The sequence below is a fragment of the Pieris rapae genome, chromosome 7 (assembly GCF_905147795.1).
Source record: "Pieris rapae chromosome 7, ilPieRapa1.1, whole genome shotgun sequence".
NCBI lineage: Eukaryota > Metazoa > Arthropoda > Insecta > Lepidoptera > Pieridae > Pieris > Pieris rapae.
This window is the reverse complement of record NC_059515.1, coordinates 7,213,919-7,358,097: the sequence shown is the minus strand read 5'-3', so window position 1 is coordinate 7,358,097 and position 144,179 is coordinate 7,213,919. Positions and strand designations below refer to the sequence as shown.

Sequence of the window (144,179 nt, the reverse complement as noted above, 5' to 3'; positions counted from 1 at the left end):
CTATACTGGCGACTTAATTATTAAAGTTTGAACTGTGGACAGGGTATAACATTATAATCTAAAGTTTGACTATGATTTTATATGAAATTTCAATATTGGTAAGCGTTTTATATTAATACTATTTGCAAGATAATTATAAAATATCAAATCAAGGGTACTTTACGTCGCGTTCGAAATCCAAAAGTAATTAAATCCTGGAACGATTTTATTTAGCGAAAAACTCAATTTAATCTACAAACATAGTGCGGGTAGTGTGTGCTATCCATACAATAATTTAATGGATTTAATCCGTGATTGATTATTAAATATGTATATATGTTACAAATGTGTTTCATTATATTAAGTTAATCCTAAATATTCAGTCAAATTAAGTGAATGATAGCGCTTCATAATTTATATGGCTCATACTCGGATGTTCAAATTTATCAAATCATTTACATAAGATATTTGTATGTACATCGCTTTCAGGTTTATTTTATACATATTAAGTTGTCGTACAAGATTAATCCAATTAATAAAACCAGTTTATATTGAGCCAAGTTTGAAAGACGATGTGTGGTAGCTGTTCAAACACAACAAAGAGTTATTTTCAGAGAAAGAAATCGACTTTATCCTAATTTTACTGAATTTTTCTAAGATCTGTTATGAATATATTTCGGCTTGATTTTAAACTAGAGGCCTCATTACTCTTATCTATCTCACTTTTACCATTAATATACTTATAGTTATGTAAACAAAGGACATGTCTATCTTTTGCACAAACTAATACAACTTCAAGAACAAAAACCAAGAATTCCAGACAATATCGATTCTCATCAGCCAAACGCTGCAAACTATTCAAAGATTAAACACAAACTTTAATTGGATTTTAAATTGACTAGTGGTTCTCCCAATTGAGTCATGCTATAGATTAGCGTGATAACTTACTTTTTCTTGTAATAGAACTCTATTGGGATTAAATTTTACTTAAATCTTAAGAGAGAGAGAGCTTATTAATTTAAGTAATAGAAGTTCCCTATAGGTTAAGAGCTAAAGGAAAACACACTGGTGAATAAATAAACATACGGGATTTTAAATAAACAACCAACACTCATAACTATATAAAACTACATAACAACGTGAAAGCTGAGGCAATCCAACTTGATACAACAGGAACAAGACGCCCTAATGGGAGCTTAACTTTTTGAGTTAATAAAACTAGTGTAGTTCTTGAAATGAAGTGTTTCAACACTAAGACTATTAATGAATATTACCTTCCTTTAACCTAAAGTAATGTAGAAAAGAAAGTCAACATAATATTACGTATAAGCCATAATTATTGTATAGGCTAGAACGTAATTCATGTGAAGCACTCTCTTTTGTGAACTGCATTGTAGGAAAAATAATAATAATTAATTGCGACCTTTGGCCATTGCTTGAATGTATAAGACTCAAGGACCCCAACTACTGATCCTTATCAGTAATTAACCAGTACATTCCAACAAATTAAGAAGCACTTCATTATAAGTGTAAGTTTCAAAAAAATTGAGTATTGCAATTACTTCGAATAAAAGTAGCATCTGCTACGTAAATATATTACGACTACAATTAGGCTTCTTGAAGTATGTCATCCTTACTTTTTAATCCTTTTTTTTTAGAAGCACCTACTTATTTATTTATTTATTTAGTACTTAACCCATATCCTACAATTGAGAAGATTTAATTATTTAAATAATTATAATTCTCTTTGCTTGCAATGTTTTACTTCAACATTCCTCAGATTTAAGATTAAATGATACACAAACCTATTGGTAGTTGGTGTGTTTAAAACCTTCAAAATAGCTTTCTTGTTAATACCGAAAAGTTTTCATTTTATGTGCAATGTTATCTACCGAGTATGACTAACTATGGCTCTGGTATAAAAAAATTATTTGTATTGTAGTTAATATATAGAAGTCATACACCTGGACAAATTTGTTTTTTTTTACAGTCTTTCACTTACTCTTGTTTATTTATTGCTTTAGTGTTGTTAGCTTAGTTTGTTGTAAGACTAAATCTATGATTATTGAAAGGGATAACATAAACAATAATATGTTTTTATCAATATTTTATTCATGAAACTTCGTCCATCGCTTAAAGAGTGTCTAGGAATATATCGTTTATATACAAGCAATATACAAGGTAGATTAATCCTATAATCTCTATACTTCTGATCACAATATTAATAACATATAATTGATTGATCAGGGATAGTGCAAGTCATCAACATTGTATTTGTAACACAATCCCCTAATATCTCGTAAGACATTTTTATTGACATCGTGAAATATCATATGATCTTTATCTTAATCTATATGGTATTGAATGTGCTCTGGTTTATTATTATACTGAGCAGTGTTGGCCTAGTGGCTCAGCGTGCGACTCTCATACCAGAGGTCGTAGGTTCGATCCCCGGCTATGCACCAATGGACTTTCTTTCTATGTGCGCATTTAACATTTGCTCGAACGGTGAAGGAAAACATCGTGAAGAAACCGACATGTCTTAGACCCAAAAAGTCGACGGCGTGTGTCAGGCACTGGAGGCTGACCTTCTTGCCCATTAGATTTAAAAATGATCATGAAACAGATTCACAAATCTGAGGTCTAGACCTAAAAAGGTTTTAGCGCCACTGATTTATTTTATTTATTATTATACTACAAAGAAAAACATTAAGCACATTGCACTGTTGCTTTGCTTGGCTTTAAATCCTGAGTTCGTACATTCCAGTCTCGTAAATATTGTAAGCTGACATATCTTAGATATTAGCCTAGAACATGTCAAAAATAAAAGAGAAAAAATCGATCAGACACAGAAACGAAAGATGCATTTATGAAATGGCTGTCGAAATATACGTTTCCAATAATTTTCTTTAATCACAAACCTAATATGTAATATCTTTACAAACAAGTTTGGCTGAATTTCAGATTCTCTGACGGCAAAATGAAAAACAAGACACCTTTTGTGCTCCGAATCGCGCTGAGGTCACAATTTGCTCGTTTTGCTAAGAACTTACAGGTCTTTTTAGGATTCGAAAATTTTGGCAACTCGCATAACGGGAAATTACAACACGGCGACGATATTTCATAAAATCGAAAAAATACAGTCGAAATTCAAACAGTTTATTTATGTGCTGTATACGTTACTAAATCCAACTATTTTTGTTTTATACTAGGACATAGTGACGTAGTCTCATAAAAAGTACTTAAAGGTGCCATAAAAAGAAATAAATGAAATGAAGTTAAATCCTACACCCTCATCCGTTCCTTACTCTTTTCCTGGTTACAATTTCATTAGAAATTATCGACTCGACATGCGTGGATCCGGTGTGCCAAGTAGTGTGTCAGATAATTGCATTCTCAAATCCCCTTCTCCATCAGTAACTTGTCGTCACAGCTTGCTAATGCAGCCAAGCATCTTCTTATCGAAGTTGTTCTTTCCAATCCTAAGCTACTGGAACTCTTCTATGCTTCGCGCTCCAGACAGCATTTCTCTTTAACTTACTCCTACAACCTAGAAAAAAGTGCGTGCGTACAAAGTACACATGTAGAAGTGAAATTTCTTTGTAAATTCATTATTACTAACTAAACACACACAAAAACGTTATGTAACAGAATTGCCATCTAAAGTCCTAATATGTAACTACTAAACGAATATATTAACCAATAGCGTGTATTTTTCCTCGATCTCCCTGTCACACTCTCTTAATCGGTCTCAATCGCTCTCTCCCTTTCTTTGAACGGAAACCTTGTCGGATAGAGTTAAGTCTAATTAGCCACTCCAGACAATTTTGAACGCATCGCTGAGATGGCGATGACGGGCTTTGCTAGTCTATTCCACCAAAGCTGCGAGGCATAACTACAGTGGGCTTCTGTTTGGGTAGCTTCATTATAAAGGATAAATAGAGGTGTGAGAAGGCGATATTAGAAAGGTGCCCATGCTTAGTGACATAGTCAGGAGAGGAAAAAAACTTGGCTATTAAAAAGAATTTAATGGCAAATATTATGAAATGGCAATATTTGCCCTTGATTTGTGAACCTGTATGAAAAATGAGAGTTACCTATATGAAAAAACGATTTTGACTTTGACTCTTATTCTGTTATATAACGTACACTCGACATTATGAAATCTCAAAACATAAAACATTTTCTATTAAAAATATAAGACAAATTACACTTTTATAGCTGCCTAATAAAATCCATCATAAAAACTTCAACTTATGTCAATGTGCCATAAAAGAACTATAAATTTCAACTGCGATTCTTTCAGTCATTCGCTACATTGGAAACAATGAATGGAAATGGGTTAACATTTAAAAGAAATAGTTTATATCACTTTTAGCTTAGTCCTTAAAAGTGCCTACATAGTCTACCTTCCCAATTTTTACTGATATGTCTGGTATTTCAATTTCGCATAAATCATTAAACGTTCCTTTAAAAAAAGGTTTCTTGAAAAAAAGCAGGTTTAGTGTCACAACTACTCAAACAAGTCTTACATCAAGAATGTATGAATGTGTGAGTGTGCGAATGGATGTGTGTGCGCATGTTTCTGAAAGTGTAGCTAAAAGTTACACACATTTAAGTATAACTTCACTTATTCTTTTGATCCTTCTATAAACTATTTTTGGATGTTTTATGTAATTATTTGAGTATTAACACTTAATAAGAATGATAAATTAAGTATCTCAAAGGTTATTCTCACATCAATTTAACTAACGTAAGATCAATACAAAGCTTACAAATACGAAAATTATAATTGATGTCGCATCACAAACTTCGATTCTGTGAAACTTGCCTAATAGTGGAAATCTATCAAAATAACGGATACATCTGACATAATACATCATATTGGATTGTCGTAAAGAATAAATAGTCAATTGCCGACGAAAAGGGTATTCTCTAGTCCGTGGACGAAATATTAAGTATTACTGTAATGTTTTCTATTCCTCGGTTTTTACAGCAGAGATTACCGCTTAACCTAAAGGTCGAGTGGTCTAACAGCAGCACATTAATAAATTTTAGCATATTTTAATTTGACTCACCAACCAATAAAGATTCCATTTGTAAGAAAGTTCGATAGGCAAAACCTCTATTGAGACCTCAATTAAAAACTTTAAAACCATACTTGCATTTTTTGCGCTTTTGCCAAAACTTTTATTGAGACCACAAAAAACCTTTTAAACGTTTTTTAATTAAATGAGAAATCATTTACTGTCAGTGTTGCTGTGGTAATCATTGATGACTCAGGTCCTCACCATGGATGTCGAGATTGACGCGAGAACTGTGGCGTCTATACTAACTCGTCTATACTAAGATTATATGATATTCAGAGAGTTGGCAAGACCTTTTGAACAAAAAAGCAAATGTAAGGAAACTCTGAGAGATAAATTAAAGGAAATTAATATCTTTCCCTCGCAATATATTTATGAAAATATTATGTATGTATACAAAAATAGTGATAAGTTTACTAGAATAGTACATACGCACAATGTTAATACTCGGAACAAACGCAGGCTACAATTTCCCCGTACTAGACCATCTAAAGTAATTCTTTTTTGAGAAAAGGGATACTCTTCTTTAATAAAATCCCAGAGGTTCTTATATCTCCTTTTAATAAATTTAAGAAATTTATTATAGAATAGCTGGGTAAATAGGTTTACTATAAAGTTAGCGATTATCTAGTTAATAAAAGGGCCTGGGACTAGTGCTGGGCAAACTCCTTTTAATTAATTTGCTATATTTGTTTTAAAATAAGTATTGTTTGGTGATTTCCTTTTTTAAAAGAGTACCGAGAGTTTTTTACGCCGGCTTTTTCTCTCGGCCTACACCCTCTGTCTTCTTTGCCGATGAGTAGGGATCAAATTTAATGACGTGGAATAAGTGATACCTGTCTATCTTATATTCCATAATAAACGTATTTTTTTAAGCTAAAAATACCTAACCCTCCACATTATAGATTCTGGGTTCTGCAAGGTATTCATCCCAAGTAACCACATACGACCTAGATACTTCACTATTCATTAGAACTTAATTATTCTAACTGCATTGGATAAGAATTGCAAACGCTAGTAAATGTTTTAAAATAGTCACTGGGATATAATTATTTATTTATTTATTTAATTATAAGTAATCTAACAGCTACTTAATACATATTATTATACAAAATAGAAATACAATACACAAAGCCAAAACAGATTACACAGATTAAATAAAAAACAGCAAACAAGCATTAAAAGACAAAGTTACATTTAAAAGAAAAACAAAAGAATACAATTAAAAACTGCAAAATTAAAAAAAGCAACAATTTATAATACTAAGAATTTATTAATATCTTAAAAGTTATGTAGCGAGTTATTTAGCCCTACATTAAAGCCAAGAAATAAGTATTTTTATAGCAAATAAACGCAAGTGCATTAGTAAGAGAAAACAAAGCTTAATGGCAACTTATTTATGAACACGGAATTTAGCTGAGTGATGTGCGATCACCTGAGAGCTAGCACTGAGCAATTTATTACTCGCACTTAGCCACACGAACACTGCAATAGTAAAGTGGCCACTTGCTTAATACAAACTCGACTCAAACTAAATACACTTCCTCGTTGCACTCTCTAAAATCTCTCCGGAATGTGTTTAATAACAACTTTCAGTGAAGTTTAAATTTCGTTTAAAGGAACACGCTAAGTACATATATAGTTTTTTTTATTTATTTATTTTCAAAAGGGTTTTAATTTTAATTTTTTGGATTAAAAAAAGATAATAATTAAGATATATTTCAAATAAAAAAATTTGAAAACCAGACAGCGGGGAGGTTACAACGATCTTGTAACATAGTTTTCATGTCGCCGTCAGCAAGATTTTACCATCATTAGTATTAAAATTAAAATTCAATACATTCTATAGAACATGACGAGACTTGATTTTTTAAAACTGTATTACATAATTATCTCCTAAGATAATAGAGTGTGAATGTGTGTGTTTATGCATTCGAAAGTGTATACCTATAATTAAGCTACTATGATAATCTACTACAACGTCTCTGAGTACATATATTACCATTAAATTAATATCAATATTTGATCTATTTTAATTATCCATTGTATATATTATAATGAACAATGTATATCATTATAATTGTTAAATCAGTAATATTTTATTGAAAAATAACAAAACAAGAAAAGTTAAATGAAATGTTCTGTAACTCTCGTTTTGAATAAACGTTACAAAACAAATGAAGTCGTCTTCAAGCCCCAGTCACAAAGACAGAGCGGTCTTTGTGTTTTATATAATGAGTGGTAAAACTATTGTAAAGAGAATCGATATAACGAAATGTTCTAACAATGTAATAATAATAATATCTTAAAATTTTATATGTAAACTAGACAGTTATAATTATGTTAATTAATTTGTAAGTACTAATTGTAATCCAATCGCCTATGATTATTATCTAATGCACATGGATCAAAATTATGGAACACTATTATTGCTTACAATTCATGCTGGAAATATTCAAGGAGTATTATTGAAAGAGATTTCTGTAGAACATTTTATAAGATACGTTATCCACCTTTGTGGAACGGCGGGTGGGATGCACGTTTCACACAAGATCCCTTGCAATATCGAGATAATCCCCGTTTCTCCAACTGTATGTATCTTTTGCCACGTCTTTGGCTGTCTTATATTTAAAGAACAACTTAATTTAGCTGAAGGCTTACTAATAAGTACTTTTGTATATATGACATGTATGTATATGTCGGCGCGAAGCGCCTGTAAATAACGAATCCAGATTAATTAAAGCTGTCATTAAATTATTGAAGATAATGACGTCAGTAATACTGGTGTCATAGATTAGTTTGTTGGCATCTGCCATTTAATTTCGACATTAGAGTCTACACTTTAAAGGCTTCTGCTTGGTTCGACCGCTCAATCGAACTGAGGCTCGTACCAATCAGTTCCTGTATTTATAACAACCAGAATTTGTAATAAACAAGCTTCGTAACATTCCGGGTACTCGTTCCACGACCGAACCCGAATAGACAACAGAGTCAAACAGAGTCATAAGAACGAGTGTCAAAGATTACTTTAATATTTATTGTTATCTAGTCTCCAATATTTAAAATTATGATAAATAACTTTCCATAATAATAATTATGACTATGGAGTCAGAATTATTATCGATCATTGAATAGTGATTAACTATAAGATCTAGCAACATTGACAAGTTAAATGAACTAGTCATATTAACGGTTTTAAAGAGATTTGACTTCGATGTCATTAAATGATAATGACAGTGGCAGCTGACACTAACACGCCATTGCTGTAACATAAATAATAAAGAATATAAAATTACTACAGACTATCATAAAATATGAATCCCAAACATTATTAATATTTTTCGTAACAATATATAAATTTGCGCCGATACGGCCATACTGACTCCAGCGCGTCCCTTGCGCTGTTTTAGATTGCAACAACTTTAAACAAGGCATCACTCATGACGAGATCTAGCCAACACGTAACGCATCACCCATCCTGGGTTCAGCCAACAAGACCAGGATCAAGGATACGCATGGTGGCCAGCCAGCGTTTTAGGAAGGATATTGGATAGGAAAACACAAGGCATCACTCATTACGAGATCTAGCCCACACACAAGGCATCACTCATTACGAGATCTAGCCCACACACAAGGCATCACTCATTACGAGATCTAGCCCACACACAAGGCATCACTCATTACGAGATCTAGCCCACACACTAGGCATCACTCATTACAAGATCTAGCCCACACAAGGCATCACCCATCCTGGGTTCAGCCAACAAGACCAGGATCAAGGATACGCATGGTGGCCAGCCAGCGTTTTAGGAAGGATATTGGATAGGTAAAACACATTTTTATTTTTTCATAAACATGTCAATGCATATACATAAAATAATTATTACCTTTAATTAGATTAGTTATTCAGTAATTCAATGCAATTACCTAGATCCAAAAACGTCAGTAGAAGAGGTCGAGGCCTCCTCACATAAAACTCTCCGACAAATCTTCCGCCGATACGGTCAATTCGACTGAAGTATAAACTCATGGCGTTCAAAGAATTGCTCCAATTGGTTACTCAACCAACCACAACATGTAAACCGCCTCGGCCTGCTGACATCTAGACTAAGAATTATAAAGCAGTTCTTCTCAAAAGCAGTCTAATGACAGAATATACCGATACCCGTTCTCTTTAAAAAAAAATATATTAAAAATTAAAACCCACAGTAAAATGGTATCAAAATACTTGATATATTTTTTTTTGTCATCACACTATTATCACATTAGTTATTCACATCAAATTACATTCATGCACCTGATGTTCGTCAAAAATATTAGAAGGTTTAATTTTACAATTACTTTTACAGTTACATTTACAACTTAAATTCAAATCTTAATTACTCATATCTGTAACGTATGGAATGTTTCGCTTATGATGGTTGATATAAAATGCACACTTAAGTTTTTAGTAATGGGCCAAACCCAGCAAAATAGAATAAGAACGAAAAGTGGGTAGAACGAATACGCAACGTACGGTAGACAAAAATCACTGCATTTTGATGTGTAGAATGTAACTGAGCTGAAGAGAAAGCGTTTTGGATTGAGTATTCATACAAAGTTGATATTTGTCATGACAACTATGAATAAAATTAAAATAAAACACGCCCATCTTGGAACACAAGATCGTCAAGGTATCACCTCCTCCACGTCACCAAATTCGATCCCGTAGGCATCCCTACTCATTGGCAAAGAAGACAGGGTGTAGGCCGAGAGAAAAAGCCGACGTAAAAAACTCTCGGTAATTTTCAAAATAAAATAAGTCATCAAACAATACTACAACGCTCATAGCAAATTAATCAGAAGTAGCCTGCCCAGCACTAGTCCTAGGCCCTTTCATCAACTAGACAATCGCCGACTTTATAGTAAGCCTTTTTACACAGCTCCTCTTTTTAATACATTTCCCAAATTCATTAAAAGACAGAGATACAAGAGCATCTGGGATTTTATATTAAAGAAGAGAATCCCTTTTCCCAAAAAGAATTAGTAACTAAACCACTCAAATCAAATTTAATTTTTTTTTTGTGAGCAGTTAACGTCTCCAAATATTTGAATGTTCAAATTTATATTTACAACTTTGATTTGGATTTTACTTTGCCATATGTGCAAAATATTAGAGAATGTTTATAATGACCGATATAAAGTTCTCTTTTCACTTTCAGCGATGACGAAAAGTAAAAATACATAAATTTACCGAAAGACATACGTAAATATTAAACACAAAAGCTGTTTTTTTTTAATAGTGTCATCTGATTAGGGAATTCCGTGAAAGCCAGATGCTATATCTAAGCATCTGTAATATCGGGCTCTGCCTAATCTCTAAATTTGGTCTGCTAATATCTCTAACCGCACTTGAATTCAACACGCAAAGATCAACGCAAAGTTGGTCCGTCCCGTTCTTTTTCTCGATTCATAAAATTCATATCTTATTATGACTTTCTCGAATTAATTGACAATTTTAATAGTTTTAAAAAGTCTTATACCTTTCTTTGAACAATTAATCACATATTTTGTTGTAGTAAGTTTAATAAATGAACAATACTTAATAGTTTAATTTAGCGAGTTACATTCGTCATTTTGACGGTAGTAGCAATTTTACTCTAGATGACCCACACAACGCGCAGAAATCTCATTTAATAAACTGTGCCATGAAAACCGGTATTATTGTTACTGAATTATGACGAAATAACGTTATGCTTAGACGGATTTCTCACTTTGCAGTCCCGGTAACGCGACAACGACAAACGACCCGGTTTAAGAAAGTGAAACGAACGAATTGATCTTTTGAAGATACTATAACACGGGATCTTTGTAATATCATTATATTTACTCTACTTTCGATTTTACGCCTACGAAATATTATAAGAACTGATAAGAATTTATTTAGTGAATCGGAGGTAATTCTCAGTTACTCAGATCGAAAAAACTCAGGGTAAATACCTGTGATCACCGCAACCATTACCTCGGCGTCGGTAGCATATGGTCGAATCCTCTTAAAAAGCGTCCGTGCCATTACTAGCATGGTCTGCGTAACGGCTCGCTTGGTCCAAAGTGTAGTTGCGCCATTTCGGCACGTCAATCGCGTACCGAAACTCTACACGTCACTAACGTATGGATCAGCTCTCCCGAAGTCTCTTGGAGATGTGTGATCCCGCCGCTGCTGTCGGAGCGAAGGGCCTGTAAATAACGAATCCAGATTAATTAAAGCTGTCATTAAATTATTGAAGATAATGACGTCAGTAATACTGGTGTCATAGATTAGTTTGTTGGCATCTGCCATTTAATTTCGACATTAGAGTCTACACTTTAAAGGCTTCTGCTTGGTTCGACCGCTCAATCGAACTGAGGCTCGTACCAATCAGTTCCTGTATTTATAACAACCAGAATTTGTAATAAACAAGCTTCGTAACATTTCGGGTACTCGTTCCACGACCGAACCCGAATAGACAACAGAGTCAAACAGAGTCATAAGAACGAGTGTCAAAGATTACTTTAATATTTATTGTTATCTAGTCTCCAATATTTAAAATTATGATAAATAACTTTCCATAATAATAATTATGACTATGGAGTCAGAATTATTATCGATCATTGAATAGTGATTAATTATAAGATCTAGCAACATTGACAAGTTAAATGAACTAGTCATATTAACGGTTTTAAAGAGATTTGACTTCGATGTCATTAAATGATAATGACAGTGGCAGCTGACACTAACACGCCATTGCTGTAACATAAATAATAAAGAATATAAAATTACTACAGACTATCATAAAATATGAATCCCAAACATTATTAATATTTTTCGTAACAATATATAAATTTGCACCGATATATACTAGTTATAATTTAATTAATACTTATAAAGCTATTTACAGATATTGTAGTAGGAAAGGAAAGAAAATAATTTTCTGTAGAATCAAATAATTTTGATCACATTTAATAACCAACAATTCAGTTTTTATATAGTTGTTTGGTTTAATAATACACTCGAAGCTGTAATTTAGTATTGAGTTTAATAATCTAATTTCACTTTTTTAATTAAATTACTGAAATTGTGAAACCTTGTGAAACATTAAATATTCAATTTATGTCTGTTTATTTATTTTGTAATCCTACCGCTAACAAAAAATATATAATAACCAACAATTACTTTAAAAATACAGCTAGAGATGAAATACAAAATATTTACCAACAAAAGGTTAAATTTTTCAACCTTAAAAACAAACAATGGAATTTATTCAATACATTTAACTAAGAGATACCTAATTTGACTGTGTTATGCGATTGTATAAAAGTGAGGCTATGTACGTTTAGGTGTGTGTAGTGATACACTTTTTGATACATACTCACACATTTAAAATATCACTATATTACACATAATATTACATGCAGTTTATTGTGAAATGTACGTTATAATACTGTGAACATTGTAAGTCTTCATAATTTCAAGAAGTTCAACGGAAGTTCAAGAAAGTTCGTTTGCAGTTTTTATCAAGTTTTCTTATACATGGATTTCTTTGGCTTCTCCAGTGACAAAGACGTGATGCTCACTGGGGCACTTTCCTTTGAGCCCGCAAAAACTTCGAGAGGTCAGCCAGTTATAAATTGTTAAGTTCTGTGATATGTGGTTTCAAGTTTACCTTACGGATCTTGGAAGTTCTGAGTTCGCAAAGGAGTTGTGTTCGCCTTCCCGATTCTCTTACGTTTGAGTCGTAGTATATTTTTAAATGCAAAAGTTATTTAATACCTCTAAATAAATTTATTTGTAAAAAATACGATACTAACAAGTCTTCCTCTGCTATTTTAAAACTCTGTATAAACGAACAATGACAGTATTTAGAACCTTTAGTTTACGAATGCCAGATAATAATGATAGTCCAGAAAACTTCTCCATCCAATTCTATAACAAAGTAATGGTTTCCAAACTGATTTCAGTTAATAGGTACCCAATATGTAACTCGCGAAGTTTACGGAAACTCATCGCTCGGTACTATGTAAGGTTGGATGTATAAGTTTAATTAGAATTCCTACACGGTGGAGCGACCACGGTCTTATCTGACAGATGTGTCTGACAACTCCACAAGTACTACCCTAATGAGAAAATAATGTTTAACGTCAACACCTCAACTATTTGAGGTGTGCAAAAAACTTAAATTCTTTCTGTTTGAACTGAAACTTTATTAGCCGTATGAGGGTAATTTTTTACGGATGAAACGTCACGAAAATGTGCAGCGTTTTTGTAGAAGAAAATGGAGGGAGCGATTGAGACCGCCGATTGGGAGAGAGTGAGAACGGGAGATCGAGAACAAATACACGTTATTGGTTGATGTATTCGTTTAGTAGTTACATATTAGATCTTTAGATGCCAATTCTGTCGCATAGTGTGTTGTGCGTAAACGCAGATTTTTTATTTATTTATATTATCATTAGCATGTATACAGTGTGAATATACATATACATGGAGTGATCGTAAACTAGTACATGAACATCTATTGGGGTTGTAACCTTAGTAATAACTGTATCTGTTATATGATAATGATAACTTAATTTTACGTACTTACCTTGTAACGGGGATTTTCCAGGAATCCTCAGATTGTATTTGTAGTATTGCGTTTGATAAAACTTTTCAATATTTGTTCGTGTAGATTTAAACACATTTGAGTTCTTAGCTTACAATCTGAAATCTTGCAGTATTGACACAAACGTATAAGCGATCGTATTCACATCACTTCACAATGAGGTCTCTGCCTTCTATGCCTACATTCCCCCATTTAATATTTCTAACTTATAGTAATTCTACATATACGAACACTGCATATATATGTATCGACTGAAATGGATTTTTTTAAGTATGTATTTCAAAATAAATATAGCGCAATACTGCAATTGCAATTTTAATGGTATTTTTTTTAATAGGTCAAATATATTTTTTTTAATTTACATAGATACATACTTGCATATTAAATAGATCTGCAGCATTCAACAATTCTAATGTAGAATTTTTCAGCTGCGATCTTTTCTTGAACTTCAAATCAAATCAAAATATCTTTATTCATATAGGTAAACATGTACACTTATGAACGTCAAGAAAAACAAATTAAATTAATTGTCAATTTACATTTACAACTTCACTTCATGTCAGGTAGCCCATAACCGAATACTCTCATGATACTCTCGAACTTCAGATCGCTACCAGGTCAACAAGTAAATAAACCACCGTTTGATGGTACTTTCATCACAGTCGCACGCGGAGCTAGTATTTGGTTTATCTCAGATCTTTACACAGAGAATTTTTGGACTTTTTGGGCTTTTGATTTCATATATGTCATATATGCACCATGTGTGTGTGTGACGTTTGCAGTGCTTTTTCTTGACTTGATTTTATGCCGCTTTAAAAAAATATTATAGTGGGTGAAGCTGTTGCACCCCCTACATAATATTGAACAATGAAATATTGTTTATCTGTTTAGATATAATTATATATTATTCTGTCTGGATTTGATGCAATGATGATGGATTGTTTTTCCGTACAGTAACCAGTTCCGGCAAAGAGAGCTGGTAGGACTTGGAGCGAGGTGAAATACGAGGCCCAAGACAGAACGCGATGGAGACTCACTGTGGACGCCCTCTGCCCCACCTAGGGGTTATATAACATTAACACGATTCGTCAGTTTTAATGAGGTAACATCTACTTTAATTATATGAAGTTACTTTGCTATAATTTACAAATACTCGCGTCGTATTCTATATCAATTATTATTAAAATATAGGCCACAGTATAAACATTTTCTTTTTACAGTTAAATTCGTTGGATGGAACTGCGCCTCTCGAGGGACAGTCATCGCATTCAATACCTAAATTGGATCGGCATTTTCTCAGTTGCGATACGTCAAAGTCTGTTCCAATGGGGACGTTTGTGATCGACAAAACACGATGCCTGTTACATCAACTAGCAATCCTGCACGTTCGTCAAAATCGAGGATCGTTATAACGCTTTGACAATATATCATACTATTAAATATAGATAGATTCTATTCCTCTGAAAATACATATTATTAGAGAATATTATCATTCAATTGCATAAATAAACAGTAGGATATTCGCTAAGATTTTAAAAACTATTAAAGATTATATAGTGTAAAATAAACAATTGTACTCTAATGTATTGGCTGTAAAATTCCAAACTAAACATTCAACGTTTAGAAAGAATCCGACATTTCTTTCTGTAGGCAAGAGGGCGTCGCACGTATCCCTATAACTCTGCCCTGTAAACTCGTTATTACTATGACACTAAGAAAAATATTTTGAATAGAACATAATAAATATATTATAGTACAATTTTAAACGTCGACCCTTGTCGACCTCTATACACACACTTGTAACGCCCTAGCGGACTTGAAAACCGCACTTTTCACAATAATATTGTAATTTTTCAAAGAGCTTTTTGCTTTGTGAATCCATGTCCAGTCACGCTTGTCCAGTCGTAAATACGCGACGAAACAAATTTCGTTGCGGAATTCTGGTATGCCATTTCGTAAGTCATGCATTTATATGCATGGCGCTTTATATCCTCGTGATATACTTTGTAGCTTTTGTGGATTAATGCATGAAGAAAATATTATTTAAAACACCAAACTGCTAATTAAATAACCAAACCCAGAGGTACTTTAAACCTGACCTCAGTATTATTTATTTATTAACATATTTAGTTTATGTGTCACAATTAATGGATAATAAAGTATCTGCGAGTAGAGCACTTTGTGCCTATTCAGGAATATGTTTTGATTATTTTTGCAAATTCAAAAAAATAACATATTTGTCGCTCATTTTGGCGCGATTACCCCATATGGAGGTATTTTTATCTATTGTGCATAGTATTCCTGGAAAATATAACAGTTCCCGATACGACGGGAATTATTTCTATGTAAATAATAAGATTGTGTAAACATTATAACTTATTGTACATATATTTTATTACTTCTTAAAAAAATAATTAATTTAATCATTGACGCTACAACCTATATAGATCTTGGGCCTCAGATTTATTTATTTGTGTTTTATGATCATTTGTCAATCTTATAGGCAAGTAACTAATCAGCTAACACCTAGCCTCAGACATACCTTCAACTTTTAGGGTCTAAAGGCAAGCCGGTTGCAAATCAACAAATTTGAAACCGGCTTGCCTTTAGAGCAAATTTAAAATGCGCACATAGAAAGAAAGTCTATCAGTGCACAGTCAGGGATCGAACCTACGACCTCAGGGCTAAGAGTTGCACGCTGAAGCCACTCGGCCAGTACTGTTCTGTTATTCCGGCCCCATTAAAATTTTGTGTTTTTGTGTTAATGTTAATGTTAATTAGGTAGCGTAATTTTTGCGTAAAACAGGGCTGAAGTTTTAATTACACACTAAATGAGGGTACAAAATTACAAAGCACAAGTACGAAAAAACAAAACTATGTAATGCATTTAACAATCCTAGTAAAGCTCGCAAAAACCACGTGATATCTCTTTACACACACTAACTCACCGGAAGAGGACTTAAAGCTCATTCCTACATCCGCCTTGAAATGAAATTTTCGTTTTAAATCCTCTGCAAGTTTGAAGATTTTATTCGCTAATATTATTTAAATGGTCAAAACACATAAACCTTAACCTATTGAATATCTGTCAACTTTAATACGGATCTGGTCTCGTTAAAAACTGTCAAAACATATTCGACATTAATTTTGACCTGATATATTAAACACACTGTGAAATGAAATGAAATCGTATAATAGCTATGATAGTTGTACAATGAGATACATTAATTATAAAAATCCGCACAATCCGTAATATATAAATACGGATTCAAATGTTCTATTAATTTTATAATGTCATATATATATTAACATAATGTCATATATATATATTAACAAATAGGTAAGTTAAATTACTTAGAATTGGTATCAAACTTCTAATCTAGATACTCGCCAACGTTATAAAAGCATCTTGTGTTTAAAACATATAACCAGCTTCCCATTGAAAGAATCACGTCAGTGATCTATAACTTCTAGGAAGGTGATTAAATAGTTTATAGTCATGGCGTAACATTTTTTTGCATACATGTAGTGCAGCGTGTATGTACACACAGCCGTGTTGGATTCCTCAGTATATACAGGCTCATTGAATGTTATATACCGACGTGATAGTAAAACTTTTTTAATTTAACTTAAAAGAATATCTGTTAAAAACGTTCCCAAATATAAACAACAACTTTATTCAAAACTGTATTCGCAATCACATAAAAACGCCAGTAATAGTTCTCTGATGCCGGAACAGATGTATTTTATGGCATAGCAACAGACAGATTTTGTAATAATAGAATACAACCGCCATTGGGCATTTTCAACCCGTAACTAAAACCGCTGCCAGTTTTTAGATTTAGATTAAGATACAATCAAACGAAGGTTTGAAAAACAGTCATCTAAATAACCGTATATAATAATAACTTATCCTGGGCAAATTTTGACGTTTTACTATCTTAACTATAGGGAAATCTCCCCAAGGATGAAGGGTTCGCTAATAGGGTATCCCAATAATAACAATAAAAGATCTCGTAGCTTATCTGGATGGCATATTTGGAGGATATCCAAACGATTTACCACAACGCGGCACAAATGCTACTTCAAACCCTGAGCAAATGATGTGAAAATATATTTATGCGAACAAATGACGAATCTCCTAAAACCCCGAGCTTTAATGTCATTTTCAAATCCTTTTATACCCAGTATAAAGCATCAACGTAAGCTTAGATATATGAACCAGTTTGGTTCGCAATATGAGCTTTGAATGGGAACTTATGAATTACTAAATGTAAAAACGTATAGAATGTTTTCATATTTGATTTCAACATTTAAACGCATAACTATTTTAGAAATGTATTTTGAAATTGAAATTGACATATAGTCAATTGAGTTTTTCATAAATGCTTAACAGCACTACAAAGACGACTTGGGACAGATACTTTTGAAGATAACTGTAATGAGTTCGATAAGTATAAAACGCTCTTAATAAATCAACTTCTGAAGTGATTTAGGTAGTTTTTATATTATTTTTATAAGATTCGTTCAGTTTCAGGTAGTCGGACTGGATAAGTGACACAGCGATCCTATTAGGTGGTCTCAGGTGATACGAAGGTAATACTATAAAAGCGTTTGACGTAGGTCCATCATTCATCTCGGGATCCCATCTGTGAGCAAATTCCCTATTCACCTAGTACTGGCCGATCACAACTTAATAAAAAATAGAATGCTTTAAATTTCGCAACTGAGCCTGGGTCGACTCTCCCGGGATTGAGACCTTCAGACAACATTAGCATATTAAAATTGAAATAGGTATCTATCAAGCAACGATTTACCTTTTTACGTTTAAGGAGGAATTCTCATGGCACGAATTTTAGATAAAATTCAATCTTCAACTAAATTCCCGGGAAACGTATTTTGTGTTTTATACCTTAATTTTATTTGCAATTCAAATATTTCTTTATGTATATATATTTTATATACATAGATAGTACGAGTTCGATATATATATTTTTTTTGGAATGCAACTATTATAATATTAGTATTCATTAAAATGTTCAAGTAGTCTATAAAATACTCAACCGTATTTAAAGGTATTTTAAAGCCGGTAACACACTTGCGGCCCTTCTATCAGTGGGAATCTATATGGGAGGCAATACTACCTAACATCACCCTTGTTTGTGAAATTAATTCTAAATTGCTACTCAAAGTCAAAGTCAAAAATCATTTATTCATGTAGGCAACACAATGTACACCTATGAACGTCAAAAAAGAAATATACATTGAATGATTCTAATTTTACATTAACTGCCAGTTCTCAATTAAAGGGCGTAGAACGGAAGAGAAGAACTGGCAATAAACTCTCCGCCACTCTTTTTAATAGCCAAGTTTTTTCTTTTACACAATGTTTGTAAGGAGCTGCAACCATTACACCATGTTCCACATGACATATTAAGTAATAAATAATAATAAAATACATTAAAAACAAAGATTTGTCCTCTATCAGCAGGAGGCATGGTGAAATATGAGCACGCACTTACATTATTGTGGGACCGAGAGTAGTAGAAATTAATAGTAAATGTAAATTTACAATTTTTTTTGACGTTCATAAGTGTACTTGTTTACATATATGAATAAAGATATTTTAACTTTGACCAACACGCAAATACATAGTCGAAACAACTAACATCACCGCATACACGAATTCAAGACACTATGATAGTTTCAGTCCAAATAGTTAATGGTCAAGAAATTTAAACATTCAAATAATGAAATTCAATAGAACTCATTAAAATGTACATAGGAAGTTTTCCCTTTATAGATAATAAATTATATGAAATTCGAAAGGGTAGACTAATAAAGACGACCCCGAAAATAGAGTTTTGATTTATATTCGACGCGTGATTCCCAAATCTTATTTAAACTCACAATAGATCATCGTCCGATATTATCAGCAAGCGATTTGCGGCCCGAGTTTTACGTTATTTCCTGCCAGAATGAAAAAAGAATTTATAAAAAATATTTTATTTTGAAAAGATACAATCACCGGCAATTTTTCCAGAGGACGTGAGCAAATCTCAACGCTGAATTTTCATAGAAGCTTCATTGAAACCTGATAAAATACATAAAAGGAATAATAAATTCGCTCGTGATAATGATTATAAAGCCTATTTCTGTTAACAAGAAGATTGTCTATGGTTCGTCTTATATTAATTTTTCACACAGTGCCTAAGTTGATTAAGCATCATATTACGTATTCTCTTCGGGTTTGAATACCAGGTATATATTTTTGCTGGAGAGTACTTTCTTCCGGTATGCGCTTGTATAATTAAAAATCTGAGTCTTACTTCTACTTTGAAAAAGTAATTATTTTAACTTGGTAGTAACGGAAGGATTAATCCATAAAAACGGGAATCTTAAAGTACAAGTGATAATACTGTACAGTATTAACATAAATAATATTATTTACTTACACTTCTTCATAAAAGATCAACAATATGGTATTATAGCTAAAAAGTGCAACAGTAACATTACATACGTCACAATTTGAATTTTCAGTAAAAAATTTGAAGTGAGATTGAGCTATATTACTATATCAATAAATTAAATTTCATAGTCACTATTAATTTAATAAGCAAGATAGTGCTGAGTAAAACACCGTTTATCGGTTAAAAGCACATGCTTTTAAACACCTATGAGGCTAGGTTTAGACTTAAACAAACAATATCATTAATCTTCCCCGAAACCGAAGCTTCCAGCTCCGCCCGACTGCAAATTTATCGAACCATTATCAAACTTTAGCTTGGGGATTAATAACAATTTTACCTAATTATAACTCGTGAATTTCTGCAAGCGAAATAAGATTTAGAATTTCATTTAAAGCCAGTATCAGTAATGTTATTGACGCATCTACACTATAATATTATATATATATATATAAGCTACTAGATTTATTTGTTCTGTTGAACGGCCTAATCTCAGAAACTCCCGTTTTCATAACTGTAACTTCATACTTCAATGAAATTAACACGTTTTTAGAATCTTCTAAAAATAATTCTAATAATCTTATTATTTCACTTCGTTCCAGACATTTACGAAAGATGTGCTGCATATCGTATGTGTGGTTTTAATTATCATTCGTATATTTTAACAATTTACAAGTATTTTTTGCTTTGCTACGTAATTGTAACATCGAAAACGATCACATTATGTCAGCATTAACTTTACGTGACGTTAACGAAACGAAATTATAATCTCATTGTTATTCTATGTATTAGTCTGCCCATTGAATTGTCTACAATTTAAAATTAATTTTGACGTCAAAATCTTTTAACATACCTAATCTTTTTTAAACCAAAGTACTGAATACTCAATGCTCCAAATAAAAGGGTGCGTTCATAATCGTTAACCTTTTTGCGACCATGAAACGTTGTAAAAATAAATTACTTACCTCAACTATCAAAGGACAGCTATCAAAGCAGGTGTAATTAAAAATTTCTTGACGCTTCGGTGCTTATAAGAAAGTTTTAAAGTGAAACAAGTTGTCGCACTTGTTATAACTTCAGCCCGTATTAAATAGTTATTTCTTAAAACTCATTAATGAAGCTCAAAGCAATTTTATACATGTACCAATGCGAGGCAACAATCTATCATATAATCTGAGTTTTAATATTGTTAGTGGCCGCCATTTATTGCAAACCTTATAAATCTTATGAAAAATTTGTCTCCCGGTATAACTAAAAATTCTACACCACGCCCAAACAGTGGCAGATAGAGACGGAGGGTCCTCGAACAAGCTTAGGGACTTTTTTAACCATTTTCAACTTTTTTACAATTCAACCTCTAATTTGACAGCCCGAAGAACGGTGATAGTTGGTAAAGTAAAAGCAAACTTGGGACGGAGTTGTATGAAATGGTGCAGAATCGATAAAAGAGATGTAGATGAAATTATTTTCATCTATTTGCGTCTTTTAATAATGATTTTCCAGGAAAAAATAAAATTTCAAAGAAAATCCTCCATACATCTTTTATGGCCCAAGTACTGTTCTTCAAATTAAAACTGTTTCTTTACGATTTTAGCTTCGAGTCGCCAATCTCGAAAATTCTGTGCAGCGCACCTTTATCCTAATTATAAGAAACTTTCTGAGACCAGAAGGTATTCAACTGAGAAATCGAAAATCTAACGCTTCACATGTATTACAATTGTAGAATACGTTTCTTCGTAAGAAATATGGATTATATTCCAAATTCCCAGATAATATGAAAGCAAACCCTTAATCCACTGGGGCCCAACGCACCGCGCAACGTTGATATAGAGAATTAGCTGAGTACGACGTGTTACACTAAGAATTCGAAACCAATTTAACTACTCACAGTATAACTTAGTTCCGTCTTTGGTATGGAGATAAAATTTAATTTTCATAATTTCTGTAAATATTGCTCTAAACGACCCATTGCCACTTTAACGGTTTTTATTGTGTTACCACACTGTGTTGTCTTTAATTTTTAACCGGAGAATAGAACGCTCAAGATTTAGCAACCGATTGAAAATCACCTTTATAGACTGCCATTTCAAAATATGACTGAAGACATACATAACAATGGCGACTTCTAAGTTCAAACAGAATCGATCTCAAAATAATTACAGTGACAATTACGGGCCACTGTCTCCTTAATAAACATGTCTTTGTCCTAGGCGCGACAGACAGCCCCATGTGCAGAGGCTGTTTCAGGCAGAGAAATCAGTCACCCACGTAGCCCTGGAATGCGAGGCTGTGGCTAAACAACGTACAGAAATCCTCGGAACAGTGAGGTCGCTCTGTGAAGCCTGTGAAGTGCCCAGGAGACTTCTGTGCTTCTGGAAGGAGCTGGGCTGGCTAAATTAGGGCTTTACGCAAAACGGACCAAATTTGAGTCTACTTTCGGAAAATTAGTCCACCTACCTAACCTTACCTAACATACATAACAATGTATTATAATCTTATATTATGTATTTTGTATTATAATCTTCACTCGACGTAGAAATCGTAGGAAAGTTGTCTCTAAGTTAATCTTCCTCAAATATATGAGATATTACAAAATTGACCATACACTTTGGTGATTCATTAAAAAGTATATTGTGATTATAAGTCAGTGTAGTTTTATGTTCAACAATTGATGTACCTGTACAATCGTCATCCATTTTTTTTAAATATTACCATCCTGACTGATCGATTTATGGAAATGTTCTTTAATTTCAGAAAATACCTTATCATAATCCTCCATATCGTCCTTATTTTCTAATTCAGAGACTACTGATCTTCCCTCTTTTCTCTCTATTTCTTTATTTGTAAGGACTGTGCTCTTGTCTTTAACAATTTCATCTAAAAAGTTCCATCCAATTCAACTTTTATATAATTGGTTAACTAGTTTTCATTTCATTTAGAAATGTGACGCAAATAATAAACCCAGCTTATCCAAAAACATAAACAATTTTTTGCACCATAATAGGGGTTTTCATGCAATCAGAAGGTATTTTTAATGAGAACTGCGACTGTGACTGTTCAACAAACATCATCTTATAAAAAAGTATCTTAATGCGGAGGCAACACGACGACAAGCAAGTTCAAACTACCCTACATCTTTTAATAATTATTGTGGATTCATATATAAAAAAATCAAATGTTATTATTATGCTTAAACAACAACTTATAGCCTTAATTGATGAAGACACTAAATCATTAATTTCCGTTGGTCATGGTTAATACATAAATAATACAGAAGGCGAATGATATAATACACATTTGTAAATGTAATAAAAATTTATTGACTAATAGTAATATAAAAAGTAAAAAACACAGAGATACATAATAAAATGATTGTTCTTAACATTCATTGATATATGAAACAAATAGTCTACAACAATTTGATAACTTTAATAAACTAACTAAATCTTAAAATTAACTAAAATTAATAAAGGCCGGCTGGAGATTTATTGTGCTATCATAACCTAACCATAATAATGTAAAATTACCACAGAAATAAATTGTTTTTCTATTATCTATTCTCTATCTATCTATTTTCTATTATCCTATAGTTGGAAGACATTTACAAAAACTCATATTTACAATTCTCAAATTTATAAATATTTAAATTATTTAATTATATAGAAATAAATAACAAAAATATACTTTGAATTTATACATTTCCAAAGTACTCCTTATCCTAGCCTTATTTTAAAATAATAAATAAGAGTCTTTAAACTATAAATTGTGAAAACCCTATTCAATTCAATTCAAATCATTCATTCATGTAGCTTACATAATGTACACTTATGAACGTAAAAAAATAAATGAAGGATACCAAATTCTTAAACGAAATTAACGTGCCAAGTTCTCTCTTAAATCATTCAGCAATATTCTGTTTCGGAAGCTTTGAAACCTAAGTTTCAAATATCTACTATGTTTCAAATATCTACTATCATACTAACATAATAGTACTATCAGTGCAATAGTACATTTTAGATTAGAGCTTCCAAACTTCACTGTCGGTTTTGCCGCTACTAAAAAAAGAAAATTAACTTATTTAAAAAAAATATTTAAGTTGAACAGTGATTCAGATATCGCTCCTGTATCTTTTATACAACCTTACAAATTGACAAAACATCGAATTTCTATTCCTCCCAATTTTATATCAATGTAGATAATTATATATCAATTACCTTTAGTGCGTACTGCTTGCTACACGGCGGACAATACCAACTGCCCGCCGGTACCGAAATTATGCCAACACACTCAAAGTGGTACCACTGCAATTTACAATTCGGCGCATCACAACCAATCATGGGCGATTCAGTTTCTTTACCACAGAAACAATATGTCTCTGTGGTTTCAATTTGACTCTCGTCAAACGGCAAAACGTGACATATATGGGCGCCATACGCCCACCGTTTCAAGGAACATTTATTGCAGCAAATACTCTCTGTGCCGTGTCGCCAGTACAAATGTTCCAGTAACTGTTTATAATCGTAATAGATCATGGAACATCTACCACACGGGTACACGACGTTGTTCAAGTTATTGGACAGTTCCATTGCTAGGGCAGTTAACACAATGAACACGTAACGATCGTTGAAATGCAAATGAAATAATTTTTTAAGGGATGGTGGATTTATACCTGGGTATAATTACGTGAAAAAGGAACAATTTAGTGATCCTTTCAATAAAGCGATAAGTGACCGCTACTTAAGTAATCACTTCATAGAAACAAACAATACTATTAATAAATGTTATCGCAGGATTATAGATTCAAATATTTTTAGAAAAACAATAACATAATTTTAGTACAGTTTACTAAAAACGTTTAAATATTATGAAATTGATTATTATAATAGAAAAGCGTTACCGCCTGCTAAACAAATATTATCAATAGAACGTTGCTTACTAATTTATACGTATATATATACGTGTATAAAAAACGCCGTCAATTTTAGTTGGATATGCCGATATCCACACACATGGTACTAGCAGGTGGGTTCGAAATGTGTTTTAAAAATTAAATAAGTAAATATATATGTACTTAGAGCAGTGTTGGCCTAGTGGATTCAGCGAGCGATTCTCATACCTGAGGTCGTAGGTTCGATCCCCCGGCTGTGCACCAATGGACTTACTCTCTATGTGCGCATTTAACATTTGCTCGAACGGGTTCCTTCACCGTTCGAGCTCGTGAGGAAACCGACATATCTTAGACCCAAAACGTCGACGACGTGTGTCAGGCACTGGAGGCTGATCACCTACTTGCCTATTAGATTTAAACAGATCATGAAACAGATTCAGATATCTGAGGCTTAGACCTAAATAGGTTGTAGCTCCGCTCCACTGATTTATTTATTATTTATAATGTATAAATCACATCAGTTACAAAACGTTCACAGACCAATTTCTATTATTAAACTTATTTAAATTAAATTGGCTTAGTCTTTAATACTACGCGTATTGTAAAAGTTAAACCATTTTATAGAGGATAAGACAATACCGCGTTAAGTACCTGAATGCACAATTCCAGACGAATTGAGTTTTACAGTACCCATAAATTTGAGATAAGCCGATTTACATTTTGAAAGAATTTATTATTAAACAAATACAATAAAACGTATAATCCGAATCTAAAATGACGTATGTACGTAATAGAATCCAGAAGGCTCCACTGACAACGTTTTTCGTCTACGAACACCAGGAACCTAATTTTTGAAGCTTCATATTGATTTCTCTCATGTGATAATATGTTACTAGGCAAGCACTATCCATCTCGTGTATTGCGAGTAGATTTATTAAATCATTTACTTCTAATAATGGAGCTTCCGGACAAACTACCCATGTACCTTGTGGGTGTTTCCGTGTACTATGACTTTTGGGTCAAACGATATATGATATTCTAAGATGATATTAATTACGGATTGTTTTGTATATTGACATTGACATATTTGTTGAAAAAGTTTTAGATTGGTTGAAATAAAACATAAACGTATGCAATATATTCGATAGGTTAATTAGAATCGAGTATGACTGTTAAATGATTATCTTTTTATGAAATTTTAATGTCTATACGTAATAGTTCATTAAATAGATTATTTGTTTTCAAAAGTATGAAACTTAAATAATGTTTCCATATTGCTTCTGGCTTATTAGCATGTAGGTATACCACGCAACAGCGGATTGGATTTCATTATTGAGTTTTTGTACTACGCGACCCCAGTATCGTTAATTGTTCGATCTTTAATTGCCATCATGAAAGAAATAATAAGAAATTTATATTCGATGCGTGGTTCCCAAATCTAGTAAAGTTTCGTTTAGATAACATCGTACTACGACTAAATTATATATAAGATACGTTTTTAGATTGATTATATTACAAATAAACAAAAATAATTTGATCTTCAATTTAGTCATTGCAGTAAAAAAATCTATTGTCTGTGATATCATTTAAATTTGTACATTATTTACTAAATTGTTGAAATGTTTTTGCTGTAAAATAGTCTTTTTTACTTATGTTTTTGCTATTTATTTGTTTAAAAGGTGACAACAACATTAAAGAAAATATACTGAACACTTTTGTGACCCTTTTGTGAACCATGGTAACAAATAAATACTCTTTTAATAATTAATTTTCTGTATTTTTGAACGAAGTTTTATGTCAAATCAATTTTTTTATGACATAAATATTTTAACACTACCGATCATAGCCATTGTCATCAACGATATTTCGTTCTAACAAAAACGTCACAATGTACTGAGTACTCAAAAATCTTCAATACATATTTCTCCCTTACGAGAATCTGAGGAATTTAGCCGCAAGTGATATACTAAAAGTTTGAGGTTTGCAGAACATATATTTCAAATCAATAAAGAAAATTCACTTGACTTCGAGAAAACATTTTCGGACAGCTTAACATGGATCTGTCCGGTAACACCTAAAATTTATGACGATACTACATTTAGACTTCAATATTTACATGGTAAAAAGTACCGCGAAGAGTTGTTTTATGTAACAAGAGGCAGATGGGCAGGACCTCATGTTAAGTGATGCCGCCGCCCAAGGATACTCACTGCCAGAAGGCTCGCGATGCTGGCCTTTTAAAAATGTCTTTCTTGAAGGACTTAAGTGTGCAGTTATTTGTAATTTTTCTACTAGTTATATATAAAAAATATATGAATATATCTAATACAGACATGAGTTCTGTCACAAATGAAAATGTTTTTTTTTAAATACAATAACGTAATATTTTTATCAACATATTTGTTAAAGTCTCAGCAAAAAATAAAATATACACTCACTCACTCCTTTACAAGAATGTAGTTTTGTAACTCCTTGATATAACACACCCCACCAAACCATCACTGACGCAAGATGACCAAGTCACGTGATTCTACCCACTTAAACAGCTTCTTTAGAACTGTGAGCGTATCCTTTATCACTTTGCTTATTGTACTGTTCTTCAATCGTGAAAAAAAATTTCATCGGTAAAAAGGATATTTCTATGCTTTTCGCCGTTGCGTACCGCGACAAAAGGCGCTTTGATCGGTGCACTCTCTTTAATTATTGTAAGGATTGATTTAGGGCACGTCTTGTATATCGACGATACGCAACATTGGGGAAACTTGATTTCCAGCGATAAGATTTTTTAGTCTCATTAGAATTTATAATTCGTTTAACCCTAAAGGGTATGGACCCATTAGGGTTAACGAATTATGGATTTACCTAAAATCAGACAGCCCCGATCTTTTCTGATCGTCGACAGACGATTTGTTGTTGTATCTGTTGATAGTACGGTATAGGAACATACGGCTGATACCGAGCTAATGAAGTGTCTGGAATATGAGCGACGGCTCCATACCCACTTTGTGCGATCACTGCAATCCTATCTTTTTAACACCCCCCTCCGTATTGTAATTTGATAATGAACACGAAAAAATATGTGAAATGGCGCAAAATCGAAAGAAGTTTTTGTAATAATAAACGTGTTCCAAATTTAAAAATTTTAAAGTTGGAAAAAAAAGAAAAGTTTTTTGAAACAGTATTTAATGCCAGACTAATTATAAATTTGTTATTTTTTTTTATTGATTCGCTAGATCTGCTTCCGAGCTGTCACAATTTGATCAGGTTTTAGGGGCAGCATTTTTGTATTTACAATTTTATAAAATTCTTAAGCAAATCCCACACATCTAAGCCGGTAAAAACGTAAATATTTCAGTAAAATTCTATTGATTTTCATTAACCTAAGAATACATTGAATATTACTCACCGACCTATTTAAATTTGCCGACTAGACAATCAAGGTTGTAAGCATATTTTAACACTCCTATAAGGTGCTATACGTAAGCTATTTATAATATACTATACAATTTTTTTTTTTTCTTACAAAAAAATTGAAAAGAGAGTGTGATTACATGATTTACAATCTAGCCTGTACAATAACCCTAATAATTTTTTTTCATTCATTATGTTGATTTAATTTTCTAGCCGTGCGAACATGACGTCACCCGAAGCGGATATATGCCCCGAGTGAGCTTGTGCGGATAGTCAAATCCTTTGGTGTAAACCTGAGGTAGACGTTTCACGACCTTTTGTCGATTTGAAGTGGTGAAGCATGATGACCTGTAACACAAATGTTCTTAACTTTAGCAGCAATCACATAAACAAGCATTTCCCTCAATATAAAAAAAAACATTTATTTATTTATAACAAATAAATGACTGTTTATGTATTAAAATAAATATTTTTATGATTATCTATTAGGATTACGAACAGTTACTAGAACATTTGTACTGGCGGCACGGCATAGAGATATATGACATATTTTGCCGATTGACAAGTTGAGTCCAATTGAAACCAACACAGACATATTGTTTCTGTGGTATTATTTAAGAAACTGATTTGCCCATGATTGCTTGTGATGCGCCGAATTGTGAGTTGTGTACCATTTTAAGTGTGTGGGCTTAGTATCGATACCGGCGGATAGTTGGTTTAGCTCGCCGTGTAGGAAGCAATGAACACAGCAGGTCATTGATCCATCATACATTTACATTGCTATACGGTTGGTATTAATATAGATTCGATGTTTAATCAAATTTGAACATAATATAAAAAACTAACAAACAAATATTAATTATAAAGCAGCAACCTTTATAAATCCTTTAAATGTAATCTTGCTTTTAATATTATTAGCCTATCAATATAAAAATATTAACTTTTGGGCATATTAACTTAATTTTCTATTAATAGGACCAGCAAAACCCACCTTAATGTCTGGAAGCTTAAATCTACATTATAATATTGCGCTGAATGTGGACTTTCGTATCAAAGCCTTCGAGCGAGCAAATTGCTCTATGATTTATGAGAGAACTTGGCAAATTAATTTTGTATTAAAATTTTGGTATTTCTGATAGTGGGCACTTGACAATTTATAGTATAAGGACTCTCATTTGAGATTTAAAAACTCGGTTAGAGTTACAAGCAAGATTGAAATTGTAAATGTAATTTTGTCATTTTTGATAGTTTTATTTAATTTTAGTTAATATTTGTAAATTTTATACTTGTTATTAACTATAAATTTAAGACTTAAATCCTTTATCAGCCATTTAAGTTAATTAATATCATATTGTTCTTAGCATTATTAAGAAATTAAATTAATTTTGCTACTAATATATATATATTAAAAGACTGTATTTTAAAGATTGTTTATCTTACATATATTGTATATACTTATCTTACCATCACTTGTTTCTTGAGTGCGATGAATAACAGGCCCGCGCAGGTACTTACGCGAGTGTTGGTGATTGCTTGCCATCCACTCTTTTCTTCTCGGTGCTACCCTATTTATTTTTAGTTATACATATTGAGTTATTAAATTCTAGACATGTCAAAAATGCAAATCTCGTTTAAAGATTGCATAGTTACCAGGTAGTTTACCTCATTGTTAAATTTAGTTTGTTTACTTTTCGAAAAATTATAACTTTAGTTTTTATAAGTTTAAAAAAAAAGCAATACGGCTTTAAAAATGTGTATAGTTATATACATATCCCATAAGATTTATTATAAGTTTGTTACATTCCATTCAATTAATGTACACTGGACATGTAGCACTATTAATTGTTGTGCAACATAATAAAGAATCTTTGAAATTGAAATTGAATATATTATGTATAAAATCATTATTATATTTATTGTATTTTCTATAAGGAGGTCATTCTTTATTCTAAAACATTGGACAAAGTTGCGGTTCTTATCCTGGTGTTTTTTGGCGTCCTGGAGTACAACGGACGATGTTGAAATAATTTTAAAAGAGATGGTTTATTTATACTTGGTTCCCGAGTACTAATTACGTGAAAACAGAACAATTTAGTAACCGCTACTTAAGTAATTACTTCACAGAAACTTATAAATAGTACTGTTAACAAATGTATATCGTAGATTTAAAGATAGTGAATATATTTTAAGATAAAGAATAAAATTACTTAACTGTTTTTATGAGATTTAATAAATATTAGAAGCCATTTTAACAAAGAAAAGTTTTCTAACAAAATATATATAAATATAGGAACATATGTAGGTTTCTTTGATATTTTATCTAATAAGAGTATTGGCGGCGCGGGTTGTTAAATGTATAACCGTCGATAATCCGATTAACATTATTAAACAAATACATTAAGACGTATAATCTTCAGTTTAGTAGATAAGTTAAAGTCTAAAAAGACGTATTTGCGTTGCTTTCATTTGATTTCTTGTGAAACAGGTTTGAAATGCAAAGGTACTAAGATGCCATTACGTTTGTAAAGGTTTTCCAGAGTGTTGATAAGATACCTTGAATAGAAGCTCTAGTTACCGTAGTACTGTAGAAAAGAATCGCGAAGGATGCTTTTCGGTCGACTGACAACGCTTTCGTCTTTACCTGAGAAACCTACTTTCTTAAGCTTTATACTATTTTTCTGTTTATGTACATATACATATATAACAGAGCCGTGTGCAAGTAAGGTAAGTAATCTTTTACAATATTCTTTTTATAATACTGTAGTTTACGGATATGTAGGGTATCCTAATGTACATTGTTCAGATTGACTTTTCAGTGAAACGTTATATGATTTGACATATATAATAATAATATACTAATTAGGGTATAGTTTTGTGTAATTATATAGTTAGCTACTGTAAATACTATCGCTTCTTGTGTGAATAATTAATGTAATTTTTATCGGCAATACTTTAAAAAAATGTATTTATACATAAAAAAATGTTTCTAAACGGTACCGCGATATGTTGTATATAATATAAGATATTTCTAGTGCTTTTCAGCAAGTACAGTAAGCGAAAGGCTTAAGATCAGTATTTATTATTTATGTACCTGATCATTGAATATTAGATAGGTTTATTATAATCCGATTTAATTTATTCAGTATATATATATATACTAATAACTTAATTAATCGACTAATCACCTTATAATAATTAATTTATAAACAATTAGTAATGAGTATTTGTTAATTATCTTTCTAAGACTGGCTATTAAGAGTTTTGTTTAATCTGCCTCTCAACGTGATATTATTTTGCGAAGTATGTACAACATTTACATTTCATTATCATTTCCGCGTTTGTTGCATGTTTACCGCGAATTATTTAGATTTCGTACCAGAACATAAACCCAAAGAATAAAATGACAGAATTGAAATTATGCTTTGTTTTTAATTGACATCATCAATGAAATATTGTAAAGTCTTTATAACGATGGTCATGTACATTTTATGGCGTTATAGGAAGTTGTGGTTAAATGGAAGAAAATAAAAAATATCATAATAAGAAAAAGTTTATTTCAAACTAGTGTTAGTAGTTATATATATAAAAAAAGCTTATATAAATGCTCTTTCATAGAGTCTGTAAATTGCAGTGCAGCCAGCACCAGTAATTTTGTTGTATTTTTTAATTATTTTATTAATATCTTGCTTCATACTGATAAAGGATGTAATTTTCCAATAATTTAGCTGCTACCAGAGCTTCTTTAACGCTTCGCGAGACTCAGGCTCATCCGTCCCATCTTCTTTATCTCCTTGTTCTTAATCCTCAGTGTTTCTCACTGACTCTAAAATTTATTTGTCATACTAATAAGTAGGAGTCATGGGATATCTTTATGATAACTTATAGGTAATCCAAAACGCCTACTTATTAGACATGGTCAACAATTGCTTGCAATCCCAATTCGTAAACGAAAGTATGAATTTCTGGGAGAGTTCGTATGCATGATGCCGACAGTCGAGTTTATTGCGGACATATAGATATATAGGATAGTAAAGCAACAAAAGAACGTACACGGCTGAGCAGTTTTTACTAATTTTAGCAACTTAAGCAGTTTATTACTTAATTGTTGTCGTTATATAAAGTGAATGCTATGTAATGTAAGCTCATTGATTTCGACGCTTTACGGTGTTCGTTGTTAAATCGACGGACTTTACATGGGGTTCACACAATTCAAATACGTATTCGGAACTACAGGTCAATACATATAAAAACATTCCAATGAATATATCAATTTTTTCATTGTAACTTTTCATTTTATATAAAGCCCGCCTGTAGGTACACTTTCCTTTTTATAGATGAATTCACAATATCCACGCTGGCAATATCCGGAAAGCTAATGCGTGACGCGGAAGTGATAGGGAAACGTTTTTGAAATATTTCCAACGAAAAAAACAAAGTTGAAAATTTAATACTGTTCTGTTATCAAAAACCAACCAAGTTATAAGCATACCTAGTTTTGCTCAGAAAGTTAATCTTATAACGTTATTTCGATTTCAATTTCTTTCTGATTTGTCAAACTAAAACTCTGTCTTTTGGGCATGTATGTGTAAGCAATTTTAAACGAAGGAGACAAATGTGCATTAAAATTAATAGCATGTTTTTATCTTTACTGTATATATTTGGTCATATTTCTCTCTTCCTAGAGGCGACAATTCTCGTCTACTTTAAGATGACTTTGATAAAAATCTATGCCGCTTAATTTGTTCATAGATTTTATATAGCCTAGATATAGAAATACTAAATTCGTTTTAGTAGCTTTTTAGAAGTTTTTTATCAATTGTTGCAATAAATACTTGCTTTTAATGAAAAGAAAGGAAATCAATGATTCGAAAATGGATGACGTGTCAAACAGAGACATCACCTACCTATGTTTTGAATAAATATAACTAAACGGACGTTTTACAAGACAAAAATAAATTTATAAAATAGTCTTCGCAAAAAAACAGTATCAGTCGCTTAGTAGGTACTTTAGAAAAAGTATATAAATCTATAGTTTATTATTATTTTTATATTTATGAAAAACTCTCCTAAATATCGAACGAACCAATCCTTAGTTGGTAAGCTGCCTGCAAGTAATCAGCCCAGCGCAACTTCAGTTGAGTAAAATCGAGCACATTAGCAAAAGTGTCAAATTCAGTGGCGGTTGTCCCCACAACGCCTAAGCATTTCTCCTGAATACGAATATATCTGCGTCCGACCTCATTCAATATCCTTTTTCCAAGCGAATAGTTTTATCGTCTTTGTTATTTCCACCCAGTGAACACTAACCCCTTGAGCAGAATGATTCTGACGTGAGCAACAAAATCTTTCCTCGTCTAATATCTAACAAGCAAGAAACACAAAATAGAGAATCACAAACTGTAAAAATGGACAAATTTATGGCATATTTGACGATATATTGGAAGATGAATATTTCAATTGTAATAAGATTTAACTCTAAGTAATGTTTGATATGAAACCGATATTATATATATCGGAAATAGCCATAACTCATAAAATATACAGGTTCAATTAAAAGGCGGAAGATCAAAGTACCATTCATATTTCTCTAAAACACTATTTATTATTCGTGGAATTTAATACTAAGAAGGCGGTCGATAATACTGCAGAATTATCTCACAAAAAAATTATAAAAGGCATCACAGGAGATGTATATTTAAGGACAGTCAGATAAAGGAAGTCCTACCTAGAAATACCTAAACTTGCGTTTTTTTACTCTTTTTATTTAGGTAATAAAAATATTTGTCACATATTAAGCGTATTGTCCTATACCCTAACCCAATAATTAATCCACAATGTCAGATTAAAAACAATTTAAGATCAGACCGTGATAATCGAACGATCCTCCTGCAACTCCTATCTGCATCACAATAACCAAACCGTACGAAGACAATCCATTTTTGGTGACGGATAGAATAAGTTGCTCTTTACACTCATACTTGATCATGAATATGAACCAATAAAGTAAATAAAACCGTACAAATAATATTAAAATACATATACATGTCTATGTTTAAATCATATCAAATAGCTTTTTAATTATGTATTTTAAAAACAGGGGTAAGTTAAGCTTAAGGATAAGTAAAAGGATATTGGCACAGTTGAACTGTCATTTTCATACAAAGGTCTATCCACATACACCGATCCAACCTACCATAGATAGCTTGTATCGACAGATGGCTCTTACAATCCGTCGATTGGTTATTTGCACACTTTTGTCAATATTTGGATTAAAATGTCTACCTCAGATGGTCAATAATGGATTGAGTTAGGTTATTGGGTTTGAGTGTTCGAAAGCTATGATAATACATCAGAAACCACGTAGTCATTTTTCATACCTCATTTTGCAGATGGCTCATGAAACTTGTGCGTTATTTAACTAAAGTCTGTTCGACAATTTATAAAGGAATTAAACTTTAGGCGAACTCGGAGAGTAGCTTTATCATCGTAAGTTATTAGCCTAAAGCGTATACTTCCGAGAGGTTAACGATGTCATAACATTTATTGAATACAGGCAAGCTTTGTCATTACGATCAAAGTTTTATCAATTAAGTATGAAATTGCTAACTATGAAGTAAGCAAAGTTAAACTAAATGAATTCCAACTTACAAATTTAACAGAACTATAGGCTCTTTTATAAATTTCTATTATCTATTAAAAATTTAAGAAATGTGTTCAAGAAAAGCTGTGTAAAAAGGCTTACTGTAATATAAGCGATTATCTAGCTGATAAAAGGGCCTCCCAGGGCCCTAGGCTGGGCTGGCAACTTCTAATTAATTTGCTATATTTGTTTTAAGATAAGTATTGTTTGATGATTTGCTTTTTAAGAGAGTACCGAAAGTTTTTACGCCGGCATTTTCTCTCGGCCTACACCCTCTGTCTTCTCTGCCTTTGACGCACAGGTTCGCATGTCGTGGAATAAGTGATACCTTGATGATCTTCCATAATAACTTCTGACCTTGATGTTCCATAATAAATAAATCAATAAAAATATGTTTTTTTTTAAACACATTTATAACAAAGCATATATGCAGATAATAATTCATAATTTAATAGAAGTGAAGGTATAAAAACAAATAGATTCGTAACATGAAACGCAGTAACATATAACCTATTTAATATATTTATTGATATTAAGCATAAAACTGTGGAAGAATTTATCTGATACTTGTTTGTGAAAAGTAATACTGAAATTATAAAACTATTAGCGTAAACTATTTCAAACTTCAGTTTAAAATTGATGAAAATACGCTCAAAAAAACACCATTAAACTCCTGCAAAATATGTAAGCATTTCAGAAGCTCGATCCATAAGTATTCAAGCCAGTCGCTACAAGTTTAACATTTATTACCCGTCGAGGAGCTAGTTAGGAGAAGTTAAAACAACAATTTGTTTCCGTTATCTGAATAGAAAAGAAGTTAGGATGTCCCTCAAGACAGGGGAGAGTACATTTGTTGAACCTTCTATTCAGACTTCCATTTTAAACCAATTATTTATTTATCTCCATTTTGATTCGGATTGAATGTTTAATGCGTATACATTTTGTAATTACCGGATAATTTGCTACTCGCAATCCTTTAAACAAAGATTATTCATACAAATTCAGTACTGCAATTGATAACGTTTAGTTTAAGTTAAGTTTTTTTCTAGTTACCTATCAAATCGTAGCCAATACGTTAAATATGGACAATATATCTCACAACCTTATCCAACAAGTTCTGGTATCAGCCAGGGTTCGAACCTGGGACCGCTGCTATTTTTGATAATGATTAACGACCTTCCGAGCTGTATTAAATATTCCAAAGTGCTATTATTTGCCGACGACGTTAAGATTTTTAAAAAGATTAAGACTGACAATGACTGTCTATGTATGCAACGTGATTTGGATGAACTGCTACATTGGAGTGAATTAAATAACCTCCATCTCAACTATGACAAATGTGAAGTGATAACCTTTAGTGCCTCTCTGAATAAAATACTCTGCGACTATAGCATAGGATCTGAAGTTATTAGGCGCGTAGACAGAGTCCGCGATTTGGGTGTTTTGTTTGTTCCTGACCTTTCATTTGCGGAGCATATTCGGATGATAACGGATGCTGCATTTAGAAGGTTGGGGTTTGTCCTGAGAAATTCAGTTGGTCTATCGGACACTGCCACTAGGGTACTATATTCATCTTTGGTAAGGCCAATTCTTGAAACCAGTTGCGTCATATGGTCCCCTTATGAAAAGTATTATGGGGATATGGTTGAAAGGGTGCAAAAGAAGTTCCTTAGAATCCTGTACAAACGAAGGTACAATTTTTTTCCTTACCTCTACCCTACTAAGTTCCTGATGGGGGTATTGGGGTACAATTCGTTAGAGCTTCGTAGGGATTTGGCTGTGGTAAGGTTTGGTCTAAACGTTATTAAAAACGAAACGGAAAGCGCATACTTGATGGGGGAAATCATCAGATTGTACGTTCCGGACAATTATTACCGCTGCCGGAGGCATAACCTCTTTGCTGTGCGTTCGGCTCGCACTGTCCAGCGTCAACAAGCTCCCATTCCTCGACTACTCTCGATGCTAAATGGGTTTCTCGACTCTTCACCGGAGAGTGACCTATTTGGTGAGCGTATGGCGGCAGTGTACTCTGATTTGAGGGTATACTTGGAGAGTATTAGGGGTTAGAATAAACTGTGTTTTATGTTATTTTAATTAATTTTGTATTGTATATATTATAGTCTATTTTATTGTGAGTTAGCCATGTCTGTAATTAATAAATAAATAACATTTCAGTATGGATGCTTTTAAGAGGTTTTATGGTAATGTGTGAACTAGAAAATAAAGGTACTTTAAGATCTTCTATGCACATGTTTATTATAACTTGTTTTTCCAAAATATAAAAAGAAAGTTAATTTAAAAAAATTTAATTGAATTATATATTTTTACAGAATTTTACTATCAAGTTTGTTATGTACATGACATAGGTATTTTTTTACTTAAGGTTCCCAAATCTTACACATTCTAATGCATTGTTGTCAAATCTATAGACACATTTTTTTATATCATCTATGTAGTGTACCCATTCTTTTTAAGACTCTTTTCAAGTATCAACTGAGACGTCTTTGTGAATCATGTGCTTCCATTGCACCGTGAATTCAGCTCGAGCACGACGATTATTTTTGATAATTATCTTCAGGATTCTGTTTTCTACTGCACTTGGGACATGTTCAACCAGTTTTAACCAGAAGTCAGTCTATTTTTTTTAAATGCTGAATGACAGATTGGACTGAGGACATGGCAAGAATCAAGTCTTTGGATATTTGGTAACTTGATTTTCCAGCATCGACCCGACAAAGTATTCGATTTCTAAAAAAACTCACAGAGAAAATTTCACACTAGACGAACATCTTTTTGTATTCGGGGCTCGTAGTATTATTATCAAGTAACTCAGACATTTAAATTTATTTAGTATTGTCTTTTATTAACATAACTTTTAAAACACTTTTTTTAACGGATTGAAGTTATGTATTATTGTAAACTTATAATTAAATTTATTTAAATTTTCTTTAAATTTATTTACAAAGCTGTAAATGAATAGCAAAAATGAAACACTATACATATTCCTGACTTGTTAGCAAGTTACGAAGTTCAACTCAATTCATTGAAAATCCCTCGTTTTCTAGGGGATCAACTTTACGAAATTTCGTGCTTCGTCGATTTAAGATTTATTGTGAAACTGCGCTGTATGTTGAGTTTTATTCACGTACGCTGAAGCATTTAAACAAAAATTTCTACCGAGAGTAATGCTTTTAACATCCAGAACTAAAGAAAACCACAATCTTTTGTTCTAAAACGATTTAAAAGTGCCTTTCTCTAAATCCTTTGACGCTGAAAGCTTAATAATCCGTCAGACTTAGAAAATTTAATTAAAAGACGCTGAAATAATCCACCTCAACATTAAGACATTTTTTAATCTAATAAATGGAGCTTATCAATAAATATAAAAAAAATTATTGATATTCTACTGCCCCTTAATCCTCCAAATTCCTTAACACGTCTACTTACCTAAATAATTCTTACCATATAATATAGATATATTATGTAACCATAGAACAAGAATAATGAAAATATTGCTACGATAAGATATCGTAGTGCTTTTACAATAATAACTATAAAACCCCCTTGATTTTTAAAAAGAATTCATGAATTTCTAAATAGAACCACAGCTGCTTATAAATAATAGGATTAAATGTTGCTTCATTCACTATCACTATAAGTAACGATAACATTTTATAGAACAAAGAAACACTTGCGTCGGTCTTGTCTCTGTCTTCCTGGAAATTGCAAATACCGTTACAGGGTATTAGAAACCAAACAAATCATATAAAAAATGAAGTCGTTTCTATTCATGTAACTAAATAACAATCAAATATACAGTACATATTTACAATTTACTTAACCTACATAGTAATAATAAAAATCAATGAAATAAAATTAAAATAAATTTAATAAGTTTGGTCCCGCCAATTTTGAGCCGCTTAGTATTTTCCGCCTACTCTGCGACCGCCCCTTTTTAGTTAATCCAGGAAGGTGAGACGGGGCAAACTTGTCCACATAAGTAGCATCCCATCTTCCAAGGAATCAACGACATCCCACCCGGACGCTTGCCATCGTCTCTAGCGGTGCCTGTTGTCCAAACTGGCTGGAATATTTACGAAGGCAAATGAGCAGGGTCTCGAGAAAAACTACTTACACGCATTTGGCAGTGAAGGCCAAAGGAAGTGATATAGGGTCCAAAAGGGTGCCAGTGTTTGACGCTGAATATGCATTAACGGCTTCCTAGGGAAGTCATTGAACAGCCTCCACTGAGCATTGCCTTTACCCCACAGCCACCAAAATTTTGGAATTCAATACATGTTTAGTTACATAAATAAAATATTATTTATTTTGTTAAAAAAAAGTTTATTTTTAGATCGAAATGAATTTAGCAAAGTATTAGTGTTTCCAAAAATATCTTATTAGCAGTTTTGCTACAATATTCCAAAAGAGTATACAAAATATATTGATATTGTTAGGTGAAGCAATTCTTTGGGAATATAGCCTATAAAATCGCAAACTGAATAACCCTTTTCGAATAAATATTTATTTTTATATCGCAAAACTCTCAACTAAAGCGACGCTGTAAAAAGAATTCATTTTCAGTTTTATATTCTCGTGTACGTAGTTACGATGAAAACAAATATTGCACAATAGACATGGCTTTTAGAGGAATGTAATTGAATCCTATTTCTTATTATGCCTAACATTTTTGAATGTTTTCTAAAGAAATTGATTATAAAGGCGTATTCATTTTAATTAATACTCCTTATACTCAATTAAATGTCATTTATAAACAAACTTCATCCGAAAGTTTTAACTTGATAAAGTTTTCTCTGTCACTTGTGTGATCTTGCAAATAAATAAACGTTGGAAAACATTAGACTATTTAAAGTTTATAGTACGTTCTTAATGAAAACGTTAGCGTTTTTGATATAATCTATATAAGATTGATGAATTTGATATAATGCACGGTAAATAAATTTTATCTACGCTATACAAAAAAATACTTTAAACCCGGTATAAAATAAAATCTAACTTTGACAGTGACTCTTGTGTAAATATGATAAAGTGATACTGAAAATAATGTATTGTTTTTAAGAAAAAACGCGGATGTAATCCAGTGATATATATAAAAATAAGATTAATATGTTAAGGCGAAATCACGACATTCATATCTAGTCTCGAGGGCCCGAAATCTCCGGCTGCCGTCGACGGTAAATGGCATATAAATAACGTTTTATGACATATTAAATTCCGCTAAACGTTAAATATGCCGTTTTCATGTTTGAAGAGCTCGCGCCATTCACAAAGAATATTAATTTTCAAAAATATTATCTAGGCGTACAACAATTATTGTCAATAATTCAATATTTAATTATAGAACGTACTATTTACGATCTTTATTTGTTTTTATTTTCGAACAAAGTTTTGTTCAAACAGGTATTTCCCAATAATTAGAGAACAGCTTAAGTTATACCAATATTGAAACCACAGAAAACCTCCTTTTCTCCGACTAGTTATAGAATAATATAAACTCGTGATCTTAATTTTGAGCAAGTTGGGTCTGTTATTACAATTATTCCGAGATTTTTCACTTAAATAATTACTTTTCACATATTCCGTGACATTCTTTACAGTTTCATTCAATGAAGATTTGTGGTGAAGGGTAGTATTTTCCGGACACAATCACTGAGATATCATCGACGTAAAGGACGTAACTATTACTAAAGAAACTCAGTAAACTATTAATATGCCCAGCATTCTTCCTTGAGGAACGCCTCTATCGCAATACATAGCCACATAACTTGTTATTTCAATACATCTAGGAAAGAGAGGAAGTATGTGTGATTTCAACATATTGTTTACTGGACGTAAACAATACAAGTAACTTTCCAGCAAATTCAAAGCAATCCTCCGATTTCGTAAAGTTTACATTTTTGAAAAGAATGCTAAAGTTTACGCAATGGAATGCTTAGCTCTCGTTAAAATACATACTACAGAGACCCGCTTACGCCGCTTAAACAAAGATAAAGGTGCTATAGTGATAGTATCTTAAAAACCGTACTCTCTCTTATTTATAACACAGTTTTACAAGCACTTTAGCTGAGGTTGGTATTTAAATTATAGGTCTGTTGTTTCTACTAACCTTTTTATAACCTAGGTTTTAATAATTTAAAACAGCTAGAAATGATACCCTGTGTAAAATATAAATTACACTAAATCGACAATTACAATTCTAAAAATAAAACAAACAATTCACAATCTACATAAAAATATTAAAGCAATATTGTCTTTATTCCTTTTTATATTTCATTGGTAAAGAAAGCTTGTCATTTTAGAACCTCATTATCTTCATGCTAGACTGGCTTAAATGATCGTTTATGCAAAAAATGATTATATCATATGAAATAGACGTCAAATTACCTCAATGTTCGTGGCACGTGTAAGATCGCCACTTAAACTCTCATTAACCTGTCATCAAAGTAAAACATGTCTTGCACCTGTCCCATATGGAGGGAATAGCTACTTTAATTCAACGAGTATAACCAAAATCCTATTTTCTTTACCCGTAAAAGGATCCAACATTGACTAAACCGAAACTCTTCCGTACACTTTCCCAATCGAAAATCCTTTAAGATCCTTTTGCAGTAACCGTTTTATGATGCTGCACTTCTATTATTGTACTTTAGCGAAAATTGCTTTTACTTCAATTACTCTCACTTTATTTTTAGTAATGACATAAAAATGAGAACAACGAATGAACGCACATTACGGTTAGTACGCATATAAAATTGTAAATGTTTAAGAAAATTAGTTACCGACTATTTTTTTTATAGAACAGTGGGGCAAACGGGCTCACCTGATCGTAAGTGATTCCACCGCCCTTGGATACTCTCAATGCCAGAGGGTTCGCGAGTTGGTTCTGATATACTTCAGCGGGCAGCTGGTTTTACAAAGCGGTGATGCGCGGCATAATTTGTCATGAAAAAAACGCTCAGTTGTGAAGCGGCGGACATCGAGGTGTTACGGGTGGAATATCGATCTCTGCCTCGGCGTCCGATGGTGAAACTCAGCTGCAAGTATTAATCCGAACAACTCCTCTGAACACTCTCCATGTTAAAGGCGGTAGAAGATGCAGAGTGACTTCGCATCTCTACGCAAGGCCAAAGGATCAAATCGCTCGGAGAGGGATTGGTCGTCGACGATTCAATGATCAATTCTTCGATGAATTATATTTTTAATTTTATACTAAACTAGCGACCCGCCCCGGCTTCGCACGGGTGCAATGCTGATACTAATTACACTACAGAAAATCTGTGAACGTTGTATATAAAAACGTGGGTTATCCATAAGAGATAGACATATACTATCACGGACTTTTCTGTAGACCTTTTCAATGTGTACAATACTTAGTACATTATTTTGATAAAACTCGTAGGGTTTAGCCTGCGTTTGCAATGTAAGCGGAAAAAATGTAATTATCTACGACATCACATTAGAAACCTCAAAAATAACAGTACTTCTCCACTATTTAATGGATGTTATTATACATATAAACCTTCCTCTTGAATCACTCTATCTATTAAAATAACCGCATCAAAATCCGTTGCGTAGTTTCAAAGATTTAAGCATACAAAGGGACATAGTTAATGAGAAAGCGACTTTGTTTTATAATATGTAGTGATTTACTACGATGAGTGAGTGTTATTTTTTACATTAAACGTACCATCACTTAACATCAGGTGAGCCTCCTGCCCGTTTGCCCCCTGTTCTAAAAAAAATTTAAAAAATTTCACGTTGGTTTTTTTTTTACACAATTTTATTGAAAAAGTAATTTGGTTGATTTCGGTATCTGAGTTTGGTCCTCACATAAATTAAATAATATCACGCTATAACTATATAACTTTCTAAATATACATTGTCATCTTTCTGTATGGAACTCTATAATAAAAGTTGTCCCTTTACCATATCATGTTCGTCACTATAAATATTAAAATGGCTTGTCATATATTTAATAGTGTGTATATTGGGCGCAGGTAGAGCCATATTTCAAGATATCTGCAAATTTTATTTTCGCCTGCGTCAACGGTGCCGGTGTAGGGAAGATGAAAATCTGAGAAAATCCTTGAGGGACGCGAACATTAGCATATTTATTAGTATCATCTCAGACCACGCGACGGATATGCTATCAATAATGACTTACGAGAATTGTAAATCGTAAATAACAACATTTTTCATACAAAACGACTGGATGAAAATCGTTAACCATAATAGATACTTAGCGGTTCCAAATCATATAGCTGTAATATTAGGTATATTATAAGGTGTAAGAAAGAAATTTTATTAGATGTTTCATTATAGATTAGAGATAGTTGAATAAGTAACATAAGACTAAGAAAGTCAATACCGCTATTGAGTCAAACTTTCAGTAGTTAATTCGCGCCTAAAGCGAAAATTTATTGAGAATGTAATAAATTGAAGTGGTGTAACATTGCGTGATAGGATACGTAATAGTTAGTCCATTGAAAAGTTACATTTGGGGTTGCGTTTTTTAGATGACGCAATTTAATTTTTTTGATGTGGGGTCGCCACAAACTTGGTTTTAGCTTTACTCTGACTTTGCGCGTGGGACGTGCCTTGTCCCACGGCTGTTGTTTACTCGTAATTATAACAATCAAATTAACAGAATATAAAATTTTCGTAACATACATAGTAATAATTTAAATTAATAAAACAAATGAATAAAAAGTATGGTCCCTGTGGTCTTCAACAATATGACAATACTGATTACACTATAGATACGACATATAAAAAAGACAGATTAGAATAAATCTGAGATAATTTTTTTTCACAGATTATATGTGAAATCAAAACTCCGTCCGTCACATTACTGCGTTTTTTATGGCAATAATTTTAACTGCCTTACTCTGTTCTTTGATTGCGTCACGGTATTTCCATTTGAATTTAGAAATAGGTCAACGATATTTCTCCATTACTCCACGTATTATAAAACTATCATTTGACTCTTTATTTTGCAGCAGACCAATATAATAAATAACTCATGTAATAAAGTAAACTACTTGAATGCAAACATACATCAGCCAACTGATATTTTAGAATAAAAGTTACTGAAAATTATTACGTAGTTTTGAGCAAATATCATGTCTACAAAGCTATTTCGCAATCAAATCACGTTTGTCCTAGAACCAGATGTAGGTTTTTACATGCCGACCGCTACTTGTTTACGTGATTTTACCTATTTTTCTTTTTACACATATAAGATTAGACAATCAGAAAATACTGATGTTATTTAGAGTCTTTCTTTGCCGTTTGTTTAATTGCTATTAATTTGGAGAGACTTAGTTATTAACAGAATCAAGGGAGCATAGGGCTGTAACAAACGTTTCTAATGTAAAACATAGTACCTTAATAATATTTTGTCACGTTTATTTACTTTCAAAGTGACACAAGACTGATAAAGACAAAACATCTAATAACTGATGCTTGTATAAGAGAGTTGAAATCATGAACAAAGGAGTCCTTGTTTTAATTATAACACGAAGTCGCGAGAAATGTCTGGAATAATTATCAGATAAGGGCCAACTGTAAAATAAAGTTCCTTTTTCGGCTCCCACACTCTTAACAGATGACTAACTTGGTGAACAGCTGATATCATATCGTGACGAAGCCTTAAACTTTTGAAAATATTATATAAACATCTTTAGCAATACTGTTGGTTTAAGTAAATAAATACAGATTTTATTTACTGATCTTACAGTACAAAAAATATACAACCTCTTTTGTCTGGGGCTCAAATTTATGTATCTTATTCTGGATCATCTTTTTCTAATAGACAAGTGTATACCCGCTACACTTTTTTGGGTCTTAGGCATGCCGGTTTCTTCAAGTTATTTTCTTCATACTAAAAGATGTTAAATACGCCCGTAGACAGAAAATACATTGGGGCATAGGATACAAACTGAGTGGTGAGAGCCGCACGCTGACGACACCAATATTACTGTAACTTTACAACAACAACAATTTTATATTTTTAAAATGTGTACCACCAACGAAGTTCACGAACACCTAAAAATGAGAACTATCAAAGAGGAAATCCGGAGACTGGCAGCTAAATACAAAGAGCGGTTAAGATGTCATCCGAAGGAACTTGCTCACCATTAGACAGTATGTGAGTCGACTAAAACGTCACCATATTCTAGAGCTAGAAGATCGGCAGTAGCTATAGACAGAAGACGAGTAGATGCTTTCTATGGGAAGTCACTCCACATGACAGCACCACAGAATAAATTCGCTCATAGGGCTGATTGCAAAATACCGCAGAGAAAAAAAAAACTAACTTTTATCAAAGTTAACATTGTAAGTATTTCAAGTGAATACAATTTTAACCTATACTATCTATTCGGCTGTATTAAGTCGCCAACTTTAAGTTCGACTTTTTTACAAAAAAAAATCAGTTGCTTATGCGTAATCAGCTACGACTACTAAAAGATTAATCTACTGAATATGTGACATATGCCCAACACATTTGGAACATTGTCTGTAGAACGGCAATTTCATACATACATTATACACAATCCTTGAGGATTCTTAAGTATTAAAGCACTTTTAGTTTAATAATAAATTCCTACTTCAATTCCACTAAGATTCTTCCAGCCGTTTATGAAATAAAATGAAGTGCAAGCTCTTGATATTATCCTCTTTTAATATGCGTCATCATCTCATATAAAATGCGCAACGGATTCTTGTACTAATGGCTTTTCATATTGCGAAACTTAATTAAAACTTTAGACGCAGTGTATCTCAAATGTTGATAGCAATTGGAAAAACCTGTGAAACGAAAATTTGGCAAACGCGATAATATCCTTTGGCCAATACAATTTGCTTGCATAAAAGGTGGTCGTATGCAAATATAATTGCAGGGCAGTGCAGCGGACAGAGCATTAGTAGCGCTTTGTGAATGACTCGCTCCATTTCACACCGCTCTGTAAATTAGCCGGAGCCTGGCTCGGGTATAGCCCGGATTTCGTTCTAGTAGACCGCTCCACCGCTCGGCGATTCATCAGCCTAATGATCAGCTTGCTTTAAGACCATACTAATTTCAGAGGATGTGTTAAATTATACCTGTAAAGCTTGTAAATGTTTATTAATTCATCGTGATGCAAACCATAGAGATATTCTAATGTCAGAGGAGGTTTTATTTACATGATTGTCATTTGTTTTTTAAAATTTAAACAGTTAATGAAATAAAATAAATTAAAAGAAAACTACGTTTAATTTACTAACATAGTAATGAGATACTGTTTCAGTCAGTGTTATCTGAATGAATATGCTTAAATAAGTGCAGGCGTCTGGTATACTACTGATGTACTACTACAGTTGTTAAGTACAACTGCAGTAGTACAATAGTAGCTTTTCCTTTTATGTGGTGGCTACTTATAAAATGAAGAGAATATATAGACTAAACACTTAGTAAAAAAGAGAGTACTTTGTTATGTACTCTCTTTTTTAGAACAAAGAAATATAAATATTTTAAAATGTGTTATATTAATTATATACGTTTCCAGAGGCTTACTTCTAATAACATCCTAATTCTGTGATAATCATTACAACGATATTTCTGAATTAGCACGTAATAATCAAATAACACGAATTCGACATGAATGCGACTGCTTAACTACGAGTCAAATGCGGATCATTTTCCATGCCAACGCTACTACTACGCCACGCTTTGCATACAAACAGAATGCCTGAGTGCGATCCAATTAGATTTTTTAAGGTTTGCATGCAGTATAATTATAACGTCACCTTCCTGTTAACACAAACACTAATAAGGTGTATTTTTTATATATTTTGTTTTTCCTTATGATCGTCATTCCACATGATTTGAATGCGATCTCACTCAATTGTTTTATTTAATTTAACGTATAGACGCCGATGACAACTAAATCAGTCCAATTACACTGTTCTTTGAAAATAAATGATGTCTTTTCATCGTAGCGTAAATAGAATTTGGTAGAATGAGATAAAAGTGTAGATAAAACAGTACAATAACACTGATTGAGTCAGGTGATTAGCGAATTTGGACAGATACGTTTATAATTTCAATTCAACTGAAAAAAAACAAGGCTTTAGTTATGTAGTAAAATATCTCGCAAGTAATCATTATAATCAAAAGATCGATTAAAAATATTAATTTTGATACGTCATTCACGTGTCGGTCACAGATAAGGCGAATCGATGACCTCAGTATATAGTATGTATTCGCCTGTCTAATCAATAATATCTTGAAGCTTAATTAAAACACCTTCAACTTTCTTTACTTGTTTACGGGCATAGTACGTTGTAGGGACTGATGCGACGCCATCTTGTCTGGCATTTTGGCGAGTTCTTGAAATTAACAACTGACTAAATTAATTTTAAAGTCAATTAAAAAAATAATAAATAAAGTTGTCACTAACGAATAATATAAAATGGTTTTTATGGTATTTATATTTATAGTTGCTATTCTACAAAAGATTTTTTAACAAATCCAAGTTATCATCACTAACGCTCGCTTTTACCAAGTGATAAATGGCGAAATGTTTCTTTCTAAGGATTTAGTTGGGTTCTTATCTTGCATTAACGGGCAGAGCAAGTGGTACGTAAATATTTAGCAAAACGTTGTAATCCTAAGGGTTTTTGCTCGACCAAAGCCACATCCTGGCATCCCTTTGTCCTTCGCTTAGCTTCTTATCATCTCACTGCATTAATCATCACACTCCCCTTTTCTGGCGTTCATTAAGTTTTCACTACGATATTTTAGATATATTATTGTTCTTAAATAAAAAAAATTAACGATGTAAATAAGTAAGTTAATAACGTTATATTTTAAACTCAACTTAATAATTAATAGCAATTAACATTGTGACTGCGTCCAATGTTTATATTCTATATTAGCCACAGTTTTAAAAAATCAAGACAGTGTTTTCAACTGTACTTCCAAATAAATGACAAAACCCCGAAACGACAAAGTGCCGTGTCGAGAAATAACCACAATAAAATAACAGCCTTTTGTGTCACTGATTTTCCGTACTTTCAGTACTTGTTCGTACAACTGTTGAATTAACTGTACTCTCTTTAATAAGTGTTAATTTATACGATACGGAGCACAATGTACAATATTATCGTAATATCTACGCTCGCCGAATAACCCGCGTCCTCAGAATATCAAGAAGATATATTTTCACGGAACAATGCCTTCCCGGTATCTCAATTTTCATTTTCCCTTCGTGGGACATCCGTTGTGATTTGTAGCAACAGATAATACACAAGCGGATTCTTGGTGGGACGCCCAACATTACATCAGCGTAAAATCTAGACTTAAGTCTACAGACTGAGTTTATAATCCTATCCTTATATACCTATTATATAATAGAGAAAATGTGCTATTTCGCAGTATATTAATGTATAGGCGTTTGAATTTTGTATTGACATTTCCTTGAAATAGCTTGTCAAATTGAAGTGTATCCGTGGCGAATGTGCGCAAAGATAGTTAAAGAGCGTCGTAAACACAACAATAAAGTTTAGTGGCCTCTTATGTGTGGGGAGCAATATATTGTCTGCTTCCTCCTCGTTCCAGTGCCGCGTCTCTGTCTAATTTATTTGTTTTAATGATATAATGTATAAGGAAGCAGTTATATGATCATGAACTGATTTGTATCTTAGATTTGAAGAAAGGAAAAAAAACATTATTCCTATAAATGGCGAACATTTGCCTTATAATATCGAAATGTTTAACTTTTCACTGAATATCAGGCAGAATATCTATACTAACTGATCACTATTTAAGACTACATAAGCGCCTTGTTTCCCACTATGTGATTTTGGAAATGATATTGGTTTTGTAAATACTTACGGATTACGATACTTATCATCTCCAATATCAGTAAATATTTAGTTAAATTTAAAAAAAAAAAAAATCTCTTATATCACATTACGTAATAGCTATTGTCTGAACCGCAGAGTAGGAGACTGGTTAGAACGTACTTAAGTACGTGATACTAATGTTCTGATCCTACCCTTGTCTAACGCAGTACTTAACTATTAAACCAAATCTGTCGTGAATTACTTAGTCTCAGCTTCCGACTCGGTTATCAAACAACTGTTTTATCTATTTTATACATGTATAGTATTTTTTATACTGTCTAGTATTAATATTTATAAACTGTAAGCAAAAGATATTTCCACGAAATAGTACTCAGAAACTCCGAGAATATATATATACAGTACATTTCACGGAAATATATGGAAGTACCTATTTTCTTTACTAAAATTAAATTTCCCAATTGAAGCAAACGAAGAAAACAATTTTCAGACTCCAACATGATAAAGTATTTTCATTCAATTCCGATAACAGAATGTTATTACTTTACAAAAAGTTCCAATACAAGTTGGTATGACGCGAAGAAATCATTCATGGGTAGTATCACCTATTTCCGTTGGCCGCCACCTCAGTTATTGCCTTGGGATAGGATTATTGGCGAATTGTTCCGTTCGCATTCCGGCTCGCGCCTCGCACGTGAAATATTAAGCGTCTATGTACCAATTCCATTGTAGGTACTCTGGAGAATATGGCTTAATAGGGTCTGTTGTCCGTTGTGGGGCTTAATCAAGCCCTTCGAGTTATGCGTAGGTACAATTATAATTTCGAAGCTCGTTTGTGATTTACGACTGTGTTATGTTTTATTAGATAAATCCTTATCCACAGTTCATGTTTTTAATTCTAATTATTAAGAATTAATAACTATTCATATTATTTATTACCAACATTAACCCTGCTTAATAGGCCCTTACACATGGTTTACCTTGAGTTGATTCCTGGCGAAATGAAATTTGTTTCAAGTTTGAATACCCAGCCTCTTTAATTAATAAATATATTTACTAGATAATTCCTATCTACATATTTGGTTACGGAGTTTGCTGTGTTATAACGGAAATATGAAATGAGCCCATACCCCATACATATACCAATAGAGACTAGGCTTCAACATTTATCTATTGTACAAAATGCAGAAAAAAGAAAAATAAGTCTTACTTATGCATAAATTTTATAGCGCTTAATTCAATTTATGCTCTCTTACAAAACACTTCTAAAAATAAACTGTGAATGCCTGCAGAAAATTGAGTTTCCGACCGCAAATATGTAGGAAAGGAATATAAATCACTGGTTAAGCTAAAAAAGCAGTACAGTAATGTTAGAGGGGTGAAAAGTGTTGAAAATGTATACTGACGAAGGAAATGAAACTCATAAGTTGGTACGATCAGTTCGTTACGCTGGCTCCATCAACCCCGGTGTTACGACCGATTGGATTTGCGTACAAATAAAATTGCCAACTACATTTGTCGATGTGAGCTGAGCCAAGGAGGTTCACACTTCTCTCCAATTTTACAACACGATGTTTTGGATTAAAACGACATTTTGCCGTTTCATTCGATCGCAAAGCTCATTAACTTTTAACAAGAGTATATTCGCGAAGTACATACGTTATAGATATAGGTATTCCATAGTACTAAATCAACCTTAGTGGGTTGTAGGGTGTATAACCACTTTATTAAAGTAATACATTGTAGAACGATTTAAACATAAAACTCATATATTAAGTATAATTTTGTAGATATTGTATTGTATTGATTTAGGTTTTTTTTAATAAAAGAACTATGCGCTAATAATAACTTTTTCCTTCATTTTAGGTCAAAACCATTTGAAATAGCATTGGTTGATAGCATCAACGAAAACGTTGTATTTTGCAAATTACAACTCAGTTAATCAAGCCGAGTCTCCTGATAATACCAATGTTAGGGGAATTAACTTTTCATAGTTCATTCCAGTAAATTAGTATCCTTGCGCTGCCAAAGATTATTTGTATATAGTACTTTCATATCGCCAGACACCATTACTTTTTATGATCAAACAAAATATCAGTTTCCCAAACGATCCCCAAGAAGTATTACCAAATAATATTCGAAATCCTTTTATCGTGGTAACACAATGAATTGTCTAGTTAAGATACGGACATAGTTAAAACGTGTACTGTCTACAAGGTTCTTACATAAAATTTTGCGAAACACGGCAATAAAAACTAAATAAACTTCAGCTACAGAATTGAAGGAGCGTTTTATCTCGCTGCTCGAATTACCTAGTGGAGGTAGAGGTACATTAATTGCAAAGACGATCTTGGAACTGAGAAAGATCCTAGCTACAAATTGCTATCACTGTGTTTATAATTAAATATATTGTCTGCAACATGCTTTCTTTCATTAAAGATGTGGCACTAGATATAATTAAAGTTTTACCAACATTTAAGTAGATACAATACTAAGGAGTTTCTTGGACAACTAAGTATGACACACTCGCTTGTATTTGATTAATTGAGCGTTGGAGGAGTGCTGCGGTATAATAGACTCCCACAAAATATAAAAAGTGCAGACAGTCTAGCAATATTTAAATTAAGATTTAAAGACCATCTATTGAGTGATGCCAGTTATCTACGAAAATGAAATTGCACCAAAGTTCTACTTCGCTAATTCATCCTTGAAGCTCTTCAATGACCCACGACGTGATAAATTTTATCTTTAGCATAAAGTTCTCATGTAAGTGACTATTGTCTATTATGAGAATAAATTTGTTTATACCTAATTAGGATTTCGGTTCAACGGTAATGCAAAAAATATGTAGACTTTTTCATATCGGATTGATAGTTCGCTCAACTCTGATTCCCCTAATTGCTAGTTTACTGAAGCATTAATGGCTAGTTTAGAATGAAACATTTCGGTTTAATTATACGTAGATGTAATCAGTTTTGATTAATGTGCAGATATCGCAAATTATCAATGTAAACTTCAAAGCAAGCAACAAGCGTTGCTTAGAAAATATAGCAATGTAAATAAATCGGCAGTATACGAGGCGTGACGACAGTCGTACTAACTCCCGTCCATAGGCGGCCGTAAATTGAGGAAGCAACCATCCACTAGAATTCGACCGAGCCGCGGCCGGCCTCTCGGATTTGGGTGCTAATAAAACAGGCACTTTATCTGCTGGAAAATATACTCTCTAACGCGTTTAGGGTAAACAATCTTCGTAAAAACTTGTATCGAATACTACAAAATATATTGAATATACTGTGAATAAATGCCTGTCGGTATAAAACTTACATAGCTTTAGAAAGGACCTAATACCTAAAAAATCGTCTGATTTATAAACGCTCAGAAGTAATATAAAACATATATTTTTAAATTGTGTTCGCAACAATTCAACCTTCAGTAGAAATATATATATTAAGTTTAAATTTCATTCTAAACTAATAATTTGCATAGGTACCCAATTTAGTACATTTTTAGCAAAATTTACCGCATTGTTAAGTTATCATAATTATAAAAATATTTATTTTGTATTAATAATTCTACATTTCTCTGTGTGATATGCGCAAGATTTTAAGTTTATTGTTTGCTGATTAGATGGATGCGTGATTCATTGATTGCTCGACGAACATATGAGTACTAGTAGTAAAACGTTTCCATTACCTATTTTGATGAAATGACAAATAACCTGTAATTCATCTTACGAAGTTTATCTTCCACGTTTGTCGAAGTCACCGCAACTCGCCGCCAAGAAGTAAAACTCATATCTCCGATTAAAGATTTCATCCTTCGATATTGGACGATCGTAATATTTTAACGACGCAACCTGCTTCTTCTTTGTTTTACTGCCCCCATTTTATTTATCGAAACATTTGACGTAAAAGATGGCCCTTAAAATACGTTTTTTCGTTCAGCAATATCAGTACGATAAGTCATTTTAGAACTTCTACGGGAATTGGCATAAATATAGTATCAATTTAAATATTGCTAATTAGGTAATGATTTTATTTGGTTACGAAGCAATATTCATTATTGGGAAATTTTGCGATTAAGTTGTAGGAAACTCCGTAGATAAAGTGGCATTTTATAACGAGTGTTTTAAGTTCGAATGCCAGTTGGTACACGGCCAAAATTTTTATTTCTCGCTCATAGATTCATTCATATCGACTTTTCCCTATTCTTATGCTTTGTAAATACAATTCGTCTGTCTTTCACCATTTGAAATATATTATTATCGAAGGTATATTATTATATAGTATACCTAATACTATATAAATACAGACCAAATAATTTACAGTAAACATTTAGATACTTAGACAGATAATATTGTAATATACTTTTTATGAATTTAAAAATGTTTCCTTTGTAAAACACCTAAGCGCTATAGATGCTATACGCATATATATGACCTGAGGGCAAGGGGTTATAGTTTGTTTTCTTGATCATTATTTCCATATTAAGTCCACTTCTATACGCCGTAGTTTGGGTTTTAGTTGGTCCTGCTAGTTCCGTGATCCTACCAAAACAAAAGTTTATTTTCATTACAGATTGTGCAGCCAGTAGCGCCAGTGCCTAATTAGAGCATATCTCAAGAAGTCATTCCCTAGCTTTACCAATTGAAAGTATTATTTATATATTTTTATAGTAGTCATGTGTAATTCGTGTTAATATTGCATACCTACCTAAAACAATACATACATAATACGTGCAAATAATTGCTCTGTAAGCGTTTTTGTCAATGTAACTCAATTAAATATGAAAACATTATTAATGTTGCTCTAAATGTCACGTAGCTCAGGTGTGTTGTAAAAATGATTGAAAATGGAAATCCGTGTGTTTCTTGTGTGTATTATTTTTAGTTTTCCAAGTAAGTGGTTTTATAACACTGTTAAAACTCAAAATTTACATATGGTAATTGCTAATAAGAGATCCTTAACTAATAAAAACATAATTAGACCAAATTCAAGGATCGCCTGCTTAAATATTTAAGGTATAGAATAGAGTTGCCGTTGGATATGTACTTTTAAAAATTCATATGAGATATGTTCAGCAATTTAAGCGACAAATACAGGTGACGTATTTATTTTTTATTATATTGAAAAATTTAGATTCTTGATGTTAATTTTTTTCTAGCGAAATGTTTAATAACTGTTTTGGGCGCTTTACTTTATGTGGTCTTATTACATTCATTTTCTGAATTCTTTATGCAACCTGTATTATTTTTTTTTAATATTATTTTTAAGTAAATTTTCTGACCTTCAAGTAATGACTTACGTTTTAGGTACAACATCGAAAACATTTTCACTCAACGACGCCATAGCAGCAGAAGAGAAATATAAATCACCAAGTAAGCCAAGTTCATCAGGTAATTAAAATTCCCGAAATTAAAATTATATATTTAGTATATAGGTACAAGTTTAATCCACTATCACGGTTATGTTGTACGATGTTGATTTCATAGAATAATTTATTTTGATCACAATTTGTACTTACAGTAAGCTAATTTCTGAGAATCTTTTGTGTAATAGGTTAATTAAGCACAGAATTCCTGACTTTGAAACCCGAAAACGTTTTCTTTCTATGTTAAACCAGTAAAACTTGGCTGATTACTTGCTAATATAATTATGATTTTAATTGTTTTCAGCTTCATTTTTGAGCAGCGATAGGCTACAGGTGCTTGAAGCTCACAGGCAAAATATAAGAGGTATGTACTAACACATTTGTTTAGAGGAATGTAAAATTTCAAGGTTGTCAGTCATAAATAAAAATAAATTTCAGATATAGGAAGATCTCTATCAACAACCTTATTTTCACCGCTAAAGTATAGAAAACCCTTTAGAAAACCGTTTCAAATTAAATCGCCTCTGAACCATAAGGCTTTCAACCGACCTCGTAAAGGCTTGAAAATAGAAAATCCTACCCAACAAACAAAACGACAATTACGAGATGAAGATATCAATGAAGATTACATTCCAATATTTAAAAGTCTTAGCCTCATTCTTGACAATATTCTTGAACCAGACTCACGCGAAACTACCGTCCCAAGAAACAAATATAAGAGAACTAATAGAAACAGACTTAAAACGGATGACGTCGTGTGCAATTGTGCCCTTAGATCAACAACTGATGCCAACCTGCCAGATCCGTATCAAGAGGCAGCTGCTGCCGCCACTTTTATCTCCACTGAGGTCGAGACTGAGTCACCACCGCCTACGACTACCACCGCGAAGACCCATCGTTCTGCCCATCATAACATCAGCAATATCAGACGGAATCAGAACGTACCCGCATTACCTCCAAGAAATACCTCTGGCATTGGGAGAAACGATAGTGGAGTCCATGAGGGGCGCAGCGCCCCGGATATCCGAAACGATGAAAGATCTATCGCCGGGAATAATAGATATCATGAACACGATACCGGAGACAGAAACATTTCATCCGATACAGAAAATAGCCAAGAAGATACCAACAATGATACACGATACAGTTCAAGCAGCCTTGAACCCAGAGGCGGACTCCGAGATGGAGACGGAACTTTCCCAAGAGATGCAGATGGAAAAAGAAACACAATCGATGAGCAGATTGACGCGCCCGTCAATTTTAAAGGAAACATACCTAGATACGAAGAAAAAAATAAACACACAAATAGAACAATCCAAACAGAAAGCCCAATACCTCTATCAAAACTTACTACAAGACTACAAAGAATTGAGCCCCAAAAACCACAAGTTATACAACAAAAAGGCGAAAAAGATTATGCAGCAATCGAACGCTTTATCTCCAGCGCTAAGCAAATCTTTAACCGCAATAGCCAAAATCCCTCAATCAATAAAAGAAGCGGTAAAGCAAATGAAACAATAGTCAATAAAAAGGACAGCCCGCATAACAAAGGTATAATGATATTTGATGGCTATAGTGTTGCCAGAGATGTTAATGGTGAAAACAAAATGTCAGAAAAAGCAATAGAAATTCTTACGTAGGATTAGAAATAATAATTATTTTAACTGCATTATATTAAAATATATTTAAAATGTAATAAAACAATAGTGAAATCATCGACGGCCTTTCTTTCCTTTGCTTTTATTTATTGCTTGCAGTGCAGGCTGGGGTTGCTGTTCAGCTGGTCTGTAAAATTTAATTTGAGATTAATAATTATAAAAGTGTCATTATTAACGTTCATTCACCTAAGCTTCCAAATTTCAATGCTGAATTAATAACAAGTTTAACCAAGTTCAGTATAAAGTCGCATGTAACATCTCCCAATTTAATGCCAATCCCCTTAAGCATTGAAGTCACTCTACTTTGGTTGGTTTAGCTTATTTTCCATACAATGATACCCCTTACATAGCAGTACACACACCCTCAATAACAACCAATAAATAGTAAAAAGTACTCTTTAAGTTGCCGAAATTAGAGAAATTATTACTCTTAAAAGTTTATTTCAGACTTGCGTTACAACAGTAACTAGTACCACCAGTCTGAAATAAACCTTTTCTAATTCAGATTTTTCTTCTCTCCATTTAATGACAACTCTCTATAACGGCATAAAATGCACAGTCACACTGACTGTAATATAGAGTTAATACTGTATATAAATAAATATAAGGTAATATTAAAATGTGTAAAAATATACCTGTTTTGTCTAGTTTTAAGTTTAGGAATTGTGTCCACTAGATATTTCATCACATCTTCCCTAGTTGAAAATTCTGGCTTGATAGGTGTACCATCATCATTTTTAATTTCCACTCTTAGTCTTCCTCTGTATAATATTTCCTGCAAATGACATTCAGTGACAGTATTTTTACAACAGTTCTCTTATATATGCATATTGATTTTTTATGTGGCAAATTAATGAATGACATCTCATTCATACATAAGCATAATTATTAAATATCTGGTAAACAAAACGAAATTGAAAGAAACCTCTTACTTTACTACGTTCGCGTGGGTATAACTTATTTTCCACACCAATGTGTAATCCTGAAGGTAAAAGCACATCTCTCATCTCTTGGTAAGTGGGATTTTCAACACAAATTGACTTCGGTAAACGGCGTCCTTCGGCTAGAGTTTTCTTACTGTTTATATAGGCAGGATATATACATATCCATCTAGAAATATTGAATAAATATATTAAAAAATATTTCAAACATTCCAAAACAGGAAAATATGTTAAAATCTAAATATGTTTCTTAACTTACCTTTCCACGTCAGTATGTTTTTTATCGGGACTCCAAGACGTAACCATAGATGCCATTTTAAATTGTCGGTTTTAATTTGATTATCGATAGAATAATATATCTTTTATTATATTATTATTCAAAAGAACGTTAATAAAAATATAGGAATGTACAACATGGATAATGAATAGGGATGGCGATCTGAGATCGATTAATCGAAGAATCGATTTTTCGAGCAGAAAATATCGATTTTTTAAATCGATATGAAGTACTGTGTCGATTCACTGAATCGATATATCACCCTTGAAAATCGACATTCGATTTTTTCTGTTTTGCTATAAACCATACAATTATTTGCATTTAGTTGAATGTGCCTGAATTATAAGAGTGCTGCCGGTTAAAGAGTTAACTACTCATAAACTCGCGAGATGGCTGTATGTTTAGTATCCTTTACTCGCCTCTCTTTAAAAAAAGTTACGTTTGTAGTCTTTGACTTTATGTATTTATAATCTGTGACGATTGATATTGCATTATTCATTTGTTGTTGTCGTTTAATGAATACTGTTATTAGCGTAATATAAGTATTTTCATGATTGATTTTCATCAGATTTTCATGTAGTGTTTGTTGCGAAATAATAACTAATTGAGAGTAGGTAAGTAAATAAGTAAAGCGCTTCTTATTTTTTACTTTGACGCTATTATTTTCAGTTTGTTCTGTTAGTTGTGATTATCATTTAAATTTACTTTTACACAGGAATAATTAGCATTGAAATAACTAATAAGTAATATGTGGAATTCTTATTGATGGAAGTGTTCATACTTCATTCACGATTACTTTACGTCCAATTATCTATTTAACGTCAAAGCATCAAATTATTCATCTTGTTTACAGAAAAAATAGTAAAGCTCCCATTATCATTTTAAAAATAAACTATCGCTTTTACTCTAATTTTATTATAATCAAGTAATCGCCAGGCTAGGGATGGCGATTCTTTCCGAAAAATATCAATTTTTAAAGCAATTCGTATCTTAATTAATCGATTCACATTTATTTACCAGTGCTTAATATTTAAACTTTTAACTCTTACCTTATTTTTTACTTTTTTGCAATCAATAAAAACATTCAGTATATAAATACTTATTTTTTTTTTATAGTTGATCTTATAGTTTGATACGGTAATAAAAATAATTGTTATTTTTGAATTCCCTGATTTTATTGATAAGATATCGTTAATTGCAATATTAATCTTGTTTTTAGTAAAATTGATACAAATTTACATTGTAAACGCAAACTTGAAAAAAAGATCGATTTTTTAAGAATCGATTTTGTAGGCCTCGATTTTTTCGTGAATCGATTCATTAGACTACGATTCGAATCGATTTAAAAATCGATCTTTTTCGTAAAGAATCGCCATCCCTAGAATATACGTCAGCGCAGACTTTACCATTACTTCATTTATGACATTTTACAAAAAATTAAAAATAAACACATATCGCATGATTAACTGTTTTATTTTTTATCTGCTTTACCCAATATGACTGCCTTTTAAGTTTTAACTGACTTCACAAAAATGCTATAGGCGAACATGAGACAAGTAACACAAGTTATCTGATCACGCAATGATTGAGAAAAATATTAGTATTCTATTGAGTAAAGGTGCCACTTGTCTATAGACTATATACCATATCTTCTCTTCTTATTCGGTACCCTCTTGACAGAGCGGTCGTGATTGCTATGTGGTAATAGAAGGCGCAGATATGATGCGCATACGACGTTCGCCATCGAGGCCTATTGGAGATCATCCTACTTCACTGATTCAGTAATTCTCCTACGGCAGACTTAATCTGATCAGTCTCACGTGTAGGTGACCTGCCGCGCCACCTTCCCCTGGTCGACAAGGCCTTTTATGGACTGATCACTACGCCGAGATACGTGTCCGAAGAATGTAAGGATGTGAGATTGTACTGTTGAAAATAGACGCTGCTTCCCAAATGTTCTATTCCAGCACCACATTTCGAGAGCGTCTATTTTCTGCCTTTCCACATCTCGCAATGTCCACCTTTCGGCTGCGTACAAAAATATGGGGAATATAAGTGTCATATAGCATGTACCTATTCTATACTGTGGTGCTGAATTCAATTGTATGCACTATGCATTCTGACAATTGTTTAAAAATCAAATTTCAAAATGAGTTTGAGAATTACTAACCTAAAATAACGTGGGAATTGATTATTATCAATTGAGTATTGACCATTTAAATATTTTCAGCGTAAAACTTGCGAGACTTTCAGCATTTTGAAATCTATGATTTAAAAATTTCATTTTGCGCTTTGTTTGTTTGTAATTACTTCTAAGATGGATTGTTTATTAGTAGCAGATAATATCATAGTTGCTGCAAAAGGTAGTTTTATTGATTGTTTAATTAATCATAATCACAAAATAATATCTATTGAAGATTCCCCTGACTCCAATAATTCAGTATGTGATTTAGCTATTTCCAATAATAATGAATACTTAGCGACATTGACTTCGGATAAGAATCTTACGATCTATAAACTTCCTTCCTTTGATCGTGTTAATCTATTTGTATTGCCAAGAAGCGCAAGTAAAATCAGATTTGGAGCCGAAAACTCTCATATTTTTGTAGCAGACAAAACTGGAGATGTTTTATTTTATGATATATTAAAAAATGACAGTGGTGTTAAGCTTCTGGGACATTTAAGTTTTCTCTTGAATGTTTTACAAAGTCAAGATGGAAATTATCTCATATCAGCTGATAGAGATGAAAAAATAAGGGTTTCATGCTATCCTAACACATATAATATACAAACATACTGTCTAGGACATAAGGAATATGTAAATCACATTGAATTTCTGCCCCACAACAATAAATATCTATTAAGTGCATCTGGTGATGGAACTGTTAAGTGTTGGGACTATGTTACTGGACATTGCACTTGTACAATTAACACAAAAAAATATTTAAGTGATTCAAGACTTGAGGAAGAATTCAAAAAAATTATGGATGAAGATGGTATTGAAGTAGAAAGCCTTCCTATAATCCATTTTACAACCTCAAAACTTAATGAAAATACTAGTTTAGTAGCTATTTCAATTTATTCATGTAATGATTTGCTTATATATACTATACAGACTGGTGTCCAATTCCATTATAAACTTACAAGAACATTACAATTAAAAGATTCCTTTAATTGTATACATCTTTTTAATACAGCACTGTATGTGTTTAACAGTAGCAATAATATATTAATTAAATATGATATCACTAATTCTGATAATAATATTGCTATTAATGAATCACAAACAATAGAAATGTTTAACAATACTAAAATAGATGTAAAAATTGACTTAGAACAAAACATTAAGATTTTGTTTAAGCGGAAGTTTGACAATGTCCAAGAGTATCAAGAGCGAAAAAAGAATAGATTAATTAAAAAAACATGACAGTGTGACGTGTTTCTAATATGCTGTATTATATATTTTTTCAGCTTCTGAATGTTATTATTCAAATGTTAAACTAAGAAAAATGACTATGTTTTATAGGATAAATAAAACAATTGTTTAACATGTGTTGTTTATTATTTGTCAATCAAATTAAAATTATAATGTGCACAAGTTTACAAAAATAAGTGAAACCTAAGTAATGTTTCAACAATCAGCTATCAAGAGCTAAGCCAAGATTCCATCCATATACACCAACAAAGACAAAATAAGATATCACATTTAATTAAACAACAAACAAATTTTTCCTTTAGATTCTTATTGCTTTTGATAGAAACAGTTCATATAATATATAGATCTTGCAATTTCCACATGGAATTAATTGAACATAATGTTTTTATATAGAATTACAATTGTTACTCCTAAATGCAATAAATACAATTTTATATCCTATTTTGTTTTACCTTGACTTAAGCACATTAGCAAAGGTGCGGAGATGAAAGCTCACATTGTCTATTTCATTCAAGATATTCTCTTTAAGATCCATTAGATCTGGTAGGTTATTACAATCAGGCACATTTAGTAGCGTTGTAAATATCTTATCCCATAAACTTACTTTCATGTACCTGAAAATTATTTTAATATATTAATTCTATTTTAGAAAATATTAATGTTGGTTGATCTTAATTCTGAAGTGCTACATTCACTCAAAGCCTTTAGTAATTAAGAGTAAAATTCAATAGTCATAATGTACAATAATAAATAAAATGTATATAGAATAAGAAATGTTTAACATATTTTATTTTATTTTTATGTTTTTACCTTGGTAATTTTTTATCAATATTCCACTGCCCAAGACGATTGGCCACCTTCATGTAGCTACCCATTAATATAACATGTATAGTGCCAGCTAGACAGTACAAATCTGTTTGATATGTCCATGGCTTTCCTTCTCTCATTTCAGTACAAGTGAAGCCTTCGGTTGCGATAACCTGTAAATATAAGTTAGATAATCTGGCATATAAAAGACATAGGCTGAATTACATTTTGACAAACAGTATGTCGCGCTAATACATGATATCTTATATATTTTATACTTCAGAGCAAACATCTTTACCCAAGATATTAAAATTAACTGACCTCTCTAAATGTTGTGTCCTCTGGGAAAAGAGACATATCTATTGCACATCCAAAATCTATTAACTGCAGTGATGGAGTTCGCCATTCTTGAGTTGGTCTGCAAATAAAATATACATGTTATGTAAAGTTTTAAATCAATACATTAGAGATTTATTTAACCAAACCGATGCCGATCTTGCGTTACCACTCGGGTCTGTGTTTTTTATGTCATCTATAAAAAAAGCGCTCAGGTAGAAGACATTAAATTAGTTTAATTTTTATGGGCCGTATTTAAAAAGTCGTATACAAATATATTTTGAGGATTTGCATTTGGAGGTTATATATGTAATAGGATTAGGTGAGGTTGACCGAGCCTTGGCCGGTGCCTACTGTTACTTAAACTACTTAGCTATTGGTGTTGTTTACTTTCACTACATAAGTACGACTTTTTAAATAACTTAAACCATGTACCTAGTGGCACCTGAATTCTTGTCTAGTCAAGTCAATCTTTTTTTTGTTTATTATCTAAAGTGTAAAAAGCGCAGGAAAATCTTTGAACAAAGAGTTCTACTTCGTCCGTGAAACGCGACAGCAGTCCAATGTATTTTTGATTGCTTGTCTAATTATTATATTTTGCATGCTAATTATAAAACTTTGAGTTGAACAAATACTTACATTTTCATTAACAAAAAGTTGTCTGGCTTAATATCAGCATGTATAATCTGCGCCTTGTGAAGATAATGTACTATAGATAGCATTTCAGCCGTAAATAATATAACTATAAGCTCATTAATACATTTCGAGGTAGCTACGCGAACTTTATTGGCCACATCTAGTAGGGATCCATATTTAGAATATTCAGATACAAACAAACTTGCATTATCTCCAAGAAATGCTGTGCTAATATCCATGTAACCTGGAAGCTGTAAATACACAGAATTATAATAAGAGATAGAATTATAAAATATAATTTACATAAATGTGATGTTTATCGATTCATCAGCATTAAAATCTGACTAGATAATAATATACTTCTGGAAGAAGTTTTGTACAAAATACTAGAAATTGTTAATTTAATATTTACTTACCATGAATGGATTTTTTATTCTAGCCTTTATTTCTTGGCAAATATAGAATTCCCAGGGCCGGCTTGGTTTCTGATATTTCACGGCAACCGATTTGTTACTGTTGATGTCTAGGCATAGGAATACTGCGCCGTAATTGCCTTTTCCCAACTGTTTTTCAATGGAAAACTTGCTTCCACCAACAGTAACTAAAGTCGCTAACTGAAGTTTAGGTATAGATCTTACTTCATTATAACCTTCGGCATGGGTTTTGTTTGGGAACTTGACATATTCAAGCAAAGAAGACAGGATTTTCTTATTAAATGGATCAATTACTTTAGGAAATTCAATATCAGCTGGTCGAGATATGTCAGAAGTAGAGACCATAGATATGGAATGATTAGATTTATATGGAATGCAGTCCATACTATTTTCGCTATCAACATCCATACCATAATCAGATTGTCGTGACCCAACGTATCGGCCATCTTTGTTAACAGAATCTCTGCTGTCTTCCGAGTGAATGTCTACACGATGTTCGAAGTCCAACTGACGTTTGGAGACATCTTTACTTTTGTCAACCGTATGTGAAATTTTCGCAGATTGTATAGGAGTAGCCGACTGCGCAGTCATCCCGTCTTTACTATCGGAGTCGGATAGACCAGAAGAAGGTGGTATTTGAGCCTGTTCTGGACTCGACACATAGAGGTTTTTATGCATCTTTTGCGAGATACTTGGACTATTAGTAAATTTAGGAGTATTAGCATTATCTTTGGGTTCATTTCTATTTGTAATGAAGTGGAGAAACTGATTAGAGAACCCAGCGTCCGGAGACTTTTGTTCGATCTTAGCGCTTGGTTGTTCTTGCTTGACGTTTCTTGCTGTTGGTGGACACTTATTTGGAGGTTGACTTTTATTTTTGCCACTTTCGTCGGCATTTGCCAAATTTTCATGTCTCATTTGCACATCATAAGAACCCTGAGAATGGTTATGTGCGGAGGTATTTCTATAGTTATGTTGTGATTGCTGAGGGCTTTGGTATATTTGAAAAGATTGATTTGATTGAGGCATGCTGAAACTTTGATTTTCCGTATGTTTAGGAGGCTGTCGATATGGACTTTGGACTGTACTATAATTGGGACTATTCGTTTGATTGGTATTAGAGTACATATTAGCCGTACTATATTGAGCGTGCATGTAGTTTTGGCTATACGCTTGGCTCTGAGGAAGTTGACTAGGTCTTTGATAATACTGAGGGTTTTGATACTGAGGCTGCTGAGTTGGGCTTTGATAGATGGCTTGTTGAGTTGCATAACTCTGTCTTTCGGGTTGATTTGGATAAAACTCCTGGCGGCCAGGATAAGGGTTTTGGGGACTCATCATAGCGTGACCCGGGCTTCTATAGCCCTGGTTGGAATATGTGGGGCTTTGAAATCCGGGAGGAACAGACTGTGCAGCATTGACATCGTGAGGACTTTGCATACCAGGATGCTGAGGACTGTGATATACGGGACTTCCATAGCCTTGGATCTGTGGCTGATTGATAACTTGGCTATTATAAGCTTGTTGGTGTTGATAGCTGTAGTTTTGTGGGTATTGTTGCATTGATGTTTGTGAATTATATCCATTGTATTGATTTTGTACTTGTTTTTGATACTGTTGATCTTGTGTATGATAAGGCACTGCAGTTTGTTTTTCCTGGGGTTTTTGGGGAGCACTTCTGAATTGTCCGTTGGGCAATCTGGCTTGAGAAGCTAAAGATACTCGTTTGCTGTTCTGCTGCATAGGGTCATTATTATACATTGAGTCATAGTTTGTTGTGTAACCGGTAAAGTTTCCTCTTGTAGATTGCCCGGATGAGCTTGATCCAGATTTGCTAAAAATTACGATAAAGAAAGCTTAAATTTAAAGCTCTGCAATATCTAGGTCGTGGTTTCAAATTAAATTAATTTTAATTCATTAAGGTAAGTAGTTACACGCAACAATTCTTATACCTAAAACCTAATTTCTTCACATCATCATCACAGATAAATTAAACCGTTGATTTGCACCCACTACTCAAGGTGGGAGGAACACACTCGACCCACTAGAGTCCAATAACACAAACTCAAATTTGTGTCTACATTTCAGTTTACAATGAACAAAAATTAATTTAAATAAATCAGTGGTGCTACAACCTCATTAGGTCTGGGCCTCAAATTTCTGAAACTATTACATAATAATTTTCAATATATTAGGAGAGTAGGTGATCAGCCTCCTGTGCCTTCGATTCGATTCTTGGGTCTAAGACATGTCGGTTTCCTCACGACGATTTCCTTCACCGTAAGAGCAATAACACAATAAACAGATAACAAAACCAACTTATTCACTAGAATTTTATAATAATAATAGGCCACTTTCTTCTTATATTCTTCTCTTACCTGTTGTATTCCCGCGTAGCTTCCATAATCACTGATAAACCAACCCCTTGGTTATCAACTGTCAAATGCTGATCCGGTTTCAAATCTTCCCTTTTGTGATCTTGGTCCATAGCACTTTCGTCAATATTAAACTTTGTCATGGAAAATTTGCTTGAATCTATGCAACTGATAGGTTTTTTGAACTGAGACATGTTTGGTGTACTCGCGTCATTCACATTGAAATTGAACACTTGGGTGCAGGAAGGTTCTTCATAGTATGCGGTTTTGTTAGCCTATAATAATGATAAAGCTCTGAAATAAACCTATTTACAAAGTACAAAACTGTTGTTCTGTATATTGTCAGAATAAAAATATAACAACACATTAAACTTTGACACACGCGAGTCATATTAACTCTTCATCTAGACTTTGAATATTTTTCTTAAAATGGTATTGTTTTTAGTCATAAAATAGATTTATAAATATCGTCCAGTGAGAAAATGAACACATTTAAATCTGATCTCTAGGGGTCTATATTGCCTCCTAACACTAGATCATTACAGTAATAAGTTGAGGAAAGTTCATAAATTGGAAAAGAGAGGGAATTCTGTGCATGAAAATGTGCAGTGTTAAATATATTTTCTTCTTAAATTAACTAAAATTTTCGCAACTTTTGTTTAATTATTAATTTAGATTTATAAAAGAAGACTGATTTAAGTTGTTTCTATATAAATGGGTATAATACTGCCTTTTCTACAGATTACCTAAACCTAATGTAATTTTTTTTATCTACATTACAATTTACATACAAGTGGAATTATATAGGGAGTTTTTCTAATCCGTTTTTTTTTATTTATAATAATGCTAATTTATTTTACCTGAGGCACACTGGGTGTAGGAGGTGCAAATTTTTTATCATTTTCCTTGTCATTTGGCAAATCGGGAGAATCATTTGTATCGTAATTCTTTTTAGTATTCAACGCCATAGTTATGGATCTGTCTTCGTGAATGTCGAATTTTGGAACTTCAAATTGTTGTACCACTGGCTGAACCATTGATGGTTCTAAAACTTTAAAATAAATTCACCTTCAAGTCAAAGTTCTATACAGTGACCAACAAATAGACAATTACTCAAAATGTCAAATCTATTCATAAGAAATTAAATTCTATAAAACATGAATGTTTTTCCAATACTAAAATTTCTCTATATACATTGCAGAGAAGTACTAAAGTAGCAGTAAAGAATTTAACATACCATTATTATCATTGAAGATGTTCCTCAACTCCCATCTCGCTTCTTTCGTGTTCACTGTCACCGAATCTCCCAATAAATTACCCATTAGACTCCTATTGAACTCCTCCATCAAATTGTTTTTGGAGTAATTCGTAGCATTGTATTCCGCCTCATCCATTTGATTATCTTTATCGTATTTTTCCTCCTTTTTACTTTCATGATTACTTAGTTCCTTTGAATCGAGGTTGACTAGTACTTTGGGCTCTCCCGGTGAATGTATGGAGTTGACTTTAACATTCTGGAGAGAGGGTATCTGTAGGGGCATAAGCTGAGACATATGATCATGTTCACTGTCCAAAGCGCAATTCGCTAATGTCTCCAAGGCACTACATTGCATAAACGACTCATTTGTATTTTCGTTTTGTCTTTCTTCAGCTTCTTGAACAGGTCGGAATTTTTTCTCTAAATCGAATTTTCTCGATCGAATTTCTTCTAAACTATATTCCTTATCACCTACATACACCTGTAATGTATAACTTTGCAAATAAATAACAAGACAAGATATTTGTCTGATTTAGGTTTATACATTTTTGGCACTGTAATAAGGGAGTTCTTAAGTTATAGGTTTTTGATAATAATATATTTTGTAATCGATCCATATTATGTATCACTTTCATGACTTAAGAATTTATTATTAGTATGATTATGGAAATAATAATGACGGAATATGTTTATGGAATTAAATATATAATATAACACTATCTGGTCAATATATTCTTGAAGCCTTGTTGTATGTACAAAAATATTAACGATTTAAAGACAAATTATGATTTTCACCAGTATAATATTCGAAACAGCAATTTAAGCGTACGACTAACTAGACTCCAGAACATATACCACTCCTTGTATGGAGTATCCCTAATTTGTATTCGTTTTTACTACTCCCAAGCGATGGTAGAGAATTATTTATTATCATTGAATAAATTCAAACTCTCGTTAAACGTAAATAACAAAGATTTTACACAATTGATGATTATTTAATTAATTCTTATCATTGGGATCGATTTGGTCCAGATCAAACAATTTGTATGATTCAAAACTTGGCGATTAAAAAGAGTGGCGCAGTGTTGCCAGTTCTTCTTGCCCACTTACCTTTGCATTGCGAAACCGAAGTAAACGAAATTAAGACTCAATTTAACATCTATTCTATTAACATCCCCGACCGCAACACTATATATACTTATGAATAAGTGTACTGGTTATGGATAAAGTTAGTTTGAGTATGAATGAAAACAGATGTTATTCTTACCTCAACTTTGTTATAACATGGTATTTTAGTCGGGTCTGGGGGATCAGGTACGCATAGAGGCACGTTGAATACTAAGTCGTCCACGCAATAAGGCAGATAATTAGCAGGCAACCGCAACTCGTCATTTGAGTCTTCATAGGCTGCAAAAAATTCTGAACTGTACAACTTTGTAGAATACACAATACTTGGGTATATAGATTTCAAATCTATGTATTCCATGCCATGGTTTGGCATGAATTAGAATTTAATAAACAAGATCGTATAAATAAGGCCTACAGTCTACACCTGTCTTCTTTGCCGATGAGTAGGGATGCCCATTGTAATTGAATGACGAGGAATAAGTGATACCTGTACCGTGTATTCTAAAATAAACATATTTTATTTTATAACTATTTATTGTTGCATATAGTAGATCATTTTTCGAAAAAAAGGTAATAAAGAAGTTTCACTTCTTACGTGTGTACACTACACACATTTTAGCTGACAGGACGAACAAACTGTTTAATACAAACAATTATATCATAAAAACTTAACATAGTGTGTTACTTGTTAACTTACGTGTAAACGGCAAAGGCTGATGCGGTACAATATTAGAGTGTACCATTTTAGTCTTAGGGTTCGTCCACATTCCAACTTCTTTTTCATTTTCCACGTTATTTGCTTGAAGCAGAGAGGCGAGTCCTGGATCTTCACTGACAGGCACCGCTTCACGTGATGTCGATGGCGCATCCTAATGTTATATTTATTAAAATTACAGAGGTAATCTATTTCAGCGAATCCCAAAACACAGGTAATTTTTTATCGTACTGATTGATAAAAAACTGCCACATTTACCTGCCCAACTGAGCCCAAGTACCGTGAGAATATGAGATTAATTTTATTTTTAATATGAAGAAGTTGTGGTAAAACTGGAGTTACTTAAAATGTACTATAAACCTACATATTTCATTAAAATATATCAGTCTTCCAATGCACTTTGATTGGATCTTTGTTCACTCTATTAAAAACGAAATTATTCGATAATTGTTCATGTTGATTCAAATAGGTAAAACCAGGATTATTATTATATTATAGGATTAGTTATTGATTATTATTATAGGATTTCCAAATCTACTTTATGTAAAAAGGTATCTTATGGAGGTAGGTCTGAACCAAAACCAATAAAGATGAATTACCATTAAAGTCATATTTCTTCACGCTTACATAACAAACTGAGAAATTACTAGTAAATGTAAATAAAATATTTGTTGAAATTTCACTGCACTGTATTTAGTTTACGAGGCATTTTATACAATTATAGTATATTTAAGCATTATCAGTATACTAATATTCAACATTTAAACATAATATAATATGGAATTACAATAAATGTATGTATCTAAATAGTTATTAAGACAATGTGATGCACATTTTAAAATTCATGATTTTGCTAAGTTAATATAAAGGTATATTAATTTTGTCCTCAATTCTATGTTGATGACAAATCCAAATATCCAATGTTAGAAAATATCATGAAATGCATTATTTATTAAAATGACAATTTAGATTTACTGAAAGCAAAATTCATTACACACATTTTGTAAAACTTGTAATAATAATCTTTATTAACAGTTGCATTTTTTATATAAAATACTACAAACCTCATAAACATTAACCATGACATTTTGTGTTTGATGCCTTCCATCATGACCTTGTTGCCTTAAAGTTCCTGGTACTATGCTCTTAATATTGTCACCCACTCGCTGTATTGGTGCTGCTGCTATATTACGCCTTTTAAAGGACTTTAAAGATGTGAGAGCCAGCCTTGTCTCTGCAAGTGCAGAGGCTGCCTTCCTTTTAGTTGGTGAATCATCATGCAACATTCTTTGGGCATAAAATAACTGGAAATTCCTAAAAAACATAAAAAGTTATAAGAATTCTTACTTCTTATTACTTTAACAATAAAAACAGCAATTGTAAGAAATTATGTTTTTCTTATTCCAATTGCTTCTGATATTTAGGTGATGATAACTGTCCAACAATTAATATTTCAATCAGTTTAAGCTTAAAAAGAACTGAAGTCTTGATACATGACAGTTTAAATTTGAAAGTTTCAATCATTATTGAAAGGTCAGTATTACATCTGTAATGTAAATAAGTTTTCCATAGTGCTGTAAAATTATTTTACTATCCCAAGAGACTATGCCATACCATTTATATCTTTGTAGTAAATTCATTTTTTTGCATTACATAACAACTTTAAATTATTTTGTTAAAAAAATTAAATCAGTGGCGCTACAACCTCTTTAGGTCCTAGCCTCAGATTTCTGAATCTGTTTCATGATAATTTTTAAATCTAATAGGCAAGTAGGTGATCAGCTCTAGTGCCTCACACACGTCGTCGACATTTTGGTCAGTTTCCTCACAATGTTTTCCTTAATCAGTCCAGCAAATTTTTAATACACATAATATAAGCACACATAGAAAGAAAGTCCATTTGCACAATGAAGCCACTAGGCCAACACTGCTAATATTAGTTGGTTTGGTAGGTTGGTTGGTTGGTTAGGTAGGTGGGCTCAATTTCCACAACTAGACTCAAATTTCAGGTCAGTTTTGTGTATATTACAATAAGAATAAGTTACTCTTATACTCCATAGTATCTCTTCTAACAAGTGTACTTACATATGAGCCTGCTCAAGTTCGTCTAAAGGCTGAGCTTTGGCATGCAGTCCTAGCATATACACTTGATTTGCTTTTTTAAAATCTCCAGACTCTTCACAATAGCAAGCCCATGCTCTATAAAACTCAGAACATTCAACACCAAGGCCCATGTTGTAAAGTCTCTGATATATTTCCATTGGATTTGACAATGAGTCAATCTACAAAATGTGATGAAAGTTGTAATATATCAAAATATATTATTTTCAGAACTGAAATAATATAGTTATAACTTACATATTTTATCCACAACTTAACTAGTCTTCGGTCTTGGAAATATGCTTCTTCTCTCTCAAATAACTGTAAGCAATCTTTAATTAACTTATCCATGTGACCTTCATGGCCATGTTTGGGATAAGCTTGTTCAACCCATTGGATATAGTTGAACCACGGATCTAAAGGATCTGGGCCTTGATATTGCCTAATTGCTGCTTCATGTTCACTACAAAAAAATTATTAAAATTTAAATTGTATCAGACAACACATCAACTATATGACAATTCATAATATAACTATGTATTTAGAAACAATGCTTCTTTTGCAACAATTCTTAATATTGAAATTTAAAAAAAAGCAATATTTTTTTTAAAAAAAGGTATATCAATTACACAAATATTTAGACTTTTATTGAAAAGATAAACGCCTAATTTTACTTACTCTTTTTGTTGCTGCAGCAGCTTCTGAGCGTCAACATCTGATTGAGCTTGTAGTGCAGCACCTAATTGTAAGGCGTTCCTTCCACCCCTCAAAGGTTGAATATTCTCTTTACTTACATCGATGTCCATCCTCACTGTAAAAAAGAGCCCAAAAATCACGATAATTTGGGATAAAAACAAATTTGGATAGTCTTAACTACTGTAATGATCACATCACTGGTGAAAAACAAATTAAAAATTAATAATATTCCTTGCCTTATTTATGAACGCTTCACTTTTTAAACATAATTAATTACAATATAAGAAGGTTATGCAAATACTATACACCGAGGATTAAACTTAATATCCCTGAAAAATAAAGCCTGTAAAAGCTAATGCACGAATCTGACTATCAAAACTGACAAGCTGAGATAAGCTAGAATATTGCCTATGGTTAAATTCAAAATAAAAGCCGTTGGGTGTTATCAAATATTATCTATGTTGTAAATATAACTGCCCACTGGTTGATGAAAACATTAATTATTAAGACATTGTTATAATTTATTGTCTTTATTTTTTGAAAGGATCTACATGAGATAATCTCTCTATCCTATACTAGGGTATAAGTTTTATGTATTACTAGCAGACTCGGCCAAGCGTTGCTGTGGCTAAGGTTTTTGTTATATTACATAGTAGTAAATTAATCAAGGGAAACCGTAGTAGAACTTATGTGAAACGTTGGTACCACGACACGGACCTAAACTAAACTACCTTTAACTCAGCGCCATCTGTTAGAATTGTATCAAATAATAAACAAATGTTAATGTTATCGTAATTTTAGTAAGGATGCCTATTTTTTTGAAAATGAAATATAGCCTATGTCACTCAGGAATGATGTAGCTTTCCAACAGTGAAAGAATTTTTCAAATCTGCCAAGTAGTTTCGGAGCCTATTCAATTCATACAAACAAACAAAAAATCAAACCTTTCCTCTTTATAATATTACTAGCTGACCTGGCAAACGTCGTCTTGCCAAACTACTACCTTTAACTCAGCGCCAACTGTTAGAATTGTATCAAATAATAAACAAATGTTAAGTAAGGATGCCTATTTTTTTGAAAATGAAATATAGCCTATGTCACTCAGGAATGATGTAGCTTTCCAACAGTGAAAGAATTTTTCAAATCTGCCAAGTAGTTTCGGAGCCTATTCAATTCATACAAACAAACAAACAAAAAATCAAACCTTTCCTCTTTATAATATTAGTATAGATTATATATAGTATAGAAATTTTATGTATTAAAAATTGCATAATATGAATTAATTAATTTCATTTGTACATTAAAAGTCTTAGATTATTATCTAACGCAGAGAAAATAGTAACCTTAGTCACTCTTATGTCATTATTTACATGAGAATAACTGAGACAGCTACATTACACATTTAACATCAATATGATATACATATTTATATAATATGTATAAGATATTGATGTTACTAGCAGATCGTCTCATAATACATTTATTTTTTAAATGTTTTTTATAGATATTGTGTGAGCTTTCATCAATAGTTTTCGCAGTGCATATGATGAAAGATATCTTATAGAGTTTTGTTTACACTTCGGGTAACATTATTGTAGTGTTAGAGTTATTGCAGTAATTGAGAGATGGTGCAATCAGCACGAACTATCTGTCAAACCATCATAACAAACCAAAGAGTTCTTGGACTGTACAGGCTACCAAAACTCTTCAAGGCTGAATTAACACTGAAGGAAAGCGTTAAGTACTTAGGTGTAATTCTGGACAGAAAAATGCTATGGGACAAACACCTTGAACATAAACTAAACAAAGCAACGATCGCCTTTTATCAATATAAAAAGATGCTAGGCATCAAATAGATCTTATTGCCTGAAATAACCTTATACCTTTACACTGCCGTAATAAGGCCAACGCTAGCTTACGGAGCCCTGGTTTGGTGGCCGAGGACAGAACTCCAAACGGCAATAACGAAACTTGGACGCTTCCAAAGCGGTTGCATGAAAACAACGCCAACTGCAGCAATATAGTTAGCCCTACAAATCGTAACCCTAGATCTTCACATACAGCAAAAAGCAATCGCGGCCATGAGGCTTATGGTATAAGATCTACGGGGTAAAAATCATTTCAGCGCAAACACAGCAATTCTCAACAGTACCAACCTCTAATAGCCGCGCCATACGATAGGATAGTTAACCAACACATATTAAACAAGAAATACCATGTGCAAATGAGAGAAGAGAAATGTGATCGATCGATCCTGAATGAGCTTCGCATATATACTAATGGCTCAAAAACAGGACGTGGCTCCGGTGCTGGAATATTCTCTCTGGATCTCAACTGTAGGCATGTACCTACAGCTCGATTTTTCAATGCTAGTGTGTCGCCCTAACAGAAGCAGCCAGAGTCGTGCAGCAGCTAAGAGTTAATATCTTCTGTATTTTAGTTTGTATCAGAAAGCGCGTCTGTGCTGATGGCGTTAGCAAGCAAAACGACATACAATAAACAAGTATTACAATGTCATAATGCTCAGTGCAAACAGGGTTACCCTACAGTTGATTAAAGAACATAGTGGATCTCTCGGCAAAGATGCTGCCGATGAACTTGCGAGGAGAGGCTCGGACATGTTGCCTGCTGGCCCGTCTATTCTCCTGCCCCTGCCCTTCTCGCAAGAGCGATCATATATTCGCCACAGATCTGAGGAACTCCAGCAACGACGTTGGTTACGGATTGCAGGCAATACAAAAGGATTCTGCCAGTAGTTAACCCAAAAATCACAAAGCAACTTCTAAACCTAAACAGACCTAATCTTAGAATAATGATAGGGACAATCACGGGCCTTTGTCACAATTACAGAAACTATCGACAATAAATAATTTCTGCTTGTTGTTTTTGTTTCGACCTGTATGGGATTTTCACCCTTTATTTACACAAAGTGACACAACTTACATAATGTTAAATGATTGAATATGAGATTAGGCATATTTTTATAATATTATATTCATTATTTGAAACACTAATCAAGTTTCCTGAATAAATTTTGTTTATTATAATAGGGCCAAATTACGTTGGCACTTAATTGACTCTAAAAAAAATGGATAAAAACGATACACTTAAATGTAAGACACTTAAATCGCTAAAAAGCATCAGCATGTGTCAATTGTCAAATGACATTACGACTAAAGACAGTAGTGTGAGAAATGAGAATAATTTAGATATTTCCGAATTCCGTCATCCATAAGTCAAACAGCTTAAATTATAGTCTAGTAAAATATAATCTAGTTCTATATATATTCGTATTTCGTATTTATTTCTAGATTATTTTATTTATCGTAAACATCAAACTGACTAAGGTTATGCCATAAAAGGGGTTGTTTTCAGTTTTATATATTCAGAGCTATATATTGATACATATTATAGTAAAAAGAAAACCTCAAAATTAAGAGAAATATGTTAATTTAAGTTATTACTTTATTATTTATTTCATTACATTTTTTTTATAAAGCTATATATAATATAACTCCTATGAAATGTCTTTTAAATCACAATTGGATAAGAAAAAAGCTCAAGATGAAATGCGAAAATTAATGATTGAGCGGAAGAATAAAGATAAAAAGCCTGTAAAAATTCAAAATCCATTGGCTAAATACAATAGCGCTGGGCAGTTACAGTGTATACTTTGTTTATCAATAGTAAGATCAGAACATGTATGGCAAGTCCATCTAAATAGCAAACAACACAGGGAAAATATTGAAAAGGCCCAAAAACTCAAAGAACTGACCAAAAATTTTACTGATGGCAAAGTTAAGAAAAGATTATCTACGACTCTGTCAGATGCACCACAAGAAAAGAAAATAAAAGGAATTTTAAAAAATTCTGGTGAATGTGTTTTTGCATCGCTGAAGCCCAATAATGATGCTCCTGTTATTTACTCCCATCATGATGAACAAATTAATAGGAAGCCCTTAAATTTGGTACCTGAGCAAAATATTGGTATGTATAGATTAATGTGGAAAATCTCTGATGTGTAAAAAGTTATCCAAACAATCCAAGTCATATGTATGTGTAATTAGTCCAATAGTAAATTGATTTTGACATTAAGAAACAATAGTAAAACAGTTTTCATCATCCTTAAAATTCTTAAACAATAGGTGTAAAAGTAGTCCACATATCAATATGTGTGCCTGTTATTCTTTGTTACCATCTTATACCCCTAATTAAAAAAAAATGGAAATTAATATTACAGCTGATGGTAGCATAAAAGAGAAGAAGATTGAAGAAGAAGCAAAATTTGATCAACCAATTCCAGAGGGGTTTTTTGATGATCCTAAATTGGATGCAAAGGTATGAAATTTCTTGGATTATATAATAACTTGTATTTATTATTACACAAATTACTTTGAAGTAATTTTAGGACTTTATAAAAGTCTATTTTTTATTTAAATAAAATTCTTAAATCAGTCAAGACTTAAGTTTGTAGTACATACTAGGTTACATACTGTTACATATTTTGTAAATTTACTTATTAAGACAACATGTTTTCTCATTATATTTATATTTTAATTATTTGTAGCAATTACACTTATTTCATAGGTATATATTTATAAAGACTTTTTTTCATATAATTCAGTAAAAGCATCATGTAAAAATGGAATCATATCACTTGCTAACATACTTCGTCCTTTTATTTTAAAAGCTTTTTCATTGCATCTCCTTACAAGGACAGATCCAGCAAAGCATGCAAGAGATGATGCCAGTAAATTCTTGTCTGTTCCTTCAAATGTTACATTTTTATTGCTTAAAATCCAGTGGAGGAATGTAGCAATAGTACCTGATAAGATATCACCTTGGCCTCCACACCTTCTGCCTGAACCACCATCATTATATTGCCATTGAACAGAAGCAGCAGGACTTAAAGCTTCATCTGTTTTTCCTTTCTTTAAAACAGTTACACAATTGCCAAGTTCATTTATACCACCAGCAAAATTTATTTTATCTGACAATCTTTCATATTCAATCTTATTTGGGGTTAAAATAACAGATGATGTAAAATTTTTAATTAAATTAAGATCTTGTGTTATAAGATATAAACCATCAGCATCAATGACTAATGGAATTTTCATTTCTCTTATTACACCTATAAGTGCACTTATTGTTGACAATATCCCACTATCTCTACCTAAACCAGGTCCAATCACAATTACATGTAATCTTTCAAGCCAAGGAGTGATCTTGTTTATAGCATTGGGCTGATCTAACAAAGGGTGAACTATTAGCTCAGGGCTATATGATTTTATTACTGTTCCCGCTTGTGATGCACAGAAGATGTGAACCAAGTCGGCACCAACCTGAAACAGTGTATACTTTAAATTATTGATGTTTCAAGTATCACCATATCAAAGGCATTGAATATATTAATACAAATATTAAATGCATTAGAATTATAACACAGTACTTACTTTTAGGGCACTTATTCCTGAAAAATAAGGTGCACCAGTATATTCTAATGAGCCCCCGAAAATACCTATTCTGCCTGCTTGACCTTTGTGCTTGTTATTATCCAGTGTAGGTATACAAGACTGTACAAGACTCAGTAACTTAGTTTGATTCATAGTTGAGACTGTTACTGTTTGAATGTAAAATTGTCTGATATTACTGTAGAACAAACTTTTAACATTTAACATATACATTTACAGTGTTTAAAAAAATATATATAATATTATTTAATATAAATAATCCCAACTAAAGAAATAAATATATCAACTAATAACAAAGACATAACTAAATTGTTTTGAAATTGATTGTTACTATCATTGCAATTTGACATTGACATTATTGCAAACATTGCCAGAGTTTTCTCAATTATAGTAGATTGTTTTATGAAATAAATATTATATTGCCATGTACATTTACTATAAGTTAATTATTAAGGTTTATATTAAATTTCTTATAATAAATTGGTTTTGTATATTTTAATAGGCAAGGAACATTGAGTATAAAGATCCAGTAGAAGAAGAATGGGATAAGTTTCAAAAAGAAATTAAAGAAGAAGCTACAACATCTGCTGAGATAATTGCTGGTGAACAGGAAGAAGCAACTGCTGAAAGACAAATAGATGAAATTGATGAGCAAATTAGAAATTGGTCTAGGTGGGTATATCACTCATCTTTAATAGGATTTGTATACATACCGTCATAAGTTAATAATAAGTATCTGAAAAAAGAAACAAAATGTTTGCTCATATTTAATGGCATTGGAATTTTATCTACAAACTTATATAATAGCCTTAAATTATAAAGGAGAGATTTAGGTACCAAGTATTACTACTATGTATTAGAATCCTCTGTGTACATTTATATATATGTATTAAATATATAACATGCTAAACATTTTCGACATGTGGAATATAGTTAAGTTTTGTTTCTGAGTCGGGGTGACTTAGGTGTTTACTTACGTAATCTTACCCTTATACCAATTATAACTTTAGAATGGTAATGGTAAATTTTGACTTCAGAGAAATGTCGACTTTCACTTGAGTATTGTCATTATTTTTTTTTAGAGTGTTGGATCTTGAATTGAAAAAAGAAGAAACTAAAAAGAAGATAACAGATGTTGATGCAACAAGTGACAATGGTGAAAGTGATTCAGATGCTGATGTTGACTTAAATGAATTTTTAGATTGGCGGGCAAAAAGGTCTTTTAGTTAATTGAAAAATTGTAAATAAATAGAAGTTCTGAATGAATATTGAATTTTTTATTAGTCTTATAGCGTTAAAATGGTAAAGAAATCGGTCCTCATGCATAAATACAGTGTGAGAATCCTGAAAAAATATAATTAAGAAATTATCTTAAAAAGGAGGAAATTTTTGTTGGTTACATCATGTCAAATACAAAATGGCAAAACAAATAGGAAAATAAAATTTATTGATTACATTCTCATTTCCTTCGCTTTTTTGCTGCTGTTTCTTTAGATGCTACTTTTCGTTTTACTGTCTTGGGTTTATTTTCACTATATTTTGCAGCCAAATTATCGAGAAATGAATCCATTTGTTTAACCCGTGATTCTTGTCTTTGTTTAATCATCAACTCCAAACTATTTTCACCTAAAAAGTTATGAAATGTTAACAATGCACATTAAAATATTATGCCATTCAAACTGATTGTATTTTCTCTTGTACAATACCTGAATTAAGAACCAGCTCCTTTTTATATTCTTCAGCCTCCTGTGCCTCACAATTTTCTTTAGCATGTCTACGCTTACGCTTTTTTGCTGGCTCATGTGTAAATATTTTATATGATGGAATTTCTCCTTGATCAATCATATCCTGCATGAAAATATCATATATATTATGATATCAATTTTGTTACATCTAATTACATAATTTTTTACATTATTATACATACAGTTAAAATACCTCGTAGTCGGGGTTCTTGCTCAGATCTTGCAAATTGGACGTGATCCACAATATAATCTAAATCCCCCTTACCAGCTAGATATGCATTTTTTAAATCTTTTCTTTCTTCTTCAGAACCTAAAATATTCAATCAGGTTTAATTGATATAAGTCATAAGTCATGTGTAGATAAGAAACATTTATAAGATATATTTATCCTATTAAAAAAAACTACCAAAGTAATACAAACCGATATATTCTTTTTCATAAGCAACTATATCTTCCTCAGTGATTTTTTTGAACAACCCTCTCCAGTACACTGACCAATCTCTATCCTCTACCACATTGCCATTATCATCATCTACACTCTTGGTAGTGTCATATAATTCTCGTTTTTCTTTATCACTAAGGATTGCATGAACTGCCCCCAAAACTTTAAATTTTTCTGTAGCTTCTAATTTTTCATCTTCCTTCACTCTATCAGGGTGAACTTTAAGGGATAATTTATGATAAGCTTTCTTAACTGTAAATAATTAGATTTAGTTAATATTATGAGGTTTCAGTTCAGAGATTCAGATTGTATATAGTTGTTAAGTAAACAAAAATATCTAGGTGAATATACCCAACAGTAATGTCTTAGCTAATAACAAAGCTATTTGTTAACAACTATGCCATACCTTCATTTTCAGAAGCTTTTTCTGATATTTGTAGAACCTCATATAAATTGGATGTATTATAATATTTTTCACACAATTGTAATAGACCCATTATAATTATTACAATAAATATATCCACTCCGTTGTCTAAAAATTTAAACCTCTATCGAACTATCTAAAATACATGCAGTTTTAAATTTTTAAATGATATTATAAAAAAGCCGGTATAGAAGTATAGACTACGAAGTACGACGTATAGGACTTGTTTATTTTTTTAATTTATTTATTAGCCGGATACAAAGTCCATTGGCATTATAAGACTTACAGTGTTCAGTCATCAGTGTCGCCACTTGCCAGTAGTGAGTAGCCGTAAGCCGATACTCAAAAGAACCCGGGACAGCCCAAAAAGGGTGAATCGTGAAAAGTAAAATAAAACGTAAAATCATTATCATATTTGAAGAAAACTACTTCGTCTAAATGGCACTTCATGATATAAAAAAATTTAAAGTGTTCTTACCAAATAATGTTGTATTTAATTGAACAACTAAATGGTGTACCTGCAAATGATAGACAGAATATAGCGAATAATATGAAAGTAATATAAATACCATATAAAATAAACGCTAATATTGTTATCGAAATAATTAGATAGTCATGTCTCGTTACTTTCCAAAGCAATAACTTGAAGATATCTAATTAATAATGTTTGATTATATTAATTATATATAATCATTCCATGACTCCCAAAGATGGGTTTTGGGAAGAGCAGCTAAATCATGACAATAATTCATGTATGGGACTATATCTCCGTTTCCCTTCCCTTTCTTATTTCCTTTGTGACAGTAACTTGGAATCCATGCAAAGATAATGGCGTAATTACTTTGAGAACATATTAAAACTGATCACGTATTTGGTAAATAATATTACAACTAAGTTTCATTTGAAAGGAAACTTTTCAATAGTCTGTAGTGCACTTTTTGAGTCTGGTAATGATAATATGATGAAGCTTTTAAAAGAGAAAAACAATCATCAGTAAAAAAGTGTATTATTTTATGTAGCCATTGAACTAGATCAACTCCAACACAATCATCAACACAAATTTTAGAGGCGTCTGTAAAAATATAATCCCAGCCATTCCAATTTCGTTCCTCAACTCTACTCATAAAACGAATATTTATCTCCAGAATACCTTGCTTACTGACGCCTATAGAGCTTATTACACCAAACGATATTCAGACAGTCTTACTAAGATTTAGCATAATGTAATAAGAGTTAGCCAGTTAGCCTGTCTAATTAGACCGACCGAATGGGTTCGGCTGTGCTTACTTGCTTACTTGCTGAATATCGTGTAGTGTAATAAGACTTAGCATGCTTAACCATTCAGTCAGCGCGCGGCAGTCGCAGAGCAGACTTTCATACATGTTTGTTTTATAGATAAAGTTAGCCAACGCTCGACACACTGATACATTGATAAAAACAAACATGAATCTTAAATTTAGAAAGACGGTTCGGACAATCAATCTTATTATAGAATATCTTAGCTGCAAACGATGTGTCAATAAATTTTAATAAATTTTCTGCGATTCTCTAATGACAACATACTAAAGTGTGCCAGCCTGGTTCTGTTCTTGATTTGTACCGAGACATGCCATTTTTATTGCCATATTGAAAGTATGGAGTATCTATTAAATTACATATAACAATATAAATTACTAATATAACATTTTAATAGTCATTCAAACTCGGCAACTCCTACTCTAAGGTAGTTTCTTAAGTCACATGGCGACATCCGTCACCGACTACGTACGCTTTGCAAATGAGTAAAAATGAGTTAGCATGCGGTATTCAGTCCAGTGTAATAGCGAGCTTGCTAATTAGATTTTAAGACAGTCATACTAAGACAGTCTGAATATCGCATAGTGTAATAAGCACTTATATTATATCTTATATCCGGATCGGTAAATGCGGCTGTATAGTGTATAATATTAAAAATTTACGAAAGCGTAATGAACTGAAGATTCAGAACGATCAGATAAAAAGGAGCAGAGTGCAATTTTTTTTATAATATATAATTTATTGTCTATTATACTCTAGATATCCAATGGAGATTGGAGCCTGTGGCGACTGGCGAGATCTTTGACATTGATTATTGAAAGATGATAGTCCACCAAATTCAAAAAGTGACTGTAATGTTTTGTTTATAGGTTTTGAGATATCGAGTTAAATAAATCGAAGTGATACTTAATAACTGTGTCCTAGAAACCTACCTAATTATAATTATTTTCTTTGTATCTGACATGGAACAGTACAAAATATTTATCGAAAATCTTCGATGTAAAGAACTAAGATTGCAGGCCCTGAACGATTTGAAGAATCTTTTAGATTTCACGCCACCCGCTCACGTTTTGCCTGTAATTAAAAATGTAGGCATTAATGAAATTTTTAAATGCCTTAATGATTCTGACAAGTAAGTCCTAACAAAAATACAATATTAGATTAAATACATTATTATTATAAACTGCCCTTTTGTTCACCAATTACTTTATTTTAACCGATCATTTTTTTTTTTTCAGAAGTCATGTTGATTTAAGTTGTGAGGTATTAAAAACATGTTTTAATATTTTTGAACCAGAGGATGTTCTAAGTAACTATATAACATACATAATGTATTTTTTAAGACATGAAACTCCTTGTGTTCGCCAGCTTGCAATAGATGTGGTAAGGAGTATCATTGATATTATCGGAATATTTTTTTCCAACAACCCCCTTGTTACTGTAATCTGTTTCTTCAGATGCTGAAGCCTATATAAATATTGTACTAAAGTATCCTTTAAATTCAAGGGACTTAGATTTAAGGGCACTATGGCTAAACAATTATTACAACCAAGGTCCAATGAAATCCACAGTATATATATGGTTTACAATTTATATTAATTAGATGTTACTCATGGATTAAAGAAACTTGTGTAAATAAAAAAAATTAACAGTTATAATAATCAATTAAACATTAATTACAGATCTACAAAGTATTTACTTCAAGTCCAGGTACATTCTCATTTCCTCAACATATAGATGTGTTTGTGGCAATTTCCCAGATGGCTGGGGACCAAGATGTTGGTATTGCAAATAAGGCCGTATTGATTACATCTAATTTACCACAGGACACTTATTCAAAGGTACTAGAAGAAATGAAGATTTTATTGGAATATAATAGCAGCAGTAAATGTAATGCTTTTGAGGTAAGCTTAAGTTTCATTTTTTTGTTTATCAAAAGATACATAAGTGGAGGTAGAACCATGTGGAATTGGTATGTTTTTCAAGTGGGGAGACTAACATAGCCTAAAAAATATTTATAAGAAGTGATAAGTGCTAAAAGTGAGTGAAAAACAACAAATAACTGGTGGAGCATCAAAATCAGTATCAATTTGTGTTTCAAGATTAAATCAACAAGAAAACACCTAAAGCGTATCATCGCATTTAACGGCACTGGTTACTCACTAGAAGTAAAATTTACAAAATAAGATAAGTACGAAAAGTGGATGTAAACGAAAGAGTGTTGCATACGTCAAAGTAACCGTTCCAAACACTTAATGTTATTTCAACAACTTATAGTGAATCGGTACAGTTTTATGAAAGTAATTAAGTGAATCATCATCATTTTAACAATTTGACATCTATCATAACAAGACAACAAAAAAGGGTTGCCAACTCAAAAATTAAAATTTCCCCATAGAAAATTCATAAATGCAATAGTTGTGAAAATAAAGAGGTAGCAGTATATATATATAATAAATACTAGAAAACCACCAAAAACAGAGAAACAACAATACAATGGATCTTCAAGTAAAATTAATATTAGAAAAAATGGAAGAAATGAAAATTGATTTTAAAAAACAAACTGAAGAGTTGGCAGAAAAATTTAACAGGAACCTGATAAATGTTATTGACGAAAAACTAAAACCGATGAGAGAAGAAAACAAAAATCTAAAACAAGAGGTAAAAACTCTTCAGACAAGAGTCAGGGATTTAGAGAGAACTACAAGAAAAAACAACATTATACTTCATAGCGTAGCAGAAACCGAAACAAACACGAATGATCTCATGAAAAACGTACTAGAGATACTTAACGAAATTAGTAGAAAAAATAAAGAAACGCGGGAATGGGACCAGTGGGAACTCAGCAACCTAAGAAGACTCGGCAAGAAGATGGAAGGTAAAAATAGACCAATACTTATAACACTCACTCTAGCATGGCGGAAGTATGAACTCCTAAAGAACAACCACTACTTTCCTTCTAACATATATGCTACGGAAGACTATCCAAAGGAAGTTTTAATCAAACGTAAAGAGTTAAAACAAATGAAAATTAACGCAGAAAAGGATGGGAAACTAGCTTTTATACGATATGACAAACTAATAATAAAAGAGAAAGGTACAACAGATGCCAAAAGAAGAAGGTCATCTTCAGATAATGGTAACGGCAGCATAAACACAGAAACATCGGCACCTACAAAAATTAGTAAGTCGCACCCACAAATATTTCGTTCAAGAGCAAACTCAGCTTCCAATACTGGCAGAACAAACAATCAATAAAACGTACACACGGCAGACCAGAACCAGGAAAATGCACGACAACTATAAACAGAACCATAACAATAACGACACATTACTCCCCAATCCGGCTGGTCCCCGTGGGGAATGCGACCACAACCCTCCATCAAACAAGGTACATATAGCAACACTTAACACTCGAACCCTTAGAACAGATGAAAGTCTTAAAGAATTAGAACTAGCGATTGAAAACCTCAATTGGGATATCATTGGTATTAGTGAAATGAGAAGACTGGGAGAAGGCATTGAAGAGTATCCAAAATATGTAATGTATTACAAAGGAGAAAAGGCTGGCCATAGAGGTGTAGGATTTCTCGTAAAGGCATCTCTAAAGAACAATATCCAGGAATTTTTAGGCTTAAACGACAGAATAGCTGTACTCAACATACTCCTCCCAGGCTACCCAGAACAATGGACACTAATACAAATCTATGCACCAACAGAACAAGCCGATGAAACAGAGAGGGAGCTCTTCTATAACACTCTAGCGGACCACATAAGAAACAACCAAAATAAAAACACTATAGTCATGGGCGATTTCAACGCCCAAATCGGTACTAGACAAGCCAACGAAGATTTTATAATTGGAAAACATGGCCATGGCAAAAGAAGCGTTAATGGGCAACGACTGGCAGAATTTTTAATGGAGAACAACTTATACCTAATGAACTCTAAGTTTAAGAAGAAAACAAAATGCAAATGGACATGGGTCTCCCCTGATGGAAAAACTAGAAATGAAATTGATTACATCCTATCGAATAATCCCAAAACCTTTGTCGATGTAGACATTATTCAAAATCTTAACTTTAATACTAACCACAGAATGGTTCGTGGAACTCTACTTCCAAAAAACATTAAAAAATCAAGAAAACATATACACAAAACTACAGGAAAAGATTTTAAACACGAAAATCTTCAAGAAATAAAAACTAAAATAAACTCCTTAGCAAAAGATGAAACCTACAAAAACCTACACATTACAGAACAATATAACAGCCTAGAATTACAACTGACCAGTGTTAGCAACATACATCAAAAAGGAAAAAATAAATTAAAAATACTCAGTGACAAAACGCTAAAACTACTTGCAGAAAGAAAAAAAATTATACAAGAAGACAAGAAAGGAAATTTAAGAAAAATTAATAAACTAAGCAAACAAATACGAGAGAATATAAGGAATGACCAAAGATCTAAGAGACTAAGAACGTTAGAAAATTACATAGAAAAATCTGGTGGCACAAGAAAGGCTCTGAAAGTACTACGAGAGAAAAATGACTGGATTCCAAAATTGAAGAAAGCAGAAAAGAGTTTTACCCAAAGGAAGGACATTCTAGAGACAACAACAGACTTTTATAAGACACTTTATTCCGATCAAAATAAACAAATGAACTATGAAACAAATGCAAACAACAAAAACAAAGTGATAAACCCTTCAGAACATAGCACACAAAACAAAGAACCTGATATTCTACAGTGCGAAGTGGAAAAAGCAATAAGAAGTCAAAAACTGGATAAAGCTCCTGGACCAGACATGATACACAACGAACTACTAAAAGGTACCATAGAAGAGATAAGCCCACTATTAACAGATATCTTCAACAAAATAGTTAACACAGGCATCATCCCACAACAATGGAACATATCGCATATAATTTTGATCCATAAAAAAGGCTCTAAAGAGGATGTCAATAACTACAGACCCATCAGCCTTATGTCGAATATCTATAAAATATTTTCAAAGGTACTTCTCAACAGGATATGTAAAAAGATTGATGAAAATCAGCCAGAAGAACAAGCAGGCTTTAGAACCAACTACTCCACTTTAGATCATATTCATACCGTTAAACAAATAATGGAAAAATACAGAGAATACAATCTACCACTATACACTGCCTTCATAGATTACAATAAAGCCTTTGATAGCCTTGATCACAGCTATATGTGGAAGTGCCTACAACAAATGGGGATAAATAATGTGTATTTGAATCTATTAAAGGAAATATACAACCACAACAAAGCAAGAATCAAACTAGAGAAACTAGGAAGCACCTTCCAAATCAGCAAAGGTGTTAGACAGGGTGATCCTATCTCTCCGAAATTATTCCTAGCCGCTTTGGAAGGCATTTTCCGAAATATAAGCTGGGATCAAGTCGGTATAAATATCAATGGAAGATTACTTAGCCACCTTCGCTTTGCGGATGATCTGATTCTTTTTGAAGAAAACCCAGAAAAATTGCAGGTCATGATTGAAATGCTTACAAATGAAAGTATCAAAGCTGGACTAACCATGAATACAGAAAAAACTAAGGTGATGACAAACTCTATCAAGACAGAAATCAAAGTGAATGGAAAGATATTAGAGTATGTAGAAGAATATGTTTACTTAGGGCAAATAATCTCTCACGAAGACCAAATGTCTAAAGAAATACACAAAAGAATTGCTAATGGCTGGAGAAAATACTGGGCAATGAAAGAAATAATGAAGAGCAAGGATATGAATATAGGTCTAAAGAAAAAAGTATTTAATACCTGTATACTGCCCTGTGTTACATACGGATGTGAGACTTGGTCCCTTACACAGTTACACAGGAAAAAACTGACAACATTCCAACACGCAGTTGAAAGAAGCATGCTCGGCATCAAGATGAAAGATAAAATTCGAAACACTGACATACGGCGTAAGACAAAACTAACCGACATACTGATCAGAATAGACCAACAAAAATGGAGGTGGACAGGACATTTGATGCGTTCTTCAAAGAACAAATGGAGCAACATTGTCACACACTGGTATCCACGTAACGGCAAAAGAAGTAAAGGACGTCAATACAGACGATGGGAAGACGAACTAAAACTGACAGCAGGTCCAAACTGGAGGAGAGTCACCTTGGACAGAACACAGTGGAAAGAATTGGAGGAGGCCTTTGCCGAAAGGCACACTGTTATTAGGGACATTCTATAATTTTAATGTACATATATATAGTAACTTTAACAGTAATAAAGGCTATTTTATTTTATTTTATTTTAGTTAAAAATCAGGTGAATACACAATGAGATAGAAGTTAAGAGACTATGCCATGCCATCTACCACCTACATTGTCGAAAACCTAGATGTGTATGTAGCCTTTTAGTCATTGGATTAAAATTGTAAAGAGGTAGTTTGAGTTGTTTAGAAATACCTATCAACTTTTCAAATGTTTGATATCAGAATCTCAATTCTTTCAGATCATTGTCAATATTTCAAAAAAGTCAAATGAGTTATTTGAAGTCTGTAAAGACCAAGGATACATAGATTTTATGGTTTCCGAACTTGAAACAGATGACATCCTTTATCAATTGAATCTCCTAGAATTACTATCACAACTGGCGATTGTCCCTTATGGAATTTCCTATTTGATAAAGAATGGATTATTTAAAAAGATGGTGCAAAAACTGCAAGATCTTAAAAATAATCCGCTTAAAGCACTTTTAATAACAGGTATGTATAAATTTATAATGTATTTTACAGTTTTCAATTATGTATGTTTAATTAATTCAGATGCTCAAAGTATTTAATTGTCCATATAATTGTCATTTTTAATAAAATTGGTTATTCTCCTACTTATTTCATCGCCAACAAACATTTTAAATTAATAAATATTTTCGTCTGCTAAATATTATTTATATCATGTATGAATATTTTTTGAAGTGAAACTTCTTTGGAATCGTTGTGATTTCAAACCGGATGCAACGAAAAAGCGACAGTAAAAAGAGACAGAAACATTAATTCATATGATTTAACGTGGGAGAAAATGAGATAGATAAACTTCTTTCGAATCGTCGTGATTTCAAACCGGATGCAGCGGTAAAGAGAGACAGAAACATCAATTCATCATATGATTTAACGTGGGAGAAAATGAGATAGCAGGCATTATACAGCCTCTCTTTACTGCCGCTTTTTCATTTGATCGAATTTCAAACTTTCGATGTTTTAGTTTTTCCCAAATTAAAAATTTATATTAAACTTATAAATTAAAATTTATCATTAAAATATACTGTTTTAAAAGACCACACACATTTAGATAATGGAAAATGATTAATTTATATATGATTAATAATAAAAAAAATGTTTTTGAAGGTTTCACTTCTACCATGTGTGAATTGCACATATGTATTTTTTTTTTTTAATCTGTAATGTTTTTACAGGTTACATAAAATTTTTTGGAACAGTAACCTATCATTATTCAAAGGAAGTTATACACGAATATCCAGTGTTGATAGAGTTTTTGCTTGAGTCATTTCGATACCTCCTAAGTATACTGAGTCAACTAACAAATTTAGGTATTTGGTTTTTTTTATATAAACGTACATAATTAACCATGATCTTCACGTTAGTGTTAATTTTTTTTTTAAAAGAACTATAGTTACCGAGATAATTTCACGTATACTAAATCAATTTCAACATCTGTTAAAATCGTACATTGTATACTGATCCAAATAACGTTGTATCAGTGTTCGCGGGGCGTGAGAAGGGACGCATTGAAATAAGTTTATTTTGGCTCAGTATACGATGAATGACAGCCAGCGCGCATGCAACTTAAGTTAATATGCTCCTTTCATAAGTTTCTTCCAAGCAGTCAAGGAGATAATATTGAGACTACAAAAATATCGGTTTACAAAACTATGTTCTTGGGAAGTCTTCTAAAGCGACTACCGTGAGACAGTATCGAGATATATCAATTAATACAAATATCAATATAGGTTTTCATAAACACAAAAAAGGTGTTTGTGAACAATGTCACATTTATGAAATAACAAGCAAGTTACCCAGACAGATAAATAAAAGCATGAAGAGCATTTAAAAGAAAAAGAGAAAGCTAGAAAACAAAAGATACAGCAGCATTTGATCATCAAAAGAGTCTTAATGTACCTCACGGGAACGTTAGTACTTTTTATTATAAACGGAAACTTTTCTTCTCACGATATTCAGTCTGGGATCTCGACAAGGTTATTGTTTTTCATGGCATCAACAGAAAGCAAAGAGATGTGCAATTTACATTTCTATGTGTTTTTAAGTTTATAGAAGATATGGTGGGTGAAGGTGTCAAAGATTACCGGTTTCGGTCAGACAACCGTGGAAGCAAATATAGAAATAGGATTGTTTTCTTAATGTATCTGTTAGCTAGTTCGAAGTTTTGTATACATATATATTAGCCATCGCTTTCTAATAGTGGGTCACACTCAAAATGAAGGCGACAGTATACATGCTTTAATTGAAAGTCAGACAAAAGATAAAATGCTTTATACGCCTTATCAATGGTATACAGCTTTTAGATTTACCATATCCGACGAAAAACCATACAAAGTTATTGAAGTGTCTCAGGATTTAATAAAAGACTTTAAATCAAAGTAAGGACTTATAAACAACTGGACAACTACTAATGATGGATTTAAAATACCTTGAAACAAAGTCACGGAAGTAGTTGTTAAAGCAGAAAATCCATTTAGGACATTTTATAAAACGAGTTACCAAGATGATGCTTACAAGTAGATAGATTGTGTAAAAAAACCTAAAGCTACACGAAATCGAAGAGAGTTGAATTTTAACATAGATAATATTTCTTTAGCTTATCAGACCCATTCCTATTTACCAAAATAAGTACATACAAACACTTCATGGATCTTTGTAAGACACTGGTGATTCCTAAGGAGTATCATTTGTTTTTTTTAATAATTTGATTTCAAAAAACTCCAATGGAGCAGATGACAGTGATTCAGACTGATTTTTATACGTTAAATCTTTAAAATTTTCATTTATTTTGATAAACCATAAGGTTTAAAGCTATCCTTTGAGCGTCCTAAACTTTTTATATATTTTTGTTATACATTTATATTATTTTTAATAATATTGTTTAACGTAAGTTCCTATTTTTAGTTCCTATTATTTTTATTGATGTTTGTTACTTTTTATGAAACTTTAATGATACTACATTGATAATTTGTTTTAGTTGCATTGTTAAACTTGTAGTAAGGCTAAATAATATTAACAAAAAGGTTAAAAATTAAAAAGTTAAAACTGAAAATACATTATAATTCTTAAAAATGCGTTGTTTTTGTTAATGAGTCTACTTCTTCCTAGCTTTTATTAATTTCGTAAGGTATTAGAAATAAAATTAGTAATGAAAAAGCCTCAATTAATTATATTAGTCCAGTATACGTTGAGGTTTAAAATTCTAACATAGCTAATTACTTTCCCTGTATAATGAGTCAAGTGATGTAATTTCAATATTTTATTATTAAGTGAGACGAAAAACCCCGAAACTAACCAAAAGTAAGATGATAATAATTAAATGATAATCATATTCCATAATATGTTGGTGTAAACTATAGATTTTGATGTACAACGTACATGAATATAACTGGTAGTTAAACCATTTTACAATTGAGTCCCGCCCGTGTATACTAAGTCATGTACATAAAATAGCATTTAAGAACAAAAATCAGCAAATTCATGTTATACCAAAGAAAGAGCTTTCAATCTTTATTATAAAAACATTAAATTTATTCTGAATTAGTTTGATTTCACAAAAATATAAACGATTTGCCTTAAAATGGCTCTCCTGTAAAATTACTAAAATGTCAGTTGACTCATTATACTTAGGAGGTATCGATTTGATGAAGTGGAACAGACCATTTTTCCTGTTGTGTTGGACACTCTTGGAGTAATTGGTAGTACTATTGAAGGAAAACTCTCTATGGTGGCATTTGGTAAGATTTTTTAACATTAAATTATTAATCTAAAGAAAATATTTACATAAATAATTTTTTTAGTAATACAGTAATAACTGTTTAAGACTACTTCGTTTAGAACAAACCAGTATTAGGTTCTTAATAACAATGTCATCGTCTTTTACGACTATCGGTTTTTACGACCAAATATGAGTTGTCCTTTCGATGTTTGCTGATTTGTAGTAGTATTGTGATGTTAGCGACATATTTGTTTTATTTTTAGTTTCATAATCAATGGTTTTCTATGTCTATGTCTAAGGATTTTGCTTTACTCACTCAAAATACAGTTTTCAAGATTAAAGGTCATTTATTAATTACAGAAATATTATGGTGATAAAATTCACCTAATTGTAGTTCTCAGCCCGTGTGTTGGTGGTGCATGTTTAAAACAATTTATTTAAATGAAAAATTAGTCTTAGTCACATCAAACAAAAACTAATATAACCTTTAGTATGCGTGAAGTGTGTGTGTATGCGTATAATACACTATGTATTTGTGAGGGTATCAGTTGTTATAAGTGTGCACTGTGCTTCTTGGCTTTGAAACCTCAGACATGCCAAAATATGTAGTAAGGACGATGCTGAATCGAAATCCAATTCGGCGAGCATATATTTATGCGTATTGTAAGTTTTTATATGAATAGTTTGATCTCAGAATCCAATAATTGGGAGAATTCATTATAAGAGGCCCCTAAAAACGTTATTTTGCAACTTTTTAAAATTAACCGGAAGATACTGTAGACCATAATATAACAAATTGTATGTTACAGGTAGTAAATATACTCTAGCCGTTGAGAAAATCGGCGAGTTAATAAGAAATAGCGGCACAGAGATTAAAATTCGGGCGATATATTGTTTTGCCAATTTAATAGATATCGAGCGGGACCTGAAAAAAAGTCCCGCAGATCACAGAGTGACATTAATGACACGCGAATGGTTTAGAAGTTTAAGCAAACAGCCGTCATCTGTGGAAGTGTTGTTTGGGCTTTGCAAGACTCCGTTCCCAGATATACAATTTGCTGCGTTTATATTTTTGGATGCTGTGTGCCAACATCATTGGGGCCAAGAGTTGGTCGCTAATTGTGCAGGTAATAAAATCATTCATGACTATGATGGAAGTCAGTTGTCCAAATAAGTTGGTACCAAGTCGAGATTTAAACGCACGACCCTCATTCGAAAGACAGATTGGGGTGGAATAAAATTGATATAGTTTTTATCCAAAAAAATTGGCACCACTCCTTCATGAGCTCTTGAGATAACTTGTGTGTTTTCTATTTCTGTGACTAAGAATTTATTATGGTAAAGGATAATATGACCCAAATTTAGAAAATATTTCATTTTTGTGTTTTCTTCTTAAAAGAGGTCTACTTATGCAATTCTTAAGATAATTAAGTTTTTATGAAAAGAAAAACATTTTTGTTCATGAAAATAAAGTTCTTTGACTTTTGAACCGCCATATTATAATAGTGTATGTATAAAGCAGTGTTGGTTCATTTAGGAACCTTAGACCCAACATTTCAACGCTGTCAGGCACAAAGGCTAATCAGCTTCTATAAGGATGAAGAAAACAAATGATTGCGAATAATTATTAATTTTTATACTAGCTTATCCCTTTGTTTTTTGAATTGTTTCTTTATTTTTATTTCTCGCGTTTAGTTTCCCTAGCTTTTACTTGAAACTGGCATAAAGTTATAACTATTGCCATATTAATAAAAAAAAATAAAAAAATGATTGCGAAACAGATAGTATAGACAGTAAAAAGGTTGTAGCAGATTATATAACATATGTATATGTTTTATAATCTGTGGCTGGTCGACGAAGAAATTTTGGTTCTGTATTTTATTTACACAAACTCCAAGGCTAAAAGTAGTTAATTAATAATGAACAACTTATTTTAGGTTTTATAGAATTTCTTCTTGATCGCAACGTGGATTTAATAAAGCAGCTAAAGGAAGTAAAATATGATGTAATAAAGAGATTATCGATGTCCACGGCATTTGATGCTAACATTATTATGAGACTGCAAACTTATGTAGAACAAGGGCCATTCTTTGCGGAAAGTCAACTGCAAGTGGCGATAGAAGAAACTCCTTCTTAAGAACCATATAATTTTATTCTATGTTTGTTATATGTTGAGTTTCGCACATTAATAGAATATTTGTGCATATTTATGTTTCGGTTTTATTTAAATAAAAATACTTTAAAAAGACGAAAAATAGAATATTTTTGATGTAATTTTTTATCCCTTATAACCATTATTTCATAGAATGAAAAAATAAATACTTAAAATTTTTTTAAACTATTTAATTTAAATCAACCCTACACATTTTTAACTTTCCCTTTGGAGTAAAATATCGATGGCATTTTTATATTTAAATATATTTTGGCCAAAAAAATTATCTTTGCTTGTGAATTCCCAATTTAAAATTGACATGATCTGTCATTTTTGTTGTGTCTCCTATATTGAACATTTAACTTCACTTAAATTCTGCATAAAATTTTGTAAAAATATTGCTCAATATGAGTTTTGTAAACCCAGCATCCGGTGACAATGAAATACCAATGACTGAAGAGAAAACTGAGAATTTACTTATATCTAAACTTGCTAACGCTAATACTGTCGATGATAAACAATCAAACGAAATCAATGGTGGAGAACCAATACACGAGGGTTCAGAAATAGCAAGTGAACACGAAAATCTTAAGGAAAGAATTAAGCAATGTCGTAATATCATAGAATCTCTAAAGTTGGAACTTAATCAAGAGAAGGCTCGCCTGGAAATGGAATCCAAACTTCAGCCCAATTTGGATGGACCGAAAGTAACAACTGATCCCATTAGACCATTGGAGATAACATGTCCTCCAGACTTGTATAGCACTTGTGTCGAAAATAAATTAACATGTGACGAAAACCTTATACAATACGAAAAACAATTGCAGAGGTATCAGAATACTCTTAATATGGCACAGATTGAAAAGAAGAATGCCATAAGGAAGCATATGATTGCAAAGGCTTATAAATTAAAGCTGCTAGAAGTCGAAAACCAATGTAATATTGAACTGCTAAGGGTGAAGCAGAGTCTACAATGCCTTGAGCCATTGCAAATGATCGCTAATAAATGGAAAACAAACACTGATGAATTTAATTACGATTTGGACACCTTTGAGCTGATGCCGCGATATCCAGAACTTCACGCTGTATCTGGAAGCGATGTGTCCTCTATCAGTGATTCTGAAAACAAAAACAAATCTGCAATTACATCGGATTAATTTATACTGTCATTTGTTTGAATATAATTATTTTAATGTGATAAAGCTTTTATTTCGCTAATTAAATGTATTATTCGCTTGATAAAAACGGTGTGAAATTGTGAATTCAATAAATCAGCGGAGCGAGACCTCCGTAGTGGACCACACACATCGAGGCACGCGCTTCGAATGCGGCCGGCTCCTTAATAATGCGGCGCGAGCGCATCATGCTCACTCGGTATTCGTCGGCGCCCGATGGGAAGATCTCGTTAACATTAATATTATATCTACCTACAATTTTGTTCGCGCGGCTGGCCACGCTCAGAGGAGCTTGAATTTTATTTTAATAAGATTCCAATTTGTCAATTAGAAGGCAAACAGAACTGGTTTGAGTCCTATACCGGATTTAGTTGCATTGTATAGGATAATAAGATTAATTATTCTACTTGCGGTTACTAGTAATTCTCTGTAAGAATTTAGCTACGTAAGCTAAAATAGTTTATAATAATTGCCATAAGATAAGGGTATACGCCAGGTCATACAAGATATCAGTGAATATCCGAAACACCTAATTATAAAAACACCACTGACTTCACATTGGCTGCGGTCGTTAAAAATATGCAAGGAATGTTAACCGAGCGCGACCAACTTGAGTTTGTGGAAGTTGTCTTCTTTTTATTGTATGCGAAATTGATTATAAAATGTAAAGTTTCTTCGCTCAGGTAAATTTTTATGGTTTTTTAAATAAGGCAAAATGCGTTGTTATTGATTCTTATGTGTTTATCTTAAATTTATTTAAAGTGGTGATGAGGTAGCCTTAGTTTTGATTTCTGACGGATGGGTTTTTAAAGGTTTTAAAAAGGTCTTTAAAATAATGTCCACTGTTCAGGCGAAATATCGTATCTGTCGATAATGTATAGCTGGTCGAAATTAATTGTGAATAATAAAACTAACAACTTACCTAGGAATTTATATTGTAGGTACTTACATAAGTATTTCTGATATTATCTGATATTATTCATAAATCAATTCATCAGCATTTCAAAACGTAATTCTAAACTTGTCCCTTGTAAACTGCATATATGTCTAAAATATACTTGCCAGAATTGGAAATACACAGAGAAACCAAAATCAGAACTTGTCAAAGGCCTAGAGCGGAGCAGGCTCAACATGAGAAAAATTAATAAAATAAGACACAATGATAGTAACTTGCTCTAATGGAGATGGACAAGGCATGTAGTAAGACTGTCTGACGATCGATGGACCATAAGGACCCGGTGGGGCCTCTATTGGGTAACGAAACAGAGGAAGACCGCTTTGAGAGGAGCAGATGGCATTACTAAAACGGCTGCTCGAACTGGATGCAACTCAAATCAAGATACCTGGAGATCCTTGGAAGAGGCCCTCACCTGTGAAGTGGTTCTTGGAAAGTAATTAGGAAATAGGTATCTATAACTTAATAACGAATAAAAAAATGTGTAAATTATTTTCTTAAAAAAATATTAAATAGGATTTATTTTACTTTGTTCTTTTGCAAGATTTTTTTTATTTGATTTTATTATACTAAACAAAATTAAAAATAACTATTTGTATAGGGTTCACAATCACTAATAAATATATGCTTTTTAAAATCTCCACTAGATCCATCAGACCAATTTCATTCTTTGGCAAGCTAACCGTGAATTCAATAGCGATTTCAGTGATTGCCACAATAATTAGTTATAAAAAGATAGACTGGTATTGACAGGTCGAAACAACGCTACGAAATCCATTCGATGTTTCAAACTTGTAGCGCTCATGTCGCAATCTTGGAATAACGTAGAAAGTTAGTTTTAATTACCGTGATACCACAGAATGTATATAAGTACGATTACAACCTTTCAAAATGTTTTCGTTTGTTTTTTTTTTCAAAAGTACAGCGATTGCCTCGACGCTGAGACTTAAGAGCTTTATGGAAAGGCAAACAGTTTAAAATACTAGAGGCCGGACGTATTGGCTGAGCACTCTCTTCCATTAGCCTTTACTGACACCTTGCCGGTGCTCAGTCAAAAATGTTTTTTGTTTTGACGCGACGGAGGTGCCGCCGCGACACTCATTCACTACTCGGTACAGTTTACTTAGGGCTTTACCGGCTTCAGTTTTGTTTTATACTATCTAATGCCCGTTCCTATTAATAGTATAGTAATTTGATATTTTTTGTAAAAATTCTGATGTTAAACATCTATACCGAAATTTTTTGATTATATGTATTTTCAATAAAGTATGCATTAAGTTATAGTTATTTTTACAGCAAGCGTGGTAATCACAGGCTAAGTTAAGATTCATTATTTTAATCAAGATTTAAAACGGTAAATATGCAATAATTACATACATTTTATTAACTAGACTATTAAATTTAAAGTAACATACTAATATTCATCAATTATATACAGAGTTTCTTCATTAAAATTTATATATTTAATACTAAAAACTCTTGTGTTTTGTTTTTATAGATTCTATATGAAAATATAGACAAAATATACAGATAATAACGGAAGTAGTAAAAGTGGAGAATTATGAATGAATAAATGCGATTTGAATGACAAAGGAGGGTTTTTGTTTACAAGAATCTTATCTCGCCATCTATTGCATAATAATTAGTAAAGGCGCCATGGTTTAAGTAAGCTATGATAGAGATTCTCTGATATAATAAAAATAACTCGGGAATCGTTTCAGTATGATAGTACAAAATTTTAAAGTATCTTGAATTAACATGGGTGGACTAAAAATTAAATGTACCCATGTCATGGTTGTGCGTAATTATCGATATTTACGCATAACCATATCTACTAAAACAAAATTTCTATTTATTAGAATAATTTATGCCGTTCATCGAACTGAGGAAACATTAAATTATCACTTCGCAACCTTCTGAATTTCGAACAATTAACATATTTTGTTGAGTTGGTTCTTTAAATTTTATCAGTAATATTTTGGTTATTTAGGTAATCTTTATCTTATCAGTTGGCAAAGTATTGTACTAAAACGCGCACCTTCTCACGCTTTTTGTTTCGGGCCAATTGAGCTATTTCTAAGCGCACAGAACTTCCGAGTATTTATCTTTAAGGAAGTGTTAAATCTTTTCATGAACCTGAGTCACGTTAACATGTGGTTTGTTTGGGATTAGGGATTTTGTAAATTGTTCAAATTGGCTTTAGTGAAAGCCTGAGATGAATGATGACAATATAATGGAGAAGAGAAAGTATAACTGAAGTCGAAAAATAATTTCTTTTGTAAATAATTCCTTAATTCTAATATCGCAGAGAATTGATAGCTTCTGCAATAATAATTACAGATAATGGAAAAAATATAATTCAGTTTATTGTAATGTAATCAAACGGTCTTGCTCTTACATGGTAACCCAAGTTTCAATAATATAGTAATTTCATCTTCATCTGTTTTATAATGATAAAATCAGTTTTATATCTAATAATTCCTTAACACATGTACATATATAGCTAATTTCCAGGAAAAGGAGAAATTAAAAAAAAGATGATTATATAATTTTAAGACCTGAGCTGGTCTGATAACAGTATTTCAGGATTTCGGCAGGATATTTTGCACAGTAAAGGACCAGTGATGGATTTCAGTTTAACATAGTCTTATCAATATAGTCAGACAAATATTATCTTCCAGGCAACCCGAACTTAGCGATTAAATTTGTTTGAATGATTTATTATACAGGGTCAGTTACGACTCTAGATATCTACTTCTGTATATTCTAATGATAAGTGTATGATTATTGGGTAGCAACATTATTATTTAGGTCATATCTATGTAGTTAGGGAAAATGTAACGAATATGTCCATAACCGCGTACATCAATAATTTGGTTGGAAAGTCCAAGTAAATATAGTAAAAACCCGTAAAGATTATGGGTTTTTACTACTAACTACTATCTATTCGTAGGCCACGTGTGTATAACCACGATTTTAAAAATATTTAACAGAATAGGTATTTGAAGACATCATAACTATGTTTAAATCTAAATAATAATAACGCCACCGTATCAAAGAATTTGTTTGTGAGGTCTGTAGATGACTAACACTTTATAATGAAGATTATTTTGAATTCTCGTAAATTCGGTAATCAAACGGTCTTGCTTTTACATAGTTATTAGTTACCCAAGTTCTACTGAAATATTATTTAAATTGTTCCAAACTTCTTTATATTTCATCGGGTTAATTAGAATATATGTTTCATAATTATGAAATAAGTTTTATTGTAATGTCTATTTTAACTATATTATTCGTCTGTCTGTAATAACAGACAAGAATAATATGCCATAAAAGCCGAAAATGTATTTAAAATGACTCTGGTAACACTAAGATATCACTAGCTTTTCTTCTGTAGGTTTGATTTCTGATGTTTTTTATTAAGATTGAAGCCAAAAGGCATATTGGTCGTGCTATGCCCAAATCAGGGAGTTATAACCTAATTTTGTTGTCTGAATTACGAATCTAAAGCAATTAATACTATATAAACAATAAGAGTGGCTACATATAGTTTTAACTCTCGTAATAATTAAATTTACAGAACAATTTTCGATCCCGAAACTTAATTATTCCCCAAACATTTACTTAAGTTTTAAAAAATTACATCTAGTTTCTCCGGACTATACACAAGAAGTCAGTGAGTCAGAAATAATGTAAACATATGCCGGAAAAAAACAGAATAAGAATGACATATTAGCTGATTATGCTCTGGTCCTTGCATTTATTGTCTACGCATTGCCTACAAATTGTCCTAAACGGCCCACTGTCATGCAAATGTGGATATAAATTTCCTTCTAAAACATTTCTTTTTGTAAGGAAATCTTTTGTCGGAGAAATTAAAAGATGGGTATTTTAGCCTTGTATGACGAATATAACATACATATATTTAAAAAAAAATCAATTTAATTAAACTGAAAATAACTTTGTTTAGTTAAACTCGCTAATCTTAAGAACTACCAGTTGAAAAAATATTTTTGTATCCTGAAAAAATGAAATGTAATACTGACGACTGAGGTAACGCGGTATGTTTATACTATGCCGTGCAGATGCAACGTATAAACATACAATAGTACAATATGAAAGATATAGCATATTAATTAATTTATTACATTCAAATGAAAACAGGCACATAACTTATTAGGCAAATGGTGGCCTTCTCGCTAACAAGAGATTTCTTCCAGGCAACCCTATGGTCCATACTATTATGGAAAAATAAAAAATAAACACCAACTGAGGGAAAAAGACAATAGGTACGTGTATATGAAATTAAGAAAATTACAAGAAACACTAGGTATACTAAAACTAAACTAGGTTAAAATTTAAAAATTGGAATTATAATATTACTAACCAAGCAAAAGCTAATCTTGGGTTATCGAGGGTTGAGTGATAGAATTCATTTTAACATAGTGCCTTATCGTAGACAAAACCAATCTTCCAGGCAACCCGAAGTGAAGTAAAGCTTAAGTATGGACGATATATCAAACTTACTGACCACGTAAGATCGATGGTATGTTGTAAAAAAATTATTTAGGACAACTGACTCCTTACAAACTTTGTGTAAAAGGAAAAACTTGGCAATTAAAAAGAGTGGCGGAGAGGTTATTGCCAGTTCTTCTCTTCCGTTCTCCACCCTTGATTTGAGAACTGGGAGTGAATGTAAAATTAGAAGCATTTATTGTATATTTCTTTTTTTGACGTTCATCAGTGTACATTAGTGTGATATGAATAGATGATTTTTTATTTGATTTGATCTAATGTTTATCCAGTTAGAAAAAATCCAAGTATAATAAAGTAAACACCCGTGATTTATAAATAAATCTGTAGACTACGTGTATGTAACCACGATTTTTGAAAATATTGACCTGTACAGGTATTTAAAGAAATTATATTTAACAATGGATGTAGTATTTCCGTATTCAGGTAAGCTGTAGACAGAATACCTTTGACCAGGCACTGATCCGTTGATCCTATTATATTCAGATATATATTAAATGTAATAAACGCAAAATGTTATATGTTTACTCCATTCATACCGACCTTTACCTACCTACTAGCGATATTCTAACTTTTTAACCACAAATTATCGAGGAAATATGTTTTCCCGTAGTGTTAATAAATAAAACGTGTTTTATGTATTACTTTTTATTTAGTGGTAAGAAAATAACTATTCAATTGTTTTATATATAATAATAACTAATCTAAAATAAATAATCAACGCTAATTAATTTAAATTATAAATTCTGTAAGAAAAATTTATTAAATAAACGTAGAATAGTCCGAAAGGAAATTGCACAAAGTGACAGTTTTGTTTAAATCGAGACGTATGACGTAGCGAGTGGTGGTGGACAGCCCCTGCAAGGGATGCAAGCAGCGTTGGTGCGGCCGGACATTCGGCACCCGATTCTCAGTGTCGCTCAAATCGCGGCGCGCGTTGGTCGTGCGTCGAACGCGCGTGAAGTGATGTCTACGAGATGAGGCTGTCTCTGGTGCTAGTGTGGTTGGGTGCAGCGGCGGCTTGCGGCCCGGGCCGCGGCTTTACACGCCGCCACGGACCGCGCCGCATCACCCCTCTAGTATTTAACCAACATGATCCGAACATTAGTGAAAACTCCAAAACAGCCAGCGGCCCCCCTGAGGGTCGCATCACGAGGGACGATGAAAAGTTCAAAGACTTAGTGCCTAATTATAACCCCGATATCGAGTTTCGGGATGAGGAAGGCACCGGCGCTGATCGCTTGATGACCCAGGTGAGATTTTATAGTTTACTTTTGGTCTGGCCGACTGGAAGGCTAAAATCAAAACTGTTGGTAAAAATCAACTTTCAATCAAGTGTTTATTGTCAATTACTAGTTGAGCGCTGAGTAAATGTCGAGCTGTAAAACAAGATAATGGGCTTCAGAAGGGATCGACTATTTTGAAAACTTCTTATTGCGCGGGTAGGGACAATTGATGGTGTAAATATTAACGTTGTATGAACAAAAGGCACAAATTGCGGGCGTTACGGTAGCTTCGTAGCGATTGTAGCAATGCAATTACGCAGGCTTTGACAACAAATACATATTGTTTCTGTGACTAATTGATGAATGATGAATTCTTTTCATTATTGACGCCAGTTTTGGTGAATATATGGCCGTCGTAAACTCGGTGTTGAAGGTATTGAAAGTCATGCGTTGTCATTCATTTTGTTAACGCGTAAATATACTTACGGGAACCTTATTGTTATATTCACATTGTAGTTTTTTGGCACGTTGCGTCGATAAAAAATTTAATGCATATTAAAATCAGGAAATTCTTTTTATGTTCGAAAGACAGTTGACATTGTATCAAACAAATTGAAGCATTATTAACTAAATTTGAACAAAAATTTTGCCAAAATAGATTATTACCGTGTATTAACAAAACTATAATTAAAACTGGGAATAATGAATGAATAACATTACTATGTAACATACAGGGAAGTCCAAAATAGTTATGATAACGTTATTAAACCATATAGAGAACTTGCCTTAAATGATTAGGTAGGGTGTGGCTTCGATTCCCGTCGGGTTAGTGATATCTAGTAAATTTAAACTATACAATTTAAGTACACAACCTATAATAATCCAATGTAAGTATAAAATAGTTTAAAAATGTAGGAATTTGCAATCGCAAAATACGAAGAAAATATAAATTGGAAGAGGTTAATTACTTGTCATAATTAATCTATTAATGTATTTTTATATTAAACTGTTACATTTCGAAAAATATTATTCTTATCTTCGTTGAAGGAATCATCTAAAATAGTTTTCATTTAAGATTGTCTAACGCATGTAATCAATTAGTGAACGTTTTTGCTGCCAAAGAAAATTTACAACAGATATTCGTTTTCATATTGAAACTGTAACGCAAAACGGATTTAGGATTAACCTCGCACTAATGGTATGGTAAACTCCATGTTATTGACAAACAAACAAAATGTCATTGACGTCCGAGAATTATATAACTAGTTGGTTAAAACGTACTTGACTAAAAAATAATTATTCCTTTAATTATATTTATTATTTTCACTTCGTTATCTACATATACAAAAATCAGCTTACATGAGCTATTAGGCAACAAGCGGTCATATCGCTAACAGGCGATTTCATCCAGGCAAAGCATGAAATATCTATTGAGAAAAAAGTACCAGTGAATAAATAATTAATAAAAAAAAATACATGTATAATTTTACTATTCTAAACTAACAATAAAATTAATAATAATAAAATTAAATGCTAATCTTTGTTAATATTTTAAAATTTTAGTTATTGGTAAAAAAGGTACCTACTATCCAGAAAATGAATTTGACAGTTAAATTTTTCTTTTTGTAAATTAAGACTCTCTATATAAATGCGATGCCAATGTAGGAATAAGTATCAGTTCCATATTGAAAAATAATAAGACAGAATATTTTATTACTGATAAATATTTTTTGAGTTATAAACCTTTTCATAATACAATATCGACTCTTACCATTATTATTTGATTTGTGAAAATCAATCCGACCTGTTTACTTAAAAAGAAATTTCTCATAAAAAATTATAATAAAATATGTAATAATTCCCCGTAATCTATTTCACAGCTTTGTCGCATTATTCCCAACCACTTGGTCATTATGTGGGTACTTCACAATTAAATTAAATAGCTGGTACTTTGCAGTTCATTCATGTTACAAACAGAAAGTAGGAACTATTTTCCTTGGTTTCTTAAAGATCTATTTATCTGTACATATAAGTTAAAACCTCTGTACTGTTATAGCGCCCATCCGGTGAAAAAGTTAATCGAATTTCAAAGTTACATAACTTAAGTAAAAATAATGAAATTTGTAGGCACATACAGTATATATTGTGGTATTGATAAAATGCATTAAAGTTATCAATATAAAATTTAATTTAATTTTCAGTAAGCATAGTTCTAATATATGTACTTAACCTTTAGATGACACTAATGATGAACTTAAATATTAAAAATAAAATCGCTCAAGGAATGTCACCAATGTTTTCGTGTATGAGAGGTTTTCCAAACATGATTTGTTTACGAAAATCTATATTGAATCCATAATCAATCAATGTTTGATTAGTGTTTTGTGTTTGCACGGCTCCAAAGATCATATAGCGTAGCCGATACTCATTTCCGTACAATTAACCCAAATCTTCAAATCGCTGTCGCTATTTTCAAGGATGACATTGTTTACTTCGTTTGCAAATAATGACTTAAGAGCATTGTAAGTTTGCTCGGCAAATATTTTAATGGCCTAATGTACTTACCCGTGGAATCCAGTTATGTGGCCATAATAATAATCGGTATTGGGTAGAGACAGTGGGATGCATGTGTGCGTTTGGATGAAGAAAGGCCGACGCGAATCCGCCGGTTATGTTATGTGCTCGCCGCGGGCAGCACATAGCCGCGTCGGACCAAGCAGCCTTGCATTCGTAAAAATCTTCGAACCGGTTTGATGCGCCTCCATTACTTTCTTTCTGCCTCCGCTGTGCCTCCCATTTAACTCGGGCCCACTTTTTATCAGGAATCGGTATCTCCTTCTAATAGTATTATTTATTTCTCATGAATAAGAGAATACGGATGCGGTGCGTTACATGCCAGCCTCCTGAGATAACCGTTGGCTTTCGATTTTATCGACGTTTTAAGCTACAATGTCCTTTGGTACCAAGAAAATAAGTGAATATGTCTATTTATAGATGGGTGTAATGTAATCATACGAGCATCGTTGACTTAGAAAACGTGCAAGGCTAATTACAGTATTTCCTTGGTGATTTGTTCGACAGTGAAACAACCGCAGAGTATTTTCGTAACCACTCGGCTTTGTCCATTTCAATTGCATTACATACGATTTTATGTGTTAGACTTTATTTAATATTTCCTTTGAAAAGCTATGGGATTTTGAGGGGTGGGAGGAAAGGGGGGGGTGAAAGACATAAATATCTCGGTGATTTATGGGCGAGGTGGCCGCGGGATAGGTCAGCATTATTCAATTTGAGGCTCGAGTTACAATGAGCTTTTACTGCGGTGCGCGAGCGCAGATAGCATGTCAATCTCAAACGCTACACAAACTTATGTTATCTACTTAAAACGTTTATTGTAATCCCGAGATTAGGCCGTGTTTTAGTTTTAATGATGGCTTAGAATAGTTTATGTAACGACGGCATTATTCAATAAGTAAGAACATGACATGTAGTAAACGTACTAGCGTCTTCATATACCATATATATTATACTATATATATAGTCTATATTAACTTATCGATGCACAGCTTACATTTTTTGGAAAGCCACGCATTCTTGTTAACCTACTCAGACGAACTCGAACTCAGTTAGTCAGAAGATAAATCAAACACACATTAAATTCGATAAAATCGTTTTAAAGCCGCTTAATTATCGATTGTTTATATTGATTTCATTTTACAGTCTGATACGGTAAAGTGGTTTAATTTGTTGCCAGCAAAGAAGCCGCCTCCCAAATGAGGTACTTTTGTGCTTATTAGCTAAGGATAAAAAACCGAACGATCTCTTGTGAATAATTAACCATAATCAAATTAATCCTAAAATTCTACGGTGGGTTTACAACGTTGTAAAATGTAATAAAGAGCACTAACGGCCGGAATATTGCTTGTTTACAAATACTTCGATATGTGGAAGTCGCTTACCGCTGTCTAATGGCCGGTTTCTATATCCAAATTACCGATGGTAGTTGGCAACGAATTGTTAATCTTATTGAAAGTAACTGACTATGTTCTTGTCTAAGTATAAACATTATATTTCATATTTAAAGATTTTAATTACTGTTTTAAAAATAATGAAAATAGTCTCGTTTGTTTTTGGATTCATGTATTTATTATACTTCTTAATTAAATATAAGAGTTGCAGGCTTAGAAATTACTTACCTTTATTATTAAGAAAAAAAAAACTTGAAATGAGACTGCCCCGTGCCCCAAAAGCGACCTGGGGCAGTCCCATTTTAGCTTTCTTTACGGGGCTTTTTAGCCTCATCTTTACATTTAAATAGTAACAAAAGATATGACTCAGAGATATTAGGTAAGTAATATTCTACAATTTACTTTGCATTGTTCACGCGCATGTGCATATGATAATAATTACCAATAAAATATAAGTGTTATTTGAAAGTTTTCAAGTATGTACTTTCATATTCAACGCTTGTGGAAATAGGTTATTCAAAAGTTTTAAGCATATATTTATTAAATGTAGTTCATATACTACAATACAACTTTGATGAAAAATTACTCGGTGGACATTTTCAGAAACTCCTTGGAAACTTGTCTGTTTTAAGTATTGGCTATTATTATTATTTTCCACATAATTATGTATTTATAGTGTTTATTCGCGGATGATTGGCGCTTATAATTATTATTTAATACAAAGAGTTCTCTCGTGTGTTGTGTACTTCCATATTAAGGGCTGTCGATTGTGAGGAAGTTGCATGAATGCGCTGTATCTTATGTTCTAATGATATTTTCACACACGTATATTCGTCGATAAAACATTTTCATAATCATCGGATTGTCCTCCTTGTTAGATGTTTTAGTCGATTCATAAAAACATACGAATATAATTATATTTTTTGGATGTATGTTTAAATAATTAAACTTTTCTATACAAAAATATTTTTAGCGCCGATTTTTTGAGACAAGACTAAATGTATAATGATAGTATATTCTCACCATTGCATCCTTGCTTAATTCCATCAATAGTGCAGCTCTCAGGTTTGCATGCATGAACACTTGTTCAAATACGGAGCCAAACTGTTCATGATAGGTCTTTGAACCGGCTGTGTTTGCGGTATGTTTTATATAGTTGCTTCTTAAGGTGGCGATAAATTAACGATTTGCATCTCTCTTGCCAACGTAAACAGTCATGATGTATGTGTACACGAATGTGTCAATATTTTAAAGTGCCATAATCTGCATAAGAATCTGTGAATACATTTTCCTTGTGGTGACATGACTCAAGACGGTAATTGGTTTTTAATATAAAACTAAACATGATCCATAAAGGTTTCTTCATACTGAAATAATCTATGTATTTCGTAAGCTAAAATTATGAGTTTATGATTTACATGCTGCGAATCGGCGTTTGACGCTGTGAGATTTAAATTAAATCTTTTGTTTAGAAAAGTGTTCTATGCTGTTTTATTTGTTACTGCAAATATTTGATGTGTTACAACTGTTGTCTTATCTCACTCTTATCTGTCAAACCTCAGTCAATGCTAAGAGGCACGGGCCAAAAGACTACACACATCCCTAACAAACACAATAAAGTCGTATGTAAATAGTTGTAAAAAATCACATTACTTCATTAGATAATGTTATTAGATTACAGGCCTTTATTAATTACATTAATTTAATTAGACTAATCTTGTATCAAGTAAAACTTGCAACAGTCTGTTATGAATCCGTTATAAATCAAGGGATTTTAAGATTTGCTAAATAGGGCAGAATAACGTTGTGTAATGATGAGTTGCAGTGAGCGAATAATTTGAATATGAATAAGTTTTGTGTACTCATTATTTGCGTATTTCATATGTCAACAAACTTACCTTGCTCAAATTGGGCTATGAATATTTTAGCTAATGTATATTAATATATCAAATGGCAATTTTATATGTTAAATACTCATCATCTGTTCATGAAATGATCAATTTTATTCGTAAAACGTGATAGACATGTTTTAACAATAAGTTTTAAATCATTTTAATACTCTGATAATCCTTGCATTGTTAGGAAACCTCATATAAACCACACATATTTTAACGAAATGCACCTATGCAATACCACAAGTAACAATTTACTATGAAATCGGGTACCAACATAAATATTCTTCTCCGTTTTTTATATATAAGAACTATCTATTATCAAGTACTAAACCAGAAATTATTTATTTTCAAAGAAAGTGTTACTATGATGGATGAATTACACAAACCATGATTTGACAGCATGCAAATATCAAAATATAATTAAAGACAGTTAAATTTATCATAATCTACTCGCATTATGATAATTCGATAAGTACTTAACGCGGTACGAGTTATATCCAGTTTATGGATGCATCAAAGTTTATTTATTTTATACTGCTCCCAATTTCATGTTAACATCAATGGCTATTAGTTATTTATCGCTCTCACTACTCTCTTCCTTTCGCAACGTCTTTGAAATGCAATAACACCACAAATTGAAACATAAACATGCGCTTGCACTGATTATTCTATTTTTAATTTTCTTTTGCGGTTAATTACATTTGTTTTACGCAACTTGATTTTCGGGAATCAAAGGCGTTAGACGATGTTTAAATCAAGTATTTTTGCTTGCACATATTGTAGAAATATTTAGCTGAAACCTCTTTGGGACATATCCAAGTGGTCATAAAATCAGGCGTATTGTGGCGTGTCGATCGGCACTTAAATCTTACACCCAATAAAAGTTCACCTCTCCAGTACAGACCTGTAATTGGTCGTGTTCATGCTGTACTCGATTATAGCCGCGGGCTCGATCAACACGGACATACTTTTACGAGTCTCATTGGCCCTGTTTAATGACGTGTGACGGCAATACGAAGAACAATGAGCTTGTAATTGGATTTTTACAATCTTGAAAATTCATGTTCATAAAAATTCCATATCTGCCGTAAAAATCTAAATTTTATATGGACTTTGATAGTGTTGCTCAAAATCAGGCGCCGCAGGACCCTTGTCCCACCCCCCGCGTCTTCCCACCCTCACCTTTATTTATATTTATTTACCTTCCCTTCATTCAACGAAGGGCCGCCCTTTCGGCCCTTTTTGTCGCCCCGGTACAAATATTGTGAAAAGAGGCTGCGGTTTTGAGTGAATTTATTGTACCACAGTTTGATGGCACAGCCTTGATGCCGCCTTGAAAAAAAATCTTTAGAATATATAAGCAGCTGAGTTAAATACGATTCCGAGATCATAAATCAGAAACACTTCATTACGGTCAACAGTTTTTGATTTTTAACACTAGTTTGAAAATGTACTTCGACGCTGATAATGTTTTAAGAAGTATATATAGATTTATATCAATATATTAAAGTTACATTTATATATAAATTTACATAATTAATCATATTTTAGCTAAATACTATAAAATAGTAGTCGGCAAACAAAACAATATTGCATGTTAATAATTGCTTTCAATATTATAATAGTAAAACAATGCAAAGATAAATCGCCACAAATCGTGCGAGCTAAAGATGAAATCTTCACCCCATTTAAATGTTGTGACTCTACAACGTCTGTGCGCATCAGTTATCATGATAAATGACGTATTTATTTATCCGACGATCCTAAATAGCTATGGTAATATTGGTCCTACAACAGCACAAAAGGTAACAAAACACAAAAGTTGAAAAAGGTAAACCGCGCTATTTACAAAGTGGCTAGCGAGGACCACACAGCCACAATCGAGCCGCGCGTGCGACTCCGCTCAATAAAAAAAATCATTCCCAAGTCCCAACATCAGATCTTTTTTCGGTATATCTCGCATTTTGATGGTGTGATTTGTGACGTTCGGATATGGTGACATTTCCGTTAACTTTTATGAAAAGAACTGGATCATTACCGTCGTTCTTGTTTGAATTTTTTTCTATTGTTCAATTCAAAGAATAAATCCACATATCATTTATGAAAACAATGTATTGGATCTCATACGCGGATTCCAGTAAAAACGCAAATTGTTATGGTAGAAACGGCCGCCGAACGTCTGTGTTTACGCGAGCTAACCGCGTGCTGAAAGACGATGAACATACGCAGTCTTTGACACGATACTCACGGCCTCTCTCATCTCGGAATAGCTAATACGCCAGTTTTAACTGCATCTTATAAATTGTATTTAAATTTCGAAAATTCGAAAAAAAATTCAAAAATGGAACCAACAATAATAAAAACAATTAAAAAATACACTTACAAATTCTTTAACGTATTTAACGTACCATAAAGCTGATCTAAACTTGATTGACTTCATCAACAAAATGTCTACACAAAACAGGAAGTTTATGTGTACCTATATGCATGTCATTAGATGTAGGTACCGCGCTACTTTGGGGCGCTTCTAATTGACGTAGGCGCGGCGGCTGCCTAACCTAATTTACATTAATGCAAACGAGCAGCATTGTTCAGGTGTGAAACACCAGTGTCAACACGTGGTACTCAAATAGTTTATTAGCTCCACCCAGCACTGTTCTGGCGGACTCTCTTTGTTACATCGACAGCTCTTTAAAACACGCATATTTAACGCTTAAATAAAATCATACAAGGTGCCGCAAGAAACAAATATGCCTTCCCCCTGTCCCTCTTCCTCTACACCATTATAGTAATTATCATACACATACATACGTTAATGTTATTTCTAAATTATTTCTTGGAAGTTTGTTAATAAGTAAATTTGAAATGAATGCTATGTGATGTGGCTGAATAAATGTTTTTCTTTCTTACACTGTTGCAATACATGACGCAGATTTAGTTTCAAATAAACGCTTATAAATAAATTCGTAAAACTCCTTAAACAAAAAAAATACTATATTTATTGGAAACAATTAATTAAAAATCTCTAAGTTGTTTAACAAAATGCAGACTTTAGTGTAAAAGCCAACGTTTAAGATAATGATACTCGTTTCACGAATTATTCAGATGAAGGACAATTAACTGTTATTACTGGGCAAATGTGGGAGAAATCGTATCGGTGAGAGTGCAGGTCGTTGACTGGGGTGCCTGCGGTTGCTTGAAACTCAAGAAGAGTGTAGCGGTCACCGGGTATCTCACAGCCTCCAAAGAATGTGGCCTCGATCGTACACATTCGCCGACCGAAATTGATTTTTTATAATTAAGCGCATACCATGAAGGTTTTTTGTGATTTTTATTGTCGTCTACATTTTTAAAACAATGCTTATTTATGTGTGAATCGCGTCAAGATTTTAATTTTTTTAAGGATTATAGTCGGATTACTGGATAAAAATATTACTTGAGAACATTTACGCTAAAATAATGATTACTCAATTTAATACACTGCTTGTGTGAACATTAATATAGATTTATTTTTCGTTATCCTTTTACAAGTTGAACCTCAAATGTATCAAATGACGTCACCTGAAAACAATGGTTGATCATAAATTATTGTGACAAACTGACAAACAACAACATATTAAATTAATTTCCTCATGTCAAGCATGTAGTCGATAGCCACTATAAAAAATTACCGATTGAGTCTTGATGTAAAGTGCATTCTTATGTATGACAGTAAATTCACGAATATATGCGAAATGAACACGGTTAAAAAAACAATTGAATCAAATGAATCATTTTTATTATCACGGATTTAATCCAATTGTTCGCGTTATTTTATTTTTATAAAATTTAATTTCGGTACTCAATGAACGGCGGTAAAAATCTTTCATTTGTAACTAAAAAGTACTTACAAATAGTACAAAGTTATTGAAACATTTGTTCTAGCTAAAGAGTTGTGCAATGCAATACATTGAAACAAAAGTTTTTTTTATGTTACTGTAGCCGTATTTTCTACAAAGCTTCTAATCTTATGATCTGCGAAGAGCGCGGTGTGGGCGCCGATCGTGATCCAATTGTTTACATTATTATAACCATTAGCGTGTTCTGAACTCGATTCTTATATCGTTATATTATGTTGGTAAGATCGTTATAATACTTTGAATTAAAAAAAATTGTTTCAGAGTTTATTACACATTTATTTAATTGATAAAAAGTGGTGCCTTACCGCGGATATATTCTGTGAAGCATAAAGAAACGAGATCATCTTTTATGTATGAAATTATTATTATTAATTGTATGATTAAATTATTTGTAATAAAAATGATTTTGTACGCAACATTTACTTTTAAAGTTTTATTTATTAAAAAGCAAAAATCCTCAAACATTTCAATGATTCATATATTAAAAACCGCATTAAACAGTCATAAAATATCACAAAATACACTTCATTGTTCATTTTCCTCACTTTTCTCGAAATCATTTTCAATGTTATGTAAACAGTATATAATACTCAATAACCATGTAATCGATTCTCTTTATGGGTGTTTACAAATATTTTACATATGTTCGACATCAGATTATGAGTTTAAGTAGCACAGACTACTAATTCTTGTGCGTACTTGTACTCATAAGTCACAACGAGTACGAGTATTCGCCAAGAACAGAACTAATACAATTCCAATTAATCATGTTCATGTATTATTTAAGTAGTCTGTAACTTACCTATACATCTTTTATCTATGAATTAATACCCTTGACATTGTTCGAGGCTAGATTGTGTCTTGATATACGTATTAGTATATGCATGATTTAAAATAATCGATATAATAGCACATAATATGTAACTTGTATATGGTTTTTATGAGTGTTTTATGGAATTCAAGAGGGCCGCGGTTGCAGTGCTGATACTAAACGAATAGTTCCCACGGTGCTTGTTTTCCATTCCGCCTACGTTTAATATAATTTATTACAGATATTCCCTGTTAAAAGATTTAAACAGTTAACGTTTCATAAATCTTTCTTCGTATAACAATTTTTCAATCACACATTTTACACTATAGAATATGGTAAATGTTATTCGCAACACAAATATGTGATTCTCAATGTTGCGCACACATACACAGCGAATTACATTACATCATTAAACCCTTGATTGCCCCGTGGCTTAGAGGTTAAAGTTGGTGGTGGAGAAACAATTTTTGTTTTTTATACAGTCTTGCCGTAAAATTTTTGAATGATTCATTTTTATACACGTATAAAATTTTAGTCATATTTTACTTTCATAAAAAGCCTGTATAAAAATTTAAAACGGATTCTTTTAAACCCCTAAGAGTTTAATATAATTGAAAAAAGCGCAAAAATCCTCTTTTATCACGTATCGAAATATTATACGAATTACCTTGTGAATGTCGCACGGACTGGTTTGAAACGCAATACTGTCTAGTTTTTTCATGTCGCCATATTTATGTAAGCAAATCATTTAATGTCGTTATTTGGTCTAGCGGCGATTGTCCATCGAAGAACAATGCTTGATATGGTTTCGCGATTAATAATAATGATTGTAACCCGAAGGCTGGACGGTATTTTGACTATGGCTTAACTGATAAGGCACATTCGTATTGTTCTTAAACCTATCCGGAAAAAAAACTTCCGCTCTTGGTTAGAGAAATAATCACGTAGGTATATTTCATACACAATATTTGTAGAGGTAAGATAAAAGCTGTTCTGTGTATAAATGAATTTCAAATATCGAATTTTCTATCTCTATTCTTTTTAGCTTTCCTGGTATTTCTAATAATTAAATCCAGCGGCAGAGGCGAATAGATAGGCCGGCGTGTACTCAATGAGACGTAATACAAAATTATTGGTCATTGTTTTAATACAACAACCGAGACACCGGTCATAACTATTAAAATATGCGATGCATTGACCCGAATGCTCTTGGATATCTAAGTGGGGCTGTATTGTTTCTCTTAGAAATCTTGACAAATAAAATCAACGGAAATATTATTATTATTGTTTTCTCAAATAGAAACTACTTACTAAGAGGTTTTTTGATTAGATTATGATTATAAGTTCTTAGCAAAGGTTGGTTGATCCAATTGTAAACCGAAAACAAAATATATAAAATTTGTATCTCAGATGTAACTCGGAACTATGTTCTTACATAGTTGTAATTAAAATGTATCTACCATTAGAGAAAATGTGTGACTCTGAGTAAGGCTGAAGATTTTTAAATTATTTAAAATTAGTTTCGATTAAATAACTTGTCCAATAATTCATATTACATGCAGCTTATTGTTTTGACAACAATAATACATCTGTTCTTTACATAGAGACCAATTAGTACTGCAATAAAATACTATGTAAGCAACTATAATTTTGAGTAATAAAATATTTCGCACTTGAGTAAGCGACACGACAATGAACCTAATATACACATATTTTGTAATGGTTAAATGTCATTTATTAATCCAAAAATAATATACTATTAAAATCAAATAAACATTTTATCATTACCTATTAACTGCAACTTTATTCTAAACGTCAATGAATTATCGTCTCGAAATATAAACGAAAGCTCTGTGGAATCATGGTGATAACAATCTAAAAGCTCTGGAGTCCCGGTAAACTATAGTTTAATTGCGGTGCGCACTCTTTTGTCTTATAATGACCAAACTACACAAGTCACAATAGATAATGCTCAATAGATTATAAAAGAGAAATAATATTAAATTATTATTCTGTATATTATGCGTCTTTCTACCTAAATAAAGATGGTATATAATATGACATATTCTCTATGCCCATCTTTTTTTGTCTATTAGAAACTACAAATGTTAATATACATATTGTAAGTAAATTGTATTTTAAATTGCATTTTCTAGAATTACGCTACTTATTTCGTAAAAAATGAGACATTTGATTAACGTATTCAAGATATTGTACATTTTCTAGTTGAAGACAATGTAATGAGCCAAATAAACAGCGTTGCGTGTATTTTTTCATAATGTATGGGACGTTATTCATGTATGAGCTTCTTTATTGCTTAAGAAAAAAACTCTAGACTTTCAAATTAGCATGACTTAAAAGTGAATCGATCTCTGAGGTCGGTCATTGTGTCTGCTAAGGGGCACATTTGTCTACTATTATTATTTTGGGCCGGTTTTTTATGTACCTGCCCACATGGCGCCTACCTATTCAAATTCAAATTGGACTTTCGTGTTGAGTAATTTTTAACATTTATATACAATTGTGTAATCTGAGTGTTAGTATGATAAAGAATAACGCTTTATGTGTGATAAATTGAATGGTTTTTGATAATTGGTCAATAACTCGAACTTAGTTTCTATGAAACGCGTGGAGGGGGTTATTTTACGATCAAATTAGATACGCGGATGCCTTTTTTGTACGGATATGATTAATTTAACCCTGAGTGGTTTAAGATCACGCTGACCAATAGAATTTGTTTTTAAATGACCGAGAGGATAATGTCGGTCTTAATACCCCGCTGGGGTAGACTTGGGTTATCCAGCTTAATCATTAGCACAGAGTTCCTCCCACCGACGCTTATTTTATTTTATTTATGGCCGTCGAGCCGAGGTGAGACTCCAATTTTGCATGCGCTTGAGTCTTCGTAATAAAATTATCTGCTAGCTATATCTCTTAAGCTTAAAATTTTTCAGTATACAAAAGTTTATACGTATATAATTTTTTACGATTAAATGTGCAAACTATACTACTGATTTAAAGCTAATATTATTAATAGACACAGACAGACAGACAACATTTATTACAAACAAAACACACACACACACAACCACACAAAATAATAATAATCAAAGAAAAAAATGAGATATCAAAACAATAAAAAAAAATAATAATAACAAAATTTATTTTGTCATTCGGCTCGTTTCAAATGTGTAATGCGTGTGGGCTGTGGTTGTAATTGACCCTGGCTCAGCATGATGCTGATGAGCAGAATGTTCCACAGCGCTGGTCATTCTGCCAGAGACCACAGCAGCTAGTTTGCGCCTCAGTTGGAAAGGAAAGAAAAGGAATGTAATAAATAACAAATAGAAACTAATACATGTACAAATATATAGCTATTTACATTATAAATTAAATAAGTCACCATAAATCAAGCTATTAGAGGAGTGACGTCTCCTACACAAAACAAGGTGAGGCCAAGGGTTCGGTGGCAAAAAGCGGTCTCATGTCCGCGATGTTAAGATAACCTTAAACTGAGCATTTGTTATCCTTATCTCGTGTTTGAGCGTGGCTAATGTGCTGCAGGCTGATATACCCGATCGATTTATGTCGCCTGGCACCCACGACAAATTGATAATTAATTTTCGAAAATGCTTTTGATCACACCGAGTTTGCGAAAACTGATGAGCGCTAACTACAGCTATTTAAAATCAATATTTAAGGTTACTCAAGTTTTGATCGGCACGATTTTCATCAATTCTGTCAATCCGTTCCTGGTAAAGGTTAATGTGATTAGGACTATTTTAATACAATCACGCAGCTGTTTTAATTTGTTCGGATTAAACTTAAATATCCAGTGACAACTCGTTGTCTAATAGCACTTGACGTAAGCATCAATCGACCGGAATCAGTGTAAGTCAATATCCTGAGTCTAATGCATTTGCAATCCCAAAAGTTACCTGTGGCATTTATTTAAGGTAAGTTTCACTCATATCGACAAATATCGTATTTATTTCGAGACAAAAACGGTGCAAGACTTTTTGTGTAACTCGATAGATTCTGGCCGCTGACAAACTTTGATACTGCGGTTTTAATGATGAAATTAGGAATACAATATCAATAACCCATGTGATTTGTCAATATAATACTTAGTTGTACATTATATAACGAAGTTCAAATGCTAAATATAATCAGGAATTGTATAAGAAAAAACACTTTTCTTGATCTTTCTTCATGGGTCTTTAAAAATCGATTAAATAACTTTTGTTTTCGCTTAAACAATATAATATTGTTAATTATTAATATTGATTTGATAAAATGTGAGGATGTAATGATAAAATATAGTATAATATAATTAACTAATTACATTATTCATAATTTAATGTGTAATATCTATGTAAAATTTAACCTTTAAACATAAATTTGAACGCTATATATGTAGCAGAATATGAGAAGTTTAGATTGAACCACCGTCGTATTTTTGTACCATATTCTGGAAAATAAATTATTATTATTACGTATATAGTCTGCAGTAAGTAAATTCCTTTGGGTCCGCGTTATTTATACCAACGCCAAAGGTTGTGACAGATGTATAAATAACCGATAAACTTAAACACCTTAAAATGGAATCTTATCGAACACTCAAGCCAGTAGTCATTTCACACTGATTATATAAAAAATAAAGGGCACGTCATAAAAATATGCGTGTCAAGTCCCTCCGTAATGCATCTCGTAAACCCTCTAATCCGTTAAAACAATGCTAATGGATTTACGTTGAAGTCCACCGCCTGTCATCATATTATAACCACCTCCCGGTCATCTTAACGCTTCGTTTACCCCTAAGTTGACACTAGACTTATTTTTTCATTCACAAAATCACAACACAAGGTATTGTTAAAACACATTTTATTATACGCGTTCACTGAACGCATTTTAGTGTGAGCGATGAACACGGGTTCACGTCAAAACATCTTTATCGCGTTATTTGTCTTATAAAATATTATCGAGTGGCACTTCGGAACCGTCAGCAAAATAGGACTCATATTGTGATCCGTGTGCGACTGTTGACTTTGCGCCCACGATGTGATCACTTCTCTTTAGGTCGGGGATAAACAATAAAAGCGGCGATTACGAATCAATATTGTAACAAATACACTTTATTTTTCTAAGCATTGAGAGGGATTTGATTGAGTCAAGGCATTGGCGGACCGTACCGAAGGAAAAGATTAGTGTGCGAGCTGCGCATCGGTCCGTGTGAAACGCGACTTGACGGGTGGAATTATGAAGTTCAGATACACTGATAAATCAATAATTCATTTTATTACGATAGCACGGGCGCGTCATGATTTCGCTCTTTATATGATTTAATGAGAATCATCAGTGAGCTGATAACGTCGCTGGCTCTTTGAAAAACAAGACGAGATCGTTAACATGTTTCATTTCTTTTCATATATATTTACAGAGCCTGATTACCACGGCAGCGTATTTAACGCGGGTCTGTTACTTTATAACAGCTACGAACCGGTCGCGGCAAAGACTGTTCTTTGCATTCTGCAATCAGGTACTTGCTGTTTTCATCACCTGCTCTGCTAAAAGTGACGTAATTACGGATGCAAATCGATCAGCAGTTATCGACTCGAGGGTTGACGCATTAAATTAGCACGACGCGCTGGTTAATACAGGCTTCCGTGTGTGATTAAGCGGAGAGGATAATTACGGAAAAACTTAATGCTCAGGTGTGAAAATGCGTGAAAGGCTGTTGCAAAAAGTTACTTCTAATAGCTAGTTTAAAATGCTATTGGGTATTTTTTATAGAACAGTTGGCAAATGGGCAGGAGGCTCACCTGATGTTAAGTGATACCACCGCCCATGGACACTCTCAATGAGGGCTCGCGAGTGCGTTGTCGGCCTTTTAAATTAAAGTATTATGAAAGTATTATGGAAAAAAGGGTAATAAATGAATAATGTCGGAAGCGTAGATCTATTCGATGACTTGCAGATTACAAGCAGTGGGCATACTCTCATTGACTCCGTGAGTGACCCTTACCGCATGATCATGATAGTATAAATAATAGCCAGGTTCCCGCGGGTATAAATGATGGAAGTAGGTACATGATTGTGATAAAAGCGGACTTAACTGATCGGCCTCCGGGGATCCGAGTGTATTTGACAAATAAGACGAGTACGGGAACAATACGCTATTTCGCATCACCATTGATATTTCAAACCTCTACAATAATTCACAATGAGCAAGTATGTTAAGAATCGTACGAGGTTTTATTTCTGGAAATGTGAAGGTTTTTTTTATCAAATCCTAACAATAAGATTAATCACTTTTAAAAATTGGTGTTTCTTAAAGATATTACGATTTGTTTTACAAGTTACATTATATCCATATATCAACCTGCTGATCGATGTATGAAGTAATTTTCAGTATCGGCGTATAACAAAGGCGCACAAAGTTCAGAGGTATCTTAATATTCAAAGAGAGCTTTAAGGTTTGTTCAGCTGAAACTTTACTACAAAATATGTGCATAAAATTCCTTGCTTACCAAAGCTGAACAAACCCAATTAGAGATGGATGCTTGGATTGAATGAAACTGTATCATTACATCAAAAAACATAGCAGTGTCGTGTTACAAAAAAGGTTTTTACAAAGCGATCTCTCGACAATACATACGAAACATTTGGTTGCATCCAACTTATTGGAAAGTGGAAATGCACGCTGAGGTCAGGAACGAGAAATATTTAAATTTTTGCACATCTATACTAATATTATAAAGAGGAAAGGTTTGATTTTTTGTTTGTTTGTATGAATTGAATAGGCTCCGAAACTACTTGGCAGATTTGAAAAATTCTTTCACTGTTGGAAAGCTACATCATTCCTGAGTGACATAGGCTATATTTCATTTTCAAAAAAAATAGGCATCCTTACTAAAATTACGATAACATTAACATTTGTTTATTATTTGATACAATTCTAACAGATGGCGCTGAGTTAAAGGTAGTTTAGTTTAGGTCCGTGTCGTGGTACCAACGTTTCACATAAGTTCTCCTACGGTTTCCCTTGATTAATTTACTACTATGTAATATAACAAAAACCTTAGCCACAGAAACGCTTGGCCGAGTCTGCTAGTTTGTAATAAAATAAAAACTAGTCCGATTTCAAACTTTCTATAACCATTATAATGCTCAATTATCCAAGATTAAAATTGGAAATTTATTTCCAGAATTTTAATAAAAACATACCATGTATAGGATTATTTGTATATAATAATACAGTCGTCCCAAGGCAGGTTGTATTTGTGATGATAAGCAGCACCTGTCCTGGGAAGACCGAGATAAGTTTGCCATTACAAACCTAACGAACCTTAGGAAGGCGGTTACGATTAATTAATAATGCATCATACCGTTCGGGTACTGACAACCGTTTTGAAACAGGGCTATGTTTTTCGAGGACAAACATCGAAGGTATTAAACATAAATACACAGCTGATCCTCACTGCATATTTATGACGTGTTCGACAACCAGTGTCACACTAGGATGTATTTACTGACAAACATTTGTTCAGTATGTATAAAGAATCAGTAATGGACTGTATTTCTCAAGTAACATGTTGATTTGTTCACGATTTTGATACCTAGAATACGGAGATTTTTATGTATTTTTGTTTGATGGATATTGTAAACAAATCGGTTTTAATAACTGAAAATATTACTAAAATTTTCATTAGAAGAGTAATTAACATTCCTTTACTTTAACGTACTGTGCCTCGGCAGTTCATAGAAATTCATCTTAAAAAGGTGAGGTAAGATAAAATGCATTCGAAACAAATTAACGGTTGCTATAAAAGTAACCCTGAACTATTTGTTGTGGTTTCCAAATCGAAAAAAAAAATAAACCAGTCACTATTGGTCGGTTCTTTTCGACTGCTACCCTTGTACAAAAAACGACGTGTTAAGGAATGTAAAGAGCCGTTTAATTATCTTAATATATTGTTATAGCCCTGATAGAAGCGGCCATTAATGGCTTTCATTGTGAACAGAGATTTCCTTCCAATTTCTGCATTATATACAACAGGTATATAGTACGTGTAATCTGTAAGCTACTGCACCTATTTCAGTACGATGATCTGATATCTTTTTATTCGATTTTTGCCTCAATTCCATCGGGCGGCCTTCATTATGCGTTCGTGAGTGTTCCGCCACCGGTTCAGGTAGCCTGCGCTCCAAACGTGGCCTCAGTGTTACTAGGTATTCGATACGCCTGTTATTTTTAATTAAATTAATCCTTTATGATGCTTTGATATGTTCTGAATTCGCAAATCGACTTTTGTACGAACTGGTTTTAATATTACCGATACCAGGGCACAGAGGAGGGTGAGGTGTCAGAGGCAGGCATCCCGCTGGGAGCAAGTATTGTGATCGACAGCTTGTTTACTAAAAATATGCATAATGAATTTATAATAGCCCGCCCGGCATGTCACGACGACTCATTGAATTTAATAACAACATATATATATACACATACACAAATATATAACATCACTGAAGCCAAAGAAAGTTGTGACGGACATTCCTTACTGCTTAATCAGTTTAAAAGCTGTTGAAAAGTTGAGTGTGAGAGGCTAATTGCGCCACTGTGGTGTTCCCACGTTAAAATGCACGCAATGTTTGACTATACATTTAGCATTCGATTGTTTTAGTGCGGTTGCTCGAGACCTCTGCACGGTAAACATTGAACATCCCACTGGGATTCGTAGATGCCGCGTTTATTCATATGCCTCTGATTATAGCGACTGTATTACTGAAAACCGTACTGAATTCATCCGTATGCCGTAATCTGCCAATAACTTTTCCTTATAGTATTATATCTACGTCAGCAGCGGTAACAGTTTTACAGGTTTTAGAAATGACTTTAGGACCTTACCCAAACTCTAATGTCACTAGACCGGTTTTTCTAGAAGCATATGTAATAAGAGGATATCTCAAGTTATAGCATTAATTGGTGGGCAAGATATCTATAAACTAGTTGTATTATAACGAGTCGGTATTCGATGCAGAGTAGATGGCACTCAAAGTGTCTTACGAAATCCGTATAAAATTAGTGATTTGTGTCTAAGACTCGAAATCTTTTTAAATTCCTCACAACTCTTTAGTAAGTGAATGTTTGGAGCGTTCGTAGAAGTAATTATATACGGTGCTTGAAAATATCTGTTATATTGAATGCAGCCGATACTAAGGCACCCATGGCTTCGATTCGTTACGTCAATCTCACAATTTTTTCACTATGAAATCTGCATAGAGCGAGTTGATGTCGCGGTACAAAGCTAGCGTGCGGTGCATACGTATTGTCTGCGTTTCTTTACAAATATTTTGACATTTCCTTTATTTGTCTCCCTGAGACATTTCACAAACAAAATCGTGTCGATCCCTTTGTGCGGCGTGTTTTAATTTGATTTATTTCTTCACGACAAAATGCCTGACATCCTGCGCGCTCCGTCTCGGGCGGTTTCGCTTCTCAATTTGTTAGCACGTCTATTGGTATTTTCTTTAGTGCAAACAAAAGCATTCGCGTGTCTTTATAGCTTCAAATTGTTTTTCTTCCATTGAGGTTAAAACATACTTGAAAGCTTTTATTACGAATTACTGTGTAAATATTTCCCAACAGCTTAGGACGTTGTTCGACTGTAAATTTCTTGAACATTCCAAAATATTTCAAATTGGTATTCTACGTATAATTGATCTGACACCAGTTAATTTTACTAAAAATTCCAAAATAATTTCATCTTTTTTATATATCGTATTAAAATATATAAAAACACGTTTAATATCACTTAACCATAGAAATAAACCAATAAGTAACATACAGTTTTATCGTTTCACAGCGCTGCAAAGAGAAGTTGAATACATTAGCCATCAGCGTGATGAACCAATGGCCTGGAGTCCGGTTGCGGGTGATTGAGGGTTGGGATGAAGAAAACTCTCATGTTGACAACTCGCTGCACTACGAAGGGCGAGCTGTGGACCTCACCACCAGCGATAGAGACAGAAGCAAGTACGGCATGCTTGCCCGACTGGCGGTTGAAGCTGGCTTCGACTGGGTGTTCTATGAGAGTCGCTCCTATATACACTGCTCTGTTAAAACAGGTAGGTTTATTAAGTTTACTTGTAAATAACCAATACCTACTAGGCTTAGAGATAATCTCATAAGGATATTTCAATATGTCCAATCATTGTTGATATCATCATATACATACTTTAATTAGGGAATCATTGATTGAAATGTGTGTACATAAATATGGAAATAATGGACGGACCCCAAGGGCCAAATATATAGTTGAGCATCACAAGAAGAATGCATCTCGGACAGCTTCCCGCGCCCGCTCTCAGGCGGTGTCGATCAAACGGACGAACAAGCCTCTTGTTAACGCACCCTCCTTGTCGCACATTAAAAAAATCATATTTACATCCTCCTCACACTCAGCCGCATCGCAGCCAATCCCCCACTTCTATAATTATGCCGGTGATTCAATGGCTACTATAGTTATAAGTATGTGAAACATAACGATGAGAGAAACAACAATTTATGTGTATGTGTTTTAGATAAAAGCAATGTGCGTTTCATCCTGACCACTTTCTAACGCTTGGTTTAGGCAAATATGGAACAAAATAAACCAATTGCTTTGTGATCAATGTGTGCATGATTTGTTTGTGTTAAGTCGGCGAGAGATATGGTTTCCTCGTATTGGTATAATACGCAATGTTTATTAAAATATCCGTATGATTTATAGTCCGTAAAATAGACTCACTTTCCTAAATACACGTGAATGAGTTTTTATGGATTTGGTTTCATTTTCACGAAGACAGGGAGGTTGAAGACTTTTGTAACATTTTTAATACAAGATGAACATATGATGTGCTTACAGCCAAGGTCAAGGTTCGATAACCATTTTTGTCTATCAACCTCATTAGGTGCGAGTTTAAAAATATTTTTAAAAGTAGTATTCATACACATTCTAAATATGCGGAACTTACGTGTAACTGTTTATTTAAGAATAAAAATCAAAGCCAATGAATAATTTATAACTGGCATTACGAGTATTTACAAAGTAATTGAAAATAAAAAGGCGTCATGATGCGTCTGGTGGAGGCGTGTAATGCCCATGATCATTGAACCAGTCTTGGCCGCGTGACGCGATATCGTGAAGCACAGCACTCCATCATTCGACCGCCAATAAAATATACACCGTTTTTATTCCATGTTCAATTAATTGATTTTCATTGGTTGCATATTTTTTTCTGTTATTAAATATGTGGTATAAATTTTAGTGACATGACGCCTTTAATACTTTGTATAAGCGTAGCCTGCCGTTCTCGTATAAAAGATATCAACGCGCTTACAAGCTTTTACCACAAGTTCAGTGATACTCTACTTTGTTTTCCAAAGTTAAAAATATTAAAAAAATATTGTTGAAAAAGAGGTATATTTTATAGTTTATCTATTTCTATAGATTTAAATTAGAAAATCAAACTTATACGATTATAGTCGTAAACCTACAAAAGTTCCATAACCTCGAGTCATGTCTACGAGTAAGTTGAATATGTTTATTTTTGTAAGTTTCTCTGCATTTTAATAATAAGCATGGAAAACGTAAGATACAAAAATTGGATTCTAAGAACACGATGATGACTATGGTTATAAAGGAGGTGCAAATGGGGCGTGACTAAGGCAGGTCACGAGGCAGACTGGCGTGAAGGACGAATGATCTAGACTAATAGCAGGGGAATCAATTAATGCGAAAACACTGTAACGACTGACTAATGGGCGAACATTTTTGGGACTTGTCGGCATCATGAATCAAGTTTTGAGAATTTTAATTGTTTCGATTTCAAAGTGTATTTCATTTAAATTTGGATAAAGTTCTATGTTAAGTAAGTTTTGTGAGAAATAAAATGGTTTCATGGGTAAACGTTTAAAGTACAATGAATTCACATTTGATCGGCTAGTGTCTCGTAATATATCGAATAGCGACCGAATATAATCTATTTGGCGTTTATTGCATTGGAAAATAGAATAATGAAACGAAACTTATTTTTATTATAAACGGAACATTTATGATTTTCTTGAATATCAATTACACGAATATAGGTACCCAACGAATTATCTTACCACGGTGTCATATCAAGGAAGTTTCGTTAATTAAAAAGTAAAAATAAAGTTGTCTAGGTACCTACCGATTATCTATTAATATGTAGAAGAAATAAGGACATTAAGTTGATTTAAATTTTGTTATAATATTTTTAAAAAAATATTATTTTTGTGGTTTATAGATAGAGGTGAAAATGAAAGCACAAGGAAACAAAATGGCTTTAAAACTAGGTTTCATATAATTATATGAGTAAGAAATACGTACAAAACTATAGATTAATATAAATTTATTTTGTTTTTTATATAACTTCTGGTTATGCACTTCTTGCACTCATCATTTTTTTATTTATTGTTTTCTTTTCTTACTAGGGTTGCCTGGAAGAGATCGCTTGTTAGCGATAAGGCCGCCCGTTGCATCCCTTGTAATTTATATATATTGTGTTATTTGTGTTTCTTTCTAGCAACGAAGTGTAAATAAATAAATAAATAAAATAAAGGCTTTAATTAATTTAGCTAAGTTTGTTGCGACTGCACGATGTTCGGCCAACCGTGGACGCGACACTTGACACCACATCCCGGAAGGCTGTGGCCGCCCTGTCGCCTGTTCCCACACTATCACTTCATATTTCATTCACTTTTTTCGTTCCATTCATATTTTCCTTACGAGTAAGTCAACGCACGAACTTGACTTCAATTTCCATCTCCGTGGGTTACTGAATATAGCGTGTCATAGAATATTTAACATGAACGTAAGCGGTATACATAGTTACGTATAGTTCTTTAAATAATTAAAATACTCTTACATTGGATTTTTTTTAATTGGCATCTAAGAAATACTAGTTGATTGCGGTTAGGTATAAAACATTTAACACAGCAATTACCGTTTTGACAGATCGGGATTATCTGTCAAAATGCATTATTTTTTTAATTTTATGGAAATTGTCATAAATGCTTATTTAAAAAAAAAAACGCTTTGTATTTTTATCTTAAGGAAGACTAAAGCACATCAATGGCTTATATTGATATCAATGACATTTATATATTGGATTTAAAAACAATGTCTACTATAAAAAGTATTAACACCGAATAATTATTCACAACTTAATTCATTTCACAATTCACGCGGTGGATCTACGTAGTTTTATTCTATAGCCGAGTTATCAGGTTTAGTAAAAACTCATTTATGTAACCGATAAAGCCAATGTTGAAATTCCCTTGAAACCTCAAGGAAGCCATAACAAGAGAGTTCAATGCCCTATAAACTGACCGAGATGATTCTGATTATGGCAATAAATGTGCGCCAAACACCAATTTCCATTAAATGCATATAAAATCTTCACTCAATTTACCACTATCGGCGTTTAATGAATCGCTTACTATATTATTCAAAGTCATAACGTTGCCATCAATATCTCAGTAAGTTATGATAATCGGTCATATAATACAGCTCATATTAGAACGGTTATTATCACTTACCTTTGTCGTGTGATGCTTTAAAAAAATCTGTATTGTATGTATGAGTACTTAGACTAATATTCGATATTATATTTATATTCAGCATACACAGGCCAAATTTTAATTATTATACGTTATACAAAATTTTTTTTCCATACCAGGCCAGAAAACCTATTATCTTCTCTAAGGTCGTTTTGAAATCACAGTATATTATCCCTATACGCTGCAATAATAGGTCGTTATCCGGCGAAAAGTCGAGAAAACTATTAAGCTGCGAGACCAGGGAATTGATATTTGTTGACGCTGGACTGTATTAGAATTAAAGATATTGCGTGTTATGTTAGTGGGTTCTTAGTCTGGTATTTTAAATTTTCAGTACATATTTCTTGTGCCTCTAGAACTTGTTACTTTAAAATTCACGTCACTCTCAAACACAGTACAGACATTACAAATATAATTATCTACGATTATTATGTTCAATACGAGATATATATTACTATTTCAAAGTAACATTAAATATCTACAATAATTTGTTCCAAGAGATATAGGAAAATATATTGAAAATTCTTCACTTGAACATGACTTGCCAGTTGCTATTGCGTTTCTATTAACGAGATTGTTGTTAGTTGAGTAGAGAAGTTGAGATACTTTCGTATAATTTAAAGGAATGCATGCATTGTATGACTCACACATTTGCATGGGTTTAAGTCAACTAATTGCTGGGTATTACGATATAAATCAGCTTCTTCGATCCGACAGCATCGCTTGGGGCAAACGCACATTGTTGTAATATATGAAAGTATAATAAATAGCATTCATAATAGGCTACATGTAGGTATGTAATAAGTATATAATTAGTCCCTGTGCCTCTAGTGGTGTGGTTTTATTTGAAAAAATAGAACAGCGCTATATTCCTTACTGTATTTAGATACTATTTAAAGTTTTATAATGAACTTCTTTGCCTAAACGTACCCTTTATATTACACTAGTAGTCTTTTATATACAAGTTCTGAAATGGCATTAAAAGAAACGAGGTTTATGTATGATTTAATTAAAACGATTCCTGGTCACGACGATTAATAGTATGCGAGTGGAAAATGTTGAGATGTCGAGGAGTGGTCACGTGTGGCACGGCCGGTGCGCGGGCGCCGCCTAGCTCTCCCGGTGGTCTGCGGGGGGCGGGGTCGCCGCGGCCACTCGGAGCGCTCGCCCCGCCGGCCCCGCACCCCCTGAACCTCGCTTATCGCACCATCAACCTAACCTGTGTCACGCCACTGTAATATTCGAATTAAAGTGAATTAAGTCGGGAATAAGTCAAAGTAGATACCTACTGTAATAAAGAAATGTTGGTATCAAGTAAGGATCAAGGAACTCTAGGACCTAGAACATATGAGCTACGGTTCTTAGGTAGATCTAACGACATCTCTTGAGTTTTCTATGTCCATATGAATATTGTTTACGATTCATGAATTGCGATACTGTAAGATATTTCAAGTCACCTAACTCTCACTTATATACATATTGATATATAGGTATCTCTAACAGAAAGATGTACGGATGTGCAAAAAAGGCAAAGCCGCCGACACCTTTTATTCACGCGCCCAATATGTTCACCGAACAACAAACAGCATTTGACAATGAAGGTTTGACTTTAAACGAAATCTAATTTGTGCGGTTATTGTGTAATGTGATATGGTGGGGTCCGTTTGTGGAAGATCGCTCGAATTTATCGCTCGGTTACACAACAAATCAAATTTTAACGAGCCCGCGCAAAGATGCTATTAGGGGAGATGGGGGGAACTGGAGCCTACTACGGAAAAAGTTCAATAAAAGCCAAATTTATTGATACTTTATTAATTTTTTATTAGAAACTAAATCCTTACTTATTCGACTATCATTTAATCACAGCCCTAACGTAACATAATGTGGCATTTTGCCACAAATAAACTTAAAACAAAAAATCGGGATCGCTCTCATTACCCGAATTTGCGGGCAATGAGAGCCTATAATTTCGCATATGGGTAATGGGAGCTACTTAATTATTAAATCAGCCTCAAAGATTTCTATCTCACGTCTGGAATCTCACTTATTCATATACAATTTAATATACGTAATCGTGTAACATTTAACTTTAAGGATCTAAGCAAAAAACGCAAATATAATCAACTGGGCTCTCAGAACCAGAACATTGCTTATGTGCCCATTTACCACAACTTCTACAACGGTACCACATCTCATTGTTTTTTCCTATATCACAGCAAATAGCACACAATGTCTCTTCTTCTGAATATTCTGACTCATCGTCGCAAAGATTCTCAACGTTTTCGTCTTCAGATGTCTCCGTTTCATCCTCAAAAAGTTTCTTTGTAACTTTTGTTATTTTTTCTTTTTTGTTCATTGCCTTCTTTAGTTTTTTTTCCTTTTCCTGCGCTACATTTTCTGTTTTTGTTGATGGTTTCTCCCTTTCTCTTTGTACTTATTTCAGTTTTATTTTTTTTCTCCTGGTGGACCGTCTTTTTCTAGCTGTGGTGAGTGACGCTGTCGAGGGAAAATAAAAAGAGGCGGAATGAACGACCCTGAAGCACTCATAGCACAGATAGTGGTTACGTTTTTACCTCTTTCCCATGACGTGACTGCTCCTATACGTTTTTGACCCCTAGGCGCTATAATTTTTTTTGTATCCTGAACCGTAGTTACGCCAGTCTCATCCATATTGTAAATTTGAGATGGTGGAAAGTGGTATTTTGTCATGACTTTTTCCAAATTTTCAAAGAATTGATCCACTTCAGCTTTATTGAACCCAAGTATCCTATTGATGCTTGTCGCTTCTGGCTTTCTAATACTTAAATCAGGATGTCGTTGAAAAAAGCCAGTTAGAAAGTCTCTGCCCGCAGACTTCTTGATTTCATTAAATCGATCTGCGACACCAAATCTTTCAGCCATGGCGTAGCTTACTTTACAAAACTGAGCCCTCGTCAGTCCGTAAAATTTTTTTGACATTGTATGTAGGTGATTAGCCAGAATTAATTCTTGTTCCTCAGTGAACACAGATGGCCTTCCTAGTTTAGGAGGACGCCTGTAGCTAGCATCATTGACCTTAGCCAATCTGAATCTTTTTTTCAAGGTGCTGTAGGGTATTCCTGTCTCTATTGATACCTTGTATACTGATGTACCGTCACGCTGAATTTTTTTGACCGCATTTTCTAACGTTTCTACGGTCCAAGATGCTTTCGTAGTGGTGCGTTCTCGTTTTCTTGGCATTTTGATATCTAAAAATAAAAATAATTATGATAAGGATGTGGGGTAATCAGAGCCTAATAAGCTCTAATTACCCGACTACCACCATCTTGAAATTTAATAAAATTAAATACTGCGTCTAGCTTGTAACGAAATTATACGTAAAGATACTCAAAATTAATAACATTAATTATAAAATAAAAAAGGATTGATTGTAACAAACAAATATCTTCATACATACCTGGCAATTTGAAATTTCGTATTTTTTATAAGCGCGGACTACAAAATTGACAAGCGTTCGGGGTCACATAACACGTGGCAGTGGCGAGTGGAGCGGCACGGGGGGACACAAACGCAGTGTGCCGAAAGGGCCAAAGTGGCAACTCAGTAAATACGAGCTGTAGTTTAGTCTTTAGGCGCATCGCTCCCATTACCCTCTGGCTCCCATTACCCTCGGTTCCCCTACCTTTGCGATAATCCACCGCCACTGTGCGCTATACCGTGTAATTGCCATAGAAAGTAACTATTTTCGAGTAGTAAAAATTTCGTACTTCATCCGTTAAATCTATCCAATTTCACTTATCTCCTGATGCCATTTATTTGCACGTTACACTTTTTTGTACCTGGATTAGGAAGGTACTGTTTAAGCTGGCTAAGGATTTTAAATACATTACCGAATAACAAACAAAATTAAATGTGACTTTAGTTTTTTAGAGTAACAAGAGAATTGTAATTTTTTATCTTTCTTAAATTTGCTTAGGATAATATTTCCTTGAAATACCTTTCACGTGAGGCAAAATCGCAGGTTTATCCGTTCGTTGGTATCTATACAAAAGCCTTACCTGTATGAGATACAAATAGTTTAGCTACGAGTAACCCTCGGCCTGAGAATAAAAGCCTCTTTTGTTTTGCATCTTATCGGATTTTAATTACGGGCGTATAGAAATCTCGTTATCCTTAAAGGGATAATATGTACACAATTAAATCGCAGTATACGTTTGCACGATTATATGCTTTGTCTTGATTTTATTGCGTTTAATTCTACTTGCGTGAGAACAGATTTTTTCTTAATAATGTTGCCATATTCAATCAATTCTATTATATATTTATTTGGTTTACAAACAAACCATTGGCGCTACAACCTTGTAAGGTGTGGGCCTCAAAATACTGTACTATTTCGTGATCGTCTATTTTTTCTAATATTCAAGTATGCGTCCAGCCTTCTGATACACACACGCCGTTGACTTTTTTGGGTCTAAGGCGTGTTGATTTCCTCACGTCTTTGTCCTTCACCGTACGAGTGAGTTAAATTCGCACATAGAAAGAAAGTAGATTGGTGCACAGTCGGGAATCGAACCTTCGACCTTAGATGAAGTCGTACGCTTTAGTCACTTTCCAATACTGCTGATGTTATTCGAATCTACTACTATAATTATATAAACATATATATAACGTATGTACATAGATATATTAATCATATATGTCTATATGGAACTACATTCTCTATATTTACAGTTTAATACGCTATACAGCCCATGAATATTTAATTATCTAATGAGATATAAATTTGTAGTTAGTTGTAGTTACTAATTATGAGATTGTGATTATCTGCATCAAAAACAATTTTATTGAAAAAAATGCAATAGAATTAAACATTAATATACTCTTTTTTACAAACATTTATCATTAATTTACTCTTATTAATACATTCTTTCCTATTTCAGAATCTTCAGTTGGAACGGGTGCTGGGTGCTTCCCATCTGGGGCAATGATCCACACGGAAGCTGGTCCAAGAGACATAAGCACGTTGCAACTAGGAGAGCGAGTATTGGCTGCAGATGATAGCGGCAAAGCGATTTATTCAGAGGTAAGAAAGATTTCAATATTATATTATTATACCACAGATAAGATAAATGCAGATTATTTCTACGTGTTAAGCTATTTACACAGTCTTTAAACGTAAACAATATCAATGATTAACGCACCTTCCATTTTCAAAATATAGGTAGTTACGCATCGACTACCACTGCAAGTTTTATTATTATACCTTCCAACAACTTAAACTTCTAGAAGTCTGTGTAACTTTAAGTATTGAATCCGATCCTAATATTTCCAAAGAAATATTAAAAGCCGTCGACGCAATCGTGAGCCTATTGGCTCCCTTCAATGACTTTAGTTTTTGGTTCAAAAAATTAAATATAGTATACATTAAATTTAATATAATATACATAAAAGTTATAATGGTAGGCAAACAAAAACTTCTGTCGCTTATATAATATATAAGAACTACAAATTTTAGAGGTATTTTATAATCGCACTACTGAAATCCGTAACTGTGAAACTTGTAGCTTCTAAAGTGATTAACAGATTAGACTTGCTGTCTTCACAGTTATATTTCTTTAAATATTGATTTTAACAATGGATGTATTTAATTCAGCCTTAAGCCTCAAACAATGTGAATTAAAAATTAGTAAGTCTGTTTTTAATACCCGTTCAAAGAAGCGTCATTTATAGATTTTATCGGTGTTTAGATTTTGTTGACAAAACTAGGGAATTTAAAATACAAAATCTGTGGTAATCTTCTATAATTGTTGCAAAATAAATAGTGATTATAGCGTAAACTTGGCATCTAATGGTACAATACTTCTTTCCAGGTTCTTACCTTCATTGACCGAGATCCAAATACGACACGAAGCTTCATCGAAGTCACCGCGGAAAATGGTGTCACCATCACCACAACCCAGTCACATTTACTCTTATTAGCCTCAGCTGACGGATGGAGAGAAGTCTTCGCAGCTGATGTTGAATTAGGAGATGTCCTGCTAACGAGGGGTCGAGGACCTGTTATGCGACCTTCTAGAGTTGTAAAAACGAGGATCGTCACTAGAAGAGGTGTTTTTGCGCCACTCACGAAGGCTGGGACAATCATAGTTGATGATGCTTTAGCCTCATGTTATGCGATAGTCAATAGTCACTCGTTGGCTCACGCTGCCATGGCTCCTCTTCGATGGATGTCGAGTTGGAGTAAGTCTAATGAATTATCGAAAGGCGTACACTGGTATGCAAACGCCTTATACAATATTGGCGATTTTGTTTTACCATCATCATACAAATATCGCTAGCGAATGCGCGCAGGACGCGCTGTATATAACTGTATATACTGCTGTAAATATCTGGATTGTATTAACTATCAGAATATTTATTAGACAGGCTCCTTAAAGATTTTTTATCTTTGACGTTCATATCACGTATAGTGAAATACATTTACCATAACGTATCGCTTAGACGAACGCATTTGTAATGACTGTATTTTATTAAAGCGTGGATTTAGTTTAAGTATTTGTAAATTGTGTCCGTATTGTTATTCTGCATAATGCAGAAGTATGTGTGCGCTTATGTTAATTGTTGTAGATAGCAGTTAGATTATTTATCTTCATTGTATAATAGGTCTTTCTTGACGCAAAACAGTATTCATTTTCGTATGTTACTAGACATTCCATTCTAATCTGACGTACTCACACGTACGTATTCGTTTTGGTACCTTATGCAGTGCCTTAAGATTTTATTTATTTAATATAGGCTAGATATATTTAAAAATTGACGTAATCGGATCCTTACTAATTTATTGTTTTGCTTATGTTTCGTGCCTTTTATTAGCTTTATTTATTCTTCTCTCTACGTAAGCTTTATTTATTTGTGTTAGGCAAGATTTCTATGTAATCTACTAGATAGCGTGTAAAAGGTGGGCGATATGTCCATCTATATTTTGTATGGTTTATTTTAGTGGTCATAGAAATCATGCTTTTATAAAGTATTAGGTGTTCCTATCCAAACTACAATTATATGTATAGTAATGTAATTAGATGCATTAGTTTAACGGGGCAAATATATACGAATGTAATTTTAAGTATTATGTAATTTAAGGGCGTTTTTATGTTGTCTGTGACGTAACTATATATTTTTAATAATTGACAATTTACACGAAACTTGAATTTAAAATTAAGCTTCAACTGTCTTTAGTTACAAATTTCTTCGTAATATGACATTAAAACCTTTTTCTATTAACCTTTTTAAAGGACTGATGTTTGTTCCTAGCCTTGTTAAGGTATTAACAATGAAACGTGAAAACTATAATCATAGGACTTGCAACTACATACTACAATATTAATTTCTGTTATAAATATTTCATATACGTAGATTTAAACTGAGAGGGCGATATAAATTAAAGCTTTAAGAGTTACACTCGATGATATACGGCGTGTTAATTGTTATAAAAAAGAATTTTTAAACTGATTAAGCGCCATCTGTTGTCCCATACCTTAACCATAAAAATAAAACAAGTAACGCATAAGTGACAATAAGTATGCCATAAATTGCCATATATGAACTTAATGTATGTTGAACATATAGCAAATTTTTTACATTAAAGTAATGATATCTAAATTTGTATATATCACTAATTTATACTCTATGAATTTAATACGTAATAAAACAAACTGTAACATTTAGAAATTATGAAACAGATATGTCAGTATTTTGTATTAACCCTCTTATTTATAAAAACTAAATTAGTCTAATTGTAAACTTTTTCGTCCGTTGCTGTAAAACTGTATTAACGATGTTATAAAAAGAGACAGTCCTCCAGTAAAAAAACCCATTTGCCGTTTTTCGTATAAAGATTTATTGAATATGTTATTATTGTGACAAAACATTAGTATGAAAATTGTCCCGTGTTAATTTAACCCATTTAAAATGTACCTTTGTATATTTAACATTACTCCTATATTACTAAGTAATAGCTTATTTATTGACATTATTATGTACTACACTTATGGTGTATTTACAAAACATCTAGTTATTGTTCAATATGTACTTGTGTACGATGGAACTGATGAAATAAAATGTTGGCTTTCTATATTGTATTTGTTTAATTAAACACCTTCGATCTTCTTAAAACTTGGGCTAAACATACACATAACATTTTCTAACTTCTTATTCTGACAGAAACTATTTGATATAAAGTTCACCCAAGAATCCAACTACAGTGAACCCTTCAAGTACTAAATAATTTCAGTCTTTGTCAAAAGATGGCGCAAGTCAAACACATCGAAAACGTGAAATACTTTTTCATCTAATTCTAACAAATTGTGTTTACGATGTAATTAAAAAGACAGATGAGTCTTTAGTTAAGTTAGATGGATTTTTATTATAATTCGAGTAACGTTTTTATTTAACAATTTGACGCGCGGACAACGATTTTCAATTATTATGTTTCGTAGTTGTAAGAAGTTATAATTTTTTATGATCGTTTATTGAAACCTAAACATCAACAAGGAAATAACAATCAAATATACTAATAATAAAGTAGTAAATATACTAAAAGTAAAGTTGGTCCCTGTGGCAGTGTACCTATAATGCAAAACAGCATTTCCTCGCTGTATTGTGTAATACGTTGCGCCACAAAATCACCAGCTCTGGTGTATTATTTTTTTCGAGGGTAAATGCGTTACATACCCTCCGGCGGCACGGTTGCCTGGTAGTGAAGGGTTATGTGAGACTCACTACTGTGTATACCCCCTTAAATACCAGGGTATCACAACAATCGCCCGAGGCAGGACACGGTAGAGCGGCGTATGATGTCGTTGAGCGCGGCGTGGCGCGAGTGATGTAAGTGTTCTGCACTCGTTCGCCAATGGAGGCCATGGTGTCCAAGGCTACTTACTTCAAAGCCATAGAGACACTTACAGGCACTCCTAAGTGGATGCTGACGGCAATGCGAAGTGAATCAGTCCAAAAGGGTATTCTTATGAGATAATAATTAATTGTCCGAACTTCAGTTAAGTTTGAGGAAGTTTAATTAGTTTCTGAAATCTTATTGAGAAGAAAGTGTTTGGAGAAGGATAAGCTTTGAGCCAAAGACCAGTTTCTCTTGACCCCACAGCTACCAGCCTTACGCGGTCTGCAATTGAAGTGCGACCTAATGAGATACGGAATTAAGATATGCAAAGAGAATCATTACAGTTCTTTTGAAAGTTAAAAGAAGTTTTTTTATTTTATTTTTTCCCAAACAAATATCTTGTATCAAGCACAGAATACTCCCACACCGTCAATATTATTAGTACATGTAATATGTTATTACATAATCAATTTAATATCATTACAAGCCACTATTCAATGAATTATAAGTTTGATTATTTTTGGCGAATGAGATAATCTATACTAAAACTTTTAATTAGATTCTAGATCATTTTCAGTGTTGCAACGTTATGAAAAGTAATAAATAGTGACGTTGCGAAATTATTCGATACGGAAATGGCATACATATTTTCTGATCGATTCCTCTGGTTTATAGTAGTATATCTAAACAACTACTACTTCAATAGAAACGAAGTATATCAGGAAATTAAATATTTCTGAACGGATAATTTAGTTATGAATGAATTTTATTAATTTCAGCAAAAGCAAAAATATTAACTTTTTATAAAATAAAGCAGCGATTACTAATTAATAAATAATTATTGTGAATAATTATGTATTTATTTAGATAAAAATCAATAATTTAATATTTAATTGGCACAGTAATATTAAATAAGCATAAGTCGCGATTGCTTATCAATTTTTGTGTACATCATTACACTTTTATAATTATGTGGTATCATTATTTTACAAAATGACAGTAGCTAATGTCAAATGTGGAATCGAAATATAAGTCGTGGTATAGGCGACAATCTAGGAGTTAATGTATGCATTTTGTGTTAATGAATTATATGTAAATTCTTGCTACGTATGAAATAAACATGCAGCAGTTGATGAATAAAGAAATACGTCACAGGATCCATTAAACAAAATTCACGTATCGCCTTTTTGTACTGCTACAATGTGACGACTAGAATCTAGATATATACGATACAATCTTTAATATGTAAGCAACATGAGCTTTTTAAAGGTTGCAGAAAAAGTATAATACTAGCCTTTGTGAGATGGCGGATCTTATCTGATTTATGTTCCTTTATAGTTCATAGTTATTCTTTTCTATAATTATTTATTTGTGATTTAAATATACTGTTTGTGTTTCATTGCTGTTCTCAAATAAGTGATATTTAGAACTTGTTTTAGAGATGCAATGGAAGTGTTGTAGTTTGTTAAATCCGTCAATAGATTGTGCAAGGGCATCAACAGAATGTCCTGTTTCTGTCTGAATATTGCCGCGTGGTTGGATCAGTTTTCAGTGCTATTTCTGAAGTGAGAAGGCATGTACGTCTCTCTGCTTGATAATGCTTTCTCTTGGAATTTAAAATAAATGATGTTTTTATAAAATCATAATCACTAATTATTCTTAACAATAGTATGAATATTATTTTAGATTTGTCGTCGCCATTCGATTCTTATGAGATAATAATTAATCGTCCAGTAAAGTTTGAGAAAGTTTAATCAGTTTCTGAAATCTAATTAAGAACAAAGTTTTCGACATCATTCAGTACGTGAAAAGGTACGTAATTGATATTATTTTTAATGTTGTGTATTTATTGTGTGATACGACATATTTGATAATTGTGGTTTAAAAACAGTAAAATTAAGTCAATACTTACTTTTCCTATTTTTATAAGTTTTTCTTAATAATCTGAATCTGGTAGCAGATTACCATAATCCTCATCATTCGTTTGTCTAAATGATATATCGGAATTACAGAAATAGTAATTAAAAAATCTTTTTACGTGTCAGAAATTAAGATATGAGAAATAAAAATTGGTGCGTCATACTTATTAGAATATTTATATAAAAATCAAGACATTTCTTGTGGAGCAGGTCTGATTTATATAATTCGTATTAAAGTTACACATTTAGTTTTATATATCTTATAAGAAACATCAATATTAACTAGGAACAATAATTCATATTAAAAACATTCAATAGTTTCATTTATTATTGTTGCTAAGTCTGGTTGGTTATAAAGATATGCTAAAAGTAAAATTGTTTTAAAACGATATGATAAAAATTAGTTAATTTGAAACTACAGGTTTGGGCCTGATATTTCTGTTTTGCTTTAAAGCAATTGGTGATCAGCTCTCTGTGCCTGATAATGTCAGTGTTTGGAGCATGCCCGTTTCCTCACGGTTTTCCTTCATGAACGAGCGAGTATTTACGCGTATAGGTAGAAAGTCACATTTAGTCAATTGCAATGACCTTTGAAGGGCAGGTCCCCCTCTATCACCGTCATTTTCAAAGACATTGCTCCTAGTTATAGATAAAATATAAAATTTTATACATATTAAATTACGTTTTAATCCATATACTTCGAAGTTTATTTTCACATAAATTAAAGTAACTATTGGAATAGGATAGGACGATCAAAGGACTAGATTAAATTTCTCAACGAGCTTTATGATATTACATGAAATATACAAATATTTGTTACAATTGTGTAAGACCCCATGTTGTGCGTTGTATTTCAATTTAAAAAAATATTTTTCACCAAAATATGCATAGTACTTTGTGCTAAAATTAAGATAAATTAATTAACTTAAATTAAAAATAACTTAATTCATATAGGTAAACAAGTTCACCTATGAACGTCAACAGGAAGGATGTTAAATTGATTCTAAATTTACATTTACTACCACTTCCCAAGTCAAGGGCGTAGAGCGGGCAAGGAGAACTGGCAAGATACTCTTCGCCACTCTTTTTATTCGCCAAGTTTTGAGTCGTACAAAGTGTTTGAATTTGGCCAAATTAATCCCAAAAATTAGGATCATTTAAACAATCGTCAAATTTATAAAAATCTTAATGTTCTAATTTCGCTTAGGTTGTTGTAAAAACAAATACAATCTATATATATATATATATAATGAAAATGGTCTTCGTTTGAGGCTCAATCACGCCTAAACCACTGATCGTATCGACATGAAACTACCACCATTCGATGCGAAATTTTCTATGAATTTTTCAAATAATTTAGAAATTTCTAGAATTCTAACGTTCCTTCATTTCCTTTCAACCCTTTACAATCAACCCCCTATTTTAATTTGATTTCTTTGATTCTTTATTTTTGATATTTAGATAACTAGCAAGAATTGTAATTTAAAATATATTCTCTACATTAATAAATATTAATTTATTACCCTACATAAATCATTCTTTTGAACACTTATAGTAGATAATTATTTTTATTGACCTAAAAAAATGTTTCTTACAAATAATATACATGGCAAAACAACGTTTGCCGGGTCAGCTAGTTTTCATATATGTAGTGGTTTATCTTTTGTAGCATAATTGGTCGTACGCATAGATTAGTTCTATTTCGAGTATTATAGTATATTTTGGTGCAAGTCACTATTTGTTTTAAAATCGCTTTTTTTTAATACATATAACAAGGCTTCAAGAATATATTGACAAGATAGTGGTGATTTTTATTTATCTTTATCTTATTCCGCACCGACTCTCTTGGCTAAACTCAACAATTACCTACCCTGAACATCCCGCTTCTGAAGAACAAACATGAATTGAACCTCTGCATCAGCACCCCACAGTTGAATAATCTATACTAAAATACCTATCAACAAAAAAAACATAAATATCGCTGTACTCGCTTTAGTATGTATGAGTATATTATACATTAGTAGCTATTTAGAAAAAAATCTATCTAATATATCCAAATATGTATATAGCTTTTAACAAAGGCACTTAGCAGAATCCAATTTCACTGCCATCAACAATTGAAAGCACATTTCAATCTTTCGCATGAATTCACAATAAAATTTACATTTCACAGCTAATATATTTTTTAATTTGTAAGAATGATTTCAATTTGAAGAGACGTTTAAATTGACTAGGTTTGTGTAACGTACATCTTGTGGCATTTCACAATTCACAAAACAAGTTTTTTGAGATTTCATATAAGGGATGGAAACGCAATCTTAGGTGAATATACAATTCTTATACGGAACGGAATATATATAATTAGTCCAAGTCTAATCAGGATGGACTATTTGTCAAGGTTTAAAAAACTTACGATATATTTTATTCTTTTTTGATGCATATTTGAAACTACCTTTCAATGCGATGACCTGGGTACAACAAAAGCTTTTGGGGTTATTATTTGAAGTTCTAGGAGGAACATTATGTAGGAGTTGGCATCACTGGAGTCAATTAACCTTATCCAACCTTAAATATTCGGCGACACCTTCAATGTATAGTTCAAAATCGTGTAAAACATGAAAAACAACACATTTATACAGCTATGCCTTTGTTTATCCATTCTTAATAATTATCTATGAAATCTATTTTATAAACCTCGTTAAAGGCAGATTACGACGTCAATTGAGTCATGCAAATTTGGCCGGGAGTTGTGAAGAGCTATAGAATAATAATTCGATTAGCTGAGCTTTGAATACGAATTACTTAATTTCTCATGAAATATCACTTTTCCTTTATAAAAACGTAAAAGCTATAAAAGCCAACCAGATATGATTTTTTTAGCGTGGAATGAAAAAATGTAGCCAGGAAAATGAAATCGAATTTGTCTTATTAGAAATTTTAGACACTACCCATCGAATTGGAAACCTCCTCAGGTTTTCGTATGTTAAAAAGGAAGTTATATTTCTACTATAAATAAATTATTTTTTTCGTAATTATCATGGTTAATTCCTTCTTAACACTCTCCACTCAACCTCTCCATGTTATACTAAAAATATGGATATCGCTATAATATTTATATATTACTGGACTTATTATTGTAAATAATAAAGTCAGAATATTTTCAATCTCACATATAAAAATCTAACGGAATAATGTAATTCATCTTACATTATTCCTGCCCGTTTGGCCCCTATTCTATAAAAAAAGCTTTTATAGGGGACTACCCAATGAAGCCAAGAGTGAGTAACTAAATTACAATATCCCTAATAATCTCTTGCCCATTTAACTAATTCTCAAAACCTTACAATTTTTTTAAAGGAATACTTGTACTAAAGCTTCCGAAATAAAATATAGTTGCGCCAATGTCACGAACTTAGATCCACACTGGTGTAGAGTGGTTCTAAGTTTTGTATGGAAATTTTTATAATTGATCCGAAGTATATATATAGATATTTGTTTTCACATTTGGATGTAGATTTCAGTACACAAAAATCCAACCGGATTGCATCTGAATTCTCATATCTAATAGAAAGATCACCGTCTATTATCTACTATTAAACGAAAAATATTTGAAATTTTTGCGAGAAATGTTTGTAAACTCGTACTAAATTAGAGTCAGGTAAAGCTATTAAACGGTCAGAAAACTCTCTCAAACCGATCAATGACGCAAAACGTGATTAGGTATTGAAATAAACTCTGAGAAAAATTCTGAAAATCAAAAAATATTGAGTCGTTAAATTTTTTAAGAACTTTGAATGTTTTAGAGATTTTTCAAACCAACCGCGACTATTACTTAATAATGATAAACTTTTAAGTACTAAGATATATTAAATATGTAATTTACAGTATGTTATTACGTAGGCTTATGCTAGACCTTATTCTTGCGGCCGACTGACAAAGCCAATCACCAGTTAGACCCAAAAAGTTGACAGCCTGCGTTAGGCACAGGAGGCTGATCACCTACTTGCCAATTAGATTAACAAATGATCATGAAACAGATACAGAAATCTGAGGCGCCCTAAAAATGTTGTAGCGCCACTTATTTATTTTATTTTTCATATACATAATTTAAGATGTTTTGTTTTGTAATCGTTTAGTTATATTTTTATAAATTTACTAAAAGTTTTCTGGAAATTTATTAATTGTAATCATTACTATATTATAAGGATTATGTTTGTGCACGCCGTCCGCACCTATTACCAAGGCTACAGATTGGTTATATATAGGTATATATATATTTTTTCATGATAATTAATTTTTTCATGAAAAAAAAACAAAAAAAATGGTATAACCTATCATTTTTTTTTGTTATGTATGGCCTGGGGGTGCGGCAAATTTTTCAATAAATATGAAATATTAACACACATAATGTTACATTAGATAATTGAAATCCTGCCTAAAATCCTTCAAGAAAATAGCGTACCAGTTCTTAAAAGGTCGGCAGAGCGCTTGCAAGCCGTTTTGGCAGTGTGTGTTCTGTATCACTTAACATTAGGTAACCCCTGCAATTATCATCAATATTAAATATTTTTAGTTCTAAAGAAAACACTTCAAAAGGATTGAAAACTATAACTAACCATATATATAACTTTTTCTACAGCTGTGATACTTTTTACATTCAACACCTTTTGTCTTAAGTCACCGGGACCAGGCACGCGAAACGGCGGAAAATTAAAAATTATGTTAAAAAATTATGAGTTTTAATACATAGCTTTAATCCGGTAAAAAGGTGTTTTCTTTAAATGTGTAAAAGCTTTGTTAATAGAGGACAATACTATTTTTAGTTCTTTCTGTAAGTGAAAATAGTTAATTTCGCGTTCCAATTTGATGTGTAATTTCAATGGACTTACAAAAACACATAAAACACGTCATATTGGGTATCTTTAGCAAACAATATTTGTAGAAATACGATCAATCATTTTAGGTACATAAAGAGTTTACGCTTTTGTAAATTTGCCTTGTAGGCGCGGTCTTCGTTTGGCTAAATAACAACCAACTTTTTGTTGATAACTGAAGAACGACGATATATAGTAAATTATGCAAATAAATTTTATAGATTCTGAATTGAATTGAATTTTGAAATGTGTACGAAGCTTAGCGTTGAATAAGTAATAAAATTTTATTAATCAAAATTGTATGAACCAATTGCAAAACATTCAGAGAATTCCTCTATAAGTACCTATAGATAATTATTCTAACAGTTGCTGAAACATCAGTATAGCATTTAAATATCTAATCAATACCTAAAAAGTCGGTCCTTTCGCTATGTTTAAGATTCAGTGTACACAAAATTCTAAGCGCAAAAGTTTTAACTATTAATCTATGAATTAATATATATACAGTATTCAGAACAGAATATTATGAATGTTATTCCCAAGTTTTATAATAAAACAAGACTTCTATAGAAAATACTCTAAAGCAATACTGTCACAGACAAAATAACTTTACGACAGGCGTGGTCGGCTACCGCCAAAGGAATTTTTATAAAAATGGAGCATATTAGATCACGGTTTGTCACGTGACCATTTCCATAGAAATTCGTTTAGTGCTAGTGGGTTTTCGCAAAGTGATTCAATCCCAGGTCGGTCGAGTAAGTAAACATTGGAGGCAATTTCGTCGGCTTACAACCCTTTGAATGGAAAATAACGTTACAATAAACGTACCTTTTACAGAAATCCTCATATATTAAAAGCTCGCGTTAGTAAAGTTTTGTCAAATGTCAGTGACGTTTCTAACGCTTCACAGATCATAGTAGATTAATGATTTTGACATCTAAGGACGTACCTATATTTTTAACTGACACCTTATACGCTTTCCGACTTGTAAAGTAATAAACTTTTGCGAAAACTTTTGTCTTGAACCATTCGCATAACCCTTAGTGCGCAGACAATAAAGTTACTAATTTTGTAATTATTCCGCGCAATATACAACTAATACGTTCTGTTAGAATCTATGGTTCATTTATAATCGTACGACTTTACAAGAAATCCTTAAGCTACTTACGCAACTTAAACTATGGTTTAAGTTGCGTAAGTAGCTGCTTAGATGCTTAGATGCTTATATCATGTAGATATATGTATCTACATGATATAATCTACGCATCGCACATGCAACTTTGACCCTGAAACCTTCAAAATCCAAATACTTAACCTTTCTTATGAAACATTCTTGATATTGACGAAAATTGAAATAAAATCCGTGCAGTTTTTGAGTTTATCACAAACATACTTGTTTTTTTTTTGTTGGAATTGTTTGTTGGTGTATCAAGTTCTACAACTTTTCTATAGAATTTAATCATAATCTCAAATCGAAGAACAGCGTTCGTAAGTCCATTTTCGTTCGCCACTTCTTGCACTTTGTGAATCCAACTACCTCAACTCATTTCCTATTCCTATGACACTCATTAATATTTACGGTAACTAAAATCATTTTCAAAATCATTTCCAAAACCTTTAAACCAAAAATATTTTCAAAAATCAAAAAGTTTTACCACTTTCCAATATTTCATTTTTTTGTATAACGTCGCAAAATTATTTCAGACACAATTAGTGTTAAGATATATGAACCACCCTGTGTAATTTCTGTAAGACACGGTTAAAAAATATTCAATATTTTGTATCTACTTGTATCCTCTTATCCAAAGAGGATAATCTACGAAACTGAGAATATAAGTAAATATAAGAGGATAATCTCTATCTCTAAATTAATTTTAGATATGTATATGGTTACTTTATCATTTCATAAAGAAATTGTGTTTGTATTATTAAATATTTCACATTTCTCCGTCTTGTTTACTCTATCTTTATTTAGTATCATATACAAATAATAGTTTTTAAAGTAGAATTTTTAGAAGTAGAAGTTTTTGAATATGTTGTTTTATAATTTTATGATTCTAATACATATATGTACATGATCACATTTAAAAGTACGGAAAGTAATATTTTTTTGATAAATGTTATAAGCGGATAAGAACGTTTACCTAATAAATCTTACAAAAAAATATGTCGGTGTATTTACTTATTCTTTGTTGCCTTGTATTCATAATAACTGATAACATTATAAAATTAGTTGCAAACTTCATCAGCAAGTTTAGCAATGCTTTTACCATAACCAAATTATACTGAAGTGAGACGGGAACGTAAATGGATTGCAATAGGTTTAGTTCCGCGCTACAAAACGGGATGCGGGGCGCCACACGCCGCAAACAATCGACAATGACGCCAGTACTAAGATACGTACGATTGACGTATTCAATGTTTCTTCAGTTTACTCAAGGTTTGTCTTCAATCATCTATCTATTCGCAAATAGAAACGTTGTTTATATCCTATTCGTTGATTTCTTTAATCTGTACAAGCAACTTTTCAATAATACTGAATGGTACTGAAAGGATATTTTCCAAGTAAATTTTGTACCTATAGAAAAAATACACTATAATCTGTGGATATAAAAAATCAATACAAATTAAAGCCTACTTTTTAAAATAGCGCCAAAACATATTTTAAAAGACCGGTTTTTTCAGTTTCAGATCAATGTAAATAGTTAAAGGAGACCTGACTGTATGGACTAAAGTCTTTTGCCATTTCTCATTTAGAAATATCTTCATCAAAATCAAAATCAAAATTCATTTATTCAGTTTAGATGCGTCTTAGGGCATACTTATAAATGTCAAAAACGTTTACAAAATTCGCGAAGAGCAAAACTACCCCATCCGTTTGCAAAACTACCAGGAGGCCTTGTTCTGAGAAGAACAGGCAAGAAACTCAGCAAGTTTTACCCTCCCTCTACATTACAATTATTCAAAGGAAAATGTCTTAAACCACAACGTAATTGAAGTTACTACATAAGTAAAACATAACATAAAAATATTTTCTGTGATTCATTCACCATTACATACATATTCACAACACTTCCAAGATAACAAAACATTTAAACAGTCCGTAGTCCCTAACCTAATTTGATAGGAGTGTATTTTTTACCGCTACTGTATGATATAATAATTTAATACGTCAAAGATTTTTCTTTCGGATAGTAACAATATCAACATATATTTATATGGTGTAAAATAATCACAAGACAAATGAAAATATTAAATCATTAAAAGATGTTATAAGCTAAGGGAGATATATAATAAAAGTTGAGGCGATATAGATGTCAGCAAAAATAAAAGCTTCATTTTTCTTAACAGTCTTTGTTGTCGGAGCAAGCCAAAGTTATGAGTGGACTCAATCCACGTACAATAAGGACTCTTAGAAAAACTACAAATAAGAAACCTATATACTATTTATGCCATCAACTTAATGTCATATTCGTAACATATGTCGTATTAACTATTGAAGTAACTTACGAATTTAGGGCTAATATTGTATTCTTAAATAATTTAGAAAGTAAATGCATTTACTATTAAGTTTATTATATCGCATGAGATATATACAAAAAAAAAATATATATATATATATATATATATTTTCCTATTTCTGCAAAATGCGTTTTCACTCATAAGGACGTAAAGTTTGTCAGGTGTTAGAAGGTCTATTTTCGGTTCTACTGATCCGGTAAAATTTTTTTACTAATAAAAAGCCTAAAACATATATGTGAG

At 32.6% G+C, this 144,179-nt stretch overlaps 11 protein-coding genes across 13 annotated transcripts; 6 read left to right on the top strand and 5 right to left on the bottom strand.

Moving 5' to 3' along the window:
- Positions 1-53,750: 53,750 nt before the first annotated feature.
- Positions 53,751-55,973, top strand: LOC110996955. Its single transcript, XM_022264866.2, has 4 exons — positions 53,751-53,859; positions 54,274-54,357; positions 54,637-54,696; positions 54,771-55,973. The coding sequence occupies exons 1-4, from the start codon at positions 53,814-53,816 to the stop codon at positions 55,970-55,972; spliced, it is 1,392 nt and encodes a 463-aa protein (XP_022120558.2). The 5' UTR covers positions 53,751-53,813; the 3' UTR covers position 55,973.
- Positions 55,974-55,995: 22 nt separating this feature from the next.
- On the bottom strand, positions 55,996-57,503 carry LOC110996956 (signal recognition particle 19 kDa protein). The gene is made up of 4 exons (XM_022264868.2): positions 57,191-57,503; positions 56,923-57,100; positions 56,626-56,765; positions 55,996-56,117 (listed from the first exon to the last, which is right to left on the bottom strand). Exons 1-4 carry the CDS (start codon positions 57,244-57,246, stop codon positions 56,045-56,047), a joined length of 447 nt encoding a protein of 148 aa, XP_022120560.1. The 5' UTR covers positions 57,247-57,503; the 3' UTR covers positions 55,996-56,044.
- Positions 57,504-59,326: 1,823 nt separating this feature from the next.
- On the top strand, positions 59,327-60,758 carry LOC110996937 (tRNA (guanine-N(7)-)-methyltransferase non-catalytic subunit wuho). The gene has a single exon (XM_022264843.2). The coding sequence runs from the start codon at positions 59,526-59,528 to the stop codon at positions 60,633-60,635; it is 1,110 nt and encodes a 369-aa protein (XP_022120535.2). The 5' UTR covers positions 59,327-59,525; the 3' UTR covers positions 60,636-60,758.
- On the bottom strand, positions 60,752-71,502 carry LOC110996936. 2 transcript variants are annotated; one of them, XM_022264841.2, is made up of 15 exons: positions 71,366-71,502; positions 71,112-71,244; positions 70,692-70,896; positions 70,419-70,615; positions 69,398-69,647; positions 68,316-68,487; positions 67,758-67,897; positions 66,470-66,971; positions 66,093-66,283; positions 65,236-65,507; positions 62,840-64,691; positions 62,427-62,674; positions 61,773-61,869; positions 61,455-61,624; positions 60,752-61,258 (listed from the first exon to the last, which is right to left on the bottom strand). In XM_022264841.2, exons 2-15 carry the CDS (start codon positions 71,237-71,239, stop codon positions 61,093-61,095), a joined length of 4,590 nt encoding a protein of 1,529 aa, XP_022120533.2. In that variant the 5' UTR covers positions 71,240-71,244; positions 71,366-71,502; the 3' UTR covers positions 60,752-61,092. The 2 variants fall into 2 exon arrangements, with proteins under 2 accessions (XP_022120533.2, XP_022120534.2); XM_022264842.2 differs by having other exon boundaries at positions 66,093-66,277.
- Positions 71,503-74,348: 2,846 nt separating this feature from the next.
- LOC110996939 (zinc finger protein 830) lies at positions 74,349-77,863 on the top strand. The gene is made up of 4 exons (XM_022264845.2): positions 74,349-75,116; positions 75,370-75,467; positions 77,103-77,272; positions 77,683-77,863. Exons 1-4 carry the CDS (start codon positions 74,654-74,656, stop codon positions 77,828-77,830), a joined length of 879 nt encoding a protein of 292 aa, XP_022120537.1. The 5' UTR covers positions 74,349-74,653; the 3' UTR covers positions 77,831-77,863.
- Positions 75,677-76,889, bottom strand: LOC110996938 (ATP-dependent (S)-NAD(P)H-hydrate dehydratase). The gene is made up of 2 exons (XM_022264844.2): positions 76,583-76,889; positions 75,677-76,471 (listed from the first exon to the last, which is right to left on the bottom strand). The coding sequence occupies exons 1-2, from the start codon at positions 76,811-76,813 to the stop codon at positions 75,725-75,727; spliced, it is 978 nt and encodes a 325-aa protein (XP_022120536.2). The 5' UTR covers positions 76,814-76,889; the 3' UTR covers positions 75,677-75,724.
- A 1-nt stretch (position 77,864) lies between the features above and the next one.
- Positions 77,865-79,442, bottom strand: LOC110996941 (dnaJ homolog subfamily C member 9). Of its 2 annotated transcripts, XM_022264847.2 has the most exons (6): positions 79,194-79,442; positions 78,767-79,039; positions 78,528-78,655; positions 78,307-78,448; positions 78,056-78,226; positions 77,865-77,944 (listed from the first exon to the last, which is right to left on the bottom strand). In XM_022264847.2, exons 1-5 carry the CDS (start codon positions 79,282-79,284, stop codon positions 78,060-78,062), a joined length of 801 nt encoding a protein of 266 aa, XP_022120539.2. In that variant the 5' UTR covers positions 79,285-79,442; the 3' UTR covers positions 77,865-77,944; positions 78,056-78,059. The 2 variants fall into 2 exon arrangements, with proteins under 2 accessions (XP_022120539.2, XP_022120538.2); XM_022264846.2 differs by lacking the exon at positions 77,865-77,944 and having other exon boundaries at positions 77,981-78,226.
- Positions 79,443-81,335: 1,893 nt separating this feature from the next.
- On the top strand, positions 81,336-92,843 carry LOC111002337 (26S proteasome non-ATPase regulatory subunit 5). The gene is made up of 8 exons (XM_045628874.1): positions 81,336-81,639; positions 81,746-81,890; positions 82,190-82,411; positions 87,009-87,261; positions 87,969-88,061; positions 90,435-90,530; positions 91,321-91,638; positions 92,449-92,843. The coding sequence occupies exons 1-8, from the start codon at positions 81,470-81,472 to the stop codon at positions 92,646-92,648; spliced, it is 1,497 nt and encodes a 498-aa protein (XP_045484830.1). The 5' UTR covers positions 81,336-81,469; the 3' UTR covers positions 92,649-92,843.
- Positions 92,844-92,927: 84 nt separating this feature from the next.
- Positions 92,928-94,054, top strand: LOC110996963. The gene has a single exon (XM_022264878.2). The coding sequence runs from the start codon at positions 93,071-93,073 to the stop codon at positions 93,818-93,820; it is 750 nt and encodes a 249-aa protein (XP_022120570.2). The 5' UTR covers positions 92,928-93,070; the 3' UTR covers positions 93,821-94,054.
- A 6,187-nt stretch (positions 94,055-100,241) lies between these two features.
- Positions 100,242-132,860, top strand: LOC110996957 (tiggy-winkle hedgehog protein). The gene is made up of 4 exons (XM_022264869.2): positions 100,242-100,579; positions 120,992-121,253; positions 129,672-129,814; positions 130,602-132,860. The coding sequence occupies exons 1-4, from the start codon at positions 100,304-100,306 to the stop codon at positions 131,067-131,069; spliced, it is 1,149 nt and encodes a 382-aa protein (XP_022120561.2). The 5' UTR covers positions 100,242-100,303; the 3' UTR covers positions 131,070-132,860.
- On the bottom strand, positions 126,531-128,261 carry LOC123689354. The gene is made up of 2 exons (XM_045628944.1): positions 128,189-128,261; positions 126,531-127,979 (listed from the first exon to the last, which is right to left on the bottom strand). Exon 2 carries the CDS (start codon positions 127,969-127,971, stop codon positions 127,198-127,200), a length of 774 nt encoding a protein of 257 aa, XP_045484900.1. The 5' UTR covers positions 127,972-127,979; positions 128,189-128,261; the 3' UTR covers positions 126,531-127,197.
- Positions 132,861-144,179: the final 11,319 nt, after the last annotated feature.

Bases quoted from the DNA above. Each gene is read 5' to 3' on its own strand.
- LOC110996937 (XM_022264843.2), top strand. From the start codon at position 59,526: ATGGATTGTTTATTAGTAGCAGATAATATCATAGTTGCTGCAAAAGGT.
- LOC110996955 (XM_022264866.2), top strand. From the start codon at position 53,814: ATGGAAATCCGTGTGTTTCTTGTGTGTATTATTTTTAGTTTTCCAA. The intron at 53,860-54,273 runs GTAAGTGGTTTT...CTTACGTTTTAG, and splicing joins TATTATTTTTAGTTTTCCAA to GTACAACATCGAAAACATTT. The intron at 54,358-54,636 runs GTAATTAAAATT...AATTGTTTTCAG, and splicing joins AAGTAAGCCAAGTTCATCAG to CTTCATTTTTGAGCAGCGAT.
- LOC110996939 (XM_022264845.2), top strand. From the start codon at position 74,654: ATGTCTTTTAAATCACAATTGGATAAGAAAAAAGCTCAAGATGAAATG. The intron at 75,117-75,369 runs GTATGTATAGAT...TTAATATTACAG, and splicing joins GGTACCTGAGCAAAATATTG to CTGATGGTAGCATAAAAGAG. The intron at 75,468-77,102 runs GTATGAAATTTC...ATATTTTAATAG, and splicing joins ATCCTAAATTGGATGCAAAG to GCAAGGAACATTGAGTATAA.
- LOC123689354 (XM_045628944.1), bottom strand. From the start codon at position 127,971: ATGCCAAGAAAACGAGAACGCACCACTACGAAAGCATCTTGGACCGTA.
- LOC111002337 (XM_045628874.1), top strand. From the start codon at position 81,470: ATGGAACAGTACAAAATATTTATCGAAAATCTTCGATGTAAAGAACTA. The intron at 81,640-81,745 runs GTAAGTCCTAAC...TTTTTTTTTCAG, and splicing joins TGCCTTAATGATTCTGACAA to AAGTCATGTTGATTTAAGTT. The intron at 91,639-92,448 runs GTAATAAAATCA...AACTTATTTTAG, and splicing joins GTTGGTCGCTAATTGTGCAG to GTTTTATAGAATTTCTTCTT.
- LOC110996963 (XM_022264878.2), top strand. From the start codon at position 93,071: ATGAGTTTTGTAAACCCAGCATCCGGTGACAATGAAATACCAATGACT.
- LOC110996957 (XM_022264869.2), top strand. From the start codon at position 100,304: ATGAGGCTGTCTCTGGTGCTAGTGTGGTTGGGTGCAGCGGCGGCTTGC. The intron at 121,254-129,671 runs GTAGGTTTATTA...TTCCTATTTCAG, and splicing joins ACACTGCTCTGTTAAAACAG to AATCTTCAGTTGGAACGGGT. The intron at 129,815-130,601 runs GTAAGAAAGATT...ACTTCTTTCCAG, and splicing joins GCAAAGCGATTTATTCAGAG to GTTCTTACCTTCATTGACCG.
- LOC110996938 (XM_022264844.2), bottom strand. From the start codon at position 76,813: ATGTATATGTTAAATGTTAAAAGTTTGTTCTACAGTAATATCAGACAA. The intron at 76,472-76,582 runs GTAAGTACTGTG...ACACTGTTTCAG, and splicing joins CAGGAATAAGTGCCCTAAAA to GTTGGTGCCGACTTGGTTCA.
- LOC110996941 (XM_022264847.2), bottom strand. From the start codon at position 79,284: ATGGGTCTATTACAATTGTGTGAAAAATATTATAATACATCCAATTTA. The intron at 79,040-79,193 runs GTATGGCATAGT...AATTATTTACAG, and splicing joins AAAAGCTTCTGAAAATGAAG to TTAAGAAAGCTTATCATAAA. The intron at 78,449-78,527 runs GTATGTATAATA...ATTTTCATGCAG, and splicing joins GACTACGAGGTATTTTAACT to GATATGATTGATCAAGGAGA.
- LOC110996956 (XM_022264868.2), bottom strand. From the start codon at position 57,246: ATGGCATCTATGGTTACGTCTTGGAGTCCCGATAAAAAACATACTGAC. The intron at 56,766-56,922 runs GTAAGAGGTTTC...TGTCATTTGCAG, and splicing joins ACCCACGCGAACGTAGTAAA to GAAATATTATACAGAGGAAG. The intron at 56,118-56,625 runs GTATATTTTTAC...TAAATTTTACAG, and splicing joins CTTAAAACTAGACAAAACAG to ACCAGCTGAACAGCAACCCC.
- LOC110996936 (XM_022264841.2), bottom strand. From the start codon at position 71,239: ATGGACATCGATGTAAGTAAAGAGAATATTCAACCTTTGAGGGGTGGA. The intron at 68,488-69,397 runs GTTTGTAGTATT...ATATAACATTAG, and splicing joins TCATGGTTAATGTTTATGAG to GATGCGCCATCGACATCACG. The intron at 61,625-61,772 runs GTCAGTTAATTT...TTATATTTACAG, and splicing joins AGGACACAACATTTAGAGAG to GTTATCGCAACCGAAGGCTT.